General features: G+C 48.6%; 3 protein-coding genes across 5 annotated transcripts; 2 read left to right on the top strand and 1 right to left on the bottom strand.

Annotated features, from left to right (window-relative positions):
- The first annotated feature begins 2,061 nt into the window (after window positions 1-2,061).
- Window positions 2,062-20,764, top strand: FCSK (fucose kinase). The gene is given in 25 exon segments (XM_075838249.1): window positions 2,062-2,124; window positions 2,405-2,512; window positions 4,519-4,670; window positions 4,754-4,804; window positions 4,869-4,994; window positions 5,102-5,174; window positions 11,297-11,394; window positions 11,473-11,553; window positions 13,364-13,483; window positions 13,558-13,650; window positions 13,652-13,694; window positions 14,566-14,687; window positions 14,825-14,926; window positions 15,442-15,612; window positions 15,688-15,761; window positions 15,839-16,209; window positions 18,008-18,218; window positions 18,344-18,510; window positions 18,618-18,845; window positions 18,927-19,070; window positions 19,205-19,324; window positions 19,402-19,589; window positions 19,767-19,866; window positions 19,944-20,167; window positions 20,320-20,764. Coding segments are annotated over 24 exon segments (3,228 nt in total). The 5' UTR covers window positions 2,062-2,124; window positions 2,405-2,436; the 3' UTR covers window positions 20,413-20,764.
- Window positions 20,637-65,471, bottom strand: COG4 (component of oligomeric golgi complex 4). Of its 2 annotated transcripts, XM_075838250.1 has the most exons (19): window positions 65,191-65,461; window positions 40,796-40,878; window positions 40,430-40,544; window positions 38,816-38,990; window positions 38,279-38,472; window positions 35,775-35,880; window positions 35,281-35,438; window positions 35,141-35,190; window positions 29,450-29,583; window positions 29,152-29,270; window positions 27,897-28,063; window positions 27,139-27,304; window positions 27,002-27,064; window positions 25,661-25,777; window positions 25,484-25,576; window positions 25,317-25,400; window positions 25,052-25,153; window positions 24,705-24,833; window positions 20,637-21,003 (listed from the first exon to the last, which is right to left on the bottom strand). In XM_075838250.1, the coding sequence occupies exons 1-19, from the start codon at window positions 65,347-65,349 to the stop codon at window positions 20,869-20,871; spliced, it is 2,349 nt and encodes a 782-aa protein (XP_075694365.1). In that variant the 5' UTR covers window positions 65,350-65,461; the 3' UTR covers window positions 20,637-20,868. The 2 variants fall into 2 exon arrangements, with proteins under 2 accessions (XP_075694365.1, XP_075694366.1); XM_075838251.1 differs by lacking the exon at window positions 25,052-25,153 and having other exon boundaries at window positions 65,191-65,471.
- SF3B3 (splicing factor 3b subunit 3) lies at window positions 65,378-86,155 on the top strand. Of its 2 annotated transcripts, none has more exons than XM_075838248.1 (26): window positions 65,378-65,398; window positions 68,059-68,164; window positions 70,820-71,146; window positions 71,513-71,685; window positions 71,851-71,992; window positions 72,510-72,622; window positions 72,807-72,944; window positions 73,031-73,134; window positions 73,214-73,379; window positions 73,474-73,569; window positions 73,742-73,814; window positions 78,483-78,634; window positions 78,750-78,905; window positions 78,982-79,137; window positions 79,254-79,397; window positions 80,676-80,798; window positions 80,931-81,085; window positions 81,173-81,347; window positions 81,508-81,713; window positions 81,795-81,951; window positions 82,031-82,156; window positions 82,238-82,450; window positions 82,678-82,776; window positions 82,864-83,007; window positions 84,744-84,848; window positions 85,696-86,155. In XM_075838248.1, exons 2-26 carry the CDS (start codon window positions 68,095-68,097, stop codon window positions 85,834-85,836), a joined length of 3,654 nt encoding a protein of 1,217 aa, XP_075694363.1. In that variant the 5' UTR covers window positions 65,378-65,398; window positions 68,059-68,094; the 3' UTR covers window positions 85,837-86,155. The 2 variants fall into 2 exon arrangements, with proteins under 2 accessions (XP_075694363.1, XP_075694361.1); XM_075838246.1 differs by lacking the exon at window positions 65,378-65,398 and adding an exon at window positions 65,488-65,702.
- The last annotated feature ends 23,303 nt before the right edge of the window (window positions 86,156-109,458 follow it).

Raw genomic sequence — 109,458 nt, 5'->3', positions numbered from 1 at the left:
GCTCAGAAGACGTTATCACACATGATAGGATTAGATACACTGCTCAGCAGAGAGTATCACACATGATAGGATTAGATACATGGCTCAGCAGACAGTATCACACATGATAGGATTAGATACACAGCTCAGCAGACAGTATCACACATGATAGGATTAGATACACTGCTCAGCAGAGAGTATCACACATGATAGGATTAGATACACAGCTCAGAAGACGTTATCACACATGATAGGATTAGATACACTGCTCAGCAGAGAGTATCACACATGATAGGATTAGATACACAGCTCAGAAGACGTTATCACACATGATAGGATTAGATACACTGCTCAGCAGAGAGTATCACACATGATAGGATTAGATACATGGCTCAGCAGACAGTATCACACATGATAGGATTAGATACACAGCTCAGCAGACAGTATCACACATGATAGGATTAGATACACAGCTTAGCAGACAGTATCACACATGATAGGATTAGATACACAGCTCAGCAGAGAGTATCACACATGATAGGATTAGATACACAGCTCAGCAGACAGTATCACACATGATAGGATTAGATACAGTAGCTCAGCAGACAGTATCACACATGATAGGATTAGATACACAGCTCAGCAGACAGTATCACACATGATAGGATTAGATACACAGCTCAGCAGACAGTATCACACATGATAGGATTAGATACACAGCTCAGCAGACAGTATCACACATGATAGGATTAGATACACAGCTCAGAAGACAGTATCACACATGATAGGATTAGATACACTGCTCAGCAGAGAGTATCACACATGATAGGATTAGATACATGGCTCAGCAGACAGTATCACACATGATAGGATTAGATACACAGCTCAGCAGACAGTATCACACATGATAGGATTAGATACATGGCTCAGCAGACAGTATCACACATGATAGGATTAGATACAGCAGCTCAGCAGACAGTATCACACATGGTAGGATTAGATATAGGGCTCAGCAGACGGTATCACACATGATAGGATTAGATACAGAGCTCAGCAGATAGTATCACACATGATAGGATTAGATACAGAGCTCAGCAGATACTATTACACACGGTAGGATTAGATACACAGCTCAGCAGACAGTATCACACATGATAGGATTAGATACACAGCTCAGCAAGCAGTATTACGCATGATAGGATTAGATACAGCGGCTTAGCAGACAGTACCACACATGATAGGATTAGATACACCAGCTCAGCAGACAGTATCACACATGATAGGATTAGATACACAGCTCAGCAGACAGTACCACACATGATAGGATTAGATACACCAGCTCAGCAGACAGTATCACACATGATAGGATTAGATACAGTGGCCCAGCACACAGTATCACACATGGTGGGATTAGATACAGCAGCTCAGCAGACAGTATCACACATGATAGGATTAGATACACAGCTCAGCAGTCAGTATCACACATGATAGGATTAGATACACCCCTCAGCAGGCAGTATCACACATGGTAGGATTAGATACACAGCTCAGCAGACAGTATCACACATCATAGGATTAGATACACAGCTCAGCAGATAGTATCACACATGATAGGATTAGATACAGCGGCTCAGCAGACAGTATCACACATGATAGGATTAGATACAGGGCTCAGCAGACAGTATCACACATGATAAGATTAGATATAGCAGCTCAGCAGACAGTATCACACATGATAGGATTAGATACAGCGGCTCAGCAGACAGTATCACACATGATAAGATTAGATATAGCAGCTCAGCAGACAGTATCACACATGATAGGATTAGATACACAGCTCAGCAGACAGTATCACACATGATAAGATTAGATATAGCAGCTCAGCAGACAGTATCACACATGATAGGATTAGATATAGCAGCACTGTCCTGTATACGTCAGCAGTTTCTATCGCTGGTAGGGGTCGCCACCTGCTGGTATTTTCGGGATCTACACCTCTTTTCAGTGACGGGACCAGATCCGGCAGAAGTCATAGTAGATAACATTGCGCACGCGTGGTAGTGTCATAGGGGGAAACTACAGTTCCCAGTAGTTCGCGCGTTATCACGTGCTCTTCTGCTGTTGTGGCTGATCTCCGTGTGTCAGGTGAGAAGGGGACACGGAAGCTCTGCAGGTGCCGTCCCAAACCTTCTATAAATCGGTAGGAGCCGTAGCTTAAATAGGACGGGACGGACTATATTATAGTATTTAATTATAAGCAATTGGGGGCGGGGGGCAGAGCTGTAATAATAGTGCCCTTCATTGTAGGGATGGGGACCGGGTAGAAGAACCAGCCACCCGGTCACGTGGTTTGCAGAGGCACAAATATTCTCCAAAACACTGCCCCCCCCCCATTACCCATCAAGTGACTGAAGTTCCTGTGCAGGAGACCAAACTCAGGTGAACGCAGAAGTCAGGATGGCAGTGGAAACCGACTGGACGGTGGTGGTTCTCACCTGTCAGCACAAGGACAGCGCCCAGGCCTTCCAGAGAGGTGAGAGCCCCCCATATCACCTGAATAATGTATGTACACAGTGACCCCACCAGCAGAATAGTGAGTGCAGCTCTGGAGTATAATACAGGATATAACTCCGGATCAGTACAGGATAAGTAATGTAATGTATGTACACAGTGACCCCACCAGCAGAATAGTGAGTGCAGCTCTGGAGTGTAATACAGGATGTAACTCAGGATCAGTACAGGATAAGTAATGTAATGTATGTACACAGTGACTCCACCAGCAGAATAGTGAGTGCAGCTCTGGAGTGTAATACAGGATGTAACTCAGGATCAGTACAGGATAAGTAATGTAATGTATGTACACAGTGACTCCACCAGCAGAATAGTGAGTGCAGCTCTGGAGTATAATACAGGATGTAACTCAGGATCAGTACAGGATAAGTAATGTATGTGCACAGTGACTCCACCAGCAGAATAGTGAGTGCAGCTCTGGAGTATAATACAGGATATAACTCAGGATCAGTACAGGATAAGTAATGTAATGTATGTACGCAGTGACTCCACCAGCAGAATAGTGAGTGCAGCTCTGGGGTATAATACAGGATGTAACTCAGGATCAGTACAGGATAAGTAATGTAATGTATGTACACAGTGACTCCACCAGCAGAACAGTGAGTGCAGCTCTGGAGTATAATACAGGATGTAACTCAGGATCAGTACAGGATAAGTAATGTAATGTATGTACACAGTGACTCCACCAGCAGAATAGTGAGTGCAGCTCTGGAGTATAATACAGGATATAACTCAGGATCAGTACAGGATAAGTAATGTAATGTATGTACACAGTGACTCCACCAGCAGAATAGTGAGTGCAGCTCTGGAGTGTAATACAGGATGTAACTCAGGATCAGTACAGGATAAGTAATGTAATGTATGTACACAGTGACTCCACCAGCAGAATAGTGAGTGCAGCTCTGGAGTGTAATACAGGATGTAACTCAGGATCAGTACAGGATAAGTAATGTAATGTATGTACACAGTGACTCCACCAGCAGAATAGTGAGTGTAGCTCTGGAGTATAATACAGGATATAACTCAGGATAAGTAATGTAATGTATGTACACAGTGACTCCACCAGCAGAATAGTGAGTGCAGCTCTGGAGTATAATACAGGATGTAACTCAGGATAAGTAATGTAATGTATATACACAGTGACTCCACCAGCAGAATAGTGAGCGCAGCTCTGGAGTATAATACAGGATATAACTCAGGATAAGTAATGTAATGTATGTACACAGTGACTCCACCAGCAGAATAGTGAGTGCAGCTCTGGAGTGTAATACGGGATAAGTAATGTATGTACACAGTGACTCCACCAGCAGAATAGTGAGTGCAGCTCTGGAGTGTAATACGGGATAAGTAATGTATGTACACACTGACTCCACCAGCAGAATAGTGAGTTCAGCTCTGGAGTGTAATACGGGATAAGTAATGTATGTACACAGTGACTCTGCTGTTTCTGGAGATACATTCTATATGGGACTTGTATAATTTGATTGAGAGTGATCAGGTTTACAATGGGTTGAAATGACAGATTCTTGGTTTCTTGTAATAACTGTTAGGCCCTGTTCACACACAGTTTTTTTGGCGCGGAAACCGCTCCGCAAAACTCGTCAAAAACGCCCGAAAATGCCTCCCATTGATTTCAATGGGAGTTGGACGAGTTTTTTTAATCGCGAGTAAAAAAAAACGCGTCGTGGTAAAAAGAAGCGACATGACCCATCTTGAGGCGGTTTGCGCCTCCAAAACCCCATTTCAATCAGTGAGAAAGGGTAAAAAAAACACCCTGACGAGTTTTTGTCAAACCACTGTGCAAAAAACGTCTGGAGCAGTTTTTGCAGGAGGAATTTTCCTCCTGCATGAAACTCTGTGTGAACACAGCCTTAGATTTCACTGTAATGAATAGTTTGGGGCAGGGGGGTCTGTACTCCAGTATTACACTTGTCCGTCACTCTGACTCTTCCATCATTGTCCTGCCAGAACTAGAGATCAGACAGAGCCAGGGCGTTCTGCCCCCTGACACCCTCATACTGACTGTGGAAGACCCCCAGGCACATGTGGGCAGTGGGGGAGCCACCCTGAATGCCCTCCTGGTGGCTGCAGAGCATCTGAGTGCCCGGGCTGGGTACACGGTGAGGTGGGGGGGCTCTGCGTGTCTGTGATCTCATCCCCTGCACCTCACACGTCACTCACATTTATGTCCTTTTTATTGCAGGTTGTTTCCGCTGACGTCCTGCAGGGGGCGCGGCTGCTCATCTTGCATACAGTGAGTTGTGATGTTGGGGGGATGTGGGGCTCGGGGCCGGAGATACATTGTCATTTTGTTACAGGGTCGGGATTTCCTATTTGATGACTGTGGACGAGGTTTTACCGCTCTCCCTGTGGAAGATCCTCTGATGGCGGTGGAGTCTGTCACCTGTAACATGGACAGTCTGCTGACCACGCTGAGGCACCAGGTGAGGCGCGAGGTCTGTGTAACCTGTGTGGCCGGGCAGCTCTGTGGGGGGGGGGGGGGTCACTGGGATTGTCCATAACTTGTGACTAATCCTGTAACCCCCCCCAGCTGTGTCCGGAGTCTCCTCCCGGGGTCTGGATCTGCAGCACTGACATGACACTGACCCTATATACCAAACCACGTGAGTTCAGTCGAAAGACTCTGTTTACCTGCTGCTCACTGCCGGCCTCCACCTTTCCTCCATCCTCTGCTCACTGCCGGCCTCCACCTTTCCTCCATCCTCTGCTCACTGCCGGCCTCCACCTTTCCTCCATCCTCTGCTCACTGCTGGCCTCCACCTTTCCTCCATCCTCTGCTCACTGCCGGCCTCCACCTTTCCTCCACCCTCTGCTCACTGCCGGCCTCCACCTTTCCTCCATCCTCTGCTCACTGCCGGCCTCCACCTTTCCTCCATCCTCTGCTCACTGCCGGCCTCCTCCTTTCCTCCATCCTCTGCTCACTGCCGGCCTCCTCCTTTCCTCCATCCTCTGCTCACTGCCGGCCTCCACCTTTCCCCCATCCTCTGCCGGCCTCCACCTTTCCTCCATCCTCTGCTCACTGGCGGCCTCCACCTTTCCTCCATCCTCTGCTCACTGCCGGCCTCCTCCTTTCCTCCATCCTCTGCTCTGCGTCCACCTTTCCTCCATCCTCTGCTCACTGCCGGCCTCCTCCTTTCCTCCATCCTCTGCTCACTGCCGGCCTCCACCTTTCCTCCACCCTCTGCTCACTGCCGGCCTCCACCTTTCCTCCACCCTCTGCTCACTGCCGGCCTCCACCTTTCCTCCACCCTCTGCTCACTGCCGGCCTCCACCTTTCCTCCATCTTCTGCTCACTGCCGGCCTCCACCTTTCCTCCACCCTCTGCCGGCCTCCACCTTTCCTCCACCCTCTGCCGGCCTCCACCTTTCCCCCATCCTCTGCTCACTGCCGGCCTCCACCTTTCCTCCACCCTCTGCTCACTGCCGGCCTCCACCTTTCCCCCATCCTCTGCTCACTGCCGGCCTCTGCTCACTGCCGGCCTCCACCTTTCCCCCATCCTCTGCTCACTGCCGGCCTCCACCTTTCCCCCATCCTCTGCTCACTGCCGGCCTCCACCTTTCCTCCATCCTCTGCTCACTGCCGGCCTCCTCCTTTCCTCCACCCTCTGCTCACTGCCGGCCTCCACCTTTCCCCCATCCTCTGCTCACTGCCGGCCTCCACCTTTCCCCCATCCTCTGCCGGCCTCTACCTTTCCCCCATCCTCTGCTCACTGCCGGCCTCCTCCTTTCCCCCATCCTCTGCTCACTGGCGGCCTCCACCTTTCCTCCATCCTCTGCTCACTGCTGGCCTCCTCCTTTCCTCCATCCTCTGCTCACTGCTGGCCTCCTCCTTTCCTCCATCCTCTGCTCTGCCTCCACCTTTCCTCCATCCTCTGCTCACTGCCGGCCTCCACCTTTCCTCCATCCTCTGCTCACTGCCGACCTCCTCCATTCCTCCATCCTCTGCTCTGCCTCCACCTTTCCTCCATCCTCTGCTCACTGCCGGCCTCCACCTTTCCTCCACCCTCTGCTCACTGCCGGCCTCCACCTTTCCTCCATCTTCTGCTCACTGCCGGCCTCCACCTTTCCCCCATCCTCTGCTCACTGCCGGCCTCCACCTTTCCTCCACCCTCTGCTCACTGCTGGCTTCCACCTTTCCCCCATCCTCTGCTCACTGCCGGCCTCTGCTCACTGCCGGCCTCCACCTTTCCCCCATCCTCTGCTCACTGCCGGCCTCCACCTTTCCCCCGGCCTCTGCTCACTGCCGGCCTCCTCCTTTCCTCCATCCTCTGCTCACTGCCGGCCTCCTCCTTTCCTCCACCCTCTGCTCACTGCCGGCCTCAGCCTTTCCCCCATCCTCTGCTCACTGCCGGCCTCCACCTTTCCTCCATCCTCTGCTCACTGCCGGCCTCCTCCTTTCCTCCATCCTCTGCTCACTGCCGGCCTCCACCTTTCCCCCATCCTCTGCTTACTGCCGGCCTCCTCCTTTCCTCCATCCTCTGCTCACTGCCGGCCTCCACCTTTCCTCCATCCTCTGCTCACTGCCGGCCTCCACCTTTCCTCCATCCTCTGCTCACTGCCGGCCTCCACCTTTCCTCCATCCTCTGCTCACTGCCGGCCTCCACCTTTCCTCCATCCTCTGCTCACTGCCGGCCTCCACCTTTCCTCCATCCTCTGCTCACTGCTGGCCTCCTCCTTTCCTCCATCCTCTGCTCACTGCCGGCCTCCACCTTTCCTCCATCCTCTGCTCTGCCTCCACCTTTCCTCCATCCTCTGCTCACTGCCGGCCTCCTCCTTTCCTCCATCCTCTGCTCTGCCTCCACCTTTCCTCCATCCTCTGCTCACTGCCGGCCTCCACCTTTCCCCCATCCTCTGCTCACTGCCGGCCTCCTCCTTTCCTCCATCCTCTGCTCACTGCCGGCCTCCACATTTCCTCCATCCTCTGCTCACTGCCGGCCTCCACCTTTCCTCCATCCTCTGCTCACTGCTGGCCTCCTCCTTTCCTCCATCCTCTGCTCTGCCTCCACCTTTCCTCCATCCTCTGCTCACTGCCGGCCTCCACCTTTCCTCCATCCTCTGCTCACTGCCGGCCTCCACCTTTCCTCCATCCTCTGCTCACTGCCGGCCTCCTCCTTTCCTCCATCCTCTGCTCTGCCTCCACCTTTCCTCCATCCTCTGCTCACTGCCGGCCTCCACCTTTCCTCCATCCTCTGCTCACTGCCGGCCTCCTCCTTTCCTCCATCCTCTGCTCACCGCCGGCCTCCACCTTTCCTCCATCCTCTGCTCACCGCCGGCCTCCTCCTTTCCTCCATCCTCTGCTCTGCCTCCACCTTTCTTCCATCCTCTGCTCACTGCCGGCCTCCACCTTTCCTCCATCCTCTGCTCACTGCCGGCCTCCACCTTTCCTCCATCCTCTGCTCACTGCCGGCCTCCACCTTTCCTCCATCCTCTGCTCTGCCTCCACCTTTCCTCCATCCTCTGCTCACTGCCGGCCTCCTGCTTTCCCCCATCCTCTGCTCACTGCCGGCCTCCACCTTTCCTCCATCCTCTGCTCACTGCCGGCCTCCACCTTTCCTCCATCCTCTGCTCTGCCTCCACCTTTCCTCCATCCTCTGCTCACTGCCGGCCTCCACCTTTCCTCCATCCTCTGCTCACTGCCGGCCTCCACCTTTCCTCCATCCTCTGCTCACTGCCGGCCTCCACCTTTCCTCCATCCTCTGCTCACTGCCGGCCTCCTCCTTTCCTCCATCCTCTGCTCTGCCTCCACCTTTCCTCCATCCTCTGCTCACTGCCGGCCTCCACCTTTCCTCCATCCTCTGCTCTGCCTCCACCTTTCCTCCATCCTCTGCTCTGCCTCCACCTTTCCTCCATCCTCTGCTCACTGCTGGCCTCCACCTTTCCCCCATCCTCTGCTCACTGCCGGCCTCTGCTCACTGCCGGCCTCCACCTTTCGCCCATCCTCTGCTCACTGCCGGCCTCCACCTTTCCCCCATCCTCTGCTCACTGCCGGCCTCTGCTCACTGCCGGCCTCCTCCTTTCCTCCATCCTCTGCTCACTGCCGGCCTCCTCCTTTCCTCCACCCTCTGCTCACTGCCGGCCTCAGCCTTTCCCCCATCCTCTGCTCACTGCCGGCCTCCACCTTTCCTCCATCCTCTGCTCACTGCCGGCCTCCACCTTTCCCCCATCCTCTGCTTACTGCCGGCCTCCTCCTTTCCTCCATCCTCTGCTCACTGCCGGCCTCCACCTTTCCTCCATCCTCTGCTCACTGCCGGCCTCCTCCTTTCCTCCATCCTCTGCTCACTGCCGGCCTCCACCTTTCCTCCATCCTCTGCTCACTGCCGGCCTCCACCTTTCCTCCATCCTCTGCTCACTGCCGGCCTCCTCCTTTCCTCCATCCTCTGCTCACTGCCGGCCTCCACCTTTCCTCCATCCTCTGCTCTGCCTCCACCTTTCCTCCATCCTCTGCTCACTGCCGGCCTCCTCCTTTCCTCCATCCTCTGCTCTGCCTCCACCTTTCCTCCATCCTCTGCTCACTGCCGGCCTCCACCTTTCCCCCATCCTCTGCTCACTGCCGGCCTCCTCCTTTCCTCCATCCTCTGCTCACTGCCGGCCTCCACCTTTCCTCCATCCTCTGCTCACTGCCGGCCTCCTCCTTTCCTCCATCCTCTGCTCACTGCTGGCCTCCACCTTTCCTCCATCCTCTGCTGGCCTCCTCCTTTCCTCCATCCTCTGCTCTGCCTCCACCTTTCCTCCATCCTCTGCTCACTGCCGGCCTCCACCTTTCCTCCATCCTCTGCTCACTGCCGGCCTCCACCTTTCCTCCATCCTCTGCTCACTGCCGGCCTCCTCCTTTCCTCCATCCTCTGCTCTGCCTCCACCTTTCCTCCATCCTCTGCTCTGCCTCCTCCTTTCCTCCATCCTCTGCTCACTGCCGGCCTCCACCTTTCCTCCATCCTCTGCTCACTGCCGGCCTCCACCTTTCCTCCATCCTCTGCTCTGCCTCCACCTTTCCTCCATCCTCTGCTCACTGCCGGCCTCCTCCTTTCCCCCATCCTCTGCTCACTGCCGGCCTCCACCTTTCCTCCATTCTCTGCTCACTGCCGGCCTCCACCTTTCCTCCATCCTCTGCTCTGCCTCCACCTTTCCTCCATCCTCTGCTCACTGCCGGCCTCCACCTTTCCTCCATCCTCTGCTCACTGCCGGCCTCCACCTTTCCTCCATCCTCTGCTCACTGCCGGCCTCCTCCTTTCCTCCATCCTCTGCTCTGCCTCCACCTTTCCTCCATCCTCTGCTCACTGCCGGCCTCCACCTTTCCTCCATCCTCTGCTCTGCCTCCACCTTTCCTCCATCCTCTGCTCACTGCCGGCCTCCTCCTTTCCCCCATCCTCTGCTCACTGCCGGCCTCCACCTTTCCTCCATCCTCTGCTCACTGCCGGCCTCCACCTTTCCTCCATCCTCTGCTCACTGCCGGCCTCCACCTTTCCTCCATCCTCTGCTCACTGCCGGCCTCCACCTTTCCTCCATCCTCTGCTCACTGCCGGCCTCCTCCTTTCCTCCATCCTCTGCTCGGCCTCCTCCTTTCCTCCATCCTCTGCTCTGCCTCCACCTTTCCTCCATCCTCTGCTCACTGCCGGCCTCCACCTTTCCTCCATCCTCTGCTCTGCCTCCACCTTTCCTCCATCCTCTGCTCACTGCCGGCCTCCACCTTTCCTCCATCCTCTGCTCACTGCCGGCCTCCTCCTTTCCTCCATCCTCTGCTCTGCCTCCACCTTTCCTCCATCCTCTGCTCACTGCCGGCCTCCACCTTTCCTCCATCCTCTGCTCACTGCCGGCCTCCTCCTTTCCTCCATCCTCTGCTCTGCCTCCACCTTTCCTCCATCCTCTGCTCACTGCCGGCCTCCACCTTTCCTCCATCCTCTGCTCACTGCCGGCCTCCACCTTTCCTCCATCCTCTGCTCACTGCCGGCCTCCTCCTTTCCTCCATCCTCTGCTCTGCCTCCACCTTTCCTCCATCCTCTGCTCACTGCCGGCCTCCACCTTTCCTCCATCCTCTGCTCACTGCCGGCCTCCACCTTTCCTCCATCCTCTGCTCACTGCCGGCCTCCTCCTTTCCCCCATCCTCTGCTCACTGCCGGCCTCCACCTTTCCTCCATCCTCTGCTCTGCCTCCACCTTTCCTCCATCCTCTGCTCACTGCCGGCCTCCTCCTTTCCCCCATCCTCTGCTCACTGCCGGCCTCCACCTTTCCTCCATCCTCTGCTCTGCCTCCACCTTTCCTCCATCCTCTGCTCACTGCCGGCCTCCTCCTTTCCCCCATCCTCTGCTCACTGCCGGCCTCCACCTTTCCTCCATCCTCTGCTCACTGCCGGCCTCCACCTTTCCTCCATCCTCTGCTCACTGCCGGCCTCCACCTTTCCTCCATCCTCTGCTCACTGCCGGCCTCCTCCTTTCCTCCATCCTCTGCTCTGCCTCCACCTTTCCTCCATCCTCTGCTCACTGCCGGCCTCCACCTTTCCTCCATCCTCTGCTCACTGCCGGCCTCCACCTTTCCTCCATCCTCTGCTCACTGCCGGCCTCCTCCTTTCCCCCATCCTCTGCTCACTGCCGGCCTCCACCTTTCCTCCATCCTCTGCTCACTGCCGGCCTCCACCTTTCCTCCATCCTCTGCTCTGCCTCCTCCTCACTCCTCTTGTTGACCCCATTATTCCTCCCACCATTATCTCCCCTCATTGTGTGTGGAATGTACAGGAATTAACTGGATGCAGTTTAGGGGGGCTCGTGTCATCGCCCTGCCGGGAACCCCGGAATATGCCAGGAACCACGGTGTGTATCAGACAGATGAGAAGGTTAGTGGAGTCTCTCTCATTCTCTCTCTCTTTCTCTCTCTCGATGTGGGGGTCTCAGTGGACTCTTTATTCTTACAGGGGATTGTGAGAGGCATCGTATACCGCGGCTCCACAGAGCAGATCCGGGCCTGTCTCCTGGAGGATCAGCACGTTCCACTGGTAGCACTTCTATCCTGAAACTCAGCCGTCTCTTATTCTCCCCAACAGTCTCCACTCTGTCTCTCTTCACTCTCTGCTGTCTCCTCTCTCTCCAGTCCCTGCTGTCTCTTATTTTCCCCCGCGGTCTCCTCTCTCTCCAGTCCCTGCTGTCTCTTATTTTCCTCCGCTGTCTCCTCTCTCCAGTCCCTGCTGTCTCTTATTTTCCCCCGCGGTCTCCTCTCTCTCCAGTCCCTGCTGTCTCTTATTTCCCCCCGCTGTCTCCTCTCTCTCCAGTCCCTGCTGTCTCTTATTTCCCCCCGCTGTCTCCTCTCTCCAGTCCCTGCTGTCTCTTATTTTCCTCCGCTGTCTCCTCTCTCCCCAGTCCCTGCTGTCTCCTCTCTCCAGTCCCTGCTGTCTCCTCTCTCTCTCCAGTCCCCGCTGTCTCCTCTCTCCAGTCCCTGCTGTCTCCTCTCTCCAGTCCCTGCTGTCTCCTCTCTCCAGTCCCCGCTGTCTCCTCTCTCCAGTCCCTGCTGTCTCCTCTCTCCAGTCCCCGCTGTCTCCTCTCTCCAGTCCCTGCTGTCTCCTCTCTCTCCAGTCCCCGCGGTCTCCTCTCTCCAGTCCCTGCTGTCTCTTATTTTCCTCCGCTGTCTCCTCTCTCCAGTCCCTGCTGTCTCTTATTTTCCCCCGCGGTCTCCTCTCTCTCCAGTCCCTGCTGTCTCTTATTTTTCTCCGCTGTCTCCTCTCTCTCCAGTCCCTGCTGTCTCTTATTTTCCTCCGCTGTCTCCTCTCTCTCCAGTCCCTGCTGTCTCTTATTTTCCTCCGCTGTCTCCTCTCTCTCCAGTCCCTGCTGTCTCTTATTTTCCCCCGCTGTCTCCTCTCTCTCCAGTCCCTGCTGTCTCTTATTTTCCCCCGCTGTCTCCTCTCTCTCTAGTCCCTGCTCTCTTATTTCCCCCCGCTGTCTCCTCTCTCCAGTCCCTGCTGTCTCTTATTTTCCCCCGCTGTCTCCTCTCTCCAGTCCCTGCTGTCTCTTATTTCCCCCCGCTGTCTCCTCTCTCCAGTCCCTGCTGTCTCTTATTTCCCCCCGCTGTCTCCTCTCTCCAGTCCCCGCTGTCTCCTCTCTCCAGTCCCCGCTGTCTCCTCTCTCCAGTCCCCGCTGTCTCCTCTCTCCAGTCCCCGCTGTCTCCTCTCTCCAGTCCCCGCTGTCTCCTCTCTCCAGTCCCCGCTGTCTCCTCTCTCCAGTCCCCGCTGTCTCCCTCTCTCCAGTCCCCGCTGTCTCCTCTCTCCAGTCCCCGCTGTCTCCTCTCTCCAGTCCCCGCTGTCTCCTCTCTCCAGTCCCCGCTGTCTCCTCTCTCCAGTCCCCGCTGTCTCCTCTCTCTCCAGTCCCCGCTGTCTCCTCTCTCTCCAGTCCCGCTGTCTCCTCTCTCTCCAGTCCCCGCTGTCTCCTCTCTCTCCAGTCCCCGCTGTCTCCTCTCTCTCTCCAGTCCCCGCTGTCTCCTCTCTCTCTCCAGTCCCCGCTGTCTCCTCTCTCTCTCCAGTCCCGCTGTCTCCTCTCTCTCTCCAGTCCCCGCTGTCTCCTCTCTCCCAGTCCCTGCTGTCTCTTATTTTCCTCCGCTGTCTCCTCTCTCCAGTCCCTGCTGTCTCTTATTTTTCTCCGCTGTCTCCTCTCTCTCCAGTCCCTGCTGTCTCCTCTCTCTCTCCAGTCCCTGCTGTCTCCTCTCTCTCTCCAGTCCCTGCTGTCTCCTCTCTCTCTCCAGTCCCTGCTGTCTCCTCTCTCTCTCCAGTCCCTGCTGTCTCTCTGGCTTAGTTTTACATTTTGTGTTTTCTGTTGCAGGTTTCAGGAATTGTCTTCCTTTCTACAGAGACAGCCGAGCGTTTCCTCAGCACTCTCGCTGCTGCCCCCCTGGACGGCTGCACATACCAGGGTCTGGATTCTGGGGCTGAGCCCCTGGAGGTGAGTGGACAGTCAGGACTTTGCGTGTCTTAGTCTCGGGGGAGTCTCTTTCTCATGCTGTCGCTCGCTCCCAGGTGTCTCTTTTCCTGGATGTTCTGATGAGCATGTGTCAAGATGTCAGTGAAGAGACGTTCCTGAGCGGGAGCCATAAGCTTAGAAACGCGCTGGGCCGTGCTGTGGAAGGCGCTGCATGACCTCCCCCTGACTATGGGTAGGTGAGAAGAGCGACTGATCCGGCCGTGTTCACACTTCTGTTGGTAAATTATTAGATATGTCAAGAACAGACCCCTGGGGTTCCCCAACATATGTCCGTGGGGTCCTTCAGGCTCTGCTGGGATCTGTGGTACGATGGGACTGGCGCTGAATTGTGGCCTCCATTATGAACGAACACTACGTCCGCCGCGTCTCCGGTACAGGAAAAAAATCTGATAGGCTATGTTCACACGGGGTCTTTTGCCGAGTTTATTGACGCGGAAACCGCGTCGCAAAACTCGGCAGAAACGGCCCGAGAACGCCTCCCATTGATTTCAATGGGAGGCGTCGGCGTCTTTTTCCCGCGAGCAGTAAAACTGCCTCGCGGGAAAAAGAAGCGACATGCCCTATCTTCGGGCGCTTCCGCCTCCGACCTCCCATTGACTTCAATGGGAGGCAGGAGAAAGCGTGTTTTCTGCCCGCGGCGCTCAATGGCCGCGGGCGAAAAACGGCGCGATCATTGCTATTCACACGGAGTATTTTGGGGGAGGAATATCTGCCTCAAAATTCCGTTTGGAGCTTTGAGGCAGATATTCCTCCCCCAAAATACTCCGTGTGAACATAGCCATAACTGGAAGGAGAAAACGCCCTTTATCGTTAATAGTATCCGGGGGTCCGAAGCCTCCAGTTCTGAGCGACCGTCTGTAGAATGGCGGTGACCTGGACACTGGCGCCACCGTCTATTATATCGCTCCATTGTTTGTCCTTCTGAGATCAGCTGACCTGGTGGACCCCCTCCCCCCAGTCATCGGTAGGGGACGGGGAGAACTTCACGATTGGAGAATCCGTTATGAGGATGATGATGATCTGTCCCACGTTTGTCCCTGCAGCGTACATGCCTGGCGGCAGCTACGACTATCTGTCCCTGTGCACTCGGGATCACATTGCTAATCTGGTCAAATCGGCCTCCGCTGGGGACAACCGCAGCAAGATGGCGCATTCCTCGGTGACGGTACGATGATCGGGGGTCTTGATGGAGCGGGCGGGATGCGCTGAACACTGCGTAGCTGGGCCTTCTTTATAGTCCGGCCTTCAGCTGAATGGTTTTAGTTGCTTCTTGAGGTTTTCAGATGTTGTGTCTTCGTTCAGCACCCAGAACTTCTAGAAGAGGGAAACTGCGTGATCAACAGCCGGCTCTGCGGAGAGGTCTCTGTGTCCCGGGGAAGTGCCATTCAGAACTGCCATCTACAGGTAAACCACACATGACGGCCACAGGTTACCTCCACGTACTGCCCCCTCCTCCGCTCCTCATGTCACCACCTCATACTGCCCCTCCTCTGGTCCTCATGTCACCTTCATGTACTGCCCCTCCTCTGGTCCTCATGTCACCTTCATGTACTTCCCCTCCTCTGGTCCTCATGTTACTGCCCCTCATGTCACCACCACATACTGCCCTCCTCTGGTCCTCATGTCACCTCCACGTACTGCCCCTCCTCTGGTCCTCATGTCACCTCCACGTACTGCCCCTCCTCTGGTCCTCATGTCACCTCCACGTACTGCCCCTCCTCTGGTCCTCATGTCACCTCCACGTACTGCCCCTCCTCTGGTCCTCATGTCACCACCACGTACTGCCCCTCCTCTGGTCCTCATGTCATCACCACTCTGAGCGCTGCCACGTACCACCGCCTTCTATTCCGATCATCGCTTTCTTTAGTTGTAGTTTATTAGGAGCGTTTCCATCCTTTGCTCTCATCTTTACCTCACAGGGTCCCTTGTTTGTGGGCAGTGGGTGTCTCCTGAATGGCATTGACCACGCGGCGTCTTTAGAGCTTCAAGGGCATCACCTGAGGAATGTCGTTCTACAATCCCATTCCATCCGCGTCCAGTCGCTGCCATTGAGGGTGTACAGTCTTCTGGGGACAGATGACCACCTGGAGGTACTGCCCGGCCCTGCCGCCTGTGAGTATGTGTCGTGTGTCCCGCAGCCTGACGTCTTGTATGCTGTGCCCCAGATCCCAGCGGAGGGTGGATCGCCCACATTTCTCAATATGCCTTGGAAGGAATTCCTCCAGCGCACGGGTATCTGGTGAGTGTTGGCGCAGCCGGCGGCTCCCGGTGACGTCGTCTCTCATGTAGGTTTCATGTTTTCTGTTTTGCTTGCAGTCAGAGCGACCTCTGGGGGTCCGGGGGCCACAGGGAGCCGAGCGTCTTAACTGCCCCCTTGTTTCCTGTTCTTCACCCCTCTGAGTCTCTGGGGATTGGAGATGTTCTGTGGTTCCTCAGTCCAAGAGACCAAAACACAGAGCATCACGCGGAGCTCTGGCGCAGTTCCTGGCGCATGTCGTGGCAGCAGATCCGGCAGCATCGGGACCAGGAGCGGACCCTGCAGAGTCGCCGCCAGCTGTTCTTTCTCCAGGCTCAAGACAAAGTGCAGAGGATTCTTCTGGGCCGGGAGGAGAAGAGTTTGATGCCCATAATCCGAGCGGCTGTGCTGGAGGGCGCCCACGCCACGCTGCTAAACACGCTGGACACTGGTAAGACCCCCACACTGTAAACCAAACGCACAGCCCTCGCCCTGCTCAGAAAGGTACAAGAGGCGGAGGGTACACTGTATGGAGAAAAGTATGTGCCCCCCCCCTCATCATTGTATCTTGATGCCCCCCCCCCCCTCATGTTTTACTGAGGGAGGGGGGTGTCTTCATACTAATGTTTACGGATTTATAATTGGACATACTTCTCTCCATATAATGCACTGTGGTGGGGGGGGGGGTCACATACTTCTCTCCATATAATGCACTGTGGTGGGGGGGGGGGTCACATACTTCTCTCCATATAATGCACTGTGGTGGGGGGGGGTCACATACTTCTCTCCATATAGTGGGGGGGTCACATACTTTTCTCCATATAGTGGGGGGGGGGGGGGTCACATACTTTTCTCCATATAGTGGGGGGGGGGGTCACATACTTTTCTCCATATAGTGGGGGGGGGGTCACATACTTTTCTCCATATAGTTGGGGGGGGGTCACATACTTTTCTCCATATAGTGGGGGGGGGGGGTCACATACTTTTCTCCATATAGTGGGGGGGGGTCACATACTTTTCTCCATATAGTGGGGGGGGGGGGGTCACATACTTCTCTCCATATAGTGCACTTTGGGGGGGGGGGCACATACTTTTCTCCATATAGTGGGGGGGGGCACATACTTTTCTCCATATAGTGGGGGGGGGGTCACATACTTTTCTCCATATAGTGGGGGGGGGTCACATACTTTTCTCCATATAGTGGGGGGGGGGGTCACATACTTTTCCTCATATAGTGGGGGGGGGGGTCACATACTTTTCTCCATATAGTGGGGGGGGGGGTCACATACTTTTCTCCATATAGTGGGGGGGGGGGGGGGGTCACATACTTTTCTCCATATAGTGGGGGGGGGGGGGTCACATACTTTTCTCCATATAGTGGGGGGGGGGGGTCACATACTTTTCTCCATATAGTGGGGGGGGGTCACATACTTTTCTCCATATAGTGGGGGGGGGGGTCACATACTTTTCTCCATATAGTGGGGGGGGGGGGGGTCACATACTTTTCTCCATATAGTGGGTGGGGGGGGGGGTCACATACTTTTCTCCATATAGTGGGTGGGGGGGGGGGTCACATACTTTTCTCCATATAGTGGGGGGGGGGGTGTCACATACTTTTCTCCATATAGTGCACTGTGCGGGGGGGGGGGTCACATACTTCTCTCCATATAGTGCACTTTGGGAGGGGGGGTCACATACTTCTCTCCATATAGTGCACTTTGGGGGGGGGGGGTCACATACTTCTCTCCATATAGTGCGGGGGGGGGGGTCACATACTTCTCTCCATATAGTGCGGGGGGGGGGGGGTCACATACTTCTCTCCATATAGTGCACTGTGTAGGGGGGGGTGTCACATACTTCTCTCCATATAGTGCGGGGGGGGGGGGTCACATACTTCTCTCCATATAGTGCGGGGGGGGTCACATACTTCTCTCCATATAGTGCACTGTGTAGGGGGGGGTCACATCTCTCCATATAGTGCACTGTGTAGGGGGGGTCACATACTTCTCTCCATATAGTGCACTGTGTAGGGGGGGGTCACATACTTCTCTCCATATAGTGCACTTGCATCCATCAGACTGTACGGTGACCGGTGACTTCTTATAATCTTAGTATTTAGTAACAAATGTGAATAACATAAAAGAAAAGCCTCCATTTTTTCGGATGAACGGTCCAGTGGTCGGACCGCCGGCGCATCACCGTGCACTTCTCCAGGCTGCAGGGTAACCGGATTGCTTGTTATTATACAGTGGCCTCCACGACTGATGACGCTGGGGTCGCGGCCCGGGCTCTCGCCTGTGTGGCTGACCTCCTGGGCTGTATGGCAGGCAGGGAAGGAGGGCTAAGAAGCGGACCGGCAGCTAACAAGGCCTGGGCTCCTGCGTACCGGCTGCTGGAAAGAGGCAACACGGCGCAGGGTGTGAAGCTGCTGGCCGAGGAGCGAGAGAAGTGGCTGAGCAGGTAAAGTCTCGTTGTAGGGACTGCAGCGGCTCAAAGAGAAACCTGCAGGACGTTGCACTGATTCTCGGCAGCGACGCTCTGCAGCCCGGCCGCGCTGTCATGTTTCAGGTTTTTCCCTCCTACAGACCAGCGATGTTGATCCGCGCCGCTCGTCATTATGAAGGCGCCGAGCAGATTTTAATCCGCAGAGCGGTGATGTCTTCCTTCCAGTTTGTGTCTGTTGGTGACGTGGAGCTGCCGCCTCAGGGCTGCTGGGTGACGGCAGAGTGTCCGGCCCGCATTGATATGTCCGGTACGTTATGAGGGTGACCGCCATACTCAGTCCTATTAGTCCGTCTCCTCATTTGCATAATTAGCCACTGCCATTCAGGACTAGTGACATTGCTTCTTTGTTGGCAGGAGGCTGGAGCGACACCCCCCCCATCACCTATGAGCACGGGGGCGCAGTGGTCAATGTGGCTGTGCTGGTGGACGGGCAGAGGCCAATGGGAGCTCGAGCTCGACGGATAGCAGAGCCTTTGCTGCGTCTCTACAGTAAGAGCGGCCCCCTCGGAGCTGAAATCCACACCGAGCTGACGTGCGGGAGTCTTTCTGATCTGCAGGATTACTGCCAGCCGCAGGCGCCAGGTGACGCGAGACTTTCCTACATGTGCGGTCTGACCGTTCCCATCAATGTCATGTGACTTCATGTCGTCTCCTCCGCCTCAGGCGCGTTACTGAAAGCCGCCTTCATCTGTTCCGGGACTGTAAACTTGACGTGCGGGAAGCCATTGTGTGAGCAGCTTTCGGAGAGGTCCGGCGGTGGGTTCGAGCTGCGGACGTGGTCCAACCTGCCACACGGATCTGGTTTGGGTGAGTGATAAACGTTCCATACTGTTCCCTTGCAGTACCGGGGATGGGATGTAGTGGAGATAACGGATCTCAGGAGCGGACAGTAGGCGGTGGCCAGGCTGGTTTCATACCCGTTTCCGTGGTTTCTCCTGCAGGAACGAGCAGCATCCTGGCCGGGGCGGTAATGGCGGTTCTGTATGGGGCGTCTGGGAGGTCCGTGGATGCAGAATCTCTGGTCCATGCTGTTCTTCACCTGGAGCAGGTGCTCACTACAGGTACGGTCTCTATTTCGCATGCTCAGCCATCGGCTTTCCGGACATCGCCTAGAATAAGGTCTCACTTCTGTTGTCAGGGGGAGGCTGGCAGGACCAGGTTGGGGGGTTAATTCCGGAAGTGAAGATTGGCCGTTCAGCGTCAGAACTCCCTCTTTATGTGACGGTCGAGCGGCTCCCATTGCCTGATGGGTTTTTGGAGACATTAAACCGCCATCTCCTGCTCGTGTACACAGGAAAAACCCGCCTGGCCCGTAATCTGCTGCAGGTAACGTACCGATGACCGGCTCCCATCAGTCACCTCAACCCTCTGTTATGGGGGAGGGGATCTATAGGTCACGCTCGCTCCGTATACATTTCATTATAGAAGATCACCCGTCGTGACATCACTTTATATTGCGATACATAAAAGGTTGTACAGATCTGCGCTGCTTCTTTCCTTCAGGATGTTCTCAGGAATTGGTACGCTCGCGCCCCTGACATCCTGCAGAACGTGGACGCGCTGGTGAAGAACGCTGAGCTCTGCGCCGAGGCCTTCCGGACAGGTGAGACTTCCCGCCAGACCTCCCATGTACTGCGGCTGCAGCAGAACTATTGGGCTTATGTGACGTTCTGTCCGCAGGGGACATGCAGCTACTTGGACGTTGTCTCTCCACATACTGGCAACAGAAGAAGTGCATGGCACCCGGCTGCGAGCCGCTGGCCGTGCAGAGGATAATGGACACCTTAGAGCCGCACGTGTATGGGCAGAGTCTGGCCGGGGCCGGTGGAGGCGGCTTCCTCTATATTCTCACCAAAGAACCGAACCAGAAAGACCTACTGCGGAGCCTCCTGGAGGGGACACAGGTAGCGGGGACATCCCAACACCCAGAGTGACAGAGAGCAGGGGAAAGATCTGTCAGTCACACGCAGCAGCCGGACACGTCACCCCTTATTTTGTGTAGCATTGGCCTCCGAGGTAGAGACCCTAAATGTGACTTTCTTTCTGCTCTCCCCAGGGGCTGGAGAGGTGCAGCGTCCACACCGTGCAGGTGGAAACAGAGACGTTCATGGTGCGGCTGGAGGTGAATGACGCAGCTGGAGCCAGATAGATGGAGCGCAGGATATGGCGGGGTTATGGTTGGGTAGGGGCACAGCAGTGATTGGTCTGTACCTCTCAGGGAAAAAGTTCTGCTTCCAGACAAATCTATTATATGCTACATTTATTTGCACTAGAATGGCGCCCTCTACTGACCGGACAAAATATCACAGGGGTGTCCTATAGTTAGAGGAAATTAGGACGGATATAATGAATGAAGAAGCTACTCAATCGGTCTTAAAAAGGGGAGAGGAGACTTTTTATTTAACCCCGAGGACGCTGCAGGTCGGTGTGTACAGTAAAGCGTTCTGTAGATTATATTTTCTTACCTAATCAATAAATATCACCAGAAGTTGTAAGATAAAGTGCGGTCTCCGCGACGTCCTGATATTTACAAGTCTCCACTGCATGAAGTAAATGATGATGTGGCTGAAACCTGCGGATAAAGCTCCGCACTCCGGTCCACGATCTACAGCCGCAAACGCTTAATGTCCTCGCTGCGGAAGTCTATACGTAACGCCAGCACCTGACGCACTTCAGCGGGGGTGAGGCGCCACGTCAACGGTCCAGAGTTAGGGCCCCAGTAATCCAGTATTTCTGTCACCTGTTAACAAGGGAAATGTGAGCTTAAAGCGGCTCTGTCACCAGATTTTGCACCCCTATCTGCTATTGCCTGTGATCGGCGCTGCAATGGAGATTACAGGAACGTTTTTATTTTTTAAAAACGAGCATTTTTGGCCAAGTTATGACCATTTTCGTATTTATGCAAATGAGGCTTGCAAAAGTCCAAGTGGGCGTGTATTATGTGTGTGTTACATCTGGGCGTGTCTTGTGTGTGTTACATCTGGGCGTGTCTTGTGTGTGTTACATCTGGGCGTGTATTATGTGTGTTACATCTGGGCGTGTCTTGTGTGTTACATCTGGGCGTGTATTATGTGTGTTACATCGGGGCGTGTCTTGTGTGTGTTACATCTGGGCGTGTCTTGTGTGTGTTACATCTGGGCGTGTATTATGTGTGTTACATCTGGGCGTGTATTATGTGTGTACATCTGGGCGTGTATTGTGTGTGTTACATCTGGTCGTGTATTATGTGTGTACATCGGGGCGTGTCTTGTGTGTGTGTACATCGGGGCGTGTCTTGTGTGTGTGTACATCGGGGCGTGTATTATGTGTGTTACATCGGGGCGTGTATTATGTGTGTTACATCTGGGCGTGTATTATGTGTGTACATCTGGGCGTGTATTGTGTGTGTTACATCGGGGCGTGTATTATGTGTGTACATCTGGGCGTGTATTGTGTGCGTTACATCTGGGCGTTTTTACTAGCTGGGCGTTCTGATGAGAAGTATCATCCACTTCTCTTCAGAACGCCCAGCTTCTGGCAGATCACGCTGTGACGTCACTCACAGGTCCTGCATCGTGTCGGCACCAGAGGCTACAGATGATTCTGCAGCAGCATCAGCGTTTGCAGGTAAGTAGCTACATCGACTGCAGAATCATCTGTAGCCTCTGGTGCCGACACGATGCAGGACCTGTGAGTGACGTCACAGCGTGATCTGCCAGAAGCTGGGCGTTCTGAAGAGAAGTGGATGATACTTCTCATCAGAACGCCCAGCTAGTAAAAACGCCCCGATGTACGCACATAATACACGCCCCGATGTAACACACACAATAAACGCCCAGATGTAACACACACACAAGACACGCCCAGATGTAACACACACACAAGACACGCCCAGATGTAACACACACACACACACACAAGACACGCCCAGATGTAACACACACACACGACACGCCCAGATGTAACACACACACACACACAAGACACGCCCAGATGTAACACACACACACACACAAGACACGCCCAGATGTAACACACACACACAAGACACGCCCAGATGTAACACACACACACACACACACAAGACACGCCCAGATGTAACACACACACACAAGACACGCCCAGATGTAACACACACACACACACACACAAGACACGCCCAGATGTAACACACACACAAGACACGCCCAGATGTAACACACACAAGACACGCCCAGATGTAACACACACAAGACACGCCCAGATGTAACACACACAAGACACGCCCAGATGTAACACACACAAGACACGCCCAGATGTAACACACACACAATACACGCCCAGATGTAACACACACACAAGACACGCCCAGATGTAACACACACAAGACACGCCCAGATGTAACACACACACACAAGACACGCCCAGATGTAACACACACAATACACGCCCAGATGTAACACACACAAGACACGCCCAGATGTAACACACACACACAAGACACGCCCAGATGTAACACACACAATACACGCCCAGATGTAACACACACAAGACACGCCCAGATGTAACACACACAATACACGCCCAGATGTAACACACACACAATACACGCCCAGATGTAACACACACACAATACACGCCCAGATGTAACACACACACAATACACGCCCAGATGTAACACACACACAATACACGCCCAGATGTAACACACAATACACGCCCAGATGTAACACACACACAATACACGCCCAGATGTAACACACATAATACACGCCCAGATGTAACACACACACAATACACGCCCAGATGTAACACACACAATACACGCCCAGATGTAACACACACAATACACGCCCAGATGTAACACACACAATACACGCCCAGATGTAACACACACACAATACACGCCCAGATGTAACACACACACAATACACGCCCAGATGTAACACACAATACACACCCAGTTGGACTTTTGAAAGCCTCATTTACATAAATACAAAAATGGTCATAACTTGGCCAAAAATGCTCGTTTTTTTTAAAATAAAAACGTTACTGTAATCTACATTGCAGCGCCGATCACAGGCAATAGCAGATAGGGGTGCAAAATCTGGTGACAGAGCCTCTTTAACATGACGTGTAATGGCCACTGGCAGACAGACCGGCACAGAGAGAGACAGGCACACAGAGGCACGCAGACAGAGAGAGACAGGCACGCAGAGGCACGCAGACAGAGAGAGACAGGCACGCAGAGGCACGCAGAGGCAGACAGACAGACAGAGACAGGCACGCAGACAGAGAGTGAGAGAGAGACAGGCACGCAGAAGCAGACAGACAGAGACAGGCACGCAGAGGCAGACAGACAGAGAGAGAGAGACAGGCACGCAGACAGAGAGAGACAGGCACGCAGAAGCAGACAGACAGACAGGCACGCAGAGGCAGACAGACAGAGACAGGCACGCAGAGGCAGACAGACAGAGACAGGCACGCAGAGGCAGACAGACAGACAGAGAGAGACAGGCACGCAGAGGCAGACAGACAGAGAGAGACAGGCACGCAGAGGCAGACAGACAGAGAGAGACAGGCACGCAGAGGCAGACAGACAGAGAGAGACAGGCACGCAGAGGCAGACAGAGAGAGAGAGACAGGCACGCAGAGGCAGACAGAGAGAGAGAGACAGGCACGCAGAGGCAGACAGAGAGAGAGAGACAGGCACGCAGAGGCAGACAGAGAGAGACAGGCACGCAGAGGCAGGCACGCAGAGACAGGCACGCAGAGGCAGGCACGCAGAGACAGGCACGCAGAGGCAGACAGAGACAGGCACGCAGAGGCAGACAGAGACAGGCACGCAGAGGCAGACAGAGACAGGCACGCAGAGGCAGACAGAGACAGGCACGCAGAGGCAGACAGAGACAGGCACGCAGAGGCAGACAGAGACAGGCACGCAGAGGCAGACAGAGACAGGCACGCAGAGGCAGACAGAGACAGGCACGCAGAGGCAGACAGGCACGCAGAGGCAGACAGGCACGCAGAGGCAGACAGGCACGCAGAGGCAGACAGGCACGCAGAGGCAGACAGGCACGCAGAGGCAGACAGGCACGCAGAGGCAGACAGGCACGCAGAGGCAGACAGGCACGCAGAGGCAGACAGGCACGCAGAGGCAGACAGGCACGCAGAGGCAGACAGGCACGCAGAGGCAGACAGGCACGCAGAGGCAGACAGGCACGCAGAGGCAGACAGGCACGCAGAGGCAGACAGAGACGCAGAGGCAGACAGACACGCAGACAGAGACGCAGAGGCAGACAGACACGCAGAGACAGGCACGCAGAGACAGGCACGCAGAGGCAGACAGACACGCAGAGACAGGCACGCAGAGGCAGACAGGCACGCAGAGGCAGACAGGCACGCAGAGGCAGACAGGCAGACACAGGCACGCAGAGGCAGATAGACAGACACAGGCACGCAGACAGGCAGGCAGCCACTCACCCGCTCCAGGTTCAGAATCGTTGCCATTTGGGAGAGCCGAGCAAACTTATCACGGATGGTCCATGTTGTAACCGTAGTGAGATACGCAATGAGGGAGCGCAGCTCCTTGTCAAACTGCAGCCCACCAAGCTGTAAGGAGAGACGCAGTAAATCACCGCCCCACAATCCTGTCCGCCTGCACCCCATGGGTGACCCCAGATCTCCCTGCACACAAACGTCTGGACTTTATCCAGGTCTATAACAGAATGTCCCTCCTCGCGGCAGCGGCTGATCATTTATGAATATGACATACGGCAGCCATATGCAATGGATCAGAGATGGCGCCGGGTGGTCACACTTTCACTTACCCTGCTGAATGTGGATTTTAAAACCACCTTTTCCAGTTCCATGGCTATAAGACTGGTGAGCAGACTGGTGAGGTTCTCATAGATGATGGGGGAGAGGCCGGCCTATGGGGAGAGACACTGCTAAATAACCCTATGAGAGCAACGGCTGACACTGAAAAGGGTCCGGCCCAGGTGTAGTGACAGGTCCGATGACGACCCCCCCACACAGATGATGACCCCCCCACAAGCCACCGATGATGACAAGCCACCGATGAGGAGCACCCACCTTAAACTCAGACATGAGCTGTTCCAGGTTCACTATAAACTGCTGCACCCACGGGTCGTTGGCTTCATAGTCGTTAAATTCCTCCTGGGACAAATAAGGAAATAAAATCATTTAGTTCTGGGATTAAATTACCTATGCATCCCCCCCCTAATCCCTTAACCCCTCACCTCCTCGATGTTGTGTGACACGGACAGGAAGAGGTTAATCCACGGCTTGACTTGAGGTTTAATGGCTGTGCTGTTCAGCTCCCCCAGACCTTCCTGTCCCAGGAGAAACAGAGGGATGTCACGGTCCCCATCCAGAACTGTCTAAGTACAGAGCGCGGTCAGGGGCCACGGACTCACCTGCAGGAGGTCTCGGAACTTGTTTGCATCGGAGGCCATGTCCGCGAGACCGCTCTCAATCTTGGCCTTCGCTTGGTCTCCTCCAAAGTCTTGACTAAACAACTTTCTGCAGTCATTCTGGAACAAATGATAGAACACGTGGGGAGCGTGCGCACAAAGTAAAGAACATTGAAAATATGGAGCGGGTTCATGGGAAAAACTCCTGATTTACAGCCATTTTTTTTTAGCAGCTTGCATTTTTTGCGACTGTTTTTGGAGCTGTTTTTTTATAGTCAATCGAAAACAGCTCAAGAAGTGACATGCACTTTTCCGTGCACGTTTTTAAAACGGCCGCGTAAAAACACGCCCTGTCGGAACCGAACGCCATTTTTCCCCTTGAAATCAATGGGAGGCGTTCTGCTTCCGCGTTTTTGGCCCGAAAAATGGCCAAAAATAAGCCGTGTGAACATCCCCTAAACAGGTTACACAGGAGACGCCACTAGAAAAGGGGGCGCTACCACTGGATGAGTCATCGGCTATATGGAGCTGGGAATTTATACTGACTTAGATCTCCGCGGTCTAATTTGTTACCTTGGGTTATCGCTCAGACAACTACACAGTGAAGAAGCCCTAAACATCAGTATTGTAGCCCCGGACACCACAGGTGGGTAACGTGTAGCCCCGGACCCCACAGGTGGGTAACGTGTAGCCCCGGACCCCACAGGTGGGTAACGTGTAGCCCCGGACCCCACAGGTGGGTAACGTGTAGCCCCGGACCCCTCAGGTGGGTAACGTGTAGCCCCGGACCCCTCAGGTGGGTAACGTGTAGCCCCGGACCCCACAGGTGGGTAACGTGCAGCCCCGGACACCACAGGTGGGTAACGTGCAGCCCAGGACACCACAGGTGGGTAACGTGCAGCCCAGGACACCACAGGTGGGTAACGTGCAGCCCAGGACACCACAGGTGGGTAACGTGCAGCCCAGGACCCCACAGGTGGGTAACGTGCAGCCCAGGACCCCACAGGTGGGTAACGTGCAGCCCAGGACCCCACAGGTGGGTAACGTGCAGCCCAGGACCCCACAGGTGGGTAACGTGCAGCCCAGGACCCCACAGGTGGGTAACGTGCAGCCCCGGACCCCACAGGTGGGTAACGTGCAGCCCAGGACCCCACAGGTGGGTAACGTGCAGCCCAGGACCCCACAGGTGGGTAACGTGCAGCCCAGGACCCCACAGACTTAGGAGCTTCCTCGGCCCTGACCTGGTTCCCCCTGTAATGTTCGGCTTTATAATGGGTGATAACAGGGCAGGTTTCAGGGTTGTGTCCGCAGTGTGTCATTCCCAGCAGCCTCTTGTCCTCTCACCTCCAGGTTCTTCTTCAGGGTCATGATGTTCTCGCTGCACACTTCCACATTATTCAGAGACACCTAGAAAAGACAGCGGGGTTTGTTATCGGCAGTGACCATGGCCGCTTCCCCTCACCCGTGACCCGGCATCTTACCAGGAAAGACATCTTGGCCTCATCGTTACTTTCGATGCCCTTGGTATCAAACTTGCCCTGCTGCAGACTGCTGTGCACGATGCTGACCGCGCTGGTCACGCCACGCTGGATGTCCTGTAACGTCGTGGCCGGGAAGCCCATTCTCAGCTTGTTACACAGAACCTCTCTGCAATGAAGGGCGCTCAGACTCATTATACAGACTATGGACCCCACCAACAAGTAACGTCTCAGATCTCAGAATTACAGTTTGGCTGCTCAGTACAGATATAATCTATATATAAGGTTCTGCATTCTGCTCCAACAGTAATCGTGGACCCGCAAGTTCAGAAGCCAGGAGGAGCAGGATATCCAGCACTCTGTAAAACAAACTATTTGGTCATTTGAAAAAAAGACAATTAAAATGATAATCCCAGGACCGCGCTTACGCGTTTCACACCTCTAGGGTTCTTAATCCTCGCAAGCTTTCTGCAGTCAGCAAGCTATGAAGAACCCTAGAGGGTTGAAACGCGTAAGCGCGGTCCCGGGATTATTTTAATTGTCCGGTCTTTTTTTTTTTTTAAAGGACCAAATAAACGGTTTATTTTACAAAGACTGCTGGATATCCTGCTCCTCCTGCTGTCATCCAAGGAGAAGTCCTGAGTCCTCTACGAGCACCATCACCATTCATAACGTGGTCTAGACATACACATGGAATAACGCGCTGAGCGAACCCTTGTATATACATTTACTACAGTGTTTAAGCCGAGCCTCAAGGTCACCTGAAGTCCGACTCCATCATGGTCGTGGACAGGTTAATCATGGCACACAGACAGTCAATACTGGAGCTGGACAGCGCGCGCCCGATACATTTCTTCACGATGTAAAAGACGTCGTCGACCATGCTGGATATGAGCTGCCCCCGCTCACACGTGTCCATGGCCACAGCCTACACAGGAGACAAGCAGGGGACACGTTACCTTTATTGTGTGATACCGAGAGTGACGGCCGAGGGCGCAGCTTCCCTTATTCCCAGTTACACCAGTACTCCCATCCCCCACATTGCCCAGTGTGAGTACCCCTTGAAGAAGTGATTTGCGTCAGGGCGCTACACTGGGCACGCGGATCGCGCTGCACGTACGGGTAAAGCCGCCTTGTTGAGGAGATTTATCTACTTTGATCTTTTCCTGCATATTTGATAGGACCAAAATGTCTTGACCGCGGAGCTGAGGAGCCGTTACACTGTGCTAGTCATGCCCTTCTTTGCGGATATATAATAATGGCTATTTACAACCCCTTTTTAACCCCTTCCTGCCGCAGCCATTTTTTGCATTTTCACTTTTGTTTTTTCCTCCCCACCTCCCAAAAGCCAGAACTCTTATCTTTCCATCAATATTGGCGTACGAGGGCTTGTTTTTTGCAGGACGAGTTGCAGATTTTCACAGCACCATTTTTTGTACCGTATAATGTAGTGGAAAACGAGAAAAAAATATATGTGGGGTGGAAGAGGAAAAAACAGCGATTCCTCAACCTTTTGGGTGGTTTTGTTTTTACTGCGTTCACCGTGCGGTAAAAGCGGCGTGTTACCATTATTCTGCCGGTCATTACGATTATAGTGATGCTAAATTTATATCGTTTTCTTTGTTTTACTACTTTTACAAGGAAAAAACTGATTGTTAAAAATAAAATTTGCGTTTTATTGCCACATTCTGAGCCAGAACGGTTTTCTGTCGATTTAGCCGTGTCAGGGCTTATTTTTTGCGGAGCGAGCTGCAGTGGCGAGGAGCGTGGTGCGGAGCGAGCTGCAGTGGCGAGGAGCACGGCGAGCTGCAGTGGCGAGGAGCGTGGTGCGGAGCGCGGCGAGCTGCAGTGGCGAGGAGCGTGGCGAGGAGCGTGGCGTGGAGCGTGGGATCACCTGCTCTGCGGTTTCCTTGTCCTGTGAGATCGAGGTTGATGGTATTGCTCAGTGTGATATTATAAACCTCCTACCCTCCCCTGCCGATCTCTCCCCATATCTAGGCTCCGCTTTGTCTGTACCTTGTTGACGGACTCCCTCATGTAGTATTCCTCCATGGTGATGTAGCACCCGATCAGCTCCTGCATGGAGCGGCTGAGCAGACAATGTTTAAACAACTTCTCCAGATTCCGCTGATGTTCTAAAACAGAAAGAGAAGCGACGGAGGTCGGGAGTAACCATGGAAACGAATAATATGCTGCATTTACACATCACACTGCCCACATAGAGGTCTAGTGACCGCGACACAATCACTCCATCCCCCGACACTGAGGGTTGGTCACGGCAGCAGCATGGCGGGGTTATATAGGAGGCGATTACCTTGCTTCACGTCCTCTTCTGCCATAGAGTCTCCAACCTCAAAGTCCGATGTGATGCGCCGTTTAATAAAGCGGAGGTAAAGCTCCGTCCGGGCACTCATCAGGGTCACCTCCGCCAGTATAGGGTCCAGGTCCCTGTGATGCATGAACGACGTACACAACAGGGTCACAATGTAAGAACTTCATACAGCGGAGTCCCAGCCCCCCGGGATCCGCGGTTTGGGTTACTCGCGGTCGGCGCTTTGCACTGGCTGCATAATCCTGTGTTGGCATCTAAAAAACACTCCCAATTCAAACGACAGCGGTCATTTATACGGGTTTTGCTACTTCAGACATTTATGTTCTATCCTTAGGCCACAACGGTTTGATAGAGGAGCCATCACTGAGGACCTGCGAGCCGCTCAGTCAGGAAGTGTAACAGAGAGAGCCGGAGCCATCACTGAGGACCTGCGAGCCGCTCAGTCAGGAAGTGTAACAGAGAGAGCCGGAGCCATCACGGAGGACCTGCGAGCCGCTCAGTCAGGAAGTGAATCCTTTACGTGTGTTTGTGTTTTACTTTTTTTTTTTTCTGACTTTTTCTTCTCTATGGGGGCTGCCATTTTTTTTTCATCTCTGCATCTGTCGATTAACGACACATAAAGAGATGGAATACGGCACATACAACCCCATAGAGACTGCGAACGGGAGCCGTTCCATTCTCTGCAGTGTACGCCGTCTGTGTGGGAATGGCGCATGCGCCGCTCCCACACAGTCCAAAAGGAAGGTCTTTGGCAGAGCGAAATCCAGCGCCATTTTCTTGTGGACCGGAAGCCGCGGCCGGACAGTAAGATGACGACTTCCGGTTGCGGCTTCCGGACATGTGATTGGAAGCGAGCGGAGGGAGCGGCGGCGGCAGGAAAGTTATGTTCGTGTTTCAGTGTGTGTTTACCACTGTATGTAAGCCAACTACACTGTGTGTTAGCTCAAAAAATGGCGGGGCACAGTGTAGGAGGTTAGAACATTCAATCCCCTCCTTTCTCCCCGCACTAGCCAGAATAATAAAGGAGGGGGGATTCTGTGGGGACACTAGAGCGAGTGTGTCTACTCAAATTTTGCAGCATAAAGCAATGAGGTTGCTTTACCACATGCCAATGCTGCAATTTTGGGACTTGCTCCCTCTAGTGACCAGCACAGGGAAATGTTATAAATTAGAATCTAATTTATAATATTTCCTGACTTGTGAAAAAATTAAAAAAAATTAGAACAATGTCTAATCATGTATATAATAACTGTTTAACTAAAAAAAAAAAAATAATTCTAGCAACACATTCCCTTTAAGGTGGGAGGGCGGTGAATGTCGCACATGTTGGTTATAGGGCGTTTCCTTCTGAAATACTGGGAGAATGGCTAAACTAAACCCTTATCTCTGTATGTACAAATAGAGAGAAAATTGCATTGAAGAAAGAACAAAAAAGCAGCGCTGATCAGGTCTCTACGGCTGCGTGAGGAGTTCAGAAAACATAGGCGGCTCCAGGGCTCCTGCGCATGCCTGGGAGCCGTCCTGTTCACCGTCATTACATCAGGCGTGAGGAGGCCGGACTGAGAGCTCCTGCGCATGCTCAATGTGCTCCCCAGAGGACCCGGCCGGCGTATTAAGGGAAATGCAACTGCGCAAGCGCCGCCACCGCTGCAGGACCCTAGCGGTGGCTGCAACCATTTCCAAACAAACCAAAAGACATGGGGTGGAGCGGATGAACTAATTAGGAATTTACAAATAGGCATATATTTCCATATGCAAAAACTTAAACTATGATCATGGAGATGGGAATACCCCTTTACAGAGGCTGCCACCAGATTATAAGTTCCCGACCTCCTATATAATGTGATCAGCGCTGTAATGTAGATAACAGTGGTCCTAGTAATAAAGAGGCTATCACCAGATTATAAATGTCCTGTCTCCTACATAATCTGATCGGCGCTGTAATGTAGAGAACAGTGGTCCTAGTAATAAAGAGGCTGCCACCAGATTATAAGTGCCCGACCTCCTATATAATGTGATCAGCGCTGTAATGTAGATAACAGTGGTCCTAGTAATAAAGAGGCTATCACCAGATTATAAATGTCCTGTCTCCTACATAATCTGATCGGCGCTGTAATGTAGAGAACAGTGGTCCTAGTAATAAAGAGGATGTCACCAGATTATAAGTGCCCTGTCTCCTACATAATGTGATCAGCGCTGTAATGTAGATAACAGTGGTCCTAGTAATAAAGAGGCTGTCACCAGATTATAAGTGCCCTCCCTCCTACATAATGTGATCAGTGCTGTAATGTAGATAACAGTGGTCCTAGTTCCTAGTAATAAAGAGGCGGTCACCAGATTATATGTGTCCTGTCTCCTACATAATGTGATCAGTGCTGTAATGTAGATAACAGTGGTCCTAGTAATAAAGAGGCTGTCACCAGATTATAAGTGTCCTGTCTCCTACATAATGTGATCGGCGCTGTAATGTAGATAACAGTGGTCCTAGTAATAAAGAGGCTGTCATCAGATTATAAGTGTCCTGTCTCCTACATAATGTGATCGGCGCTGTAATGTAGATAACAGTGGTCCTAGTAATAAAGAGGCTGTCACCAGATTATAAGTGCCCTGTCTCCTACATAATGTGATCAGTGCTGTAATGTAGATAACAGTGGTCCTAGTAATAAAGAGGCGGCCACCAGATTATATGTGTCCTGTCTCCTACATAATGTGATCAGTGCTGTAATGTAGATAACAGTGGCCCTAGTTCCTAGTAATAAAGAGGCTGTCACCAGGTTATATGTGTCCTGTCTCCTACATAATGTGATCAGTGCTGTAATGTAGATAACAGTGGTCCTAGTAATAAAGAGGCGGCCACCAGATTATATGTGTCCTGTCTCCTACATAATGTGATCAGTGCTGTAATGTAGATAACAGTGGTCCTAGTAATAAAGAGGCTGTCACCAGATTATAAGTGTCCTGTCCCCTACATAATGTGATCAGTGCTGTAATGTAGATAACAGTGGTCCTAGTAATAAAGAGGCTGTCACCAGATTATAAGTGTCCTGTCTCCTACATAATGTGATCAGCGCTGTAATGTAGATAACAGTGGTCCTAGTAATAAAGAGGCTGTCACCAGATTATAAGTGTCCTGTCTCCTACATAATGTGATCGGCGCTGTAATGTAGATAACAGTGGTCCTAGTAATAAAGAGGCTGTCACCAGATTATAAGTGCCCTGTCTCCTACATAATGTGATCGGCGCTGTAATGTAGATAACAGTGGTCCTAGTAATAAAGAGGCTGTCACCAGATTATAAGTGGCCTGTCTCCTGCATAATGTGATCGGCGCTGTAATGTTGATAACAGTGGTCCTAGTAATAAAGAGGCTGTCACCAGATTATAAGTGTCCTGTCTCCTACATAATGTGATCAGCGCTGTAATGTAGATAACAGTGGTCCTAGTAATAAAGAGGCTGTCACCAGATTATAAGTGTCCTGTCTCCTACATAATGTGATCGGCGCTGTAATGTAGATAACAGTGGTCCTAGTAATAAAGAGGCTGTCACCAGATTATAAGTGCCCTGTCTCCTACATAATGTGATCGGCGCTGTAATGTAGATAACAGTGGTCCTAGTAATAAAGAGGCGGTCACCAGATTATAAGTGGCCTATATTGTACATGATGTGATCGGCGCTGTAATGTAGATAACAGTGGTCCTAGTAATAAAGAGGCTGTCACCAGATTATATGTGTCCTGTCTCCTGCATAATGTGATCGGCGCTGTAATGTAGAGAACAGTGGTCCTAGTAATAAAGAGGCTGTCACCAGATTATAAGTGTCCTGTCTCCTACATAATGTGATCGGCGCTGTAATGTAGGGAACAGCAGTGGTTTTTATTTTGAAAAACGATCAATTTTGAGCAATTTTAGATTTATGATAATTACTTTCTTAATAGACAACTGGGCGTGTTTTTACTTTTTTACCAACTGGGCGTTGTACAGAGAAGTGACCAATTGGCATCATACACTTCTCTCCATTCAGCAGTACTCGCAGCACAGCGTGATCTCGCGAGATCACGCTGTACTGTCACATACTCCCACATTAACTTTACTGAAGTGTCATGGGAGTGAATAGACGACACCTCCAGCCAGGACGCCATGTCTATTCAGACTCCCGACACTTCGGTAAAGTTTCTGTGAATGACAGCACACATGATCTTGCGAGATCATGATGTGCTGTGTGAGTATGTCCCCAATGCTGATTGGTCACTTCTCTGTACAACGCCCAATTGGTAAAAAAGTAAAAACACGCCCAGTTGTCTATTAAGAAAGTAATTATCATAAATCTAAAATTTCTCATAACTTGCTCAAAATTAATAGTTTTTCAAAATAAAAACCACTGCTGTTCCCTACATTACAGCGCCGATCACATTATATAGGAGGCCGGGCACTTATAATCTGGTGACAGCCTCTTTATTACTAGGACCACTGTTATCTACATTACAGCACTGATCACATTATATAGGAGGCCGGGCACTTATAATCTGGTGACAGCCTCTTTATTATTAGGACCACTGTTCTCTACATTACAGCGCCGATCACATTATGTAGGAGACAGGACACTTATAATCTGGTGACAGCCTCTTTATTACTGCAGAAAAGCGACAGCTCAGATATTACCGCAGGAAAGTGACAGCTCAGATATTACCGCAGGAAAGTGACAGCTCAGATATTACCGCAGGAAAGTGACAGCTCAGATATTACCGCAGGAAAGTGACAGCTCAGATATTACCGCAGGAAAGTGACAGCTCAGATATTACCGCAGGAAAGCGACAGCTCAGATATTACCGCAGGAAAGTGACAGCTCAGATATTACCGCAGGAAAGTGACAGCTCAGATATTACTGCAGGAAAGTGACAGCTCAGATATTACCGCAGGAAAGCGACAGCTCAGATATTACCGCAGGAAAGTGACAGCTCAGATATTACCGCAGGAAAGTGACAGCTCAGATATTACCGCAGGAAAGCGACAGCTCAGATATTACTGCAGGAAAGTGACAGCTCAGATATTACCGCAGGAAAGTGACAGCTCAGATATTACCGCAGGAAAGCGACAGCTCAGATATTACCGCAGGAAAGTGACAGCTCAGATATTACCGCAGGAAAGTGACAGCTCAGATATTACTGCAGGAAAGTGACAGCTCAGATATTACCGCAGGAAAGTGACAGCTCAGATATTACCGCAGGAAAGTGACAGCTCAGATATTACTGCAGGAAAGTGACAGCTCAGATATTACCGCAGGAAAGTGACAGCTCAGATATTACTGCAGGAAAGTGACAGCTCAGATATTACCGCAGGAAAGTGACAGCTCAGATATTACCGCAGGAAAGCGACAGCTCAGATATTACTGCAGGAAAGTGACAGCTCAGATATTACCGCAGGAAAGTGAAATCTGAAACACTTTTTCAAGAAAACCGCTGGCGCTGCTATTTTTTGAACAGCCGGATGTTCCTTTTCTTTACTTTCTGTAATATCTGGAGAAATGTTCTTATTCCTGTGATTTGGAATTGAATGTGTAATATTTCCAGTGCATTTAGGCAAATAAAAGTTCTTAGAATGATCTTGATTTGCTTTTTTAGCACTACTGTACGCCCCCCTGGGGTTCACCGAATCCATCCGCTTGCTTGGTTACTCACCTGGGCTCAATCTTGTCGGACGATGACGCTCGGATCATGCAGCTCTGCACCTGCAGCAAATCCCACCGTGTGTTACACATATATACATAGTAAAGCCCCGCAGATCACCTGTGCCCCTCATTACCCCACATACACCTCACCTTCCCATGGTAGTCTCTCTGCTGTATAAACTTGTCGACCACTCTCTCCACCTGCCGGTCGCACTCGGCTTGCAGGTGTTTGATGAGCATGTAGAGCCGCCCCGGGCCATAGTACGTCTCTAGAATGGGTTGATGAGTCTCCACTATCCGTGCAATACCTGAAACACAGAGGCAGTGACTGGGACACTTCAGCAACTCCAACAGCACGATCACTGAACGCACAGGATAGAACAGCTCAATGGTGACCGGTAACAGCTGCACCCCAGGGGTTCTCAGCCTTCTACTGCGGTCTCATCACTGGTCCATGTCAGGGCCAAAATGTAAAGAATTTATCTCAATGCATCAGTCAACTTAAAATGAGAAATTATGTTACTAAACCAGCGACTGTTGTAACATGTGATCAAAATTGTAGCCATGTAGTCAAAACTACCCCTCTAGGGGGCGCCTCAACAATAACCGGGGGCACCTCACAGTAATATAAGCACTTTACTTACCTTCAAATAGCAGGGTAAGCGTATCTGCAAATAAGAGGGTCGCTCGTCGTTCACTCCCCTCTGACCCCAGAGCCAGAGCCAAGTTCTCTTCAGCCTTCTTAGCCACCTACATAGTAGAGACCAAAATCAGCCAGGGGACATTAACTGTAGGGAGGCGCGGGAGCAGTATGTGGAGGCAGCAGAGGGGTGCGGGAGCAGTATGTGGAGGCGGCAGGGAGGCGCGGGAGCAGTATGTGGAGGCAGCAGGGAGGTGCGGGAGCAGTATGTGGAGGCAGCAGGGGGGCGCGGGAGCAGTATGTGGAGGCAGCAGAGAGGTGCGGGAGCAGTATGTGGAGGCAGCAGGGAGGTGCGGGAGCAGTATGTGGAGGCAGCAGAGAGGTGCGGGAGCAGTATGTGGAGGCAGCAGGGAGGTGCGGGAGCAGTATGTGGAGGCAGCAGGGGGGCGCGGGAGCAGTATGTGGAGGCAGCAGGGGGGCGCGGGAGCAGTATGTGGAGGCGGCAGGGAGGCGCGGGAGCAGTATGTGGAGGCAGCAGGGAGGTGCGGGAGCAGTATGTGGAGGCGGCAGGGAGGTGCGGGAGCAGTATGTGGAGGCGGCAGGGAGGTGCGGGAGCAGTATGTGGAGGCGGCAGGGAGGTGCGGGAGCAGTATGTGGAGGCAGCAGGGGGGCGCGGGAGCAGTATGTGGAGGCAGCAGAGAGGTGCGGGAGCAGTATGTGGAGGCAGCAGGGGGGCGCGGGAGCAGTATGTGGAGGCAGCAGAGAGGTGCGGGAGCAGTATGTGGAGGCAGCAGAGAGGTGCGGGAGCAGTATGTGGAGGCAGCAGGGAGGTGCGGGAGCAGTATGTGGAGGCGGCAGGGAGGTGCGGGAGCAGTATGTGGAGGCAGCAGGGGGGCGCGGGAGCAGTATGTGGAGGCAGCAGAGAGGTGCGGGAGCAGTATGTGGAGGCAGCAGGGAGGTGCGGGAGCAGTATGTGGAGGCGGCAGGGAGGTGCGGGAGCAGTATGTGGAGGCGGCAGGGAGGTGCGGGAGCAGTATGAGGAGGCGGCAGGGAGGTGCGGGAGCAGTATGTGGAGGCAGCAGGGGGGCGCGGGAGCAGTATGTGGAGGCAGCAGAGAGGTGCGGGAGCAGTATGTGGAGGCAGCAGGGAGGTGCGGGAGCAGTATGTGGAGGCGGCAGGGAGGTGCGGGAGCAGTATGAGGAGGCGGCAGGGAGGTGCGGGAGCAGTATGTGGAGGCAGCAGGGGGGCGCGGGAGCAGTATGTGGAGGCGGCAGGGAGGTGCGGGAGCAGTATGTGGAGGCAGCAGGGAGGTGCGGGAGCAGTATGTGGAGGCGGCAGGGAGGTGCGGGAGCAGTATGTGGAGGCAGCAGAGAGGCGCGGGAGCAGTATGTGGAGGCGGCAGGGAGGTGCGGGAGCAGTATGTGGAGGCAGCAGGGAGGTGCGGGAGCAGTATGTGGAGGCGGCAGGGAGGTGCGGGAGCAGTATGTGGAGGCAGCAGAGAGGCGCGGGAGCAGTATGTGGAGGCAGCAGAGAGGTGCGGGAGCAGTATGTGGAGGCAGCAGGGAGGTGCGGGAGGTAGTATGTGGAGGCGGCAGGGAGGTGCAGGAGGTAGTATGTGGAGGCAGCAGGGAGGTGCGGGAGCAGTATGTGGAGGCGGCAGAGAGGTGCGGGAGGTAGTATGTGGAGGCAGCAGGGAGGTGCGGGAGCAGTATGTGGAGGCGGCAGGGAGGTGCGGGAGCAGTATGTGGAGGCAGCAGGGAGGTGCGGGAGCAGTATGTGGAGGCAGCAGGGGGGTGCGGGAGCAGTATGTGGAGGCAGCAGGGGGGTGCAGGAGCAGTATGTGGAGGCAGCAGGGGGGTGCGGGAGCAGTATGTGGAGGCAGCAGGGGGGGTGCGGGAGCAGTATGTGGAGGCAGCAGGGGGGGTGCGGGAGCAGTATGTGGAGGCAGCAGGGGGGTGCGGGAGCAGTATGTGGAGGCAGCAGGGGGGTGCGGGAGGAGTATGTGGAGGCAGCAGGGGGGTGCGGGAGCAGTATGTGGAGGCAGCAGGGAGGTGCGGGAGCAGTATGTGGAGGCAGCAGGGAGGTGCGGGAGCAGTATGTGGAGGCAGCAGGGGGGTGCGGGAGCAGTATGTGGAGGCGGCAGGGAGGTGCGGGAGCAGTATGTGGAGGCAGCAGGGGGGTGCGGGAGCAGTATGTGGAGGCAGCAGGGGGGTGCGGGAGCAGTATGTGGAGGCGGCAGGGAGGTGCGGGAGCAGTATGTGGAGGCAGCAGGGGGGTGCGGGAGCAGTATGTGGAGGCGGCAGGGAGGTGCGGGAGCATTATGTGGAGGCGGCAGAGAGGTGCGGGAGGTAGTATGTGGAGGCAGCAGGGGGGTGCGGGAGCAGTATGTGGAGGCGGCAGGGAGGTGCGGGAGCAGTATGTGGAGGCAGCAGGGAGGTGCAGTATGTGGAGGCAGCAGGGGGGTGCAGGAGCAGTATTTCCAGGTAGGAGAGAGGAGCAGCTTCTCACTTGCTGACACAGGTATGCAGAGAACTTGCTGATTCCCTCTTCGTGCAGCCCCAGTAGGGGGAAGATCTTGAAGAATCTCTCCACCTGAGGTAGATCTCCAGCTTTAGTTGCGGCATCGAACTTCTCACTGACGAGGACCTTGAGCTGCTTTTCGGCCTCCTGCAGGTGCTGTAGGTTGGCGTCAATCATACTCCCTAAACCACAACGCAGGGACTCATGAGGACCGTTGTGTGATGCGGAATAACTGGGACCCCCACCGATCAAGCGCTGCGGCCCCCTCCAAGTTTTGTTTTCTGCGCAGTGGCGCTTTAAGTAGAAGGGGCTGTGATATGGCTGATGGCCAGGAAAAACATTTATGGAGCCGCGGCGCTAGATCGGTGGGGGGTCCCAGCAGTCGGACCGCCAGTAATCAGAAAATAATGGAAAAGCCATGCAATCACTTTATGGGATGAGAAAACCCCCTTTGTCTTGTCTGAACGTGCACGAACCCCTCCCACCCCCGCCACATGATCCACATCCAGGACACACAGACGTCACCTTCTTCTCCCTGCCTGCTGAGCTCGATGACGGACTTGTCCAGGCACAGGTATCGGTGTATATGGGCCGCCGCCTGCTCATACTCCTCGTTCTTCAGCGCTATCTGCACGCCGTCCATGCAGAACTTCAGATCCAGGATGTCGTCCGCTCGCTGGATGGCCTGATAGAGCCGGCTCTGGATAAGAGAACAATCCTAAGAATGACAGAAAACATGGCGACCCAACCCCAGCAGAGGCTAGAGGACCGTCACCGGGATCTACGCCCAATGGGGGAGGTGCACTAAGCCAAGTGCGCCAGATCTATTAGGTCTTATTCACCTTGCGCCTCGCTCGATCGTTTTGAAAAGCGTTTAGAAAAGGGGCGTGGCTTAGCAGAAAATGGGGGCTCTCTTTAAATACGCCAAAGTACATCAAAAAGAGATCTAATGGATGTACCCCCAGAGGTGGCGCATGGAAAAAAACAATCGTACATGTCTAGCAAGGTGCGTTACATTTGTCCCACAGCGCCCACAACTGATGAATTTGGCGCATCTTCCGACTGCCTGGTCCAGATTTACGTTTAAAACCGTAATAATAAATCTGCCCAATGCGCTCAGTGAGGGAAAAAATAAAATCTGCCCCTCCCAGCTCCGGGTCTGCACACAGCACGCTCTGCTGGAAGACGTTGGAGGATTTCGTGTTTACGTGACGCTACGCAGTAATCTGGGGAGCTCATCGGAGACACGACTGGCAGCAGCTCTGGATGTGACCGGTGACCGGGGAATGAAACGCTCCGTTGTCGGCTGATGGCATCTTTTATGGGGCAGTAAAAATCATTGTTGTCGGCAGTGATTACAGAGGGGACGCGCTGCCGACAAGACGCCCACTGGTGTCCCATAACAGCACAAGGATTAACTAGATCATCGATCGGCGCGTGTTTTGCGGCAGAAATCTGCTAGTCTAAAAGCGCGTTTAACTCAGCGTTATATAGAGATTTGATCTTGAGGTAAATTGTAAAATGTGATCGTGGATCTACGCAGAAAATCAACAAATGAATGCCCTGGCCACTAGGGGCAGCACTAAGTCCACAGCAGAACTCTGAGGCCTCATGCACACGACCGTAAAAACGGCGGTAATCACGGGCCCATGGACTTCTATTGGCCACGTGCGACTTCCTGTTTGCATACGGGAAGGTGCCCGGGCCGATGAAAATATAGAACAAGTCCTATTTCAGGCCGCAATTACGGCACGGGCCGATCTATAGAAGTCCATGGGGCTCCTGTAATTAGGGGAGCGTTGCTAGGAGACGTCAGGGGATTTCAATGTTTGAATAAAGAGAAGCAGAGAAAATGGCGTCTGATCGATCATGTGACATCATTTCCAGCCCCCCCCTTTTTTACAGGTCCGTAAATACGGGTAGAATACAGATGACAAAAGGACCCGTATTTACGGGCACGGGTCCATAAATAAGGGTTAAAAACGTGTGATAAAGGAGCCGTATTTGCGGCGGTGTGCATGGGGCCTGAGTAAATCCTGCTACGCACACACACTGGTACCCCCTCGCTCTTCTATGACGGTGCTGCACCAGCAAGCAGTGGAGATGATCCCCATGCCACCCACTATAGTGTGGGCATACCTTGGCGAGGTCCAGCTGGCGGACCTTACTGCTGACGTTCTCGGCCAGGTTACAGGTGAACGTGATCATCCCTGACAGCTGCTCAGCGTCTCCTTCTATCAGCTGCAGGTTCGGCCTAAATGAAGGAAGAAGAATTATCAGTACAAGACCGATGAGGGGGGGGGGGGGGGGGTGAGGAGGGTGTCTGAGGGCAGAGGAAGAACAAAGCTCGGGGGTGACTAAAGTGCCAGGAACAGAGAACATGAAGAGGTGACAAGGTCACGTGATCGGAGCGTCAGCTCACATGTTCCAGCATCTATGAGCCCCAATGTCCCCACGTCCTCCCTCCATTGTCACGTGTACAGCCGCCCACATACGTATACATACCCCATTCGCTGTAAGGCCAGCATCTTGTTCTCTACTGCCCCCTGCTGTCCGAGCAGAGATTCCAGCTCAGCCTCCACCTTGATCTGTAAAACAGAGACACACAGTAACGGCAGATAACAGCGATCAGTGACGCAGGTTATATACAGTATATAGTATCTCCCAGTCTAGGGACACACAAACTTTAATTACACAATTAGCAGTTGTATCATACAACACGTACATAAATTACATTACTTATCCTGTACTGATCCTGAGTTACATCCTGTATTATACTCCAGAGCTGCACTCACTATTCTGCTGGTGGAGTCACTGTGTACATACATTACATTACTTATACTGTACTGATCCTGAGTTATATCCTGTATTATACTCCAGAGCTGCACTCACTATTCTGCTGGTGGAGTCACTGTGTACATACATTACATTACTTATCCTGTACTGATCCTGAGTTACATCCTGTATTATACTCCAGAGCTGCACTCACTATTCTGCTGGTGGAGTCACTGTGTACATACATTACATTACTTATACTGTACTGATCCTGAGTTATATCCTGTATTATACTCCAGAGCTGCACTCACTATTCTGCTGGTGGAGTCACTGTGTACATACATTACATTACTTATCCTGTACTGATCCTGAGTTACATCCTGTATTATACTCCAGAGCTGCACTCACTATTCTGCTGGTGGAGTCACTGTGTACATACATTACATTACTTATACTGTACTGATCCTGAGTTATATCCTGTATTATACTCCAGAGCTGCACTCACTATTCTGCTGGTGGAGTCACTGTGTACATACATTACATTACTTATCCTGTACTGATCCTGAGTTACATCCTGTATTATACTGCAGAGCTGCACTCACTATTCTGCTGGTGGAGTCACTGTGTACATACATTACATTACTTATCCTGTACTGATCCTGAGTTACATCCTGTATTATACTCCAGAGCTGCACTCACTATTCTGCTGGTGGAGTCACTGTGTACATTACATTACTTAACATGTACTGATCCAGACTTACATCATGTATTATACTCCAAAGCTGCACTCACTATTCTGCTGGTGGAGTCACAGTGTACATATATTACTGATCCTGTACTGATCCAGAGTTATATCCTGTATTATACTCCAGAGCTGCACTCACTATTCTGCTGGAGGAGTCACTGTGTACATACATTACATTACTTATCCTGTACTGATCCTGAGTTACATCCTGTATTATACTCCAGAGCTGCACTCACTATTCTGCTGGTGGAGTCACTGTGTATATACATTACTTATCCTGTACTGATCCTGAGTTACATCCTGTATTATACTCCAGAGCTGCACTCACTATTCTGCTGGTGGAGTCACTGTGTACATACATTACATTACTTATCCTGTACTGATCCGGAGTTACATCCTGTATTATACTCCAGAGCTGCACTCACTATTCTGCTGGTGGAGTCACTGTGTACATAGATTACATTACTTATCCTGTACTGATCCTGAGTTATATCCTGTATTATACTCCAGAGCTGCACTCACTATTCTGCTGGTGGAGTCACTGTATACATACATTACATATCTGTACTGATCCTGAGTTATATCCTGTATTATACTCCAGAGCTGCACTCACTATTCTGCTGGTGGTCACTGTGTACATACATTACATTACTTATCCTGTACTGATCCTGAGTTACATCCTGTATTATACTCCAGAGCTGCACTCACTATTCTGCTGGTGGAGTCACTGTGTGTATACATTACATTACATTACATTACTTATCCTGTACTGATCCTGAGTTACATCCTGTATTATACTCCAGAGCTGCACTCACTATTCTGCTGGTGGAGTCACTGTGTACATACATTACATTACTTATCCTGTACTGATCCTGAGTTACATCCTGTATTATACTCCAGAGCTGCACTCACTATTCTGCTGGTGGAGTCACTGTGTACATACATTACATTACTTATCCTGTACTGATCCTGTGTTACATCCTGTATTATACTCCAGAGCTGCACTCACTATTCTGCTGGTGGAGTCAGTGTGTACATACATTACATTACTTATCCTGTACTGATCCTGAGTTATATCCTGTATTATACCCCAGAGCTGCACTCACTATTCTGCTGGTGGAGTCACTGTGTACATACATTACTTATCCTGTACTGATCCTGAGTTACATCCTGTATTATACTCCAGAGCTGCGCTCACTATTCTGCTGGTGGAGTCACTGTGTACATACATTACATTACTTATCCTGTACTGATCCTGAGTTACATCCTGTATTATACTCCAGAGCTGCACTCACTATTCTGCTGGTGGAGTCACTGTGTACATTACATTACTTAACATGTACTGATCCAGACTTACATCCTGTATTATACTCCAAAGCTGCACTCACTATTCTGCTGGTGGAGTCACAGTGTACATATATTACTTAACATGTACTGATCCAGACTTACATCCTGTATTATACTCCAGAGCTGCACTCACTATTCTGCTGGTGGAGTCACTGTGTACATACATTACATTACTCATCCTGTACAGATCCTGAGTTATATCCTGTATTATACTCCAGAGCTGCACTCACTATTCTGCTGGTGGAGTCACTGTGTACATAGATTACATTACTTATCCTGTACTGATCCTGAGTTATATCCTGTATTATACTCCAGAGCTGCACTCACTATTCTGCTGGTGGAGTCACTGTGTACATACATTACTTATCCTGTACTGATCCGGAGTTATATCCTGTATTATACTCCAGAGCTGCACTCACTACTCTGCTGGTGGAGTCACTGTGTACATACATTACATTACTTATCCTGTACTGATCCTGAGTTATATCCTGTATTATACTCCAGAGCTGCACTCACTATTCTGCTGGTGGAGTCACTGTGTATATACATTACATTACTTATCCTGTACTGATCCTGAGTTACATCCTGTATTATACTCCAGAGCTGCACTCACTATTCTGCTGGTGGAGTCACTGCGTGTATACATTACATTACTTTACTGTACTAATCCTGAGTTACATCCTGTATTATACTCCAGAGCTGCACTCACTATTCTGCTGGAGGAGTCACTGTGTACATACATTACATTACTTATCCTGTACTGATCCTGAGTTACATCCTGTATTATACTGCAGAGCTGCACTCACTATTCTGCTGGTGGAGTCACTGTGTACATACATTACATTACTTATCCTGTACTGATCCTGAGTTACATCCTGTATTATACTCCAGAGCTGCACTCACTATTCTGCTGGAGCAGTCACTGTGTACATACATTACATTACTTATCCTGTACTGATCCTGAGTTACATCCTGTATTATACTCCAGAGCTGCACTCACTATTCTGCTGGTGGAGTCACTGTGTACATACATTACATTACTTATCCTGTACTGATCCTGAGTTACATCCTGTATTATACTGCAGAGCTGCACTCACTATTCTGCTGGTGGAGTCACTGTGTACATACATTACATTACTTATCCTGTACTGATCCTGAGTTATATCCTGTATTATACTCCAGAGCTGCACTCACTATTCTGCTGGTGGAGTCACTGTGTACATACATTACATTACTTATCCCTGTACTGATCCTGAGTTATATCCTGTATTATACTCCAGAGCTGCACTCACTATTCTGCTGGTGGAGTCACTGTGTATATACATTACTTATCCTGTACTGATCCTGAGTTACATCCTGTATTATACTCCAGAGCTGCACTCACTATTCTGCTGGTGGAGTCACTGTGTACATACATTACATTACTTATCCTGTACTGATCCTGAGTTATATCCTGTATTATACTCCAGAGCTGCACTCACTATTCTGCTGGTGGAGTCACTGTGTACATACATTACATTACTTATCCTGTACTGATCCGGAGTTACATCCTGTATTATACTCCAGAGCTGCACTCACTATTCTGCTGGTGGAGTCACTGTGTACATACATTACATTACTTATCCTGTACTGATCCTGAGTTATATGCTGTATTATACTCCAGAGCTGCACTCACTATTCTGCTGGTGGAGTCACTGTATACATACATTACATATCTGTACTGATCCTGAGTTATATCCTGTATTATACTCCAGAGCTGCACTCACTATTCTGCTGGTGGTCACTGTGTACATACATTACATTACTTATCCTGTACTGATCCTGTGTTACATCCTGTATTATACTCCAGAGCTGCACTCACTATTCTGCTAGTGGAGTCACTGTGTATATACATTACATTACTTATCCTGTACTGATCCTGAGTTACATCCTGTATTATACTCCAGAGCTGCACTCACTATTCTGCTGGTGGAGTCACTGTGTACATACATTACTTATCCTGTACTGATCCGGAGTTATATCCTGTATTATACTCCAGAGCTGCACTCACTACTCTGCTGGTGGAGTCACTGTGTACATACATTACATTACTTATCCTGTACTGATCCTGAGTTATATCCTGTATTATACTCCAGAGCTGCACTCACTATTCTGCTGGTGGAGTCACTGTGTATATACATTACATTACTTATCCTGTACTGATCCTGAGTTACATCCTGTATTATACTCCAGAGCTGCACTCACTATTCTGCTGGTGGAGTCACTGTGTGTATACATTACATTACTTTACTGTACTAATCCTGAGTTACATCCTGTATTATACTCCAGAGCTGCACTCACTATTCTGCTGGAGGAGTCACTGTGTACATACATTACATTACTTATCCTGTACTGATCCTGAGTTATATCCTGTATTATACTCCAGAGCTGCACTCACTATTCTGCTGGTGGAGTCACTGTGTACATACATTACATTACTTATACTGTACTGATCCTGAGTTATATCCTGTATTATACTCCAGAGCTGCACTCACTATTCTGCTGGTGGAGTCACTGTGTACATACATTACATTACTTATCCTGTACTGATCCTGAGTTACATCCTGAATTATACTGCAGAGCTGCACTCACTATTCTGCTGGTGGAGTCACTGTGTACATACATTACATTACTTATCCTGTACTGATCCTGAGTTACATCCTGTATTATACTCCAGAGCTGCACTCACTATTCTGCTGGTGGAGTCACTGTGTACATACATTACATTACTTATCCTGTACTGATCCTGAGTTACATCCTGTATTATACTGCAGAGCTGCACTCACTATTCTGCTGGTGGAGTCACTGTGTACATACATTACATTACTTATCCTGTACTGATCCTGAGTTATATCCTGTATTATACTCCAGAGCTGCACTCACTATTCTGCTGGTGGAGTCACTGTGTACATACATTACATTACTTATCCTGTACTGATCCTGAGTTATATCCTGTATTATACTCCAGAGCTGCACTCACTATTCTGCTGGTGGAGTTACTGTGTACATACATTACATTACTTATCCTGTACTGATCCTGAGTTATATCCTGTATTATACTCCAGAGCTGCACTCACTATTCTGCTGGTGGAGTCACTGTGTACATACATTATTTATCCTGTACTGATCCTGAGTTATATCCTGTATTATACTCCAGAGCTGCACTCACTATTCTGCTGGTGGAGTCACTGTGCACATACATTACATTACTTATCCTGTACTGATCCTGAGTTATATCCTGTATTATACTCCAGAGCTGCACTCACTATTCTGCTGGTGGAGTCACTGTGTATATACATTACTTATCCTGTACTGATCCTGAGTTACATCCTGTATTATACTCCAGAGCTGCACTCACTATTCTGCTGGTGGAGTCACTGTGTACATACATTACATTACTTATCCTGTACTGATCCGGAGTTACATCCTGTATTATACTCCAGAGCTGCACTCACTATTCTGCTGGTGGAGTCACTGTGTACATACATTACATTACTCATCCTGTACAGATCCTGAGTTATATCCTGTATTATACTCCAGAGCTGCACTCACTATTCTGCTGGTGGAGTCACTGTGTACATAGATTACATTACTTATCCTGTACTGATCCTGAGTTATATCCTGTATTATACTCCAGAGCTGCACTCACTATTCTGCTGGTGGAGTCACTGTGTACATACATTACTTATCCTGTACTGATCCGGAGTTATATCCTGTATTATACTCCAGAGCTGCACTCACTACTCTGCTGGTGGAGTCACTGTGTACATACATTACATTACTTATCCTGTACTGATCCTGAGTTATATCCTGTATTATACTCCAGAGCTGCACTCACTATTCTGCTGGTGGAGTCACTGTGTATATACATTACATTACTTATCCTGTACTGATCCTGAGTTACATCCTGTATTATACTCCAGAGCTGCACTCACTATTCTGCTGGTGAGTCACTGCGTGTATACATTACATTACTTTACTGTACTAATCCTGAGTTACATCCTGTATTATACTCCAGAGCTGCACTCACTATTCTGCTGGAGGAGTCACTGTGTACATACATTACATTACTTATCCTGTACTGATCCTGAGTTATATCCTGTATTATACTCCAGAGCTGCACTCACTATTCTGCTGGTGGAGTCACTGTGTACATACATTACATTACTTATCCTGTACTGATCCTGAGTTACATCCTGTATTATACTGCAGAGCTGCACTCACTATTCTGCTGGTGGAGTCACTGTGTACATACATTACATTACTTATCCTGTACTGATCCTGAGTTACATCCTGTATTATACTCCAGAGCTGCACTCACTATTCTGCTGGAGCAGTCACTGTGTACATACATTACATTACTTATCCTGTACTGATCCTGAGTTACATCCTGTATTATACTCCAGAGCTGCACTCACTATTCTGCTGGTGGAGTCACTGTGTACATACATTACATTACTTATCCTGTACTGATCCTGAGTTACATCCTGTATTATACTGCAGAGCTGCACTCACTATTCTGCTGGTGGAGTCACTGTGTACATACATTACATTACTTATCCTGTACTGATCCTGAGTTATATCCTGTATTATACTCCAGAGCTGCACTCACTATTCTGCTGGTGGAGTCACTGTGTACATACATTACATTACTTATCCTGTACTGATCCTGAGTTATATCCTGTATTATACTCCAGAGCTGCACTCACTATTCTGCTGGTGGAGTCACTGTGTACATACATTATTTATCCTGTACTGATCCTGAGTTATATCCTGTATTATACTCCAGAGCTGCACTCACTATTCTGCTGGTGGAGTCACTGTGCACATACATTACATTACTTATCCTGTACTGATCCTGAGTTATATCCTGTATTATACTCCAGAGCTGCACTCACTATTCTGCTGGTGGAGTCACTGTGTACATACATTACATTACTTATCCTGTACTGATCCTGAGTTACATCCTGTATTATACTCCAGAGCTGCACTCACTATTCTGCTGGTGGAGTCACTGTGTACATTACATTACTTAACATGTACTGATCCAGACTTACATCATGTATTATACTCCAAAGCTGCACTCACTATTCTGCTGGTGGAGTCACAGTGTACATATATTACTGATCCTGTACTGATCCAGAGTTATATCCTGTATTATACTCCAGAGCTGCACTCACTATTCTGCTAGAGGAGTCACTGTGTACATACATTACATTACTTATCCTGTACTAATCCTGAGTTACATCCTGTATTATACTCCAGAGCTGCACTCACTATTCTGCTGGTGGAGTCACTGTGTACATACATTACTGATCCTGTACGGATCCTGAGTTACATCCTGTATTATACTCCAGAGCTGCACTCACTATTCTGCTGGAGGAGTCACTGTGTACATACATTACATTACTTATCCTGTACTGATCCTGAGTTACATCCTGTATTATACTCCAGAGCTGCACTCACTATTCTGCTGGTGGAGTCACTGTGTATATACATTACTTATCCTGTACTGATCCTGAGTTACATCCTGTATTATACTCCAGAGCTGCACTCACTATTCTGCTGGTGGAGTCACTGTGTACATACATTACATTACTTATCCTGTACTGATCCGGAGTTACATCCTGTATTATACTCCAGAGCTGCACTCACTATTCTGCTGGTGGAGTCACTGTGTACATACATTACATTACTCATCCTGTACAGATCCTGAGTTATATCCTGTATTATACTCCAGAGCTGCACTCACTATTCTGCTGGTGGAGTCACTGTGTACATAGATTACATTACTTATCCTGTACTGATCCTGAGTTATATCCTGTATTATACTCCAGAGCTGCACTCACTATTCTGCTGGTGGAGTCACTGTATACATACATTACATATCTGTACTGATCCTGAGTTATATCCTGTATTATACTCCAGAGCTGCACTCACTATTCTGCTGGTGGTCACTGTGTACATACATTACATTACTTATCCTGTACTGATCCTGTGTTACATCCTGTATTATACTCCAGAGCTGCACTCACTATTCTGCTAGTGGAGTCACTGTGTATATACATTACATTACTTATCCTGTACTGATCCTGAGTTACATCCTGTATTATACTCCAGAGCTGCACTCACTATTCTGCTGGTGGAGTCACTGTGTACATTACATTACTTATCCTGTACTGATCCGGAGTTACATCCTGTATTATACTCCAGAGCTGCACTCACTATTCTGCTGGTGGAGTCACTGTGTACATACATTACATTACTCATCCTGTACAGATCCTGAGTTATATCCTGTATTATACTCCAGAGCTGCACTCACTATTCTGCTGGTGGAGTCACTGTGTACATAGATTACATTACTTATCCTGTACTGATCCTGAGTTATATCCTGTATTATACTCCAGAGCTGCACTCACTATTCTGCTGGTGGAGTCACTGTATACATACATTACATATCTGTACTGATCCTGAGTTATATCCTGTATTATACTCCAGAGCTGCACTCACTACTCTGCTGGTGGAGTCACTGTGTACATACATTACATTACTTATCCTGTACTGATCCTGAGTTATATCCTGTATTATACTCCAGAGCTGCACTCACTATTCTGCTGGTGGAGTCACTGTGTATATACATTACATTACTTATCCTGTACTGATCCTGAGTTACATCCTGTATTATACTCCAGAGCTGCACTCACTATTCTGCTGGTGGAGTCACTGTGTGTATACATTACATTACTTTACTGTACTAATCCTGAGTTACATCCTGTATTATACTCCAGAGCTGCACTCACTATTCTGCTGGAGGAGTCACTGTGTACATACATTACATTACTTATCCTGTACTGATCCTGAGTTATATCCTGTATTATACTCCAGAGCTGCACTCACTATTCTGCTGGTGGAGTCACTGTGTACATACATTACATTACTTATACTGTACTGATCCTGAGTTATATCCTGTATTATACTCCAGAGCTGCACTCACTATTCTGCTGGTGGAGTCACTGTGTACATACATTACATTACTTATCCTGTACTGATCCTGAGTTACATCCTGAATTATACTGCAGAGCTGCACTCACTATTCTGCTGGTGGAGTCACTGTGTACATACATTACATTACTTATCCTGTACTGATCCTGAGTTACATCCTGTATTATACTCCAGAGCTGCACTCACTATTCTGCTGGTGGAGTCACTGTGTACATACATTACATTACTTATCCTGTACTGATCCTGAGTTACATCCTGTATTATACTGCAGAGCTGCACTCACTATTCTGCTGGTGGAGTCACTGTGTACATACATTACATTACTTATCCTGTACTGATCCTGAGTTATATCCTGTATTATACTCCAGAGCTGCACTCACTATTCTGCTGGTGGAGTCACTGTGTACATACATTACATTACTTATCCTGTACTGATCCTGAGTTATATCCTGTATTATACTCCAGAGCTGCACTCACTATTCTGCTGGTGGAGTTACTGTGTACATACATTACATTACTTATCCTGTACTGATCCTGAGTTATATCCTGTATTATACTCCAGAGCTGCACTCACTATTCTGCTGGTGGAGTCACTGTGTACATACATTATTTATCCTGTACTGATCCTGAGTTATATCCTGTATTATACTCCAGAGCTGCACTCACTATTCTGCTGGTGGAGTCACTGTGCACATACATTACATTACTTATCCTGTACTGATCCTGAGTTATATCCTGTATTATACTCCAGAGCTGCACTCACTATTCTGCTGGTGGAGTCACTGTGTATATACATTACTTATCCTGTACTGATCCTGAGTTACATCCTGTATTATACTCCAGAGCTGCACTCACTATTCTGCTGGTGGAGTCACTGTGTACATACATTACATTACTTATCCTGTACTGATCCGGAGTTACATCCTGTATTATACTCCAGAGCTGCACTCACTATTCTGCTGGTGGAGTCACTGTGTACATACATTACATTACTCATCCTGTACAGATCCTGAGTTATATCCTGTATTATACTCCAGAGCTGCACTCACTATTCTGCTGGTGGAGTCACTGTGTACATAGATTACATTACTTATCCTGTACTGATCCTGAGTTATATCCTGTATTATACTCCAGAGCTGCACTCACTATTCTGCTGGTGGAGTCACTGTGTACATACATTACTTATCCTGTACTGATCCGGAGTTATATCCTGTATTATACTCCAGAGCTGCACTCACTACTCTGCTGGTGGAGTCACTGTGTACATACATTACATTACTTATCCTGTACTGATCCTGAGTTATATCCTGTATTATACTCCAGAGCTGCACTCACTATTCTGCTGGTGGAGTCACTGTGTATATACATTACATTACTTATCCTGTACTGATCCTGAGTTACATCCTGTATTATACTCCAGAGCTGCACTCACTATTCTGCTGGTGGAGTCACTGCGTGTATACATTACATTACTTTACTGTACTAATCCTGAGTTACATCCTGTATTATACTCCAGAGCTGCACTCACTATTCTGCTGGAGGAGTCACTGTGTACATACATTACATTACTTATCCTGTACTGATCCTGAGTTATATCCTGTATTATACTCCAGAGCTGCACTCACTATTCTGCTGGTGGAGTCACTGTGTACATACATTACATTACTTATCCTGTACTGATCCTGAGTTACATCCTGTATTATACTGCAGAGCTGCACTCACTATTCTGCTGGTGGAGTCACTGTGTACATACATTACATTACTTATCCTGTACTGATCCTGAGTTACATCCTGTATTATACTCCAGAGCTGCACTCACTATTCTGCTGGAGCAGTCACTGTGTACATACATTACATTACTTATCCTGTACTGATCCTGAGTTACATCCTGTATTATACTCCAGAGCTGCACTCACTATTCTGCTGGTGGAGTCACTGTGTACATACATTACATTACTTATCCTGTACTGATCCTGAGTTACATCCTGTATTATACTGCAGAGCTGCACTCACTATTCTGCTGGTGGAGTCACTGTGTACATACATTACATTACTTATCCTGTACTGATCCTGAGTTATATCCTGTATTATACTCCAGAGCTGCACTCACTATTCTGCTGGTGGAGTCACTGTGTACATACATTACATTACTTATCCTGTACTGATCCTGAGTTATATCCTGTATTATACTCCAGAGCTGCACTCACTATTCTGCTGGTGGAGTCACTGTGTACATACATTATTTATCCTGTACTGATCCTGAGTTATATCCTGTATTATACTCCAGAGCTGCACTCACTATTCTGCTGGTGGAGTCACTGTGCACATACATTACATTACTTATCCTGTACTGATCCTGAGTTATATCCTGTATTATACTCCAGAGCTGCACTCACTATTCTGCTGGTGGAGTCACTGTGTACATACATTACATTACTTATCCTGTACTGATCCTGAGTTACATCCTGTATTATACTCCAGAGCTGCACTCACTATTCTGCTGGTGGAGTCACTGTGTACATTACATTACTTAACATGTACTGATCCAGACTTACATCATGTATTATACTCCAAAGCTGCACTCACTATTCTGCTGGTGGAGTCACAGTGTACATATATTACTGATCCTGTACTGATCCAGAGTTATATCCTGTATTATACTCCAGAGCTGCACTCACTATTCTGCTAGAGGAGTCACTGTGTACATACATTACATTACTTATCCTGTACTAATCCTGAGTTACATCCTGTATTATACTCCAGAGCTGCACTCACTATTCTGCTGGTGGAGTCACTGTGTACATACATTACTGATCCTGTACGGATCCTGAGTTACATCCTGTATTATACTCCAGAGCTGCACTCACTATTCTGCTGGAGGAGTCACTGTGTACATACATTACATTACTTATCCTGTACTGATCCTGAGTTACATCCTGTATTATACTCCAGAGCTGCACTCACTATTCTGCTGGTGGAGTCACTGTGTATATACATTACTTATCCTGTACTGATCCTGAGTTACATCCTGTATTATACTCCAGAGCTGCACTCACTATTCTGCTGGTGGAGTCACTGTGTACATACATTACATTACTTATCCTGTACTGATCCGGAGTTACATCCTGTATTATACTCCAGAGCTGCACTCACTATTCTGCTGGTGGAGTCACTGTGTACATACATTACATTACTCATCCTGTACAGATCCTGAGTTATATCCTGTATTATACTCCAGAGCTGCACTCACTATTCTGCTGGTGGAGTCACTGTGTACATAGATTACATTACTTATCCTGTACTGATCCTGAGTTATATCCTGTATTATACTCCAGAGCTGCACTCACTATTCTGCTGGTGGAGTCACTGTATACATACATTACATATCTGTACTGATCCTGAGTTATATCCTGTATTATACTCCAGAGCTGCACTCACTATTCTGCTGGTGGTCACTGTGTACATACATTACATTACTTATCCTGTACTGATCCTGTGTTACATCCTGTATTATACTCCAGAGCTGCACTCACTATTCTGCTAGTGGAGTCACTGTGTATATACATTACATTACTTATCCTGTACTGATCCTGAGTTACATCCTGTATTATACTCCAGAGCTGCACTCACTATTCTGCTGGTGGAGTCACTGTGTACATACATTACTTATCCTGTACTGATCCGGAGTTATATCCTGTATTATACTCCAGAGCTGCACTCACTACTCTGCTGGTGGAGTCACTGTGTACATACATTACATTACTTATCCTGTACTGATCCTGAGTTATATCCTGTATTATACTCCAGAGCTGCACTCACTATTCTGCTGGTGGAGTCACTGTGTATATACATTACATTACTTATCCTGTACTGATCCTGAGTTACATCCTGTATTATACTCCAGAGCTGCACTCACTATTCTGCTGGTGGAGTCACTGTGTACATACATTATTTATCCTGTACTGATCCTGAGTTATATCCTGTATTATACTCCAGAGCTGCACTCACTATTCTGCTGGTGGAGTCACTGTGCACATACATTACATTACTTATCCTGTACTGATCCTGAGTTATATCCTGTATTATACTCCAGAGCTGCACTCACTATTCTGCTGGTGGAGTCACTGTGTACATACATTACATTACTTATCCTGTACTGATCCTGAGTTACATCCTGTATTATACTCCAGAGCTGCACTCACTATTCTGCTGGTGGAGTCACTGTGTACATACATTACATTACTTATCCTGTACTGATCCTGAGTTACATCCTGTATTATACTCCAGAGCTGCACTCACTATTCTGCTGGTGGAGTCACTGTGTACATACATTACATTACTTATCCTGTACTGATCCTGCGTTACATCCTGTATTATACTCCAGAGCTGCACTCACTATTCTGCTGGTGGAGTCACTGTGTACATACATTACTTATCCTGTACTGATCCTGAGTTACATCCTGTATTATACTCCAGAGCTGCACTCACTATTCTGCTGGTGGAGTCACTGTGTACATACATTACATTACTTATCCTGTACTGATCCTTAGTTACATCCTGTATTATACTCCAGAGCTGCACTCACTATTCTGCTGGTGGAGTCACTGTGTACATACATTACTTATCCTGTACTGATCCTGAGTTATATCCTGTATTATACTCCAGAGCTGCACTCACTATTCTGCTGGTGGAGTCACTGTGTATATACATTACTTATCCTGTACTGATCCTGAGTTACATCCTGTATTATACTCCAGAGCTGCACTCACTATTCTGCTGGTGGAGTCACTGTGTACATACATTACATTACTTATCCTGTACTGATCCGGAGTTACATCCTGTATTATACTCCAGAGCTGCACTCACTATTCTGCTGGTGAAGTCACTGTGTACATACATTACATTACTCATCCTGTACAGATCCTGAGTTATATCCTGTATTATACTCCAGAGCTGCACTCACTATTCTGCTGGTGGAGTCACTGTGTACATAGATTACATTACTTATCCTGTACTGATCCCGAGTTATATCCTGTATTATACTCCAGAGCTGCACTCACTATTCTGCTGGTGGAGTCACTGTATACATACATTACATATCTGTACTGATCCTGAGTTATATCCTGTATTATACTCCAGAGCTGCACTCACTATTCTGCTGGTGGTCACTGTGTACATACATTACATTACTTATCCTGTACTGATCCTGTGTTACATCCTGTATTATACTCCAGAGCTGCACTCACTATTCTGCTGGAGGAGTCACTGTGTACATACATTACATTACTTATCCTGTACTGATCCTGAGTTATATCCTGTATTATAACCCAGAGCTGCACTCACTATTCTGCTGGTGGAGTCACTGTGTACATACATTACTTATCCTGTACTGATCCGGAGTTATATCCTGTATTATACTCCAGAGCTGCACTCACTACTCTGCTGGTGGAGTCACTGTGTACATACATTACATTACTTATCCTGTACTGATCCTGAGTTATATCCTGTATTATACTCCAGAGCTGCACTCACTATTCTGCTGGTGGAGTCACTGTGTATATACATTACATTACTTATCCTGTACTGATCCTGAGTTACATCCTGTATTATACTCCAGAGCTGCACTCACTATTCTGCTGGTGGAGTCACTGTGTGTATACATTACATTACTTTACTGTACTAATCCTGAGTTACATCCTGTATTATACTCCAGAGCTGCACTCACTATTCTGCTGGAGGAGTCACTGTGTACATACATTACATTACTTATCCTGTACTGATCCTGAGTTATATCCTGTATTATACTCCAGAGCTGCACTCACTATTCTGCTGGTGGAGTCACTGTGTACATACATTACATTACTTATACTGTACTGATCCTGAGTTATATCCTGTATTATACTCCAGAGCTGCACTCACTATTCTGCTGGTGGAGTCACTGTGTACATACATTACATTACTTATCCTGTACTGATCCTGAGTTACATCCTGAATTATACTGCAGAGCTGCACTCACTATTCTGCTGGTGGAGTCACTGTGTACATACATTACATTACTTATCCTGTACTGATCCTGAGTTACATCCTGTATTATACTCCAGAGCTGCACTCACTATTCTGCTGGTGGAGTCACTGTGTACATACATTACATTACTTATCCTGTACTGATCCTGAGTTACATCCTGTATTATACTGCAGAGCTGCACTCACTATTCTGCTGGTGGAGTCACTGTGTACATACATTACATTACTTATCCTGTACTGATCCTGAGTTATATCCTGTATTATACTCCAGAGCTGCACTCACTATTCTGCTGGTGGAGTCACTGTGTACATACATTACATTACTTATCCTGTACTGATCCTGAGTTATATCCTGTATTATACTCCAGAGCCTGCACTCACTATTCTGCTGGTGGAGTTACTGTGTACATACATTACATTACTTATCCTGTACTGATCCTGAGTTATATCCTGTATTATACTCCAGAGCTGCACTCACTATTCTGCTGGTGGAGTCACTGTGTACATACATTATTTATCCTGTACTGATCCTGAGTTATATCCTGTATTATACTCCAGAGCTGCACTCACTATTCTGCTGGTGGAGTCACTGTGCACATACATTACATTACTTATCCTGTACTGATCCTGAGTTATATCCTGTATTATACTCCAGAGCTGCACTCACTATTCTGCTGGTGGAGTCACTGTGTATATACATTACTTATCCTGTACTGATCCTGAGTTACATCCTGTATTATACTCCAGAGCTGCACTCACTATTCTGCTGGTGGAGTCACTGTGTACATACATTACATTACTTATCCTGTACTGATCCGGAGTTACATCCTGTATTATACTCCAGAGCTGCACTCACTATTCTGCTGGTGGAGTCACTGTGTACATACATTACATTACTCATCCTGTACAGATCCTGAGTTATATCCTGTATTATACTCCAGAGCTGCACTCACTATTCTGCTGGTGGAGTCACTGTGTACATAGATTACATTACTTATCCTGTACTGATCCTGAGTTATATCCTGTATTATACTCCAGAGCTGCACTCACTATTCTGCTGGTGGAGTCACTGTGTACATACATTACTTATCCTGTACTGATCCGGAGTTATATCCTGTATTATACTCCAGAGCTGCACTCACTACTCTGCTGGTGGAGTCACTGTGTACATACATTACATTACTTATCCTGTACTGATCCTGAGTTATATCCTGTATTATACTCCAGAGCTGCACTCACTATTCTGCTGGTGGAGTCACTGTGTATATACATTACATTACTTATCCTGTACTGATCCTGAGTTACATCCTGTATTATACTCCAGAGCTGCACTCACTATTCTGCTGGTGGAGTCACTGCGTGTATACATTACATTACTTTACTGTACTAATCCTGAGTTACATCCTGTATTATACTCCAGAGCTGCACTCACTATTCTGCTGGAGGAGTCACTGTGTACATACATTACATTACTTATCCTGTACTGATCCTGAGTTATATCCTGTATTATACTCCAGAGCTGCACTCACTATTCTGCTGGTGGAGTCACTGTGTACATACATTACATTACTTATCCTGTACTGATCCTGAGTTACATCCTGTATTATACTGCAGAGCTGCACTCACTATTCTGCTGGTGGAGTCACTGTGTACATACATTACATTACTTATCCTGTACTGATCCTGAGTTACATCCTGTATTATACTCCAGAGCTGCACTCACTATTCTGCTGGAGCAGTCACTGTGTACATACATTACATTACTTATCCTGTACTGATCCTGAGTTACATCCTGTATTATACTCCAGAGCTGCACTCACTATTCTGCTGGTGGAGTCACTGTGTACATACATTACATTACTTATCCTGTACTGATCCTGAGTTACATCCTGTATTATACTGCAGAGCTGCACTCACTATTCTGCTGGTGGAGTCACTGTGTACATACATTACATTACTTATCCTGTACTGATCCTGAGTTATATCCTGTATTATACTCCAGAGCTGCACTCACTATTCTGCTGGTGGAGTCACTGTGTACATACATTACATTACTTATCCTGTACTGATCCTGAGTTATATCCTGTATTATACTCCAGAGCTGCACTCACTATTCTGCTGGTGGAGTCACTGTGTACATACATTATTTATCCTGTACTGATCCTGAGTTATATCCTGTATTATACTCCAGAGCTGCACTCACTATTCTGCTGGTGGAGTCACTGTGCACATACATTACATTACTTATCCTGTACTGATCCTGAGTTATATCCTGTATTATACTCCAGAGCTGCACTCACTATTCTGCTGGTGGAGTCACTGTGTACATACATTACATTACTTATCCTGTACTGATCCTGAGTTACATCCTGTATTATACTCCAGAGCTGCACTCACTATTCTGCTGGTGGAGTCACTGTGTACATTACATTACTTAACATGTACTGATCCAGACTTACATCATGTATTATACTCCAAAGCTGCACTCACTATTCTGCTGGTGGAGTCACAGTGTACATATATTACTGATCCTGTACTGATCCAGAGTTATATCCTGTATTATACTCCAGAGCTGCACTCACTATTCTGCTAGAGGAGTCACTGTGTACATACATTACATTACTTATCCTGTACTAATCCTGAGTTACATCCTGTATTATACTCCAGAGCTGCACTCACTATTCTGCTGGTGGAGTCACTATGTACATACATTACTGATCCTGTACGGATCCTGAGTTACATCCTGTATTATACTCCAGAGCTGCACTCACTATTCTGCTGGAGGAGTCACTGTGTACATACATTACATTACTTATCCTGTACTGATCCTGAGTTACATCCTGTATTATACTCCAGAGCTGCACTCACTATTCTGCTGGTGGAGTCACTGTGTATATACATTACTTATCCTGTACTGATCCTGAGTTACATCCTGTATTATACTCCAGAGCTGCACTCACTATTCTGCTGGTGGAGTCACTGTGTACATACATTACATTACTTATCCTGTACTGATCCGGAGTTACATCCTGTATTATACTCCAGAGCTGCACTCACTATTCTGCTGGTGGAGTCACTGTGTACATACATTACATTACTCATCCTGTACAGATCCTGAGTTATATCCTGTATTATACTCCAGAGCTGCACTCACTATTCTGCTGGTGGAGTCACTGTGTACATAGATTACATTACTTATCCTGTACTGATCCTGAGTTATATCCTGTATTATACTCCAGAGCTGCACTCACTATTCTGCTGGTGGAGTCACTGTATACATACATTACATATCTGTACTGATCCTGAGTTATATCCTGTATTATACTCCAGAGCTGCACTCACTATTCTGCTGGTGGTCACTGTGTACATACATTACATTACTTATCCTGTACTGATCCTGTGTTACATCCTGTATTATACTCCAGAGCTGCACTCACTATTCTGCTAGTGGAGTCACTGTGTATATACATTACATTACTTATCCTGTACTGATCCTGAGTTACATCCTGTATTATACTCCAGAGCTGCACTCACTATTCTGCTGGTGGAGTCACTGTGTACATACATTACTTATCCTGTACTGATCCGGAGTTATATCCTGTATTATACTCCAGAGCTGCACTCACTACTCTGCTGGTGGAGTCACTGTGTACATACATTACATTACTTATCCTGTACTGATCCTGAGTTATATCCTGTATTATACTCCAGAGCTGCACTCACTATTCTGCTGGTGGAGTCACTGTGTATATACATTACATTACTTATCCTGTACTGATCCTGAGTTACATCCTGTATTATACTCCAGAGCTGCACTCACTATTCTGCTGGTGGAGTCACTGTGTACATACATTATTTATCCTGTACTGATCCTGAGTTATATCCTGTATTATACTCCAGAGCTGCACTCACTATTCTGCTGGTGGAGTCACTGTGCACATACATTACATTACTTATCCTGTACTGATCCTGAGTTATATCCTGTATTATACTCCAGAGCTGCACTCACTATTCTGCTGGTGGAGTCACTGTGTACATACATTACATTACTTATCCTGTACTGATCCTGAGTTACATCCTGTATTATACTCCAGAGCTGCACTCACTATTCTGCTGGTGGAGTCACTGTGTACATACATTACATTACTTATCCTGTACTGATCCTGAGTTACATCCTGTATTATACTCCAGAGCTGCACTCACTATTCTGCTGGTGGAGTCACTGTGTACATACATTACATTACTTATCCTGTACTGATCCTGCGTTACATCCTGTATTATACTCCAGAGCTGCACTCACTATTCTGCTGGTGGAGTCACTGTGTACATACATTACTTATCCTGTACTGATCCTGAGTTACATCCTGTATTATACTCCAGAGCTGCACTCACTATTCTGCTGGTGGAGTCACTGTGTACATACATTACATTACTTATCCTGTACTGATCCTGAGTTACATCCTGTATTATACTCCAGAGCTGCACTCACTATTCTGCTGGTGGAGTCACTGTGTACATACATTACTTATCCTGTACTGATCCTGAGTTATATCCTGTATTATACTCCAGAGCTGCACTCACTATTCTGCTGGTGGAGTCACTGTGTATATACATTACTTATCCTGTACTGATCCTGAGTTACATCCTGTATTATACTCCAGAGCTGCACTCACTATTCTGCTGGTGGAGTCACTGTGTACATACATTACATTACTTATCCTGTACTGATCCGGAGTTACATCCTGTATTATACTCCAGAGCTGCACTCACTATTCTGCTGGTGAAGTCACTGTGTACATACATTACATTACTCATCCTGTACAGATCCTGAGTTATATCCTGTATTATACTCCAGAGCTGCACTCACTATTCTGCTGGTGGAGTCACTGTGTACATAGATTACATTACTTATCCTGTACTGATCCCGAGTTATATCCTGTATTATACTCCAGAGCTGCACTCACTATTCTGCTGGTGGAGTCACTGTATACATACATTACATATCTGTACTGATCCTGAGTTATATCCTGTATTATACTCCAGAGCTGCACTCACTATTCTGCTGGTGGTCACTGTGTACATACATTACATTACTTATCCTGTACTGATCCTGTGTTACATCCTGTATTATACTCCAGAGCTGCACTCACTATTCTGCTGGAGGAGTCACTGTGTACATACATTACATTACTTATCCTGTACTGATCCTGAGTTATATCCTGTATTATAACCCAGAGCTGCACTCACTATTCTGCTGGTGGAGTCACTGTGTACATACATTACTTATCCTGTACTGATCCTGAGTTACATACTGTATTATACTCCAGAGCTGCACTCACTATTCTGCTGGTGGAGTCACTGTGTACATACATTACATTACTTATCCTGTACTGATCCTGAGTTACATCCTGTATTATACTCCAGAGCTGCACTCACTATTCTGTTGGTGGAGTCACTGTGTACATACATTACTGATCCTGTACTGATCCTGAGTTACATCCTGTATTATACTCCAGAGCTGCACTCACTATCCTGCTGGAGGAGTCACTGTGTACATACATTACATTACTTATCCTGTACTGATCCTGAGTTACATCCTGTATTATACTCCAGAGCTGCACTCACTATTCTGCTGGTGGAGTCACTGTGTATATACATTACTTATCCTGTACTGATCCTGAGTTACATCCTGTATTATACTCCAGAGCTGCACTCACTATTCTGCTGGTGGAGTCACTGTGTACATACATTACATTACTTATCCTGTACTGATCCGGAGTTACATCCTGTATTATACTCCAGAGCTGCACTCACTATTCTGCTGGTGGAGTCACTGTGTACATACATTACATTACTCATCCTGTACTGATCCTGAGTTATATCCTGTATTATACTCCAGAGCTGCACTCACTATTCTGCTGGTGGAGTCACTGTATACATACATTACATATCTGTACTGATCCTGAGTTATATCCTGTATTATACTCCAGAGCTGCACTCACTATTCTGCTGGTGGAGTCACTGTGTACATACATTACATTACTTATCCTGTACTGATCCTGAGTTATATCCTGTATTATACTCCAGAGCTGCACTCACTATTCTGCTGGTGGAGACACTGTGTACATACATTACATTACTTATCCTGTACTGATCCTGAGTTATATCCTGTATTATACTCCAGAGCTGCACTCACTATTCTGCTGGTGGAGTCACTGTGTACATACATTACATTACTTATCCTGTACTGACCCTGAGTTACATCCTGTATTATACTCCAGAGCTGCACTCACTGTTCTGCTGGTGGAGTCACTGTGTACATACATTACTTATCCTGTACTGATCCTGAGTTACATCCTGTATTATACTCCAGAGCTGCACTCACTATTCTGCTGGTGGAGTCACTGTGTACATACATTACTTATCCTGTACTGATCCTGAGTTATATCCTGTATTATACTCCAGAGCTGCACTCATTATTCTGCTGGTGGAGTCACTGTGTACATACATTACATTACTTATCCTGTACTGATCCTGAGTTACATCCTGTATTATACTCCAGAGCTGCACTCACTATTCTGCTGGTGGAGTCACTGTGTACATACATTACTTATCCTGTACTGATCCTGAGTTATATCCTGTATTATACTCCAGAGCTGCACTCATTATTCTGCTGGTGGAGTCACTGTGTACATACATTACTTATCCTGTACGGATCCTGAGTTACATCCTGTATTATACTCCAGAGCTGCACTCACTATTCTGCTGGTGGAGTCACTGTGTACATACATTACATTACTTATCCTGTACTGATCCTGAGTTATATCCTGTATTATACTCCAGAGCTGCACTCACTATTCTGCTGGTGGAGTCACTGTGTACATACATTACATTACTTATCCTGTACTGATCCTGAGTTACATCCTGTATTATACTCCAGAGCTGCACTCACTATTCTGCTGGTGGAGTCACTGTGTACATACATTACTGATCCTGTACTGATCCTGAGTTACATCCTGTATTATACTCCAGAGCTGCACTCACTATTCTGCTGGTGGAGTCACTGTGTACATACATTACTTATCCTGTACTGATCCTGAGTTATATCCTGTATTATACTCCAGAGCTGCACTCACTATTCTGCTGGTGGAGTCACTGTGTACATACATTACATTACTTATCCTGTACTGATCCTGAGTTATATCCTGTATTATACTCCAGAGCTGCACTCACTATTCTGCTGGTGGAGTCACTGTGTACATACATTACATTACTTATCCTGTACTGATCCGGAGTTATATCCTGTATTATACTGCAGAGCTGCACTCACTATTCTGCTGGTGGAGTCACTGTGTACATACATTACATTACTTATCCTGTACTGATCCTGAGTTATATCCTGTATTATACTCCAGAGCTGCACTTACTATTCTGCTGGTGGAGTCACTGTGTATATACATTACATCACTTATCCTGTACTGATCCTGAGTTATATCCTGTATTATACTCCAGAGCTGCACTCACTATTCTGCTGGTGGAGTCACTGTGTACATACATTACTTATCCTGTACTGATCCTGAGTTATATCCTGTATTATACTCCAGAGCTGCACTCACTATTCTGCTGGTGGAGTCACTGTGTATATACATTACTTATCCTGTACTGATCCTGAGTTACATCCTGTATTATACTCCAGAGCTGCACTCACTATTCTGCTGGTGGAGTCACTGTGTACATACATTACATTACTTATCCTGTACTGATCCTGAGTTATATCCTGTATTATACTCCAGAGCTGCACTCACTATTCTGCTGGTGGAGTCACTGTGTACATACATTACATTACTTATCCTGTACTGATCCGGAGTTACATCCTGTATTATACTCCAGAGCTGCACTCACTATTCTGCTGGTGGAGTCACTGTGTACATACATTACATTACTTATCCTGTACTGATCCTGAGTTATATGCTGTATTATACTCCAGAGCTGCACTCACTATTCTGCTGGTGGAGTCACTGTGTACATTACATTACTTATCCTGTACTGATCCTGAGTTACATCCTGTATTATACTCCAGAGCTGCACTCACTATTCTGCTGGTGGAGTCACTGTGTACATACATTACATTACTTATCCTGTACTGATCCTGAGTTATATCCTGTATTATACTCCAGAGCTGCACTCACTATTCTGCTGGTGGAGTCACTGTGTACATACATTACATTACTTATCCTGTACTGATCCGGAGTTACATCCTGTATTATACTCCAGAGCTGCACTCACTATTCTGCTGGTGGAGTCACTGTGTACATACATTACATTACTTATCCTGTACTGATCCTGAGTTATATCCTGTATTATACTCCAGAGCTGCACTCACTATTCTGCTGGTGGAGTCACTGTGTACATACATTACTTATCCTGTACTGATCCTGAGTTATATCCTGTATTATACTCCAGAGCTGCACTCACTATTCTGCTGGTGGAGTCACTGTGTACATACATTACTTATCCTGTACTGATCCTGAGTTATATCCTGTATTATACTCCAGAGCTGCACTCACTATTCTGCTGGTGGAGTCACTGTGTACATACATTACTTATCCTATATTATACTCCAGATAGATATATATATAACGCGGGGGCGGTGGGATATTTTTGCGGCAGTGCGGTCTCCGCCCTCTACTCCGCAGTACTGGCCGGGGTCCTGGTTAGCAGCAGCCGGGGCCTCACGTACAGATGACTGTCATACAGACCTGAGGGGGTCACTCATATTTAGTGGGACATTCCCCTGCCCCCTGTGCGGTGACCACTTCTCCTCTCAGACATTAGGGCCGGTGGAGCGGTCAGGGGAACACTCAGCCACTAGGGGCGCAGTATTATTGACATCTACAGATTCTACTTCAGAAAAAGCAAATAGGGCGGAATATAGTGCAATAATAATAACCAGCCCGCCCCGGTTCACCTCCTCGGCACACAGCCGCACATAGGCCTCCTCCAGCTCCTGCAGCTCGGTAAGGGAACGGATACGCTCCATAGTCAGAGCGGAGACCCCGTCTCCTTGGTAACTCGGTGAGGTGGCCATGTTGATCGGCTCGTCACTTCCGGGTCCTCTGCGCTTCATTACTTCCTGCGTCCTCCTGAACAGGTGTGGGCTGCCCGCCGCGGTGCCGGTAAGCAAGGGGGAGGCGAAGATTATCTGCACAGGGCTCCGGTGATCTCCGGGAAGGCGGTGTACGGACGGGAGCTGCCAGTAAAGTCATTGAGTTCCCGCTGTTTATCGGGACAGGCGAGTGTCGGGCAGCTGTGCGGGGACCTTTCGAAGGGTTCGTGGTCTTCAGCGGCGCGAAATGGCGGCCGAGTGATGCGACCAGCAATCCGCCTGTAATCTCCGCCATCCGCCCTTCTCCAGCGCCGCAATCACTGCCAGCACAGCCGGTGCCTCCCCGCTGCTCCATCCCCGGAGCTGGACACAGGGTGGGTGAAGATCCGGTCACACGGGAGCGGGCCGGGAATAGAGGCCGCGGCTCGACGGTGTGCTCGGGTGTAGTGCGGCTCGCGGGCTGTACGGCGGGAGATAGTGCGGTACTGGGGTGGCGGGCGTGAGGTAACCGGTGTAGTGTGTGGGGGGTGCAGGGTTAAGTTGACGGGCCTCCGTGCAGCTTGCGGGGTATACGTGTATTTCGGGGTGTCCTTACACTTAGTCTATAATTCCGGGGTGGGCTGTACAGGTAATTGGAGGGACGAGGTTCAGTGCAGGGTAGTTTGTGTGTTCTTGGGTGTCTGTCAGTGTTTGGCCCCTGCCCCCCTCTCGGGCCCCCAGGACTGTGTTGCTGCCTACTTTCTGTGGTGTTTGGCCCCTGCCCCCCTCTCGGGCCCCCAGGGCTGTGTTGCTGCCTCCTCTCTGTGGTGTTTGGCCCCCGTCCCCTCTCGGGCCCCCATGACTGTGTTGCTGCCTCCTCTCTGTGGTGTTTGGCCCCCGCCCCCTCTCGGGCCCCCATGACTGTGTTGCTGCCTCCTCTCTGTGGTGTTTGGCCCCCGCCCCCCTCTCGGGCCCACAGGATTGTGTTGCCTCCTCTCTGTGGTGTTTGGCCCCCGCCCCCCTCTCGGGCCCCCAGGACTGTGTTGCGGCCTCCTTTCTGTGGTGTTTGGCCCCTGCCCTGCTCTCGGGCCCCCAGGGCTGTGTTGCTGCCTCCTCTCTGTGTGGTTTGGCCCCCGCCCCGCTCTCGGGCCCCCAGGGCTGTGTTGCTGCCTCCTTTCTGTGTGGTTTGGCCCCCGCCCCGCTCTCGGGCCCCCAGGACTGTGTTGCTGCCTCCTTTCTGTGTGGTTTGGCCCCCGCCCCGCTCTCGGGCCCCCAGGACTGTATTGCTGTCTCCTTTCTGTGTGGTTTGGCCCCCGCCCCGCTCTCGGGCCCCCAGGACTGTGTTGCTGCCTCCTTTCTGTGGTGTTTGGCCCCTGCCCTGCTCTCGGGCCCCCAGGGCTGTGTTGCTGCCTCCTCTCTGTGTGGTTTGGCCCCCGCCCCGCTCTCGGGCCCCCAGGACTGTGTTGCTGCCTCCTCTCTGTGGTGTTTGGCCCTCGCCCCCCTCTCGGGCCCCCAGGACTGTGTTGCTGCCTCCTCTCTGTGGTGTTTGGCCCTCGCCCCCCTCTCGGGCCCCCAGGGCTGTGTTGCTGCCTCCTCTCTGTGGTGTTTGGCCCCCGCCCCCCTCTCGGGCCCCCAGGACTGTGTTGCTGCCTCCTCTCTGTGGTGTTTGGCCCTCGCCCCCCTCTCGGGCCCCCAGGGCTGTGTTGCTGCCTCCTCTCTGTGGTGTTTGGCCCCCGCCCCGCTCTCGGGCCCCCAGGACTGTGTTGCTGCCTCCTCTCTGTGGTGTTTGGCCCTCGCCCCCCTCTCGGGCCCCCAGGACTGTGTTGCTGCCTCCTCTCTGTGGTGTTTGGCCCTCGCCCCCCTCTCGGGCCCCCAGGGCTGTGTTGCTGCCTCCTCTCTGTGGTGTTTGGCCCCCGCCCCCCTCTCGGGCCCCCAGGACTGTGTTGCTGCCTCCTCTCTGTGGTGTTTGGCCCCCGCCCCCCTCTCGGGCCCCCAGGACTGTGTTGCTGCCTCCTCTCCGTGGTGTTTGGCCCCCGTCTCCTCTCGGGCCCCCAGGACTGTGTTGTTGCCTCCTCTCCGTGGTGTTTGGCCCCCGTCTCCTCTCGGGCCCCCAGGACTGTGTTGTTGCCTCCTCTCCGTGGTGTTTGGCCCCCGCCCCCCTCTCGGGCCCCCAGGACTGTGTTGCTGCCTCCTCTCTGTGGTGTTTGGCCCCCGCCCCCCTCTCGGGCCCCCAGGACTGTGTTGCTGCCTCCTCTCTGTGGTGTTTGGCCCCCGCCCCGCTCTCGGGCCCCCAGGACTGTGTTGCTGCCTCCTCTCTGTGGTGTTTGGCCCCCGCCCCCCTCTCGGGCCCCCAGGACTGTGTTGCTGCCTCCTCTCTGTGGTGTTTGGCCCCCGCCCCCCTCTCGGGCCCCCAGGACTGTGTTGCTGCCTCCTCTCTGTGGTGTTTGGCCCCCGCCCCGCTCTCGGGCCCCCAGGACTGTGTTGCTGCCTCCTCGCTGTGATGTTTGGCCCCCGCCCCCCTCTCGGGCCCCCAGGGCTGTGTTGTTGCCTCCTCTCCGTGGTGTTTGGCCCCCGCCCCCCTCTCGGGCCCCCAGGACTGTGTTGCTGCCTCCTCGCTGTGATGAGTCTTCATGTCTCTTCTCTGACGCAGTCACTGGAGAAAGTTGATCTCTGAGGAGGAATCGGCCGCTCACGCGTCGGCGCGATCACATGACTGGTCACCGGTTCTGATGCTTCTCCTCTTTTTTCCAGTTGTGCCGGAGCCGATATTGAGCCGCCGCTGCCGCCATGTTTCTCTACAACATCACCCTGCAGAGGGCAACGGGCATCAGCTATGCCATCCATGGAAACTTCTCAGGTAATGGGTTTTTCTGTAGAGTTTGCAGAGTTGCCTGTTAGGCCCCATTCACACGACCAGGAGCCCGGACCGCAGAAGAAGGACATGTCGTATTACGGCCGTGTTCTGCGGTCCAGGCTCATAGCAAATAATGGACGCGGCCATGTGCACGGCCCGCGATTTGTAGGCGGCTCGCGGGTATCACTCCATGGCCGACCCGAAAATCACGTGTGCATGAGTCCTAGAAGGCCTCATCTGTCCATAGTACTCATTCGGACATAGGCATGTTATAGAGGGGGAGACTTCGGGACTTTCCTAAATAGAGAGCGCGTCTAGTGGAACCGGCGGGCATTGCTTGGTGAGCCATTCATTTGAACAGCTGGAGTGTAATACTACAATGTCCCTGCTGGGCCAATAAAATATTACATCAGTGGACTCCATTACTTATCACGTACTGACCCGGCGTTATAGTGAGTGCAGCTCTGGAGTATAATACAGGATGTAACTCAGGATCAGTACAGGATAAGTAATGTAATGTATGTACACAGTGACTCCACCAGCAGAATAGTGAGTGCAGCTCTGGAGTATAATACAGGATGTAACTCAGGATCAGTACAGGATAAGTAATGTATGTACACAGTGACTCCACCAGCAGAATAGTGAGTGCAGCTCTGGAGTATAATACAGGATATAACTCAGGATCAGTACAGGATAAGTAATGTATGTACACAGTGACTGCACCAGCAGAATAGTGAGCGCAGCTCTGGAGTATAATACAGGATGTAACTCAGGATCAGTACAGGATAAGTAATGTTTGTACACAGTGACTCCTCCAGCAGAATAGTGAGCGCAGCTCTGGAGTATAATACAGGATATAACTCAGGATCAGTACAGGATAAGTAATGTAATGTATGTACACAGTGACTCCACCAGCAGAATAGTGAGTGCAGCTCTGGAGTATAATACAGGATATAACTCAGGATCAGTACAGGATAAGTAATGTAATGTATGTACACAGTGACTCCACCAGCAGAATAGTGAGTGCAGCTCTGGAGTATAATCAGGATGTAACTCAGGATCAGTACAGGATAAGTAATGTTTGTACACAGTGACTCCTCCAGCAGAATAGTGAGTGCAGCTCTGGAGTATAATATAGGATGTAACTCAGGATCAGTACAGGATAAGTAATGTATGTACACAGTGACTCCACCAGCAGAATAGTGAGTGCAGCTCTGGAGTATAATACAGGATGTAACGCAGGATCAGTACAGGATAAGTAATGTATGTACACAGTGACTCCTCCAGCAGAATAGTGAGTGTAGCTCTGGAGTATAATACAGGATATAACTCAGGATCAGTACAGGATAAGTAATGTAATGTATGTACACAATGACTCCACCAGCAGAATAGTGAGTGCAGCTCTGGAGTATAATACAGGATATAACTCAGGATCAGTACAGGATATGTAATGTATGTACACAGTGACTCCACCAGCAGAATAGTGAGTGCAGCTCTGGAGTATAATACAGGATGTAACTCAGGATCAGTACAGGATAAGTAATGTAATGTATGTACACAGTGACTCCTCCTCCAGCAGAATAGTGAGTGCAGCTCTGGAGTATAATACAGGATGTAACTCAGGATCAGTACAGGATAAGTAATGTATGTACACAGTGACTGCACCAGCAGAATAGTGAGCGCAGCTCTGGAGTATAATACAGGATGTAACGCAGGATCAGTACAGGATAAGTAATGTATGTACACAGTGACTCCACCAGCAGGATAGTGAGTGCAGCTCTGGAGTATAATACAGGATATAACTCAGGATCAGTACATATAAGTAATGTATGTACACAGTGACTCCACCAGCAGAATAGTGAGTGCAGCTCTGGAGTATAATACAGGATGTAACTCAGGATCAGTACAGGATAAGTAATGTAATGTATGTACACAGTGACTCCACCAGCAGAATAGTGAGTGCAGCTCTGGAGTATAATACAGGATATAACTCAGGATCAGTACAGGATAAGTAATGTAATGTATGTACACAGTGACTCCACCAGCAGAATAGTGAGTGCAGCTCTGGAGTATAATACAGGATGTAACTCAGGATCAGTACAGGGTCAGTAATGTCATGTATGTACACAGTGAACCCACCAGCAGAATAGTGAGTGCAGCTCTGGAGTATAATACAGGATATAACTCAGGATCAGTACAGGATAAGTAATGTAATGTATGTACACAGTGTCTCCACCAGCAGAATAGTGAGTGCAGCTCTGGAGTATAATACAGGATATAACTCAGGATCAGTACAGGATAAGTAATGTCATGTATGTACACAGTGAACCCACCAGCAGAATAGTGAGTGCAGCTCTGGAGTATAATACAGGATATAACTCAGGATCAGTACAGGATAAGTAATGTATGTACACAGTGACTCCACCAGCAGAATAGTGAGTGCAGCTCTGGAGTATAATACAGGATATAACTCAGTCACTTAAGAACTACATTACTGATCTTGTTTCATATGGGGCATTTCTATGTATAGACTGTTGGGACTCTTGGTTTGAGGTTTCGTTCTGCCGGGTTATGGGGTATTAGGTTGACTGTCTCTTTTATAATACACGGTAGTTTATGGTCTGTGCTCATTTTGTTGTGTTGTCTCTTGTTGTTAAGGAACCAAACTCCAGGAGATTGTTGTTTCCCGCGGAAAGATCTTGGAGCTGCTTCGCCCTGATGCCAACACGGGTAAAGTGCACACGCTGCTGACTGTGGAGGTGTTTGGCGTCATCCGCTCCCTCATGGCTTTCCGTCTGACTGGCGGCACCAAAGATTACATTGTGGTGGGCAGTGACTCCGGGCGCATTATCATTCTTGAGTACCATCCATCCAAAAACATGTTTGAGAAGATCCATCAGGAGACCTTTGGAAAGAGCGGCTGCCGCAGGATTGTGCCCGGGCAGTTCTTGGCTGTGGACCCCAAGGGCAGAGCTGTGATGATAAGTGAGTAGTTTATGGGGGGTCTCATTCCTACACTGAAGAAAATATAGGGGTGTATGACCTCTGGAAACCTCTCACCCCGTCTGCAGGGAGCGACCTCGCTGCTCCTAGACCGGGGTGACATTTCTGTAGGCCGGATCTCATATTTTCTAAGGCAGGGTTGACGTTACTAGGTGGAATAATTTTTGCCGGCAGTCTTCTGTACGTCGGTCTGGTTCCGCTGACGGCTCTGCAGCGTTGCTTCCCGCTGACCTGTGATGTCTTGATGTGGGTTCAGAGCTGCGTGCTCGTCTGTAAAGCTCACACCCTGTACGAGGCCCTGCTGGGGGTTATGATGTGGATTCTCACCAGCTGTTTGTGTATTTCTAGGTGCCATAGAGAAGCAGAAGCTGGTGTACATCCTGAACAGAGACGCCGCTGCCCGCCTCACCATCTCTTCCCCTCTGGAGGCTCACAAGGCCAACACCCTGGTGTATCACGTGGTGGGGGTGGACGTGGGCTTTGAGAACCCCATGTTTGCCTGCCTGGAGATGGACTACGAGGTGAGGAGACTTGTTGGATGCGCTCACGATGATGAGTCTTCATGTCTCTTCTCTGACTCTGTGACTGGAGAGAGTTGTGGATCTGAGCTGAGCCGCGTCCTGGGGTCTTTCATTGGGGGCTGTGGTTTGGTTCTGGGTTCTTAACAGGACTTTGTTGATTTGTAGGAAGCCGATAATGATCCTACTGGGGAAGCAGCCGCCAACACGCAGCAGACCCTGACCTTCTATGAGCTGGACCTTGGTCTTAACCACGTAGTGCGCAAATACAGCGAACCCCTGGAGGAGCACGGCAACTTCTTAATCACAGGTGAGGCCGGAGCGGATGGAGCATGAACTAGTGTCTGGCAGTAGAGCAGCGGGGAGTCCTAGAATCCAGCGATAGATGGGACGTTGCGAGATCACGTCCTAGAGAAGAACTTTCACGGCAAAACTATTCTATTCAGCATTTTTTCTTGGCACCAGCGTTACAGCTCCTTATAGGGGGGGGGGGGGTCTCACCTAGTGCTGCAGTGATACAGATGAGAACGATAAAGTAACGAGCTCTCATGCAGGAGACTGGGAGAGCTGGGTGACACCCGCTGAGGACCTTTAACAGTGGGCATATGGTTGTTACCCAGCTTTACAGGTATAACAGGTTACTGAACCGAGTTCTAAAGGGTTTGACAGGTGGGGGCGACTTGGGAAATGGCATTAGGAAGGCGCCTGATCAATATGTGCCGTGAACTGTTTGGACATGGGGTGGTGCCGGCATCTTGAGTGTTTTGCCCGGGGTGCTGCTGAGTTCTGCGTCCCTGCTCCTTGTTCTCACCGTCTCTTTCCTGCAGTTCCCGGAGGCTCGGACGGCCCCAGCGGGGTGCTGATCTGCTCTGAAAACTACATTACGTACAAGAACTTTGGGGATCAGCCTGATATCCGCTGCCCCATCCCGAGGAGGAGGGTGAGTGCTCGTGCTGGGTTCTGTTCATGAGTCGGCAGCCATTAATGATGAGTTCTCATGTCTCTTCTCTGACCACCTCCTGGAGAGCAGTGAAGATCCTGATTTGCTGCCGTCTGTCGGGATTTATTGTTGGGCCATCGTTACCGTCAAATATTTTGACCCTGATCCTCTTCTCGTTGCACAGAACGACCTGGATGACCCTGAGCGGGGGATGATATTCGTCTGCTCCGCCACACACAAAACCAAATCCATGTTTTTCTTCCTGGCCCAGACGGAGCAGGGAGACATCTTCAAGATCACGCTGGAGACTGACGAGGACATGGTGAGGACTGGGGCCGTGTCTTGTAATTCGCCCCCGGGGTGATGGATTGTAATTCTGTGTTCTGACTGTCTGCACCTCCCCTTCAGGTTACAGAAATCCGGCTGAAATACTTTGATACTGTTCCGGTGGCCACAGCGATGTGCGTATTGAAGACCGGCTTCCTCTTTGTGGCTTCAGAGTTTGGAAACCAGTAAGTGTCTCTCTGGGGTGGGGGAGGGGAGGGCTAAATCCTGCGTCGCTGGGGCATTGACTGCAGATCTCGCCTACAGTTACCTATACCAGATCGCTCACCTGGGTGATGATGATGAGGAGCCAGAGTTCTCCTCCGCCATGCCCCTAGAGGAGGGAGATACTTTCTTCTTTCAGCCTCGTCCCCTGAAGAACCTGGTGCTGGTGGATGAGCAGGACAGTCTGTCCCCCATCATGTCCTGCCAGGTGAGGTGCTAGATGGGGGGTGTAACGAGTGATCGGGGGATTAAAGCTTCCTGGTCACCCCGGACTAATAGCATCTGCTCTGTCCGTTCTTTAGATTGCTGACTTGGCCAATGAAGACACTCCTCAGCTGTACGTGGCTTGTGGGCGAGGTCCACGCTCCTCTCTCAGGGTCCTGAGACACGGACTCGAGGTGAGATGTCGTCTTGTCCGTCTGCTCCTGTGTGTGCACTATGATGAATTCTCATGTCTCTTCTCTGACCTCCATTGTGGGGAAGATCTTCTATTCTGACAGTCACTGACATGTAATGCACGGGGGAGGGGAGATCCTTCCAGGACATTGATCCTTTGTTTCTTCTCTACAGGTCTCTGAAATGGCCGTCTCGGAGCTTCCCGGTAACCCCAATGCTGTGTGGACTGTAAGGAGACACATTGAAGGTTGGTAGCACAGCTCGGGGTCCCCGCTAGTTGTGAGGTGGGTGGGGGATTTATGGGGTGCTGGTCATTCCTCCTCTGTTATCACGTCTGTATAAAGTGATGTTGCTGCACGAGTGACTCCTGGATCATTACTGACTCCATTGCCGTCCGACTCACCTCATACCTAGGTTAGGGGCTGTGTACACCTTTGACATGGTTTTTTATTTGTTTTTGGTTTGTTTTTTTTACTTAAAATAAAATTGTGTATCAGTGCGTTTGGTGCAACTTTCTGAATGCATTTTATTAAAAATTATTTTTCGTTTGAGATACAGCCGCTTTGTATCTGTATATAGAGCAGCTATATCTAGCGCGGAGACCTGAAGGCTGGCGGGACTGACAGGTTAAGTGTCAGCGGGTCCTGCAGGTCTGACACACGTGGGTGTCACCACATTATAGGTGCCCTGTCTACTACATAATATGATTGGCGCTGTAATGTAGAGAACAACAGTTTTTTTTATTTAGAAAAACCATCATTTTTGATGAGTTATGACCTATTTTAGCTTTATGCTAATGAGTTTAATGGACAACTGGGCGAGTTTTTTACTTTTTGACCAAGTGGGCGTCGTGGAGAGAAGTGTATGACGCTGACCAATCAGCGTCATACACTTCTCCCCATTCATTTACTCAGCGCAGTGATCTAGCTAGATCACCATGTGCTGTCACTTACGTATTAATGTTACTGAAGTGTCCTGACAGTGAATAGAGATCACTACCAGCCAGGACATGATGTCTATTCAGAATCCGGACACTTCGTTTGTGTGAGATTTACAGCAAGGCAAGCGTAATCTTGTTTTAAATGACCGTTTACAGCGTAATCTCGCGAAATTACACTTGCCTTGCTGTGAATCTCACACAAACGTTACTGAAGTGTCCGGATTCTGAATAGACATCATGTCCTGGCTGGTAGTGATCTCTATTCACTGTCAGGACACTTCAGTAACATTAATACGTAAGTGACAGCACATAGTGATCTAGCTAGATCACTGCGCTGAGTAAATGAATGGGGAGAAGTGTATGACGCTGATTGGTCACTGATTGGTCAGCGTCATACACTTCTCTCCACGACGCCCACTTGGTCAAAAAGTAAAAAACTCGCCCAGTTGTCCATTAAACTCATTAGCATAAAGCTAAAATAGGTCATAACTCATCAAAAATGATGGTTTTTCTAAATAAAAAAAACTGCTGTTCTCTACATTACAGCGCCGATCACATCATGTACAATATAGGCCACTTATGATGTGACCGACTCTATAACAGCTCAATTCTGCACGTTATGAGCTGTCCGACACGCAGGACCCGCTGACGCTGTCAGTCCTGACGGATTCCGGTCTCGGCGCTAGATGCAGACGCTCTGTACACCGGATACAAAGCAGCTGTATCTGAAGTTGCACCAAACACTGCAATTTTATAAAAAATCACTGTCAAAAGTGTGCAGAGCCTGTAAGCAGATTCCCTTCTCTGTCCCACTGTTTATCGGGGTCCCTCACGTGTCCTCACCGGCCCCTCCTCTGATCACGGGTTTATAATTTGATAGATACAAGTGAAAGCAAAACTCGGCTACTAGCCGGATAGCGGGGGCCGCAGGTGACCAGGGCTGGTGAAAGTTGTTGAGGTTCCTTAAATGAATCTCTTTGAAGACAAATCTTGCTGAAAACCTGAATAACAAGTGACATTTCATTTAACTAAACCGTAGTCCAGAGCGTTGGGCTCCCAGCGGCCCAACACAACCACCCACAATGCCTCGTGTTGGCAGGTTGTGCCCCTGTTGAGTCGCTGCAGTGCTAGAACGTGTTCCCAGGAGTGTGGACTTTATGGGGAGAAGTGAAGCTGCAATAAATCTCTCTGGAGACCCCCCCTTATTGTGACATGAGAAATTTTCATTTTTGCAAAAGTTTCATAAAACCCCCAAACCAAAGCCGGGAGGTAGAATTGTGGGGGCTGATCCCCATATTAGGGGGTTGTCGGCAGACCTTTCTGGTTTGTCTGCAGGAATATATGTGATAGACGCGGGTCCCAGCGCTCGCCGCCTCATCCAGATGGAGCAGAAGTGCAAAACAGGACGGCGATCCAGAACTATCGGAGCTTGTGGAAACCGCATAAGGCCGGCCTCCCATAGGTCAGACGCCGCGTAGAAACCAATCAGCGTATCCAACCTGGAACACGCAGCACATTCCACCCAAAAAAAATACAGGCCATACTTACCAAGGCTGTTGTCAGGGTGACCCGTCCTTCCCTTGTAGTCTGGCCCGGCCTCCCTGGATGACACTACAGCCCATGTGACTGCGGCAGCCTATGATTAGCCTCGGAGGTCACATGGGATGAAACTCCTCCCAGGAGGCCGGACTGAAGGAAAAAGCAGGGAGTTCTGGTAAGTATAATTAATATTTTTTTGCAGTGTAATTGTTGCGTTTCCGCCGTAGAAGTCGCATCACTTTGGCTTTCTGTTGTGGGTTTTGCATTCCCATTAAATTCATTGGGGAAAACGCACATCAGAACAGCATCGGAAACGCAGCATAACTTGACACGCCGAGGATTTCAATTCTGCACCACAAGTTAAGTTATTAACGTTTTGTGGCTTGTTTTTTTTCCGCAGAGCGGGCAGAAGATTTTCAAAATCCCATCCACTGTAAACGCTGCGAAATTGACGCACAGAACTCAGTTACGGAAATTCAGCAGCGTTTACGTTACGTGGGAACCCGGCCTTATTCCGCAAGCTCCCTCCCTGGACTCCCGTCCTGTTGTGCACTTATGTTCTACCTGGAGATAGATGTGGCTCCCAATTCTGGAACCCGCACCTGTTAGATGCTTATGGCCGGTCCATTGGATATGCCATAAATGTTTTGTGACACAACCATGAATCAGACCCTGCACTGACCACCGACCCTCCTGCATGTCCTGGAGCGCGAGGTTCTCCTGCAGATAACGGGGGTCTATGTAATCTCTATATATGAAGTTACTGATCACACACCATTGCTCCTCCGTATAGTGAGCCCCTCCCCCCCCTCCTCTGTCGGGTGGGACACTGTTAGGGTCCTGATTTTTTTATTCTTTGACATGTCCTCATTGGCGGCTCATACTAACTCTGGCTGGTACTTGGTGATCCACTCCCAATACCGAGCCTCTGTTTTTCTTCCACAGGTGGCTGCTGGTGGAGGTGGTGCTGCTATAACCCCCCTCCACACACGCAGGTGTGTATCAGTCCTCTCTGCTGACGTCCTGTCTCCTTGCCATTTGTCTATGGAAACCAGTTTAATATTTCCTGAAGTCGGCCTCGGCCTGGGGCTGTACAAACATCAGACTCGCCATCCGGCATCGACCCACATGAAATGACATAAAAGTTCTTGTATGGCCGGAGTGGTCTGATTGTGGGGGTGGGGATGTCTTTCTCTTGGTGTCTGATATAATATGAGCGTTTATACCATATTCTCAGAATAAACTTGTACCGGGTCGTGCCCGTGTCAGCTGTGGCAGAGGATTTTACCACGTCACGTGGTATCATTGTGTGGCAGACGTGACACCAACTGAATTAAAGGGGTTTTGTGATCTTGTGTAAATAAAAGTAAATCCTAGAAAAACATTCTAATCTACATCAGGGGAGCGACAAGTGACGGTGTGAATTCTCTGATTAATTGCTATGAGCAGCTTCTCCACTTTTCTTTTGTATCACGACTCTGCTTGCTGTCTGTGAATGCTACATTTCTTTACAGCCGGAGGCTCTCACACGTCCTGATCCTGCACAAGGGACGCCGGTACATGGCTTATGTTGTAATGAACGCTGCACCGGTGTCTGAAGGACCGGATCAGCCTCTGGATGTAAACCATGTCTCCATTTAATGACCGCAAGCAGAGATCTTGACACTAGTGATAAACAAACACAAAGTATTTTAGAAAGTTACAGGACTTTTCGTTATACGCGAAGAGTGAACCCTTTAGATATCGGCTGTAGTAAGTCGTACTCCACCTTTTCCATTCACTGACATACAGCAGAAGATCATGGTCTGGTTTCCTAGGATGTATCCCAGGGCCTGACTTTATTCAGTGTAGTATCGAGGTTCTCCCATCAACCCTGAAGTAAAGGGGCACACGGAGGATCCTGCTGGTCTGTTGTATGCTGCGCACAGTGACCAGGTCCGAGATGGATTTTTGTATCTGTTGGACTTTGTTCACATTGTGTTTGGCTTTTACTTCAAAGGTCCAGGACTGTATACAGTGCCATATGTATGTGTTGGCTCACTGTATGGGAAATCACACAGCACCCCAACCGATGGTCAAAGGACACTCGTGGCCTTCGCCTGGTGAATGGAGTCCTGTGTCTACATCTGGCACGTTCTCCAAACAAAATGAGAACATTCTTTATCGCCGTCTTCCCAAGTGAATAGGGAGCCGGGTGCCTCGTGTCATCGGAGTGGGTCCTTACACCCTGCGGCTCGGTAGTGCCGCTTTGGGGGAATAGTCCTTCACATTTTTCGGTTTGTCTTGCAGCCATAAGAAGTGTTACTTTCTCTTGTGACGTTGACAGGCCTGTCCCATCTATTAGTGTGTGTTCTGTTCAGGGGAGGGGGTGTTAGTGGTCTGTAGGACGTCTCCGTGTTGTACTGACCTGAATCCCGGTAACCTTGGCTCTTGCAGAGGAGTATGACGCGTACATCATTGTATCCTTCGTGAATGCCACCCTGGTACTCTCCATTGGTGAAACTGTAGAAGAAGTGACAGATTCTGGGTTTCTCGGTACAACCCCAACCCTGTCCTGTTCTCTGTTGGGGGAAGATGCCCTGGTCCAGGTAGGTGTTAAAGATTACTAAGAGGAATATGGGACATTGCAGGGCAGGTGGGCTGTGACATTCACGTATTGTCCATGTCCCTTCTCGCACAAATAAGAAGTTCTTGTTTTTTCAGGTCTATCCTGATGGGATCCGGCACATTCGAGCAGACAAAAGAGTCAACGAGTGGAAGACGCCTGGAAAGAAGATGATTGTGAAGTGTGCGGTGAACCAGCGGCAGGTGGTGATAGCGCTGACCGGCGGCGAGCTTGTGTACTTTGAGATGGACCCTGTAAGTTCTTGCTCTCTTCAGGTCGGTCTGCGTTACCTGGAATAATCACTCACCAGTTCCTCGTGTTCCCTCCCAGTCAGGGCAGCTGAACGAGTACACGGAGAGGAAGGAAATGTCCGCAGATGTCGTGTGTATGAGCCTGGCCAATGTCCCTCCAGGGGAGCAGCGATCACGCTTCCTAGCGGTTGGGCTGGTGGACAATACTGTCCGAATCATCTCCCTGGACCCATCAGTAAGTTTCTGTTACTCAGGCAGGGAATGTCTCGGCTTGTGGCGCTGGGATTTATGGTAATATTTCTGCACCTCGCGCTACGTGTTTGTGTAATTGGCTCCCTCCTCTCCCGGCAGGACTGTCTGCAGCCGCTCAGTATGCAGGCGCTCCCCGCACAGCCTGAGGCGCTGTGTATTGTGGAGATGGGAGGCGCGGAGAGGCAGGACGAGCTCGGCGAAAGAGGTTCCATTGGCTTTCTCTATCTCAACATTGGACTTCAGGTGAGCAATAACGTTCTGTATGTATACTGCTGGGGTCACGTTCTATATGTATACTGCTGGGGTCACGTTCTATATGTATACTGCCGGGGTCACGCTCTATATGTATACTGCCGGGGTCACGCTCTATATGTATACTGCCGGGGTCACGTTCTATATGTATACTGCCGGGGTCACGTTCTATATGTATACTGCTGGGGTCACGCTCTATATGTATACTGCTGGGGTCACGCTCTGTATGTATACTGCCGGGGTCGCGCTCTGTATGTATACTGCCGGGGTCACGCTCTATATGTATACTGCCGGGGTCACGCTCTATATGTATACTGCCGGGGTCACGCTCTATATGTATACTGCCGGGGTCACGCTCTATATGTATACTGCCGGGGTCACGCTCTATATGTATACTGCCGGGGTCACGCTCTATATGTATACTGCCGGGGTCACGTTCTATATGTATACTGCTGGGGTCACGTTCTATATGTATACTGCCGGGGTCGCGCTCTATATGTATACTGCCGGGGTCACGCTCTATATGTATACTGCCGGGGTCACGCTCTATATGTATACTGCCGGGGTCACGTTCTATATGTATACTGCCGGGGTCACGTTCTATATGTATACTGCTGGGGTCACGCTCTATATGTATACTGCCGGGGTCACGCTCTATATGTATACTGCCGGGGTCACGTTCTATATGTATACTGCCGGGGTCACGCTCTATATGTATACTGCCGGGGTCACGCTCTATATGTATACTGCCGGGGTCACGTTCTATATGTATACTGCTGGGGTCACGCTCTATATGTATACTGCCGGGGTCACGCTCTGTATGTATACTGCCGGGGTCGCGCTCTGTATGTATACTGCCGGGGTCACGCTCTATATGTATACTGCCGGGGTCACGCTCTATATGTATACTGCCGGGGTCACGCTCTATATGTATACTGCCGGGGTCACGCTCTATATGTATACTGCCGGGGTCACGCTCTATATGTATACTGCCGGGGTCACGCTCTATATGTATACTGCCGGGGTCATCCGTGAAGCAGAACCGCGAAAATGATGGTCAATCACTTGCATGTATGTGTGCCCCGTCCTTTCCTTGCATCTGACTTAAAGGGGTTCTGGGATGAAATAAACCCTTTCAGTTAGATCAGCCGTTTGCCGGGGAAGCTGTGGACAGCCGGGATGTGGCAGTATATGGCGGCCTCTGACATCCATGTGCGCTTTATAGGGCTTATATGGTTTTTATCATGAAGAGTCTCCATCTTTCTACAGAATGGTGTGCTGCTCAGAACCGTGTTAGATCCAGTAACCGGTGATCTGTCTGATACCAGAACTCGCTACCTGGGGTCCCGGCCAGTCAAGTTGTTCCGTGTGAGGATGCAAGGTCAAGAGGCTGTAAGTACAAGAGTCCGTGTATGGGGGGGCTGTAAGTACAAGAGTCCGTGTATGGGGGGGCTGTTGTGCAGGTAGAGGGAGAAGTGGCATTTCTTTCTTGGGTTATAACAAAGGCTGCTCTTCTGTATTCAGGTCCTGGCTATGTCGAGTCGTTCCTGGCTCAGCTATTCCTACCAGTCTCGTTTCCACCTCACTCCCCTCTCATATGAGACTCTGGAATATGCGTCCGGCTTTGCATCTGAGCAGTGTCCGGAGGGTATTGTGGCCATTTCAACCAACACATTGAGGTTCGTTACCGCTGGATCGTAATCTATTATCGGGATGGAGAACACGGGTTAGATACGTTCTTTATCTCTTCATTTGTTCCCTGACAGAATTTTGGCGCTGGAGAAGTTGGGCGCAGTATTTAACCAGGTGGCTTTCCCTCTCCAGTACACACCACGAAAGTTTGTGATCCATCCTGAAAGTAACAACTTGATTATCATTGAGACAGACCACAATGCCTACACAGAGGCCACCAAGGCTCAGCGCAAGCAGCAGATGGCAGAGGTGAGCTGCGGGCAGGACCAGGCTCTAGGGAATGTGGAGGTTTTTTTCCAGCTGTGGACAGTTTCCTAGTTGTAGGGTGTTACCATGTTTCTTAAGAACTGTGGGTGCCGTCGTCCGCAAGCCGTGCTGGAAATGTGTGGTAACAAATGAATCGTTGTAGGAAATGGTAGAAGCGGCAGGAGAAGATGAGCGGGAGCTGGCCGCGGAGATGGCTGCTGCGTTCCTGAACGAGAACCTGCCGGAGTCCATATTTGGAGCACCGAAAGCTGGAAATGGGCAGTGGGCATCTGTTATACGGGTAATGAATCCTATCCAGGGAAACACTCTAGACCTGGTGCAGCTGGAGCAGAATGAGGCTGCCTTCAGGTCAGTTGCTATTGACTCCCCTCTCCCTGGATGGGGCACTTCTGCTTCTGTGTGAAACTAATGTATTGTGTTACCCGGCAGCGTGGCCGTGTGTCGCTTCAGTAATACCGGGGACGACTGGTACGTCTTGGTTGGTGTTGCCAAAGACCTTATCCTGAACCCCCGCTCTGTCGCTGGAGGACTGGTTTACACTTATAAGCTGGTGAACAATGGGGAGAAGCTGGAGTTTGTGCACAAGGTTTGTACAGGCGTCGCAGGTGACAAGTGCCTTCTCCCAGCGACCGTCCATGAGTAATCGTGTGCCCTTCTCTCCGCAGACCCCGGTGGAGGAGGTTCCAGCTGCAATTGCTCCTTTTCAAGGTCGGATATTAATAGGAGTCGGCAAACTGCTGAGAATTTATGATCTGGGGAAGAAAAAACTTTTGAGGAAATGTGAAAACAAGGTTTGTGGTGTGCGATGAATCCGTCTACACCGCAGCGTCGGCTCTTATAGGGTTAATAAACACCATCTATTCATTTCACAGCACATTGCAAACTTCATTGTGGGCATACAGACCATCGGGCAGCGCGTCATCGTATCCGACGTACAGGAAAGCTTCATATGGGTGCGCTACAAACGCAACGAAAACCAGCTGATCATATTTGCTGACGATACGTATCCTCGTTGGGTCACCAACTCGTGTCTGCTGGACTACGAATCTGTTGCTGGGGCCGACAAGTTTGGAAACATCTGTGTGGTGAGTTGTACGGCGTCCGTGGAGATGTGGTTTGAGTTAAATAGTCCTAATAGTGGCCTCTATAGTGAGGAGATTCCGGCAGGTGGGGCGCTCACAATAAATGGACGCTCATGGTGCAAATTCTCAAATAGATTTAAGCCCATTCAAGATCTCTGAATTTCCTACTTCAGTGCAGCAAGGTAAAGCGTTAGGTAGATTATATATTATATGTTGCCTTCTTTCTACAGGTCCGGCTGCCTCAGAATATCAATGACGATGTTGATGAAGATCCGACCGGTAACAAGGCTCTGTGGGACCGAGGGCTGCTGAACGGAGCCTCTCAGAAGGTGATGGATTTCTGGAGATTGCGATGTTGCTGCTGCGTCACCTCTTGTATTTGTGGTTCCCGCTCTTACTGATCCTTCTTCCTGCAGGCAGAGGTGATTATGAACTACCATGTAGGAGAGACGGTGCTGTCCCTGCAGAAGACCACGCTTATCCCTGGAGGCTCAGAGTCCCTGGTCTACACTACTTTATCCGGCGGCATTGGCATTCTTGTCCCGTTTACTTCCCATGAGGTACGTATGTCATATATCTCCAGGACTTCGCTTCTGTGGTTTGTCTACCCTGGGCAGGGGCCGCACAGAGATCATATAGTGACCTTTCATGTAACGGAGTGGAGGGGGGTCTTGTGGATTTTGAGAGACGCTGCTCTATAGGTAATCATTCAGGACAGCGGCCCTCACCCAGGAGACATGGACTGTGCCATCTGCTAGATGTATAAGAATAAAATGCTCCCTATAGGAGGTTAGCGAGGTATAAGCTGACGTTGCTCTTCATGCACGAGGTGTGGGGGCACCGCAGACAGATACTGGAGTGGGGAATGCAGTAAATCTAAACCGCTGTGGGAAAACCCATTTTTGTGGGAGTTGTAGCCACTAGAAGGCATGCAAGGGGGGAGCGCAAGGGAATACTTGGTCTAAGTCGAGGAAGCAATCTTGAAATCTTACCAGCAATTAAAAGACAAGTTCCTCTTGGAACAGGCGGTTTTATCAGTATCTGCAGACTCGCCGTCCCTACAGACCCAGAACAAGTCCCTACAGACCCAGAACAAGTCCCTACACTTAACAATTCATGCCTTGGGGGTATTGGAGTATGTTGCTTAAGCGCCTGCTACTAAGGGGTTGATTTCTTTGGTATATCGGACTATGTTATCAAAGCACCTAGGGGAACTTAGGGAACCCATAAGAGCAAAATGGGAACAGGATATAGGCCCTCTACCCAAATCCTGGCATCACCTGGGAATCTGTCTGAATATAACGGAGATCACATCTTTTTAATACACCAGGTATACAGGACGCTGTCAGAATGATGGGGGGTGTACTAGGTGCCCAGTAGATAAAGCGGATATTTTTCACGTGTTGGGCTGTGGGGCTCTCCGGAAGCCCTGGGGGTAAGTGACAGATTTGATATGGTGGGTCTGTGAGGAGGGGCTTCTGGAGAATCTGAAGGTGCTGCTTCTTGGGTATGTTGGGGATTTGGAAGGAGAACGGCAGGAAGATTCTGTATCTGGTCTGGAAAGGTTCAGCCGAGCACTAGTTAGATGCAGACCCTCCCTCAATGGAGGAATTATTGGGGCTATAAATCCTACCATTCTGAGGGAGTATAATATATACAAGAAGAGGGCGCTATCAGGAAACTCGGGAGGCAATGGGTTAAATGGATTGATCACTCCGGGTCGGCATCGGCTGCACCGCTTAGACTCAACGCTCGGGGAATTTCAGGGGTAGAAAGAAGTCTGATCTATGACCGGAAAACGACCGCAGGATGTGTCCGATCTACCGTGGGAAGACATTTAAACTGGGATTGGGGGGGGGGGGGGCTGATCTGATTGACCTATTTTGGCACTACTGCTGTATGTGAGGACGGGGGCGGCTGCTTATTGGAACACATTTTTGGCTGAACTGTCAGTTTTCTTGTAATGTTTGAACTGATTAGAGATTAGGTGGTGGGGGCTGTGCGGGCGGGGGGCATGTTGGGGTGGGTACAGTCTTCTGTTTCTAGTACTAATGTGATCCTGTAATGAATGAAGAAACTGATATATTCTGCTGGATTTCATGTGCGCTGCAATGTTAATAAACTAGAACTGATTTATAAAAGCTCTATATATATTTATGCTCTTGATGGTCGGGAGGTCGGGTCAGGGTGGAGAATCTGAAGCTTTCGGTCCTCCCCCTGCAGCGGACTGTTCGGCTTGGGTTGTGAATGTTACAGAATCCACATTCACTGAATTCTTTTCCTCCCCTGTACACAGGATCATGACTTCTTCCAGCACGTAGAGATGCACCTGCGCTCCGAGCATCCCCCGATCTGCGGCAGAGACCACCTCAGCTTCCGCTCCTACTACTTCCCTGTTAAGGTAGGTCATATCCGGGTATAACTACATCTGGGTACATGGTGTGTAGGATGATGCCAGGCTGCGGGCACACAATGTCTCTTCTGGTGTCGTGTGCCCGCAGCCTAAGCACTTTGAATAAAGCCGCTCTGGGGTCTTCTAAGAAGGACGTGGTCTGATCCTGCGGTCTGTGTCACCCCCTCAATGTCTTATCAGAAACACCATATAATCCACTCCTCGTGTGCCAGGAAAATACTGGGTTATATTTGTCACTTCTATGGTAAATATTAGTGGATTTACATCCAAAAAAAAGCTGGGAAACGACATTTTATCAGTCCTGGACCTTTGTCAAGTCTAAGAATAAATAGTCACAATTCGATCCGTTTATTTGGTGAAGTTCCACAAAGAAGATTTAGCTGCAATAATAACAGAAACCAATAGAAGAGACCAACATGAGGTGTAAATAGCGCAAACCTCCGTCTGTGGTGACCTGAATATGTGCGGGAGAAGCGCTCCGCATGTTACCTGGACCGGGCACAAATCTATAGCCGTCTAAACCTAGAACCGTCATGTAGGTGAATGCAGAAATACCGGCGGCAGGTAATGGCGGCGCGCCAAGTGGTTTCAGTGAATCCTATTAAGACCCCAGCGCAGGGCTGGCACTCCACAGGTGCACAGAGCAGGTAGTCCTGGTGACCTGACTATATACAATCACGTGGATATATTGTCATATAGGAGATGTATCCTGCTGTATGTTATGAAGAGGGGGAGGTGAGGACACATGACTGCGGGTCAGACCGCACAGGGCTTGTAGTCTATAACACGGGTCCTTATGCTGGAAGATGACCTCCCCTGACCTTTCATTCTTCAGAATGTCATAGATGGAGACTTGTGTGAACAGTTCAACTCCATGGAGCCAATCAAGCAGAAGAGCGTGGCCGAGGAGCTGGACCGGACGCCGCCCGAGGTCTCCAAGAAGCTGGAAGACATCCGTACACGATACGCCTTCTAATGAGGCCGCCGCCCCCTAATCTTCCTGCCCAATCCGAGTCTGCTCAGTGATTTGTTGTGGCGGTGGATCCTGGGACTGAACACATGGACTTCTCCTATAGACAGCCGCCTATGGAGCGCACATGGCGGGGGCAGCAGGATCTCATCTGACCAGTGACATTTTTTCTGTTTTAAAATCGCGATTTCACTTTAAATCCTGCCACAGCCGACTGTAAATAGAGTTTTGTAAAATGATGATTTTTTTTTTTTTTTTTTAATGGTATTTGGCAGAATATCAGTCAGTGACCGCAGAGACTGGCACAATAAACGCTGTTTTTCTATTTGGCTTGTACGGGGGTCCCTTGTGTGGTGCAGATAACGGCACAATATTTGAGGTGCTTCAACTCCTCATCACCTTCAGGATCTCTTGTTGGTGAATGGAAAGAGTCTCGTTTATACCCAGGGGTTTAAAACCTGTACAGACCTGGTCCTGCTCACACAGCTGAGGGTCCGTTACAGTGTATCAGCGCTTGCCTGTGTAGATGGGTTTTCAGTCTCTAGTTGTAAACGGTCAGATCTGTAAAATTCAGGCCCGGTTATTTTTCGGCGTGTTACTGCCGGTTCCTGGTGACGCCATTTTTAGGGAAGTGCTGTTTTGGCAATTCCCTGTTATCGGCAGCCGCGGGATATGAGGGGCGGCAGCGTGATGAAATGCTGTGCGTGTTATATAAATACCCGGCCGCCTGTTATTTATGAGCAGGAACCTTAAGTCACCTTTTCTTTATGGCGATCATATGATCTCCTCCATACGAGTGTCTGGGAACAGGACGGAGATGTTGATCTTAAGACGGTTAAATATATTCTTGTTGCCAGCTGAAGCTCCATAGACGGACATTGTGTGCTGCAGCCATACATGAACCCTGCGTGACTGCAGCGAGTACATCCCGGCCCCATTCTCAGCCGCCTCCTAGACCAGGGTGTTCAATTCTAGTCCGTTATATCGGTTTCTGGAAAAGCTGGGTAACAACCAATGTGGCCGTCACTACAGTTCTCACCCAGCTTTCCCAGGATCCTGAACTGCAGATCTGCCTAGTTAAACAGTGGTATGGGAGTCCCTACATAGCAGGGTGATAGTCCCAGGGTGACCTGTAATGGGAGGGGCAGTAGTTCATTAACCCTTCACCACACTGCCATATGTTTACAGCACCGGCAGAAAGTTATTATCGCAGGGTGGTGGTCCAGGCCCTGGAGGAGGGGATCAAAGACCACACCAATCTGGCCAGTTTAACCCCTTAGATTCTCCAGTCCATTGCAAGATGCCAATGGGTTGCTATGGCAGGGCAGCTAAAAGCAAGTCCCTTTAGGCCCTACATTAGAAGCTTTTCAGTTGTTCCGAATAACATAAAAAAATTTCCATAAAGTTTTTTTTTTTTTTTTTTGTTAATTGAATAAAAATGATCAAACCTAAAATAAAAAATAGAAAAAAATCGAGGCACTCAGTTAGTGGCAATCAAACTTCTTGGTCTGCATGATGTGGGTTAAACCTACGGCCGTCTCGCGCTACTCACGCTTTTTCAAGGCCCCGGCGTCACTCCCTCTTGCTCAGTATTGGCATTCATAATATCCCTTCAAATTGAAGTAGCAAGAAAAGTTACACGCTATCAAATGATAAGTTCTACATTGTAACCAAAACCTGCTGCGAACAGAAGAACAATTGTAACAATATTTAAGTTAGGAAAGAGCGCAGATCGTTCTGGTTATGAAGACGGAGCGGTCCTAGCGCCTCCATTATTTAAAATAATCTCTGCCTCTTTTTGTAACAACGTTTGATGTCGATCCCCCTGAAGGGACTGATTTTACATGAATTCCTGCAGAGCGCAGGCCTCGCTCATCGGCGCCACGACACTCGTACGTATGTTGCAGTGATCCAGGGAACGGACGTGTTCAGATCTTTTTTGCATAGGACGGTTTGTTACCTTTTTGTAGAATTTCTCACATGGACAGAAACTTACATAAACTACGTGCTGCGTTTTGCAGGTCGACCATTCATTGCTGTAAAACGCGCAGCCCCCTATATTTGGGTACCTGGTACGTATAAAACATCTGTGATTATCTCTCGGCCCCGGTGTCGACATCCAGGCTCCTCCTTCTTTATTTCATGCAAAACGGCCCTTCACTAATAAATCTCTCAAATTTTGACTTCTACGAAACGATTGTCTGTCTGGTTGTGACCTCCGCTAAGCAACGGATCGCTCTCAACCAGATGCCAATTGTTCTGGATACTAGAACGTATAATCTTACTCGTAGCGCTGTAACCGAAAGACCGTACCAATCGCTTGTTGTCCTTATCCGGTTTTTGTTTTAGTTTGGGCTGTAATAGGGACCTTTCAAAGGCATTAGCAATGAGGTGAGAGGGTTAACCCCGTGACATTAATCTGAGTCCTACTAAATGTTCAAAGAACATATAATCATTATTCCTTTCTCCCTCTCTAAAATACTTGTATTTGATATCTTCATAATTGTATCGCCGCATTCACTAACTTTTTAATCTGACTGAACACTAATGTGATGTGCACCAACATTACATTACTGATCCTGTGTTACATCCTGTATTATACTCCACAGCTGCACTCACTATTCTGCTGGTGGAGTCACTGTGTACATACATTACATTACTTATCCTGTACTGATCCTGAGTTACACCCTGTATTATACTCCAGAGCTGCACTCACTGTTCTGCTGGTGGAGTCACTGTGTACATACATTACTTATCCTGTACTGATCCTGAGTTACACCCTGTATTCTACTCCAGAGCTGCACTCACTCTTCTGCTGGTGGAGTCACTGTGTACATACATTACTGATCCTGAGTTACATCCTGTATTATACTCCAGAGCTGCACTCACTGTTCTGCTGGTGGAGTCACTGTGTACATACATTACTTATCCTGTACTGATCCCGAGTTATATTCTGTATTATACTCCAGAGCTGCACTCACTCTTCTGCTGGTGGAGTCACTGTGTACATACATTACTGATCCTGAGTTACATCCTGTATTATACTCCAGAGCTGCACTCACTATTCTGCTGGTGTAGTCACTGTGTACATACATTACTTATCCTGTACTGATCCTGAGTTACACCCTGTATTATACTCCAGAGCTGCACTCACTGTTCTGCTGGTGGAGTCACTGTGTACATACATTACTTATCCTGTACTGATCCTGAGTTACATCCTGTATTATACTCCAGAGCTGCACTCACTATTCTGCTCGTGGAGTCACTGTGTACATACATTACTTATCCAGTACTGATCCGGAGTTGGGGAGTCTGTCTTATACTGCGGAGCAGCACTCACTTTGCCGCAGCACAGCTTCGCTATTAGTGGGTGTCTGTCCACAAGCTTGTTGACTGTTTCCAATAACAAATTGAGACTATGATGTAACTGATATCAGTACAAGTGGACATGGATGTGGAGGATAAACCTTGTGGCGAGAGGCTGTGTGTGACTGCCGCACATCTGCTTGTGGTTTACATTCCTTCCTATAAAACAGTGCGTGCTCCATAACTCTGCACATAATGACCCAGTAAATAACAATCCATCACCCCATTACAGTAACACGACCAGGCGGGCCCCCGTGTCACCCCGTCCTGGGGATGTCTGCCGCAGGCTATCTCGCTGTTTAGTGGACTGTGTCTGGTTCAGCTGTAAATGTTGCTAAGAGTGAAATAAACAGAAGTGCTGCCTCGATGTGGTTCTACATTTTGGTTATAACGGACTGGTTCTGGTCTTCTGAGGCGAGCGCTATTCTATTATTCACCCGCTGCTGCTGTTTGTCCGGCTGTCACATCCGGACACCTGACACAGGAAACAGATGCTGCAGAGGAGTCCAGCGCCCACCCGAGGAGCAGACTACACAGATGTGAGAGGTAAGAACGATCAATCCTTTCTAGCATGGATCTTAGATTGCATGCTTTATACTCAAGTCACAGCGAGAGCTTCTGCTCGAGTCCTCTAATCAGAGAGCAGTGCATTGTGGGAGCATGGTAAGAGATCTGAGATGTTAGATCACACAGAATGTAGGATTGGCTCAGAACCAATTCTTTTTTTTGGTCCCGTACATGTAATGATTCTCAACAATGATGGGTCATTTCCAATGATTACTCAAGTCACATCCAGAGCTGCATTCACTGTTTTGCCCACAATTACTTCAAGGGACGAACAATGCCTTGTAGAGTATCTACAGACCCACAGGGACTCCGTGTGCTGCTGTACAGGCACCACTCGTGGCCATTCTGTGTGCATGAGCCCGAACAGACCAGATATGTCTGCAGAAAAATTCTGTCGAGATTAAATTAGCAGCTAGAAGAATTATGATTGCAGCTCTGGAGTTTGACTTGATATAACCATCAGTGATGTCTCAGGACAAGTGACTTACTTGTGTTAATGAAGGCCGTGCCAACCAGCTCCACGGGCAGTGAGATCACACAGGTAAGTACCAAGAAAAAGAGGCGCGTGTTCCACAACTCCATGTGATCAAAAATCTCCAATGTTCCAAAAATGTACAGGCCCAAAACATGGTGGTAGGCAGGCGGACAAAAGATACCGGTCACTAATGGTATTATATAGGTGGCTATACTGCATTACTATGTTGCCACTACTTAACTCTGGTATATTGGCAATGTTATGTAGGCACTATATGGTACTGCTATTTAGCACTGTATGGTGGCATTATTTATTCACTATAGGGCAATATGAGCTGTATAGTATTTATTCACTATATGGCACTGAGAGCTGTATGGTTATCTATTCACTATAGGGCACTATGAGAGCTGTATGGTGGTTATTCACTATATGGCACTGAGAGCTGTATGGTTATCTATTCACTATAGGGGACAGCTGTATGGTTATCTATTCACTATAGGGCACTATGAGAGCTGTATGGTGGTATTCACTATAGGGCACTATGAGAGCTGTATGGTGGTATTCACTATATGGCACAGAGCTGTATGGTGGTATTCACTATATGGCACTGAGAGATGTATGGTGGTATTCACTATATGGCACTGAGAGCTGTATGGTGGTATTCACTATATGGCACAGAGCTGTATGGTGGTATTCACTATAGGGCACTATGAGAGCTGTATGGTGGTATTCACTATAGGGCACTATGAGAGCTGTATGGTTATCTATTCACTATAGGGCACTATGAGAGCTGTATGGTGGTATTCACTATAGGGCACTATGAGAGCTGTATGGTTATCTATTCACTATAGGGCACTATGAGAGCTGTATGGTGGTATTCACTATAGTGCACTATGAGAGCTGTATGGTGGTTATTCACTATATGGCACTGAGATCTGTATGATTATTTAGTCACTATAGGGCACTATAAGATCTGTATGGTGGTATTATTTATTCACTATAAGGCACAGAATCGTTTCCTGTTGGAGGCGGTGGCGATCAAGTCCAGTTGTCTCCATCTCTGTTAACATCTGGAACACGAATGGATTTAGTTCCCACTCTCCAGGCCTGATGGTTTCTCTGCTCAGGAGATCTGCCGAATAGTTGTCGGTTCCTCTGATATGGACCACTACAATACTTGCCAGGTGACACTCGGCCCAAGACATGATCTTGGCACATTCGTTCTCCAGAAGGCGACATCTGCTACCTCCCTGCTTGTTCAGGTAGAATACAGTCACCATGTTGTCTGACTGATCCTTCAGATGGGAATCTCTTTTATTCTGTTCTGGAAGTGTATCAAGGCCGGTCTCACCGCTTTCGATTCCCTGTGATTGGATGACCTCTCGCTGTCCTGAGAAGACCATCGCCCCGGCCGAGTACGGCAGCTTCCGTGGTTAATATAAACCACTGGTGGGCAGCAAAGAATTTCCCATTTAGATAATGTCTGATGAACAGGAATCTTGAGAGAAAATGTTTGTTTTGTGAGAGATGACTAATCCGGCATGGAGTCTGTTCCAAGGTCTGAGGGTCTCCGCTTTCAGTGGTCTGTGATGGGCTTTTGCTCCTGGAACTGCATGTATAGGTCAGAAGGACCAGGATTCTTATTGCGTTCCTGATGGAGATAACGGGAGCGGAGAATTGACAATATTGCATGCTGGATGATCAGAATCTTCTATCGGAAGAAAAACTTTTGATGGTTCTGGAGTCTATTTTAAACCTCAGAAACTTAAGGGACCTGCTCAGTGAGACTTTTCCCAATTGATTACGTAGCCATGGTCTTCGAGGCCACTTGTGTGTTTAGTCAGGATCTCTGACGAGGAAGCCTTTATCCACCAGTTGTCTAGATACAGGACTAGGCATGTTCCCTGAGGACGCAGTTTTGTCCACTAGCACCACACGTTTTGGTGAATAGCCTTGGAGCAGACGAGACCGAACGGGAGGGCAGCAAATCGGAGGTGTTGAATCCTGCTGCCTTGATAAGCGACCCTTAGGAACTTTGTGTTCCAGGTGAAGGGGTATGTGCAAGAACGCGTCTTTGAGATCGACTTTTGCCATCACGTCTTCTCTGGAAAACAAGGCAAATGGCATCCTTGAGTGACTCCATCTTGAATCTTCTCTTTAGATGTCAAGTATTAGACCTCATAAGTCTATAATTGAGGTTTAATTGCCAATGGGTTTGGGGATGGGAAATACAAGGGAATAATACCCTTTTCTTATTTCTGCAGGAGGCACAGGCCTTTTTCTCCAAGAACTCTTGAAGGAGAGATAATATCTGAGGACGTCGTCGAAAAGTATGCGCCCCCCCCCCCTCCTCATCATTGTAAAGAGATCAGTGACTCCCAGCGCGGTCTTGTAGGACATCACCGGTGTAACACGTCCATTCCAGAAATGTCTCCCCCCGCCCTCTGTATATAGCGCCATACCGCAGTGTCCTCTGTAGATAGTGCCACACACACCCTGTATATAATGCCCCTGGCGTCAATGTCCATATATGGACAGTAACTTCAGGGGTTTCCTCTAGGAGCGGAATCCCCGGCCAGATCATCGGCAACGGAGATTCCACTCAAGAAGTAGCCACTGACGTCCCTGTCCATATATGGACAGTGATGTCAAGGGCTTCCCCGAGCGCAGTGCTTAAAGTAGCGCTGTGCTCGGGGAATTCTCGGCGAGCGGAGGAGCTCCCTCTGCTCCTCCGCTCTGAACTCATTCTGAAGCAGGGGGCTGATTGTTCCTTGCTTCAGTATTAAGTTCAACTGTGTCTGCATCCTGAGCACGCAAACACAGTTGACAGCGGGACATACCTCTGGCCGCACGGAGCAGCGGGACACCGCCTGGAATCCCGGACTGTCCCGCTGAATCTGGAGGATAGTAGTCAGGCGGAGCGGAATCCCTGGCAATGTGAAGTTCACATCTCGTTTTTACTGTACGACTGACATGAAAAAACAAAACGTGTCCCACAGCGTGTACATTGAATTCTATGGTTGGGACGTACGCCCTCAGAGTGTAGTTTGTGCTGAACTCCTGAAAAGCGTAAAATCTGCTATTCCAGAACGTTTACCGCGCTTACATGTTTATATTTGTATTGAAGTCTATGGCAATGTATGGATGACATATGCAATCTTAAACCCTACGTCTGCATACGTAAACCGCATACGTTTTTGTCATCCCATATTGGAAATTACCCAGATTGTGAGAGAACACTGTGCCTCCCCCTGCCAAGCCCTGGCGCCAGAAAACACTGCCTCCCCCTGCCAAGCCCTGGCGCCAGAAAACACTGTGCCTCCCCCTGCCAAGCCCTGGCGCCAGAAAACACTGTGCCTCCCCCTGCCAAGCCCTGGCGCCAGAAAACACCGTGCCTCCCCCTGCCAAGCCCTGGCGCCAGAAAACACCGTGCCTCCCCCTGCCAAGCCCTGGCGCCAGAAAACACTGTGCCTCCCCCTGCCAAGCCCTGGCGCCAGAAAACACTGTGCCTCCCCCTGCCAAGCCCTGGCGCCAGGAAACACTGCGGCCGCCCCCTGCCAAAAACTGGCGCCAGAAAACACCGCCCCCTAATACTTCCTTTATATTTTGACTTTACAAAGTTTGATTGAACAAGAACGAATAACTTATATGTTTTTAGAAGAACGGACCCAAACATATATGACGAGTACTACAAAAAACGGAAGCGTATGTTACGTATGCATAGGTCTTTGTAACTTAAATACGTCGTCTTGTATCACAAACATGTACACAAAGCGAGGTGTGAACTGAGCCCTGGGCGCACCACATGCTACGTCATATACGTTTTTTTTTAACCCCTTAACAACATGATACGTGCATGTATGCGGCAGCCGTTAAGGGGTAGTGTGGAGCGGGCTGAGCGCACTCCATACTTGGCAGGTTGTAACGCGGGTTTATTGATGATACGCTGTAGGCAGACTGACAATCAATCAACTTCGTTACTGAGGTCGGGGAACTCTTCCTCCGCGGGAGTTCCCACCGTGCCGTTTGTGTGACAGGAATCTGAGAACACCCGGGTCCTGTCCCCTGTAGTGCCGCCACGGGTCACAGAGACGCCACGCTCTACCACGCGGCTTATCCCGATGTCTTTATTCACCTGTGTCACCGGGTTGCACCAGATTCCTTTGTGTAAGACGCCCTCCTACCCTGCTACACTTACGCGGGTCGTTGCAGAGGCACCGCTACCTTTCGCGCACAGACGCCCTCGGCGGTACACTGGCAACAGTCCGAGGACCTTAGGCACAATTATTTAAGGGGGTATTGTAAAGTAAGTAGACAGTCCAAAGTCCATGCAAATCAGTCCACTGTATAAGAGGATTACCGCCCCTTTAAGACCGCTTTGCTCTGGCTATAACGTACACAAACCTGGCCTGTAACAGGAAATATTACTTCAAAGACGACTGTTCACCCAAATTACAGGCGTGGAGGGACGACCAGACTTCACTTGATATTTATATTCTGGATATCATTTCAGTCAATATTCAGACCTCATTCTCAGGTCCCTCTGACCTGATGACACTTTGTGGTGTTAGATTCCCAGGCCGGACGCTCTCATGTTCAGCTTCTTTCTACCTCTTGTCTCTCTGACTCCCTCCACTGTCTTTACCTCACACTTTCCCGCCTTTTTCTAACTCCGCCCCTTCTCTCTCTCTAACCTCTTCCTATCCAGATGCTGCACCAATCACCTTGACCAGTGCGGTCACCTGATCTGTGCACTAATACAAGGCTCAATGGGAGGCCCCCTTATTGGAGGGCTGCTGTGTTTCCCTGCCTCAACCCCGCCCACTGGGAAGACCTAGCGAAACAGGAGGATACAAACAACCAAGACAGACACCGGGGACGCACACAAGAGGGTGAGAGAGAGTTACAATACCTGATGGGTGACCAGGAAACACCCCACCAGGTGACGGCTGCGTAATACAGCTGACACCTCAATGCAACGGGCGGAATCAAAAATAATTTTGATTCCACCTGTCTAACCCCCTTAGATGCCGCAGTAAATCGCGACCTCAGCATCTAAGCCTTTAAAAAGAGGGGCGGCCCCGTCTGTCGTACCATCGCTACCCCCTCCTCGCCCCGTGACACGATTGTGGGGTGCCGATGGTCATCATGGCAGCCTGGGGTTCTAATGTAAGCCCTCAGGTCCGCCAACTTTGTACTCCGGAGGCTTCATAGGAGACCGTCAGTATAACAATGTCCTGCAATACATCAGTATCATGTAAGCGATCCAATGATCACTGGTTCAAGTCCCCGTCCCCCACATGGGGGATAAAAATAAAAAAACCCTCTTCCAATTTCTCCCTAATGTAATATTAAAAAAAACACCTGTTTTTGCCGCGTCTGTAAATGTCTGAGCTGTTATAGCGTTATGTAACCCGCTCGGTGAGCAGCGTACAAAAAGAAACACCCAAATAGGTTTTTTTGGTCACCTCAACGCCCCACAAAAAAGTGGAATAAAATGTGGTCAAAAAGTCACCAATAAAAAACGACAGCTCGCCCCGCAAAAAATAAGCCCTCGCGTCGCTCAATTAGTTTGTGGTTTTGTCTTTTTGGTAAAGTATGAAATCCCCAAAAAAGGCGCAATCGCTGTTCTCTGCCCGTTTTACCCCACAAATATTTATTTTCCGTTTCCCAGTACATTATATAGTAATCAAAAAATAAGTGGTGCCATGAAAAACGACAACTTGTCCCGCAATAATCAAGCCCTCATACGGCGATCAACAGAAAAAATAAAAAAGTTATGTCTCTGGTACAGCGGGCACTTACCTCCCCCATTGCTGCACAGGTCACATGTTTCTTGCAGGGAGCGGCTGTGGGCGGAGCCCCTTCTCCCGGGGTTCAGGGTTTGCGGCCCCTGCTCTTGTTCGCTATGTGTGTGAACGGGAGCAGAGAAAATAGGCGCAGTAGGAGACTGGACCGACTGTGATGGCAGGCTTGGCCAGGTGGCGCCCCCTACATGCCGGAAGGGTGCAGCGCCCTCTGGTTGCACAGGTCACACATCCCTAAGGCCGGCCCTTCTTAAAGAGACATTACAATGGATGGAGATGTGGCTGATTGGTCGTTAGGCTGTGTTCACATCTCGGCGGGCCACGTCACGCGTTCAGCGTGCAGCAATATTGTGTCCAGCAAAATGACGACAACCCAACAAACTATTATAGTCACGGAGTTCGTCCGCTGCTTCCATTTTACTCCTATGACGGAGCAGAACAACGGAAAACAGAACACAGGTGTGAACGCAGCCTTATACGTATATTTACAGCATCTATCACTTATATTTTATATTTATGCTGAGGGAGGTCCAAGTGGCTGTAGGAGTTCTCACGTTTCTCTCTTGTGCCTGCTGGTTCAGTCTCTGCTGCCGTGCATTGTGGGAGATGTAGTACTTACACTATTAGGCCCTGTTCACATCACGTTTAGTGTGTTTGCCAGCAGAGCTCCCAAGAGTTTCCTTTTGGCCTCGGTTGGATCGCTTTAAATCGCGACGCCTGTTGACATTATTCCATCACGCAAAAAAACTTCTCGTGCGCGGTGTACGGTGTTGTTTTTGTGTTTTTTTAACGCAGGAGCCCACAGGTGTTACGGATCTGTAGCCCCTGATTTCATATGGAAACATGAGGATTTTTCGATTGTGTTCTGCTCCATCAGATGGCACATTTCTGTGGGTCCTGCGGAGCGTCATGCCGTGACACGTGGAGTGACTCCATAATACGGATCAGAGTAACTGGAATATTTACCTCCCAGGGTTTTACAGCGTCACTCATCATCGTCACCACAGAAGCTGATAACAGGGAAAAATAGATTGCAAACCGTTCTGCTCCAGTCAGTGTCTCCGTGGTCATTAATCCTAGTGATGACCAATAGCTGAGCATCCAGTGAGCAGCACCGGCATCTCCCGCAACCATCCCCTCCATCTGCGCCCTCTCTTGAGGATTGGGTTTCCTGGTTAGAGATGTAATCATCAGAGGTCCTGGCACTGCGATGAGTCGTCACAATGTCTCATCCGGGTCAATGACTGATGCCCAGAACATGTAACTTCCAGTAACCCGACTACTCACGAGAGTCCACATCCCCGGATCCATCAGACACGGCGCATACCGGGAGTGACACATGCACAATGAATCCATCTGAACTACTCCACCCAACACACGGGCTCCGCGCCAGCTCACAGGATCAATCTCCAATAATATCCTGGTACTGATCCTGAGATACATCATGTCTTATACTCCAGTCACATCAAGAGCTGCAATCATTCTGCAACATCATGTCTTATACTCCAGTCACATCAAGAGCTGCAATCATTCTGCAACATCATGTCTTATACTCCAGTCACATCAAGAGCTGCAGTCACTATTCTGTTGCATCATGTCTTATCCACATTATGGATGAAATAGGGTTAGAATCAGCACAACAATCCCTATTATTTGATATGAAGTCCGTCCTTGTTGGATCAGTACCAGTCCATGTCGTGACCTATAAAGTGACGGTCAGCACGTCCTCTCAGTGTATTACTCCGGTAGAGTCCTGCAACACCAATTACGAGGTTTCGTCTGACACAGAAGCCATGATCCGGTGACCATGAAGAGACAAGCGCTCTTCCTAAGAGGCTTCTACATATAATGTCCTGTCCGGTTTATCATCAAGTAACATGTTATAAAGCAGCTGTCCGATATAACCAGAACCCCAGAACCGATCCAAGAATCCGTGTGACCGGGGGTAGAGTTCATACAGCAAATAATGGTGTTTGGGGTATATTTGTGTATGATTCAGGGGAACACGTAGGTAACCACCCGTGATCAGGCCCGGAGTAGTATTGGAGCTTCATCTATAGGCTCCTGCTATCCCCCTGGCTCGGGAGGGTCACTGCTGGCTCAGGAGGTCTTCACGTACGATAGGACTCAGTTGCCTCCGAGTGCTCATTTCACAGATACGATTGACAGCGCTGGCCGGGCAGGGGAGCTATCCGTTCCCTTCCCCACCATTCAGCACTTTTCTTGTGATTCAGGGGGCTCAATGACAGGCCTGCTCCGAGGAGACCAAACCTGCTTCACTGGATGATGGCGTGGGAACAGTTACAGGTGAGTCTGCTTGTTAGTTCGCCATGCCATATCTCCAGTGGGCACAGTGTGTGGCCTTATCTACATAGAGCACTGTGGCACTATCTCCAGGGGATTCTTTGTGTGGCACTATCTCCAGGAGGTTCTTTGTGTGGCACTATCTCCAGGGGGTTCTTTGTGTGGCACGATCCCCAGGGGATTCTTTGTGTGGCACTATCTCCAGGGGGTTCTTTGTGTGGCACTATCTCCAGGGGATTCTTTGTGTGGCACTATCTCCAGGGGATTCTTTGTGTGGCACTATCTCCAGGGGGTTCTTTGTGTGGCACTATCTCCAGGGGGTTCTTTGTGTGGCGCTATCTCCAGGGGGTTCTTTGTGTGGCGCTATCTCCAGGGGGTTCTTTGTGTGGCACGATCCCCAGGGGGTTCTTTGTGTGGCACTATCTCCAGGAGGTTCTTTGTGTGGCGCTATCTCCAGGGGGTTCTTTGTGTGGCACTATCTCCAGGAGGTTCTTTGTGTGGCACTATCTCCAGGGGGTTCTTTGTGTGGCGCTATCTCCAGGGGGTTCTTTGTGTGGCACTATCTTCAGGAGGTTCTTTGTGTGGCGCTATCTCCAGGGGGTTCTTTGTGTGGCACGATCCCCAGGGGATTCTTTGTGTGGCACTATCTCCAGGAGGTTCTTTGTGTGGCGCGATCCCCAGGAGGTTCTTTGTGTGGCACTATCTCCAGGGGGTTCTTTGTGTGGCACGATCCCCAGGGGGTTCTTTGTGTGGCACTATCTCCAGGGGGTTCTTTGTGTGGCACGATCCCCAGGGGATTCTTTGTGTGGCACTATCTCCAGGGGGTTCTTTGTGTGGCACTATCTCCAGGGGATTCTTTGTGTGGCACTATCTCCAGGGGGTTCTTTGTGTGGCACTATCTCCAGGAGGTTCTTTGTGTGGCGCTATCTCCAGGGGGTTCTTTGTGTGGCGCTATCTCCAGGGGGTTCTTTGTGTGGCACTATCTCCAGGGGGTTCTTTGTGTGGCACGATCCCCAGGGGGTTCTTTGTGTGGCACTATCTCCAGGAGGTTCTTTGTGTGGCGCTATCTCCAGGGGGTTCTTTGTGTGGCACTATCTCCAGGAGGTTCTTTGTGTGGCACTATCTCCAGGGGGTTCTTTGTGTGGCGCTATCTCCAGGGGGTTCTTTGTGTGGCACTATCTCCAGGAGGTTCTTTGTGTGGCGCTATCTCCAGGGGGTTCTTTGTGTGGCACGATCCCCAGGGGATTCTTTGTGTGGCACTATCTCCAGGAGGTTCTTTGTGTGGCGCGATCCCCAGGAGGTTCTTTGTGTGGCACTATCTCCAGGGGGTTCTTTGTGTGGCACGATCCCCAGGGGGTTCTTTGTGTGGCACTATCTCCAGGGGGTTCTTTGTGTGGCACGATCCCCAGGGGGTTCTTTGTGTGGCACGATCCCCAGGGGGTTCTTTGTGTGGCACGATCCCCAGGGGGTTCTTTGTGTGGCACGATCCCCAGGGGGTTCTTTGTGTGGCGCGATCCCCAGGAGGTTCTTTGTGTGGCACGATCCCCAGGGGGTTCTTTGTGTGGCGCGATCCCCAGGAGGTTCTTTGTGTGGCACTATCTCCAGGGGGTTCTTTGTGTGGCATGATCCCCAGGGGGTTCTTTGTGTGGCGCGATCCCCAGGAGGTTCTTTGTGTGGCACTATCTCCAGGGGGTTCTTTGTGTGGCACGATCCCCAGGGGGTTCTTTGTGTGACGCGATCCCCAGGAGGTTCTTTGTGTGGCACGATCCCCAGGGGGTTCTTTGTGTGGCGCGATCTCCAGGGGGTTTTTTGTGTGACGCGATCCCCAGGGGATTCTGAGTGTGACGCGATCCCCAGGGGATTCTGAGTGTGACGCGATCCTCAGGGGATTCTGAGTGTGGCGCGATCCCCAGGGGGTTCTTTGTGTGACCTGAACCCCAGGGGATTCTGAGTGTGACGCGATCCCCAGGGGGCACAGGGTGTAGCACCATCTGCTTGTTAAACACCAATGCAAACGTTCAGTGTTAAATGACCCAAATATTTCAAATAAAATAGTTTTTTATTGCAACCTGATTAAAAATACAAATAGTAGCATCAAAATAGAACTTCGAGTCCACACAGTAAGGAAGTGCTGAGTGGGCTACTGGCCATAACATCTGTATCATAGTATAGTACATTGTAGATAATCAGCAATGGTAAGTCAGGAAACAAGTTTAGAACGAATGAAATTGACCATCATAGTATCTAGTAATTGCAAAGTAACCAAGAAATAAAACAACAAGTAACCAACCATGCAGATACACAATGAGGTAAAGAGTAGCGATGTGCCAGGAGCCCACTTGCACCCAACGTGTTTCGCCACCAGGCTTCATCAGGGGGAAAGAACTTTTTTTTTATTGGTTACTTTGCTATTACTGTCTATCTAATATGATGGTGAATTTCATTTGTTCTAAATATAGTATGCTCGTGTATGATGGTTATGGTGGTTATGGTGGTATGCTCGTGTATGATGGGTATGGTGGTATGCTCGTCTCATGTATGATGGGTATGGTGGTATGCTCGTCTCATGTATGATGGGTATGGTAGAATGCTCGTGTATGTTGGGTATGGCAGTATGCTCGTGTATGATGGGTATGGTAGTATTCTCATGTATGATGGGTATGGTAGAATGCTCGTGTATGTTGGGTATGGCAGTATGCTCGTGTATGATGGGTATGGAAGTATGCTCGTGTATGATGGGTATGGCAGTATGCTCGTGTATGATGGGTATGGTAGTTTGCTCATGTATGATGGGTATGGTAGTGTTCTCGTGTATGATGGGTATGGTAGTATAATGGCTATGGCAGTATGTTGGGTATGGTGATGTTCTCGTGTATGATGGGTATGGTAGTATTCTCGTGTATTTTGGGTATGGTAGTATTCTCATGTATGTTGGGTATGGTAGTATGATGGGTATGTTGGGTATGGTAGTATGTTCGTGTATGATGGGTATGGTAGTATGCTCGTGTATGATGGGTATGGTAGTATTCTCGTGTATGTTGGGTATGGTAGTATTCTCGTGTATGTTGGGTATGGTAGTATGCTCGTGTATGATGGGTATGGTAGTATGCTCGTGTATGATGGGTATGGCAGTATGTTGGGTATGGTAGTATTCTCGTGTATGATGGGTATGGTAGTATGCTCGTGTATGATGGGTATGGCAGTATGCTCGTGTACGATGGGTATCGCAGTATGTTGGGTATGGTAGTTTGCTCGTGTATGATGGGTATGGTAGTATAATGGCTATGGCAGTATGTTGGGTATGGTAGTATTCCCGTGTATGATGGGTATGGTAGTATTCTCGTGTATTTTGGGTATGGTAGTATTCTCGTGTATGTTGGGTATGGTAGTATGTTGGGTATGGTAGTATGTTCGTGTATGTTGGGTATGGTAGTATGCTCGTGTATGATGGGTATGGTAGTATTCTCGTGTATGTTGGGTATGGTAGTATTCTCGTGTATGTTGGGTATGGTAGTATGCTCGTGTATGATGGGTATGGTAGTATAATGGCTATGGCAGTATGTTGGGTATGGTAGTATTCCTGTGTATGATGGGTAAGGCAGTATTCTCGTGTATTTTGGGTATGGTAGTATTCTCGTGTATGTTGGGTATGGTAGTATGATGGGTATGTTGGGTATGGTAGTATGTTCGTGTATGTTGGGTATGGTAGTATGCTCGTGTATGATGGGTATGGTAGTATGCTCGTGTATGATGGGTATGGTAGTATTCTCGTGTATGTTGGGTATGGTAGTATGCTCGTGTATGATGGGTATGGCAGTATGCTCGTGTATGATGGGTATGGCAGTATGTTGGGTATGGTAGTGTTCTCGTGTATGATGGGTATGGTAGTATTCTCGTGTATGATGGGTATGGTAGTATTCTCCTGTATGTTCTGTATGATAGTATTCTCGTGTATTTTGGGTATGGTAAAATTCTCGTCTATGATGGGTATGGTAGTATGATTGCTATGGCAGTATGTTGGGTATGGTAGTATTCTCATGTATGATAGGTATGGTAGTATTCTCGTGTATAATGTGTATGGTAGTATTCTCATGTATGTTGGGTATGGCAGTATGCGCATGTATGAGGGGTATGGCAGTATGTTGGGTATGGTAGTATTCTCATGTATGATGGGTATGGTAGTATGCTCGTGTATGATGGGTATGGTAGTATGCTCGTGTATGATGGGTATGGTAGTATGCTCGTGTATGTTGGGTATGGCAGTATGCTCGTGTATGATGGGTATGGTAGTATGCTCGTGTATGATGGGTATGGCAGTATGTTGGGTATGGTAGTATTCTCGTGTATGATGGGTATGGTAGTATTCTCGTGTATGATGGGTATGGTAGTATGCTCGTGTATGATGGGTATGGTAGTATGCTCGTAGATGATGGGAATGGTAGTATTCTCGTGTATGTTGGGTATGGTAGTATTCTCGTGTATGTTGGGTATGGTAGTATGCTCGTGTATGATGGGTATGGTAGTATGTTCGTGTATGATGGGTATGGCAGTATGATGGGTATGGCAGTATGTTGGTTATGGGAGTATTCTCGTGTATGATGGGTATGGCAGTATGCTCGTGTATGATGGGTATGGCAGTATGTTGGGTATGGTAGTATTCTTGTGTATGTTGGGTATGGTAGTATTCTCGTGTATGATGGGTATGGTAGTATGCTCGTGGATGATGGGTATGGTAGTATGCTCGTGGATGATGGGTATGGCAGTATTCTCATGTATGATGGGTATGGCAGTATGTTGGGTATGGTAGTATTCTCGTGTATGATGGGTATGGCAGTATGCTCGTGTATGATGGGTATGGCGGTATGGTAGTATTCTCGTGTATGATGAGTATGGTAGTATTCTCGTGTATGATGGGTATGGCGGTATGGTAGTATTCTCGTGTATGATGGGTATGGTAGTATGCTCGTGTATGATGGGTATGGTAGTATGCTCGTGTATGATGGGTATGGTAGTATGCTCGTGTATGATGGGTCTGCTAGTATGCTCGTGTATGATAGGTGTGGTAGTATGCTCGTGTATGATGGGTATGGTAGTATGCTCGTGTATGATGGGTATGGTAGTATGCTCGTGGATGATGGGTATGGTTGTATTCTTGTGTATGATGGGTATGGCAGTATTCTCGTGTATGATGGGTATGGCAGTATGATGGGTATGGCAGTATGTTGGGTATGGTAGTATGCTCGTGTATGGTAGTATGCTCGTGTATGATGGGTATTGTAGTATGCTCGTGGATGATGGGTATGGTAGTATTCTCGTGTATGATGGGTATGGCAGTATGTTGGGTATGCTAGTATGCTCGTGTATGATGGGTATGGTAGTATGCTCGTGGATGATGGGTATGGTAGTATGCTCGTGGATGATGGGTATGGTAGTATTCTCGTGTATGATGGGTATGGCAGTATGTTGGGTATGGTAGTATTCTTGTGTATGATGGGTATGGTAGTATGCTCGGGTATGATGGGTATGGTAGTATGCTCGTGTATGATGGGTATGGTAGTATTCTCGTGTATGATGGGTATGGTAGTATTCTCGTGTATGATGGGTATGGTAGTATGCTCGGGTATGATGGGTATGGTAGTATGCTCGGGTATGATGGGTATGGTAGTATGCTCGGGTATGATGGGTATGGTAGTATGCTCGGGTATGATGGGTCTGGTGGTATGGTAGTATGCTCGGGTATGGTAGTATGCTCGGGTATGATGGGTATGGTAGTATGCTCGTGTATGATGGGTCTTGTAATATTCTCGTGTATGATGGGTATGCTCGTGTATGGTGGGTATGGTAGTATGCTCGTGTATGATGGGTCTGGTAGCATGCTCGTGGATGATGGGTCTGGTAGTATTCTCGTGTATGATGGGTATGGTAGTATGCTCGTGTATGATGGGTCTGGTAGTATGCTCATGTATGATGGGTCTGGTAGTATGCTCGTGTATGATGGGTATGGTAGTATGCTCGTGTATGATGGGTATGGTAGTATGCTCGTGTATGATGGGTCTGGTAGTATGCTCATGTATGATGGGTATGGTAGTATGCTCGTGTATGATGGGTCTGGTAGTATGCTCGTGTATGATGGGTCTTGTAGTATGCTCGTGTATGATGGGTCTGGTAGTATGCTCGTGTATGATGGGTATGGTAGTATGCTCGTGTATGATGGGTCTGGTAGTATGCTCGTGTATGATGGGTCTGGTAGTATGCTCGTGTATGATGGGTATGGTAGTATGCTCGGGTATGATGGGTCTGGTAGTATGCTCGGGTATGATGGGTATGGTAGTATGCTCAGGTATGATGGGTATGGTAGTATGCTCGGGTATGATGGGTATGATAGTATGCTTGTGTATGATGGGTATTGTAGTATGCTCGTGTATGATGGGTATCGGTAGTATGCTCGTGTATGATGGGTCTGGTAGTATGCTCGTGTATGATGGGTCTGGTAGTATGCTCGGGTATGATTTGGTATGGTAGTATGCTCGGGTATGATGGGTATGGTAGTATGCTCATGTATGATGGGTATGGTAGTATTCTCATGTATGATGGGTATGGTAGTATGCTCATGTATGATGGGTATGGTAGTATTCTCATGTATGATGGGTATGGTAGTATGCTCGTGTATGGTGGGTATGGTAGTATGCTCGTGTATGATGGGTATGGTAGTATGCTCGTGTATGATGGGTCTGGTAGTATGCTCGTGTATGATGGGTCTGGTAGTATGCTCGTGTATGATGGGTATGCTCGGGTATGATTTGGTATGGTAGTATGTTGGGTATGGTAGTATGCTCGTGTATGATGGGTATGGTAGTATGCTCGTGTATGATGGGTATGGTAGTATGCTCGTGTATGATGGGTTTGGTAGTATGCTCGTGTATGATGGGTATGGTAGTATGCTCGTGTATGATGGGTATGGTAGTATGCTCGTGTATGATGGGTATGGTAGTATGCTCGGGTATGATGGGTATGGTAGTATGCTCGTGTATGATGGGTATGGTAGTATGCTCGTGTATGATGGGTTTGGTAGTATGCTCGTGTATGATGGGTTTGGTAGTATGCTCGTGTATGATGGGTATGGTAGTATGCTCGTGTATGATGGGTATGGTAGTATGCTCGGGTATGATGGGTATGGTAGTATGCTCGTGTATGATGGGTATGGTAGTATGCTCGTGTATGATGGGTATGGTAGTATGGTCGTGTATGATGGGTATGGTAGTATGCTCGTGTATGATGGGTATGGTAGTATGCTCGTGGTATGATGGGTATGGTAGTATGGTCGTGTATGATGGGTATGGTAGTATGCTCTTGTATGATGGGTATGGTAGTATGCTCGTGTATGATGGGTATGGTAGTATGCTCGTGTATGATGGGTATGGTAGTATGCTCGTGTATGATGGGTATGGTAGTATTCTCATGTATGATGGGTATGGTAGTATGCTCGTGTATGATGGGTATGGTAGTATTCTCATGTATGATGGGTATGGTAGTATGCTCGTGTATGATGGGTATGGTAGTATGCTCGTGTATGATGGGTATGGTAGTATGCTCGTGTATGATGGGTATGGTAGTATGCTCGTGTATGATGGGTATGGTAGTATGCTCGTGTATGATGGGTATGGTAGTATGCTCGTGTATGATGGGTATGGTAGTATGCTCGTGTATGATGGGTATGGTAGTATGCTCGTGTATGATGGGTATGGTAGTATGCTCGTGTATGATGGGTATGGTAGTATGCTCGTGTATGTTGGGTATGGTAGTATGCTCGTGTATGATGGGTATGGTAGTATGCTCGTGTATGATGGGTATGGTAGTATGCTCGTGTATGATGGGTATGGTAGTATGCTCGTGTATGATGGGTATGGTAGTATGCTCGTGTATGTTGGGTATGGTAGTATGCTCGTGTATGATGGGTATGGTAGTATGCTCGTGTATGATGGGTATGGTAGTATGGTCGTGTATGATGGGTATGGTAGTATGCTCGTGTATGATGGGTATGGTAGTATTCTTGTGTATGATGGGTATGGTAGTATGCTCGTGTATGATGGGTATGGTAGTATGCTCGTGTATGATGGGTATGGTAGTATGCTCGTGTATGATGGGTATGGTAGTATGCTCGTGTATGATGGGTATGGTAGTATGCTCGTGTATGATGGGTATGGTAGTATGCCCGTGTACAGCTGTGGTGCTGGAGGATGACTTTGCAGGGTGATATGTTGAGTTGCTGGGAGTCTGCTACTTACATGGGAGGGAACAGCTGCAGCTCCACCGCCCCCCCCCTTTTCTTGACCCCACATGTAACCCGCAGCCCGAGCGAAACCAGACAGCGACTTATACACAGCAGAGCAGCCGCAAGTTTCCATCACCCCGAGTATATAAGAGCCCGGCGCACAACGAGAACCGCGGACCAACACCCCGGTGAGCCACATCTGTTATATAAAAGAAGCGGATGACTGGATGGAGAGACTGTTTATGTTGTAACCAGAAATGGCTGATAACAGGGAGCAATAGACTGTTCACTTGTCCAGCAGTCAGACTCAAGTCTGAAGTGGCTGATAACAGGGAGAAATAGTGTGTGGTCTCCTGTACAGAAGACGGAGAGAAGACGGACGGCACGTGGAGGGTTGCGTTACATATTGAAGTTACAAGACCTGGACGAGAGCAGCGGGGGCAGATCTAGGGGCGGCTGTCATCCAACTTTTCTACACTCCTGAATAGATATGACGATGCAAGATCCTGGGGGTCTTTTAATTCCAGGGAAATATGTCCAAGCGTCATATACAGCCAAGGGTTAATGGATCCGTCTGGTTCTCTGTTATCAGCCCTGGTGCCAGCTCTGGCCACTACAGATCCTGGAAAATCCCATCTGTCAAATATTTCCTTTCCACATAAACGATTACACAACCACCGATGACGTCATAGCTGCAGAACGTCTAACTATAATAACCCCCCCCACACACTAAATTATTATATACAATTATAAAAAGCATGCTGGTGTAACCTGGGTATCTTCTGTATATAATTATATATGTACAGCTGGTGTAAGTTATACATCTTCTTGTATATAGTGATATGAAGCATGCTGGTATAACCTGGGTATCTTCTGTATATAATTATATATGTACAGCTGGTATAAGTTATATATCTTCCTGTATGTAGTGATATGGAGCATGCTGGTGTAACCTGAGTATCTTCTGTATATAATTATATATGTACAGCTGGTATAAGTTATACATCTTCCTGTATATAGTGATATGGAGCATGCTGGTATAACCTGGGTATCTTCTGTATATAATTATATATGTACAGCTGGTATAAGTTATACATATTCCTGTATATAGTGATATGGAGCATGCTGGTATAACCTGGGTATCTTCTGTATATAATTATATATGTACAGCTGGTATAAGTTACACATCTTCCTGTATATAGTGATATGGAGCATGCTGGTATAACCTGGGTATCTCCTGTATATAATTATATATGTACAGCTGGTATAAGTTATACATCTTCTTGTATATAGTGATATGGAGCATGCTGGTATAACCCGGGTATCCTCTGTATATAATTATATATGTACAGCTGGTATAAGTTATACATCTTCTTGTATATAGTGATATGGAGCATGCTGGTATAACCTGGGTATCTTCTGTATATAATTATATATGTACAGCTGGTATAAGTTATACATCTTCTTGTATATAGTGATATGGAGCATGCTGGTATAACCTGGGTATCTTCTGTATATAATTATATATGTACAGCTGGTATAAGTTATACATCTTCCTGTATATAGTGATATGGAGCATGCTGGTATAACCTGGGTATCTCCTGTATATAATTATATATGTACAGCTGGTGTAAGTTATACATCTTCCTGTATATAGTGATATGGAGCATGCTGGTATAACCTGGGCATCTTCTGTATATAATTATATATGTACAGCTGGTATAAGTTATACATCTTCTTGTATATAGTGATATGGAGCATGCTGGTATAACCTGGGTATCTTCTGTATATAATTATATATGTACAGCTGGTATAAGTTATACATCTTCTTGTATATAGTGATATGGAGCATGCTGGTATAACCTGGGTATCTTCTGTATATAATTATATATGTACAGCTGGTATAAGTTATACATCTTCTTGTATATAGTGATATGGAGCATGCTGTATAGCCTGGGTATCTTCTGTATATAATTATATATGTACAGCTGGTGTAAGTTATACATCTTCTGTATATAGTGATATGGAGCATGCTGGTATAACCTGGGTATCTCCTGTATATAATTATATATGTACAGCTGGTATAAGTTATACATCTTCTTGTATATAGTGATATGGAGCATGCTGGTATAACCTGGGTATCTTCTGTATATAATTATATATGTACAGCTGGTATAAGTTATACATCTTCTTGTATATAGTGATATGGAGCATGCTGGTATAACCTGGGTATCTTCTGTATATAATTATATATGTACAGCTGGTATAAGTTATACATCTTCTTGTATATAGTGATAGGAGCATGCTGGTATAACCTGGGTATCTTCCTGTATATAATTATATATGTACAGCTGGTATAAGTTATACATCTTCTTGTATATAGTGATATGAGCATGCTGGTATAACCTGGGTATCTTCTGTATATAATTATATATGTACAGCTGGTATATGTTATACATCTTCTTGTATATAGTGATATGAGGCATGCTGGTATAACCTGGGTATCTCCTGTATATAATTATATAATGTACAGGCTGGTATAAGTTATACATCTTCTTGTATATAGTGATATGGAGCATGCTGGTATAACCTGGGTATCTTCTGTATATAATTATATATGTACAGCTGGTATAAGTTATACATCTTCTTGTATATAGTGATATGAGGCACTCTGTATACCTGGGTATCTCTGTATATAATTATATATGTACAGTGGTATAAGTATACATCTTCTTGATAGTGATATGGAGCACGCTGGTATAACTGGGTGTATTTTATTAATATATGTACAGCTGGTATAAGTATAACAGTCTGCCTGTAATATAGTGATGTAAACG

Source organism: Rhinoderma darwinii, chromosome 9 (assembly GCF_050947455.1).
Source record: "Rhinoderma darwinii isolate aRhiDar2 chromosome 9, aRhiDar2.hap1, whole genome shotgun sequence".
NCBI lineage: Eukaryota > Metazoa > Chordata > Amphibia > Anura > Rhinodermatidae > Rhinoderma > Rhinoderma darwinii.
The sequence above is the reverse complement of the archived record's forward strand: the minus strand, read 5'-3'. Positions and strand labels throughout refer to the sequence as shown.

Bases quoted from the DNA above. Each gene is read 5' to 3' on its own strand.
- COG4 (XM_075838250.1), bottom strand. From the start codon at position 65,349: ATGAAGCGCAGAGGACCCGGAAGTGACGAGCCGATCAACATGGCCACC. The intron at 35,439-35,774 runs GTAAGTAAAGTG...TCTGTGTTTCAG, and splicing joins GCTTACCCTGCTATTTGAAG to GTATTGCACGGATAGTGGAG. The intron at 21,004-24,704 runs GTGAGTGGCTGC...CCTTGTTAACAG, and splicing joins CGATTCTGAACCTGGAGCGG to GTGACAGAAATACTGGATTA.
- SF3B3 (XM_075838248.1), top strand. From the start codon at position 68,095: ATGTTTCTCTACAACATCACCCTGCAGAGGGCAACGGGCATCAGCTAT. The intron at 72,623-72,806 runs GTGAGTGCTCGT...CTCGTTGCACAG, and splicing joins GCCCCATCCCGAGGAGGAGG to AACGACCTGGATGACCCTGA. The intron at 73,380-73,473 runs GTGAGGTGCTAG...TCCGTTCTTTAG, and splicing joins CCCCCATCATGTCCTGCCAG to ATTGCTGACTTGGCCAATGA.